The following is a 133,440-nucleotide window of genomic DNA, read 5'->3' on the forward strand; positions in this document are numbered from 1 at the left end:
TTTGTCACTGCTTTTCTTTGAATTCGGAAATTGATTTGGAGGCCCTTTGGAATGAGAGAACCCTCGCATTTGTGAACCTATAAATTCGCTTTTGACCTAGCTGTTTCCACTCGACCACTATTACGTTGTTTCAATAGATTTGGTTGGGTTATTTAAATACAAAAAATCCAAGGTTATACCATATTCATATAAAAGGAGAAGATGCCTTGTAGAAGGAATTTCTAAGGAAAACGGGCTTATATTCAAGTTACACATTGGGAAAAGCCCAACAACGTCCGCATAGCCAACCCGTTGGCCGGATTTATACCTGGATCGAAATACCAGTACTCAGTGGGTTGTTTTTCAACCCACTGAGGGTTTATTGGGTTTTTCACTGGTGGGTTGTTTTTTCAATAACAAGAATACAGATTTTAAAATTAGGAAATGAATTTTCGATTGCCGTTCGTTTTAAAGGCACATTTCTGTGCGTGTGGAGAAACCAGGCAAAAGTAACTGTACTTCAAAAATCAAGCAAAATGACCTATATTTATTGTAAATGACAGATTTTCCAGATGCGCATTCTTTTAAAATCAAGCATATCTAAACCTGAATTTTCTTAATTTTAATGTCAAGTTACCATACGACCTGTTGCATCTGTCATTAAATTTTAAAAGTTACGACATGTTTATTCAAAAAGAAAATGATTCTTATTTCTGTTTACGTTTGCGCGTGTGAAAATTGTTTCCGAAATGATGATTGATTCTTTTTCCACCGCCTTTCAGTCAACTGAGTGACTAAGAAGAAACATTATTACTACCCACTGTCAACTGGCTGATCGCTTCTCAGATGCGTTAAGAGAAGAAAGAACAAACCGAAAGGGAAACTAAATCACACAAAAATCTGTACGATAAACATCGCCAAGCGCTGCAAATATGAGAGTCCAAGTTTCCGTTGTCCGCATGTTAATGCGTGGGTGGAAGTGATCGAAGCCAAACTTGCGCCTTTGGCGCTATTAATAAAAGCTCAAGGTTTTCACAAACTGGCCAACATTTTCAACGCGATTGAGTGTAAGGAAAGGATCTGAAGAAACAGGTGAGTTGAGACGATATCATAGCATGTCACACCGCTGAATTTATTTGTTTACTAAATTAAATCAATTTTTTAAAAAAATAATTCATTTGTGATATATTTTACACACATCTGATTACCTGATCTGATTTTACATTTATATTCACATCTGATTATCAATTTGTTGGGAAAATATTTCTGTTTAAGTTTTGAAAAGAAAATAGAAATTTTCGTAGCTATTATAAGAAACTGAAATTTTTTTTAAAGCAACTAAATTTGCGAACGTATCCGATGTAAGATTTCGCCTTTGCATTATATAAATACAAAATATTTAGGTAACTTTTTCAGTTTTAATTTACTCAGTTTAATTCGTACAAACAGCTAACCCTTTGCGTTTAAAAGTTGTTTAAAACAATTCTTAACTATGTTTTCATTCTTATTGCAGAAAACTAAATTTTTTCAAGACAGTTAAATAAAAGTTTTTATTAATAAATAAACTGACGCACATGAATAATAATAATAAATTAACTCTTCTTAAATTAATCTGAAAAAATGAAGTATATTGATCTCAGCAGTATATTAATAAATAATCCAAACAGAAGTTAAACTTCGAGGTTTGAAATAATTTTAACTCAAAGTTTATTTTAAATTGTATTATGCAATATTAAAAGTATTTATTTATTTTAATACATTTTTTTAAAGTTTTTTTATTATCTTTCTGTATTTACTTTTCTGAAAAATATGTCTTAGTTTAGCTCATTAATGTTAAATGTTTCTAGTGTTGAATAGATGACCTGATTTAAATCACTATAGGAACATAACATTCTATTGATTTGATAAAAGAGAAAACTTATTTTTAACAAAACAAAAGAAATTTTTAAAAAATTGCGCGTTATACTAGTATTTCTTCATATCTACTAGAATAATTAGTTAATTTGAAATATTTTCTTATTTAGAGAATCTTAAAAAAAAACTAAAATTTTAAATTAATTCAATTTAATAAAAGGTATTACAGTATTATTTTAAAAAATAAACATTTTCTGCAAATTGATATAACAAAAAATTATTTATTGTACAAGGAAACGTAAAAATACGTTCGTATAATTTTACAACTCATCTTTTTTAAATGCTTTATATTTTCAGCACATCATGTAATTATTTCAACGCATTAAGTCAAATATATGTATACTGTAGTTTAAAATATTTTCTTGGTGAATGATGGTAGGAATTTATTGAAGGTGCTTACAGTTAAGTTGAATAATAACGATGGTTATTTATGTTCCCAGAAGAACTGGCCACTTCTATATGTGGTCATCTTAGAGAAGAGAGCGAAAAGAGAGAATTCACTGTGTTTTTGAATTGAATTCTATTTTTCAGTTGTAATTTTTTTAAATGGGACAATTGTACCATCTTTCATAATTTAATGAAACTTTTTATTTGAATTTCTCCCAGTTAATTATATAAATTAAGCAATTTTGAAATTCTTCATTCTATTCTAAATGAAAGGAACCAATAAAATTACATGGGTTTATACGCATTTACTGATGCAAATTCTAAGCTATAAGAGACATGGATACATTACGACTGAGTTATTCTTATAGTATAAAAGTATTTTATCACAAATTATATATTAAGAAGTTATTACTTTACGAAGAAGAAAGAAGTTATTATTATAAATAGAAAACTATGCTAAATTCTTACTTTGTTGGATGAAGTAAAGGGAGTTCTGGAATCTCGAAAAATTTTGGTTATCATATTTCAACGATATCCATTCTGACCATTCCCGAATCCATTTTGACATTTTTTGCCTGACGTCTTTACGTACGGACACAATAAAGGCCTTTTTTCCAAATCCGGTTTAAAACAGATTTAAAGTGCATTCAAAAGGGATATTTTCGTGATGTCTAAACTTACGTACGTACGTATGTATCTCGCATAATTAAGAAAAGAATTACCCTATAGCTTTGAAATATTGTGCATGGGATTGCTATAACATCTACAATGCACGTTTCTTTGTTTATTGTAGCTGGAAGTACAAAAAGTATATGCATACCCCTTACCTTGCCTTTATTTTAGCAATATACCTCCAATTACAGGCACCGCAGACGGTATAATGGTTAGGAAAGCTTACTGCGATACTGAAGGGTCCGGGTTCAAATCCCTGAGAAGGTATAATTGTAACTCTCCGTCCTTTCATAGGAAGCAGCAGTGGCCGTCTGTTAGGTGCCTCCACAATTTACGGCCACAACTTCTGGCCTTAGGTGTGATCAATGCTGAATAAGCCAGTGCCCGCGATTCTGTTAAAAAAAAAATAACACTAATTACAGAAGTCTTTTAAATGAGGAAACTTTATCATGTTTGGCCATGTCAAATAAAAGAAATAATTAATTTTAGGTAAAAAATTAAAACTAATTTTTGATGCGGCCGGTATTCTTCTGTTATCGGGATCGGATTCAGAAAAATATGTATGTATGTACATGTATGTGTATGTATGTATGTGTATATAATGTGTTTGTGTATACACACACATACATACGTACATGCATATATACATTGCATACATGAACACATCCATCCATACATGCATATATACATTGCATACATGAACACATCCATCCATCCATACATACAAACACACATATCTGAATGCGCTCCCGATAACAGAAGAGCAGTACCGAATGAGGTCTCCCTGTTCCTATGCTTATATTTGGAATCACATTTGGGATAATTACGTTTGGGATACAACATGAGAATTTTTATGAAAGGTGTTTGAGCTGAAAGTGTTAATAAGAGTATTTAAGAAGTATTTTGACTAGTTTTTAAACTATGTGTACTGTTAACCAATAAATAGACAGTGTCCAGTCTTCTTTTGATACATTCTGATTGCAAATACTCGTTCAATAATTGATAAATATTGTCATTTGAAATTTAGTTTATTTCGTTTTGTTTCAGACAAATAAAATCCGTGAAAATGAAAATGAAAAATTTTGAAAATGATCAAATAGCGAAAAACCAGAATGCATTCCCAGTTTGCACTATATGAACGTTCTGTGTATAATGCACTCACGAAAAGTGTAGAGATCTCTAATATAAGTAAAATATTCAAATTCGTGTATTTTTTTTTCCATCTTTGAAAGTACACTTTTAATTGAAGAGTCAAGGCCCAATGTAGATGTTTCGGATGCCACTTTATAATTTTAAATTATTCGCATTATAATGTAAAACAGTGGTCTGAAAATGGCGGCAAGCGGCACGCATGCGGCTCACAAAGCAATTTTATACGGCCTGTGAATACATTGCAGTTATGTATTCGTAGCAAATACGGCATCGTAGAGATTTCATCATCGTAGAGATTAAGTACGAGTATACATTATTTTCATTACCATTAAAAATGAACATGACTATCGTGTCAGAAAAATCTATAAATGGAACTATTTAATTTACAGTGTTATAAATTTTAGTAAAACATTTGAAGATACTATTGTTGTACTTATATCAAAAAATAATCTGATGTAGACACAACATGACTTCTTTGTACGGCCTATCAAGTTATGCACATTTTTGTCACTGCAGTCCCTTTAAACTTATTTCCTGGCATTATTCTAACTTAATTAATCTATCCTGCAAAAGAAGTTGAAAACGATATCAAAAACCGTAAATTTTGAAATTAATATGCCGGTTAATTTTTGTCGTTGGGGTTCTTGTATCTTTATTATTTTATAACGAGTATTAAAACTTTTCCAAATATAGTAACCAGGAGACAGCATTAAAAGTTAGATTTCTTTATTTGTCGAAAGTCAATTTTTTTAAATTTCATTATTTTTGCCATTTAAAACACTTCTGTGTTTGGAAATATATGACTACGAGCAACGATTGCGAAAAAAAAGGTCCGGTAAGGACTTTCAAGACGGTAAATGTAGTGAGTATATAAGCACTTCTGGCACAGCCGACTGAATGAAAAAGGGAAGTGCCCACATAATATACATTTTATAGCAGACCCATAATCAAAATTTCAACACTCTATAAGTAATCGTTTTAGAGTAATGCGAGATAAATGCATACGTACGTATATACAGATGGGTCACGAAAAAAAATATATTTTAAATCCGCTTTGGAACAAAAAGTCCTTTATTTTGTCCGTAAATACAGTCATCACAAAACAAAAATTGCCAGTAGGGATTCGGGAGCGGTCAAAATGGATATTTCCTTTTAAATTTGATAATTAAAATCTTTCGCTATTATAGTATTTTCGGGAAAGTAATAAATAAGCTCAACTACGAATTATTGCACTAAAAATAACTTTGGGAGTATAATTATAGGGGAAGAGTTTTTTTCACCATTGAAAATTAGTAAGAACCTGATTGACCAATGAGCATCTAGTATCTGTGATAATTAGTATCTGTGATAAGATAATTTCTAACAATTTCTCTCCAAGGCTGCAAACTTTATGAAAATCGGAACGTTATCGCTGCAATTGAAATAAAGAAGTTTTTACATAAAAACATATCTATTTTTATTCATGCGTCGATGAAAAATTTACTAAACTCACTGTCTCATTTTGAAAATGTTCTCTGAACACTTGAATTTGTTTATTTTTAATTTAAATTAAATTGCTTATGATTAATTAAACAAGTCAGAACTATTTAAATAAATGTTAATTTGAAAATTTATTATTTAGCCATCAGTATCTTTGAATAACAAAGTTGTAACCAACAAAATGTTTGTCAGGTTTACTTTAGATTTAAGATATGAAATAAGTTTGAACTTTTTCTCTTTGAGATATTATTATTATAGTTTATATTCAATTGACCTTAAGTTCCAAGACATCTTAGACGTGGGTTCATCGAAACGAGGAAAAGAAAGGCAAACTGTGCAGCAACAGAACAGTAGCCGGGGGCCAGGTTCTTCAAGTATCTTACGTTTGCAAGAGTGACTAAGATCGAGATTACTAAAAGTAAATCTAGTGTCGCTTTCGTGCCTTTATAATGCGAATGGGATCCTGATTGTATACTAGATCAAAAAGGTCTGGAATTAAATAACTCTTCAACTGCCTCACCTGCACGGTTCCTACTGCTATGTTCTCAATCAGGTCAGTGTGCATCGAAATGCCCAGTGAAGACACATCTACTTGAGACATCAAGGAAAGAAGAGTCTGGTTTACTTCCCGGAGGAGAGTAAATTGAAAAAAAATTAAAATGCTTATCAACCTCGCCGGTATCTCGTCGTAACTTATCGTTTATGTATGTTTGAATATATATTTAGTAGGCTGAACTTAAAATTTATTTAAAATATTTTTTATTTTATAAATAAAAATTTCTTTAATTTTATTAAAATTTTTTTAACTCTCTCCCATCAGCTTTTTTTTTTTTTTTTTTTTTTTTTTTTTTTTTGATCGGGCATTCGGCTAGCATGCAAACTGAGTTTGAGATCAATGATGTGAAAGATAAATGTTATTATTGTGACTTATTTCACTTGTCTGACAGTAACATCAGCACAAGCCCACGAAATTCACTGTGGCAAGAGTGCAAGATTGCACCTGTCGTCGGCATGAGCCTTGAGCCTACCATCATGTCCTCGAGAGGACTTTCGGCTTGACGCATATTTAGAGTGCCCATGCCGGGGATTCGAATCCGAGCCTTATGGTATGGTAGTCAGCGTCCCGCTATTTCGGTTGGGCGTCCCTCATATTAATAAATTATCTAAACTAGTTATTAAACTAACTAAACTAGTTAATAAATTATCTTAAATTGATATTAATTACTAGTACAAAATTAATATAATGCTATTATTGTTTAATAATGTATATCTTTGGACTATTCAACAACTTACCACAAAACACAAATAATGAAAAAGGCAAATATTGGCAAAGGTCACATAGCTTATTTTTCGGCGCAGCAACGTTTTAACGTTAACAAAAATTGATTTTAAGACTTTGAAATTTAATATAATTTACATAATGTACGCATAAGATCAAAAGCTTCTAGTTCTGATTTGTTGCCGAAGTTGCTGGAGTTGCTGGAAATTTTGAGAGAAAAATTTAAAAAAAAAAAAAAAAAAGAAAAGAAAGAAAGAAATTCTGAAAATGAAGATTATTTACCAGAATAGTTATTTAACATAGGTAAAACTAGGCTGTTTGAAAAATGAATACAAGAACGAATTTACATACAAAAAGATGCTGCATCAAAGTTATTACTGGACAATGCTCTGGGCAGGAAAGCAGCCTTTAACTCATTTTATGCGGTCCTTCACTCATCTCGAGAAAATAGCAAAAACAATTATACCATATTTCCTCTCATATCCTGCCCCCCCCCAACTTTTTAGCGCCAGGTCCTGGAAATTTTAAAAAGATTTCACGTAATTTTTTTTTTCTTCTTCAATGCGTTCAGAGAATGAGCTCCTTTAAATTTTGAAGCGGATTCGTCTACGTAGTGATTTGTTTCGTTTTCTCACAAATTACCTTGAAAGGTCACACCGAAACTTTCCCTTTTTGAACTTCATGCCAGCTCAATGCAACAACCGACTCATCACAGGAAGAAAACGCGAACGAGATTCAGTCTACGATATCGCTAATTAAGGTGTCCTTTCCCCTTCTGTGATTATTTATGGCCGATTTAAAGTCTAAGGATTAGCAAAGAAAACATTAAGAACGGACAATTTTTAAATAACAGTAAAGAAAATCAAAATGGCTTATAAGACATTGTAATGCTAATATTACACATATCCTTATCGGAGTGTAGGTTTCTTTTAAAAAAATAATATTGTTGCGGTTTTTGTCGCCGTAAAAGCTCAGGAGCACGCGCATTTAACATTTAATAAATAGATATATCATAATTCTATTCTTTTGCTTTCCAGAAATCTCGAGATGAACAGAGAAATTACCAGAACATTCTCGTGACCGATTAAAAAGCTTTAAAACGCCAGAGAAAAAGATCTCAGTTCAGTTCTGTTGTTGTTTACTTAGCTATTGTAATTTTGAGATCGGATTAACTTTCTCTGCACTTTGGATTGTCTTCTATTCAACGTTTTAATAATTACTGTGTGATATTATACGGATATCTTTGAGAAAAACCTAGCGTTTTGTTACTTTTCTTGTGATAAGAGTAAATTTTATTAAATTTATATGGATTTGTGCATTCAATAATATATTAATAATATTTATAATATATTAATAAAGACTGTAATTTCACTAAATACCGAAACATATATACAACCCTGGGTGCTATAAAGGACTCTTTGAACGTGTCTTTACAAAAACAATTAGTACATTAAATTAGCAGAAATTCAATGCTACTGAGTTCATAGTGTGAGTCCTTATTTTAAAGATTTATAAGGTATTTTCTCCCTTCATTCCGAGTGCCTTCGTGATGTGATTGGGAAGCACGTCCGACGCGTAATCAAAAAGTTAGAATCCCGGAAAGGGATATTACTGATTTCTTCAGTTTCCAAACACTGGAAAACCCTAAAAAGTCTTTGCAAGTAGCAGCCAAACTAAAAGGCGGTTGAGTATAATTCGTCGCCAATAAGATTTGACGACTGAATCCCTTCCTCTCCAATCTCCCTTTAAAAGGGAATGTTTGCAAGGTATTTTCTCCCTTCTTATAGCCTGCCTTCGTGGTGTAACTGCATAACACGTCCGGCTAGCATTAGAAGGACCGCTGTTCGAATCGGGTATTGCAAATCTTCCTTGTTTCTCAGCGCGTATCGAGAGGTCCGTGGTTCGAGTTCCGGGGAAGGCATTGCTCATTTTTCATCTCTCCTTTATCTGAAATACGTAATGACTCTATATCTTCTATTTTTAAAGAAGTACAATATTAGGGAAGATTTAATGCATTTACTCACTTTTTGAATGCATCATTAAGTATGAAAATGGCTATTTTTTCCCTTGCAGCCTTCACGCTAAACTATCTTACCCACTTGAGAAACTAGGTTTGACATCTTGTTCATATGAACTGAGCATCCTGAGCATCATATGTGTGTGTGTGTATTTAATTGTGGCAAAGCACACTAGGGCTATCTGCCTAAGGGAGGGATGCCTTCGTGGAGGACTTTCTAAGGGAAACCGGCTCGTATACACGTTACACATGGGGAAAACCACGAAAACACCCATGCAGCTAGGCCGTTCGCGGAATTCGAACCTCGGACCGAACTACCAGTGTTCAGCGACTTTACCGCTCTGCCGCTGGTGGGCTCTGAGCATCATTATGAACTGAGCTTACTGGGCATCCTGTTCATATGAACAGTTTAAATTAAAATAGAAATTTGATATATCTACCACCCAATACATCAACTGTGGTTCAAGATTCAGTTGCTGTTTTCAAATTATCCATTATTACACATTTTCTCAAACAATAAGAGCACCTGAAAATGGCGTTATATTATTAAAAGATTTCGTGGAGGATATGGTATTGGTTATGTGTCCATGATATCGAAATTTCCTGAAAAGAGTAAATGAGTGAATGAGCTATCTCTCTATTATATGCTTAATTAGCATAGCGCCGTGACCACCTTATTTAAAAATGCCCGTATATAAATACAGTCAAACTTCGTTTAACGAGCAAACGAGTGATTCGCATAACGAGCAAAGCGAAATGTAAAAAAAAAAAAAAAAAAAAAAAAAGACTTTCTAAACGAGCGATGTTCTGTTAACGAGCACAGAATGAGTGACGTGGAGACTATGAACCGTCCAAACTAGGTTTCCTCATCGAGGGTTTAATTCCCCCTTGGGAAAAATTTCATACGTTTCAGGGATAGGAGAATGGCATATGTTTTTATTTGTTTGTTAAGAATTTAGTTTATGAATATAGAAATGATATTTTTATCCAAGTTTTGGTATTTTTCAACATATTCTACACATTTTGCTGTTTAATTTATAAAACACGTTGAAAAATCATCTAAACCTAGATAAATGTATTAATTTACTTTTCGAGGTTTATAAAGGAGATGGGAACGATCTTCTAGTAATAGTGAAAGGAGTTCATGGGCGAAAAAAGTTGAGAACTCCTGTTGTAGACTAACCCAACTAATTTTCTCCCCCCACTTGTGGATACACTGCTGCTAAACCGTAATCACAGCAGGAGACGTTGGGACGACTCGGGTAATTTTACTATGGCTTACTGTTGCTCCGCTTGTGATTTTCATCTTATAGAGCTAGTTTTGTTGCTAACCAATAAAACCAATCCCTGGCGTTACTAAAGAAACTTAACCATTAAAGTGAAATGTGACGTTTGCTACACAACTTTCATTTCGTTAGAACCATAGGGTGATCTGCTAGATTATTATAAGCCTGGGCATGAAAATTTAACATCTTTTTCCAAGAATGTGAAAAGTTTTATAAACTGCAGATAAATTTCCGGGAAAAATGAAAAACTTATTATAACTGCCATTTTAAGGAAATACACACTGTGGAATATTATTGAAAATACCGCAATACTGGAAGGTTTAAAAAGAGTAGAATATCTCATATTTCTTTTCTTATTACATTACATTAAGGCTAATGAATTTGAAAAAAAAACTATTTTATTAAATAATAAATTTAGTTTAGATTAAAATAATAATAAGAATTTTTTTATTATTATTTTTTAATATATAGTATTTTTATATTTTTAGTATTATTCTCCAATGCGTGCCTACTTAAAATAATAACAATAATCATTTTATTATTATTATTGTAAAAATTTTAATTAAGGACACATTATGAAATAATAATGAAAGTACTGCAATAAATTGAAGCTTTGAAAAGTGTAGAATATCTTATATTTTGTCTCCTAAAAGATTACGTAAATGATAACGAACCTAAAGAAAAATATCTGATTAAATAATACAATTAGTTTACTGTTGCATTCTTATTTCAGTGATGGTTTGGTTTAGTTCAAGAAGATTAGAATAGATTGTGTAAGCATAACGTCACAAAAATGAAGCCAAGGAACAAGCAAACTTCTTATTTATGTCTTTAGAACTTTAGTGACGTTTTTATAGTACATCAAATTTAGTGTTTCTTATCATTTATTTATTAAAACATGCAGGAAGCAGGATAAGATGTTTCTATTTATAAAATCTACAAAATTATGAAGAAGAAAATTTCATATTAAATTCTGTGTATGTGTCTCTTATGTAAATTCATTTGTGGTCTGTGTAAAGAAGATAAATCAAAATAGTAATTTTGATTTATTATGCAAATAATTACAAAAGTACATTCACACATAATTCAATCCCTGTGGACGTTATAGCAAACATAAGCAAACTGGATACAGGAATCTTTACTAGTTCCGTATTTGTTTCCAATTTTTTTTTTCCAAATTACAATTTCTAGTTTTAATGGAATACAATTTCAACAATAAATAGGAGCGTTATAGATAAAAGAGAAAAGATTTTCCTTCACAGCAAAGCTGATAATGCTTTCTATAAATAAAAGTTGTAGAGACGTTAAGTTATTTGGAAGCAGGAAAAATGAAAAACGAGCAATGCCCTCGCTGGGACGCATATAAACATTCTGTACCGCGCCACACGCATAGAGAAAAATCCGTACTTGTAATTTGACATACTTTCCGATGGCATCATTGTCTCTCGGCGTAATGACGTTTAAGCAGGATTCTTATAGTTTTGTTTTCGTTGAATAACGCGCATGAGTGATACAGAAGAGTGAAAATTATTTGTATTCTTTGAATAATAATGCCAGACGAAACGATTGACATGTAGCCTTCTGCAGATGGCAGATTCTAAGTAGATAAATTTACTGCAAAAAACAAAGTACAATATTGTATTATACGACGATCTAGATTCAAATGTAAAAGCATATGTGCTAGCAAGTATATTATTATTGAAATTTTGTTGCATTCTGTTCCTTTCACATTGCACAAAATATTTCCTTTGCAACTGTGTATGTTATTTCCATGTTAACATCCACGTCTTTCAAACTTCTAATATTCTGTTGCTTTAAATGAAAGAAAAAAGTACATTCAGTATATTCGCTGAATACACGTGTACGAGAAAAGAAACTTTCTTCTCGGATAAACACTTTTTTTATGCAAAGGTATAAAAGATTTTACAGATTAAAAAAATGGGCAATATTCATATAAAGTACATGTTTATGGGAAGTATTCAATTTATACACTATTCTGTGTTCCAAACCTATAGTCGTCTAACTTCAAAAATAAATTTTACTTTTTCAGACTTTCTACTATATCGTGAATTTACTGTGCATTATGTTAGCTCCCAACGTTTTTGCTGTTTGCAAAAACTGACTTTCGGAGATTGCATCTACAAATTATCTATGTTTAATGAACATGAAACAATGAATTAATAATCACAAAACCTTTCATATGAAGGCTTTTAAATTAAGAATACATCTGTTAAAACTCCCTGTATTTAATATTAATACACACGCAGTGAGCGCACTAGAAAAAATACTGATTTTTCCCTCCATTAAAAAAAGCACTTAATTTTTTATTTTAATTTCGCCATACTTCAGTGCTGTAAAAAGCGTCATCGGCAAAAAAAAAAAAAAAATACAACGCACGTCAGCAGTATCCAATCACGAGGACGGATTTTTTCCTATGCCGTGGCGCGGTAGAGAATGCGTATATGCCAACGGGACTCGAACCATAGACCTCTCGAATACGCGTCGAGCGTGCACACCACGAAGGCATGCTAAGAAGGCGGAAGAAATACCTTATAAAATTTGAAGGTTCAAAATATACATTCCAAGGTATACTGAAATATTTGTGAAAGATATAAAAGGGATTACTTGGCATGAGGGGAAATTCTGCTTATCTTAGAAAATCTCTACTAGTTTTGATATATGAATGGCACAATACATACTATCGCTTGATTGTGTTGCATAAAAAGAACAATGCCGTGCAAAAGAATCCGCCACTGTTGTCAAAACGTCTAGGCCAAATTTCTACACTCGTATGTTCATCCAATTATTGCAACAATGGTCAGAACTTTCATATTTATGAATAATAGTACTCCTCCGCTCACAGCACACTTCATTGCGAAACATCCCAAAGAAGGTTCACATGTGGGCTATTGCAAGTATATACACGCAATGACATGCTATATCACTGTACTTGAATTGCATAGTCGTCCAAATGATATAGTGATCAGTGACGCTGATTGCCCTTACCGATGGGTCCGGATTCGAAGCCCAGAGAAAGTATGGGTATTTGTAAGTCCGTAATGTCTGCGCGGCAAGGGGACACTCAAAGTATAAGGAGAGCCAAACGTCCTTTCAAGAGGTTGACGATAAGAGTAGAGGGAGGGAGACTCACACCCTCCTCCTCGGGGTCCTCAACTTTAAGTATGGGGCGGAACTTCACTGTTAGGGCTGCGGGAGGTAAAATGCGAAAAAAATGGGACAGTTCTATATCTCCTGTTCTACTGAGCCGATTGAAGAAATTCAGCTTGCCTTTTTCATGTCTCGAAAGCGCGACTTAGCATACGTAATAGATTTATAGATACGTATATAGCATTGTTCTAGTATAGGTATTGTGACACAAAATCAGACATTTTCTGAAATAACATGCCATTTTTTTCCAATTTTGCAGATTATTTTTATGTTCTCAATAAACCTATGGTACCACCTAGGGATGATTTTTGGAACTCATTTTTTTTTCATCGATAAAATCCCCATCATTCATTCTGCCATTGCACAATTTTCATGCAATTCCGTTGTGAAGTTTTTGCTACAAACTGCTCGCAAATTTAGAGTTTAATTTTTTTTCCATGTTTCGATTTTACGACTCAAATTATGGCAAACTGTCAAGTTTAGTAAAAATCACACGAGAAGTTTCTCAAAAATTAGCTCTCAAAATTTTAGCTCCTCAATGATATCTCTTTTCTTATTAAACTTATTTCATTCCTTCTTCCAGAATTTCAAATTTAGGTTCATTCCAAATAAAATTCGCCCATATTATATGATTTATTTTTAAAATTTGTGTTTTTAAATAATTTTTATAAATTTTTCGAAAAGCATTATTTCTTATAACCTACAAACTTTTTAACGTCATCTTCAAGGAAATGTATTTCTAAACATACCTGCAAAAAACTAGAGTTTTTTATTCAAAATTTCCTAAGATGTACGTGAAGTTACATTTTGGCGCGTTTTGAAATTTGGCGTATTTAATATAAGCGATAATAACAAAAATGTGGTTTGCGCACTTTGATAAAATTATTTGAAAGAATGAACGATGAACCTTTTTCCTCTCGTGCATCAATGTAGAAAAAGGAAAATAAGTATTTTAGTATAAATTAAGAATTCCGCCAAGTGAATTATTCTTGGGGCAAAATGAAAAAAATCCGCCAAGATAAGTTTTTAAATTTCTCGCCAAAAATTACAAAATTCAATATCTAGGCATAATTTGAGTTGTAAAATCGAAATATGGAAAAAAATTTATATGGTATTTCTGAAAAAGTCCGTTTTTGTGTCAAAATACATGTGTTAGAGTATTGCTATATATAAATACTAAGTCGCGCTTTCGAGACATGAAAAACGCAATTTGAATTTCGTCAATCGGCCCGGTAGAACGGGAGATATAGAACTGTCTCTCGCCCTTTTTTTTTTCCTCTGTGTACGACCAATGGTCAAATGTGGTGACTACATCCACTTCTACCAGTACCTGTACCTAAATCACATAAAGTTTGCGTAGTGCATCATAAGTATTTTATTACATCATGCACAGTTGTTCTGTTACATCGTAGGTATTTTATTATGTCATCGGTATTTTATTGCACGTAGTTAGGCACTGTACGTAAAGGTAGAGATTCTCCGTGGAGGTACTTTTAAAGAAAACTAACTCGCATACACGTTACACATCGGAAAAAACCACGAAAACAACAATGCAGCCAGCCCGTTCTCCGGTGCACGTGCCCCGGATCGAACTACCAGTGCTCAGTAGCTTTTACCGCTTGGCCGCTGGTGGACAAAAATAGTGCATCACAGAAAGACAAACTACAGTCACAAGATCCCATCCCTTAAGCTTCCTGAATTGTTTAAAAAAATAATGATTTCTACCACACAACGTCATTAAATAAATATCATATTTCCTGGCATATTTTATATTTCTCCCCCTTTTTATTAATTATGTGACTATTATTATTTAATAAAATTATGCAAATAATTTAATTTTCGAAAAACGCAAACAGTAAAAACATAACAAGGCGAAAATCATCATGAATAAACCACAGCTATCACAATATTAATTCTTTAAAAGAAACCTACATTCCATTAAGAAATACATAGTAATATTCATTACTGTATATAATATCTTGATTTCTACTTCCGTTAAGCTGAATCTCGGCCGTTATTATTATTGTCTCTACTTCTTAGGTCTCAAATCATCCATAAATAATTAGCAAAAGTGAATGTGCAGCGGACTGAGCGAAATCATACTCTGAATATCAGTTCGTATTTACTTTGTCTTGATGGGTCGTTTCTTGTATTAACCTGGCACAAAATTCAACAATTAGAAGATAAAGGTTCGACGTAACTTTCGCAGGTAGTTTGCGAAGATTTATCTTTGTTAATAAGACGAAAACAATCACTACGGGAGTGAATCGATTTTTTTTTTTTTTTTTAAATTTCAGAAATCTAGTTCTCTGAATATTCTCGTATACATTTTCTAATATTCCATATAAAAAAATTAAATATCAAAATTAATTTGTAACTAAATTGCTACTGATATTGCTGATAGCTAGCGAATCGAAAGATATTTATTGATACCAATATTAAATATTTTGTCACTAATATAGTTATAACATAGAAATCAGGTTTGATGTTCAAAAAGTCAACTAATTCATTCACGACAAAAGTATTTTTAATTAAATTGGGTTGATATCGGGATTTATATTTTGAAAGTATCGTTTCAATGAGAGCATTTCATTGGTCGTTTACAGAAGAATTTATTCCTTAAAAATGCAAAATAAAAGTTATCAGCTCTTGCTATTCGTCGGCCCAGAGCTAAAATACGATAAATAAATGTATAGATAAATTGAGTATACAAAAAAGAAACACACAAAAAAACGAATTAGGTTAAAAAAAGAGGAAAGAAAGGAGGTAAACCTGAAAGGATTTAGATTTTAGCCTCGTACCAAAGGATTTGTTAAGGTATTTTTGCCCTGGCTGAACATCGCCGGTCAATAATATACCTTTAAATAGACACCTGGTAAGACAATTTTTTAAGCTTTATTACTAAGCATCGCTTTCTTTGCACTTACGTCACATAAACTTCAACAATAAAAATATACGATATTTAAAAACGACATATCTTTAGAATTTCCGATAGAGTGTTAGAAGTTAACATACATTTTATCCTTGCATTCGTTATAATATTTCCTAGAAAAGTAACCTCTTGAGAGGCCAGCCGTCTAAAAGGTTTATCATGAATAAGAAAAAAGTATGCAATGATTTTAATGATTTCAGCTAATGCGATTTGATAAAAATATTGAATATTTCTAACTAGACATCTTATGATTTAAATGGATTTTTATATTTACATCAATTAGATTAAAAAATCGAAAAACTATTTTTAAGAACTGCGGTTATTGCTCTACAATCACTTGACTTACTATTCAGTAACAGAAAGATTAAATCTGAAAATCAAGTATTTAACGCTTTACGGAATGGCAACACGCTGGTACGCTGAGATAATAAATATTCTATTTCAGGCAGAGGCAACATATTGCTTTCAAATAGCCGAATTTGTGGGTCAAAAGTTATCTTACATTTTTCCGACTGCAATAATTTGGCTAGCTGGAGATGAAAATGCTTTATTTCGAAGAGTTTCGTGTTTCCCTTTCTCGCTTGTAAATCATCGAGTTTATGAAATAAAAATTCATTAAATTTGAAGAAAATATGAAATAAATCGAAAGCAAATTTGAAATTCAAAAGTCCGACTTCGCAGTGTCCATGCTTTGGTGCAGGATTAGATCTAATAAAAATTCAGCGGCTCTAGATGCCGTCGTTTTTTCTCAGTGAGAGGAACATACATGCTTACATATAGATTGTTCAGTATTTAATATTTTTTAAGAAATACATACCAATGCATTTGGTGGCAACAATTTGAAATGAGATTCTGACAAAAAAAAGTGATGAGGACAAAAAGTGATTTTCAATATTAATAACACTTCTGGGGCTAAAAATAAGAGAAAAACGTAATTTAATTTCTTACTACAGTTTTCAATTTAAAATCCTGAACAACACAATTCAATCTGACTACATATTAATTAAAAGAAAGAGCCTTTTTGCATTTCCAATGTTTAAACTAAAAACTGAAGTATCGTGTTGTTTCTTGAATTTTTATAAAAATTTTATAGCTAGTTTTTTGTTAGAAACTTCTCTAGAAAGATATTTTTGTTTCAAATGTTTTTACCTTAAGGGAAGATGTATCTGTGACAACAGTTAAAAACCTTATCTCATTATCAGTAAACCCTCTTTGAACAGATCATTCACGGTTTCAGATGATTTTGATTTTCAATGTAGGCGGTTATCTTAGCGAAGCCATCTTCAGTGCCTATGTTCATTTATGTTCTCAGAAATACTAGTCACTTTCAGAGACGTTCGTCTTAGGAACGAATTCGCTGTATTTATGCAACTCAAATGCATTGTATTTTCTCCTAGCAGGAAAAAATTGTTCTTTAATGCGAAAATCTTAAAAAGAGATCCAACGGTGATAGTTAAAGTTTCAATTAATTATTAGAGAAAAGGGGTTTCGAAACGGGATTTTTCGTTGATTCACTATGAACGGCACATTACTTTTCAAATTGCTGCCACAAAATATGACCGCCTTGTATTATTTTTAAAGAAATTAAATAATGAAGAATCTGTATGATATGTACATTGATATTACTCGCACTATAAAAAAGCGAAGGTACCTCGCAGTGTAAAAAACGAATTCTGAACAATGTAGTCCTCCACCTGCGAAGAATGTGATGTTTAATAAATAAGATTAACACACAAACACTTAAAAGGTAAAAAACAGGAGTATTTGATCTATTATTTTAAAATCTTGCAGCACCATTATGCAAATTTGTGTCAGGCTTTTACTTTTTATTTTTTTAACTCCTTAAAATATATATAGTATCTAATTATAAAACATTAAAAAAACATAATATAATCTTGCCTAGTATTTTCGCGCATTAAGCTGCTGAAAAATTATCAGTAAGAGTACAGAGTCTCGCGCGCTGGAGATAAAAATGTTTTTTCTGTATAACGTTGCCATTGCTCGCTTTGAAATCCTTGAGTTTGTTAATCAAAAATTCGTTAAAGTTTTACAAAATATGAAATCGATAATAAAACAAATTCCAAATTTCAAATTTGGTCTTCACATGTGCGTAGTCGCAGTAGGATTACATCATTCAAAATTTGATGGCTCTAGGTACCGTTGTTTTATCCCAATGCGAAGAACATACATACATTTATGCAGATCCTTCACAATACTGTTGATTCTGTGATAAAACTTTGGATTATTTATTGTACAGCTTCGAAACTCGAGTTCGTTCGTATTTGGTCTAAGGCTGCGATGTGTTTCTGTTAATGAGTATGAGAAGAGGTAGTGTTTTGGAAATCCTCTTTCGCCACAAACATAGTTGTCTGAAGAAGAGACATTTCTCTCGTAGTAATAATTAGGGAAGGGTCTATGTCCAGATATGAATTTATTTAAACGCTGTTACTGAGACATCTTTTCTCTTTTATTACGTGTTCATTAGTTCATGAGTTCTCCTGCCTTGGGGAACAGAGTTTCATTTGTTCTGCCAGATATGATTTTTTCGTGAGCTTTTTCTTTTATAATGTATACCTCGCACTCTTTTTAAGTTCATATCTTCAGAATAAGGAGTAGTAGCTGCAGTTTTAGCAAGGAAGTCAGCGTCTTTGTTTCTTTTCATACCCTACGTGGGATTTCAGCCAACCGAGTGAAATTTTGATTTGACTACTTTCTAGAAGGACATGAAAACTTTCTTGTGTTATTGGAAAAGGATGCCTGAAGTTCATTAATGCATACAGCGAAGAGAGAGTACTGACTGAATTGTGTGCTGACTGCATTTATAATTAATTGCAATGTATATTGCCATTTTAATTGCTAAGATTTCCACAGATTTTTCCTCCTTCATAATCAGATAAATATTCGATTTCTATATTTCTGTATAAATATAGTTTATATAATACATAAATCTCTGATATTTGCACTCTCGCTCATAGTCGAGTGTGTGTGCGGGAGCATCGCCATGCACGGATAATTCGATAACCGGATAATCGACAGTGCTCTGTAACTTCTTTACATGAAATATTCTTTATTAGTTGAGCGCAGACAATATAAGTAAATTTATTCTCTCGAGAAATATCTGAAGAATTTCAAAGTGTGTGGGAGTGAAATTGAATTTCGTAAGTTTGATTTTATTTGATTCTCTGGCATATTATGTGAATCTCGGTTTCTTAGCTTTCCAAGAAAAAGGGTAGGATGCAAAAGTTTTATTAGTGCTTTAGAGTCACAGATCACAAACATTTTATTTTTTAAGTCCTAAAAAAGTGGTAAAGGAGTTGAGAGCCAGATGCATTTGTTGAGGGCGGGGAACTCAGCATTCAGAACGTTGGGCAATATGTAAATTTCAGAGTAAAACTTTTGCATATATCTAGATAAACTAAAAATTCCCAACAATTTCTTTAGTTTTCCAGGGCAACGCGAAACAAAGATGCATTTTTTTATAAAATTTCTTCCTTTCTTCTCTTTGAACACTCGATTGAGGAAGGAGACAAAAGCGTGAAAAAGAATCATATATTTTCATACGCGCAGAATATCTTGGGGATTTTACAATTTGAACCAAACTTGACTCAACAAGACTAACAGTTTCTATTGCAAATTCCGCATGTTAACTGATCAATTTTAAGCTGTATTGTTACTTACTTCTCATTTCCAACTTAACTTTGTCAAGAACTAGGGAAATCTTAACTAGTGTTTTTAAAATGCAACGAGTATCGAGAAATACAGTGGTAAAGGACATCATTACGAAGACTGTGTAATAAAAATAGGATACTGTGTGCAGTAAGCCAGATATACTTGATAAACGTGCAGGATGACATGTGAGATCTAAAAGAAATATAAAATTAACTTACCCCCAAAGGATGACACTTCAAATAATGTGAACTAAGTAATATTTATTATAATTTGGCATCATAAAATTTTGAATTAATACCAGCATAAATTAAGTAAATATCGCCAGACAGAAACTTATTAACCGTGATCGAATAGCGGCTGAAAGAAATAGTCCTACCATTTTGAATCTGAACCTTTCGTACCGTAATATTCTAATCAAACGAAATCTCAGTGCATCGTCTTTAAACAAAGTTTCATGATAAAAAAAATCAAATTTAATAACGGAGGAAATTGAGTTGACTGGTTATTCCAGTATATTTTTGAAGAAACACGAGGCGAATATTCGTATCATCCTGAAAGTGGAACACTTGCACAGACTGCTTTTTATATGAAGTAATATAACTCCATTGCGTGAAGTTAACTGAAAGTTTAGCACAGAAATATTTTTAATTGGTTCACGAACTGTTGTCCTTGACGATTCCATTATCTAATTGCAAATATGAATAAGTCAAACTAAAATTTAAAAAAATAGAAACAAAGGAAATCTGTAAGAATTTTGATTTCAACTCGCATCAGAGGATTGATTAAGATTTTTATGCTGTCGCTGAACATCGCAAGTTACCAGTCAATTCTTGGATTCACTCCTGTTAACACAATTTTTTTTTTTTTTTTCGTTTTTGCTTTACTATTAAGCATCGCTTTCTTCGTACTTACGATACCAATTCAAGAGTACAAATTCGAGTACATAAATTCAAGAGTAAAATCAGGAAATGTTTGAAAACAATATATCTTTTGATATCTCAAATTATAAACTTTATTTTGAATAAAGGTGTTTTATTTTCTAAGAGAACTTTGACTAAATAATTCATCTCTTCTTGTAAGTATTCAACTCAAAATTTCTATAACTCTGAAGAAAGCTGATATTAACTGTTTTTTTAAAATTTCTTATCTATAGTGATATGATAATTATTACTTAAACCTTAATCGGAGGTAGTAGTTGAATGGCTACGATATGAAATTTTTTTATGTAACTATGTACAAAGATTTATTTCTTTTCCCTTTCAAATAGTAATATTGCTTTCTACTATTTTTTTAATTTATTACTGGCAAAATGTTCTTGCTTTTACTAAGAAAGTGGGTCTTCAAAGACGTTTGTACCCCGATTACGTGAAGACTTTTATCTTTTTTAACACATTTTTCCTTTTCCTCAACTTTGAGCCAGTACTACTTTCACGTTTCAAAATTTTATACAGAAGACAGCAACTTTTAGAGTTTTTTAACGCCGCCATTTTGAACTTCGACAATCAGCCTTCACCAATAATTTTCATGATCGCATCCACATTTGACACCTCGCACACAAAATTTAACAACGTAAGATTCTTTGAACTCGTGTTTAAATACTTTGTTCTGTTGTTGGACATTTTGAACCTTATGATTTACTTTTTCCAAGAACTACCATCTTCGGCTTCTTCAAAGCCATTATGAATTGTACATCCTGGTACATTTGAGATTAACTTTCTTTTGGTTTTACTTGAGTTTTTATGTAATATAAATTTGTCTCTTTTTTTCTGTTTCATCTCAAATTTACCAGGAGAACGAAACACGCTTTCTAAGTATATTAATCAACATATATGAAACTTTAATTCATTTCCCTCTGATGAGTTTTGAATTAAAGTTTCAGTAAAAAGAGATTAATATTTATATTTTTATTATCCTGTATATATTTCCCCTTTTCGCATTTTTAGTTATCGAGTTAGTAGTACTATGATCATTTTTATTTTGAAATGTTTTGATTTTATGTTTAACCCCTTTACAAAGATGCAGTTATTAATATGGTTGAGGAATCGCCTTGCATTGACTTTAGATGCTTTAAGAGTTTATTTTACTTCCATCTTGCAGCTATAGCGCAGGACGGGTTTTAAAAAATGTGCTTTTTATTTTTGCCTCTTAATAAGTTTCTTTATGTATTTATGTATATATATATATATATATATATATATAAACTTAAAGCATCTAAATTAATTAGTAAATTTGAATAAAAACAAGGCAATTTCTCTATAACATAATAATTACAACCGTGTATAAGAGTTATAACATAATATCAGAACTAATAGAATTAAAGAGAGAATTCATAATAGAACAATCTCGAAAAATAAAAATGCGAAAGGGAAATACAAAATTATACAAAATAAAAAATTAATCTCCTTTTATTAAAACTCTAATTCAGAACTCATCCAGACAAAATGAATTAAAGCTTCACAAAAGTCGATTAATATGTTTAGGAAATATGTTTCGTTCTCTTGGTCCATTTAAGATGGAAAACCGTAAAAAGATTTCATAAAATTTTTATTAATCACTTTAAAATTCATATAAAAACGAAACCTCGAATCTCAAATGTACCAGAATTTTCCCTACAACTTTTTCAAAACACTTTAAAAAAAAGCATAAACATACATAGTGCCAAAATGACAGTTAAAAACCACAGAACTTTACATTATGTACACTGCTGAAAAAAAAAAAATGGGACAGTGCTATATCTCCCGTTCTACTGATTGACAAAATTCAAATTGCGTTTTTCATGTCTCGAAAGCGCGACTTAGGATATATATTATATTTATATATAGCACTATTCTAACATAGGTATTTAGACACAAAATCGGACTTTTTCTGAAATAACATACCAATTTTTTTCCATATTTCGATTCTACGTCTCAAATTATGCCAGAATACCAAGTTTTGTAAAAATCGTACGAGTAGTTTTTAAAATATTAGCTCTCAAAATTTGAGTACCTCAATGTTAATTGAATTTGGCAAATATTTATTAATATGTCTTTTTTTATTAAACTTTTTGATTTTTTCTCTCACATTTCGAAATTTAGGTTCATTCCAAATAAAATTTATCCATTTTTTGTGTTTTATATTTTAAATTTCTATTTTTAAATAATTTTTATAAATTTTTCGAAAAAAATTTTGAATTATAACCTATAAAATTTTTTTTACCATCATCTTAAAGTAAGTGTATTTTTAAGCATATCTGCAAAAAATTAGACTTTTTTATTCAAAATTTTCTAAGATATACACGAATTTACATATTTTCGAGTTTTGAAATTTGGCATCTTTTTTTTGAGCGATAATAACGCCAAATGTGGTCTATGGATTTTTGTTACAGTGAATTGCCACAGCTATTTTTAACCTTAAATTTCAAGTAAGATTTTACGGAGAAATAATTAAATAAAATTTTTTCCCTCAATGAAGCGTAATAAATATTTATTAATACTATATGAAAAGCTATTTTTTTAATTATAGATGATATTATTCAAATTTTTAACTATATTTTTAAAATTTCTCTCTATCTTCCTTTTTTTTTAAAAAATAGGAGTAAATTTTTACCTTCGGCGTTTTATCGTCTGCTACTTTACTTCGTTTAAATCAAATTTTCTAAAACTGAAAATTTTCGTTTGATATTTATTTGAATTTTATGACATTAACTGCATAATTTATTTCTAAACAAACTGTTGCTTTTGAAGTGGCTGAAAAAGCGGCTGATACTATCATCCACATTTTTAAAGCACAGTATATTTTTATAGAAACATAATATTTAGAATAATCATTTTTATAAAAGTCAAATTATGATATAAATATACAGCCCTCTAGAGACTGAATTAATGGAAGTTCAATGGTTATGTAGAAATGATCTGCAGCTACTTAATGGCTGGATAAGCCAGCAGATTCTGTGGACAAGTAAGAATAATTCTATAAACGCCACCCAACATTCAGGATTCAATTAACAACAAGGATACGATGTTTATTAAATGAATTTAAGAAATTTTAAAACATAAAAAACCAACTCAATTTTATCCTAAAATGTATTTTTGTGCGTAGCGTATTTTCATTATCTCCTTAAAATTCTAATTTAGAATGTAATTGTCAAGAACTGAATCCTAATCATCAGTAATATACTAAGTAATTATTACGGTTATTAATAAATCCTTCTGATAAAGTAATTGCAAATATTCCAAAAAACTTTCTGTCTGAATGCAAATATTTTTCTATGCAAATATTTTAAATTTTATATTAATCAAGATTGCACACGATATTATTTATTTGCACTTCAATTCTTACCGTCAGTTCCAGTAGAAGTTACAAATCAATTATATTTAATTAAGGATTGGATTGGATTATTTAATTATGGCAAAGCACACGAGGGCTATCTGCCTAAAGGGAGGGATGCCTTCGTGGAGGACTTTCTAAGGTAAACTGGCTCGTATACACGTTATACATGGGGAAAACCACGAAAACGCCGATGCGGCCAGCCCGTTCGCGAGATTCGAACCTCGGACCGAACTACCAATGATCAGCGTCTTTACCGCTCGGCCGCTGGTGGTCTATTTAATTAAGGAATGACCATCTAAGTTTAGAAACAGCGTACCGTAACAGCAATTCAATTATTGGCGCCGTATCTTTCATGTTACTCCCGATTGGCAAGCTACATAATTTTTAATGAGTATCCGGGTTTCGCTAGTAACTTCCCTTGGAAATCGCGCTTAAACTAGGTTAGTTGGTTATTTGAACATAGAAAGAACATGGGAGCTATTTGATTAAGATGCTTTCATAGAGAAACTTTGTTCTCTTTGTTTGTTTTCAAATGAATTTTCAATTTCTTTTGCAATAATTGTATTCACTTAATATTCTTGGAATATAAGCTAAAGAAGGAACGTTTTCGGAAGATTAAAGAAGTGTTTAAATCCAGTGATATTACGTTTGTCTTACCAGCTTAGGATCAAAACGATTCTGCAATTGCCCGAGTAGTTAACTTGTAAATGGCTGTGAATTAAGCAGAGACTTTTAATCTTACGTTTTCAGTCAGAAAACGTATTCCAAATGTTTTGTATTGCATGACAATGCATCTTTTCATTATTCAATAACCAATCGGAGAACCGCTTGTGCTCCGAAAATAAGTATGGGTACTCAATTGTCCTGCATGTTCTTCAAATTTGTCTTCTTATGATATTTTCCTCCCCAAAACTAAAGGCCTCTCAAAGGAAAGTTTTTTTCACATTGAAGAGACAAAAGGAGTATGACATCTACTTTTAGAGGCATGTCAAAAACAGATCTCTACAAGCCTTCTCTTCCATTACATGTTGTGCATTCAGAAAAATAGTTGCATCAGCGTAAATTCTATAATCTATTTTTTGTTACACTCTTATTACTTTATTAACATACAGTGAATGTATACTAAACCTTTTACTTCAGCTTCAGTTATTCGGAATTTTTGACGGAATTGTTGTCGGCATTAGGACTTAGAAGATAAGTCAAATTGAATATTTCGATAATTCAATAAATTCATATTCGAAGTTTCAATATTTTATTTTCGGAGGGAGGGAAATGTTTTCAGTTTTGGTCTAATATCCTAACTATATTTACTTCGATTCTTTATTTTTCCATAAAAGCGAAAATCTTACGCATGGTATACAACGCATAGCTTCAAATTAAAATTTAATAATATACAGGGTGGTTATAATTGAAATTTCACTTTGAAACGGTCATAAAAGGAAAACAACTGGATCAAATGTTATCAAACTTTGTAACCGTGTAAAGGATGTCATGGGAATTTATTTTCCGCGAAAAAAAAGAAAGTTGGAAACCTCACCACCAGGAAAATGGCGCTGTATGCAATATTGTTAAACGAAATATGGGTCGGAATCTAACTTAACCTTTTGCTACACGGGTTTAATATGTTGTATACCCTTAAGAAACTTTGAAGTAGGCAAATTACCATTTAAAGGCGTTAAATTCGATAAAAGTCGAGTGCGCCATCCGTGTAAGTGAGAAATTCGTCCGTGAAAACCACGAATTAACGATTAGAAAATATGAGATCGCAAATCACTCGCACAAGTGCGTACAATCTGGAAATCGTTTTCTTACAGATCGCTAATTAGTAATTTTTGAAGTCTGAATTTGGCACTAAAATATGAAGAGATACTGATTCAAAACGCTTTTAATCGATTTGGGCCAAAGAAATCTCTCATGTTATCTATCTAGTTCCATTGCATTCTCCTACTGCATTCGATTGCATAACAGTCATTCCACACCGTTTAGTGTTGAACGACAGCTAGTATTATAACTGAACCATTTTTCTCTGAAGAGCAGTCGACAGCTGGACCACTGTGATTGCAGCTCACTTAGAGTCAATGTTAAAATGTTTCATGATACATGAACTGCAGAAACGTGGCATTTTAGATACTATGATTTTTATGCAGGGCTGGGCCCCACCTCACGTGTTTCGCACAGTTACTTAGGCAACATTTCACGAAAGTCTTATAGGCCAACACTTCCCCTCTTCCCACCAGACCTCAACCTCTGTGACTCTTGGCTATGGGATTATCTCAAAAGCACTGTGTATGGTGATAATCTAAACAATTTGGCAGAAATGAAAAATGTTATACACTGACATGTCTGTAACATTCCTCCTGATATGCTAAGAGCTGCTGTCGAGAATGCAGTAACAGGATTTAACTTACTTTCGGAAAATGCTGGACGCTACATTGAACCTGCTTTGTAACACGTTTTGGAAAATATTAAACGCATTTTAAACAGATGTTTTCGTGTCTTATTTCATTTAACAATATTGTATACAGCGCCATTTTCCCCCTGGTGGTGAGTTTTTGAACTCTTTTTTTTTTTTTCCGCAGAAAATAAATTCCCATAACCTCCTTTACACGATTCTCAAGTTTGATAACGTTTGGTCTGGTAGTTTTCCTTTTATGACCATTTCAAATTGGAACTTTAATTATAACCACCATGTAAATTAAACTTTAAAAGTTTGGCAGTTTGGTTCAAGTCCCAGCTTTAAAAAAATATATATATATATAATCTTTTATATTAATCTTCTTAGAAAAAATGCTTTAAGAAGCTAATTTTTCTCTCGCGTTATAGATTGTATAAAAAAACATGATCTTTAATATGATTTAGATTGTTTCAGCCGATATAAGAATCGGGTTACTCGGTTGTGAAGAATAAACACTGCTGGACTGTTTTATTTCTTTGTCATTTAGCAAAAAATCTTTTAATTAAAATATTTATCCTTTGGACTTTGCTCTATACTTTGTTTATAGTTAAAATGTCTAGAAAATGAAAATGTCTTCAGCTGAAACACAGTTGATGCAATTGATATTTTAAAAAATTGACAAGAATACAAAATTTATGAAAATCTAGCAATCGAAAAATCTTAATTTTCTTGTGTGAGCACTTAAAATAACTGTAGAAGGAAAGAAGAAAATTAGGGAGAAAAGCAAGCAAAAATTTGCAGGGAAAATTTGGCTCTTAGACATACCAAGATGTTTCAAAAAGTTGGACGCTTTTGAATATACTTTCAGGTTACTTCAAAGAATTTAGCCGTTCAAAGAGAAAACACTTGGGCGTGTACACCAGCAAATACCATCAATTGAGCTTGTGTTATCAGAAAAGACAAAAACGATATCATTGCAGATTAAAGTGAAGAGCGACTGGTTTTAGACTATATGTTTGTATAAATTTAAATTACGTTAATAGAACATCATATCGTACCATAAATGGAGAATCCCATGATTTTCTCAGTCGAATTATTTGAAGATTCAGGAGTTTATCCAGTATTGTATGTGAATGTCACCTAAAGGCATTTTTTTCCCTGCTGATGAAACAGCGGCCGAGCGGTAAAGTCGCTGAACTCTGGTAGTTCGGTCTGAGGTTCAAATCGAGCGAACGGGCTGGCTTCATGGGCGTTTTCGAGGTTTTCCCCATGTGTAGCGCGTATGCGAGCCAGTTTTCCTTAGAAAGTCCTCCACGAAGGCATCCCTCCCCTTAGGCAGATAGCCCTAGTGTGCTTTGTCATAATTAAATAAACCAAAACCTCTTGATGAAACCAGTCTTTTCTTTCATCTAAATACCTTCAAAATGTTTAGCCTCTAAAGACTGATAAAGGCTCTGACCAAATATTGATGAAATGGATTGAATTGGATTATTAAGTTACGTCAAAGCAGGGTTATCTGCCTAAAAGGAAAATGCCTTTGTGAAGAACTTTCAAAGGAAAACCAGCTGGCATGCACGGTACACATAAGAAAATCAACGAAAACACCCATGCAATCAGCCCGTTTACCGGGATTCGAACCCCGGAGTGAACTACCAGTGTTCAGCGACTTTACCGCTCGGCCGTTTGTGGGCCTTTATGAAATGGAAGGCGATAACTTTATTTAAAATGATTGTCAGAAATATCAAGATATTTCGAAAAGTTGGATGCTTTTTTAATATACTTGCGGAATGCCTAAAGAAAAAGAGCAAGAATAAAGTAGAATGCCTGAAGAAAAAGAGAAGAAAAAATAAATTTTTGGGTAAAATTTAGTATTTGTATTTTTTTTTAAATTTAAAACTTTTTAATCTTATGATATTTGATTCTTACGATTTCAAAAATAAAATATTTGACTAAAATATGAATAACATTTAAGAAACCAAATGTAGGATAAAATTGTGTAAAGCAATGGGCACAATGATAAAACTGTTTAAAGCAGTGTATGCAAGTCATCCTAAGTTAAAATGTCGGTTATACATCTCTCTCATTTATATATATCTTTTCTGAACGGAACATTGAAAGGCGTGTTAACTGTGCTTTACTGTATTTGCTCTTTTAATATATGCAGTTTTCAAACGCATCGTAATCTGGGTTACAAAGTATTCCTCCGAAAGAAACGCAATTCAAATAAATAAAATCAAATTCTGGAAAATTTATTTAAAATGCTCAGTCCGAAGGAATAAATAGAAAATTTTAAAACAATTATCTGAAGAGACAATGCAACACAAACAATTAAAATAAAAGTATAAGAATTTAAAAATTACCTAAAATAATAACTATGACAAAATATATATATAAAGAAAACTATTTGAAAAAAAATAAACGCTGCACCTTTATTTGCGCAGTTCGAATAGGTAAATAGAAATTTTTAAAACAGTTATTCGAAAAAAACCATGCAACTTAAACAATTAAAATGAAATTCGAAAAAGAAAAAAATTACTTGAAATAATAAGTTATAATTAAAAATACAATATAAAGAATATTATTTGGAAAAAAGGAACGATAGTGACTTTTTTTCCTCTCACGGGAAAGGAAACTAGGTTGCCATATATTAAGAAGTTCGCCAAGTGAACTATTTTTGGCGCAAACTGACAAAATAGTGCCAACATAAATTTGTGAATTTCTCCGTAAATTTCGCTCCAAATTTTACAAAATTTCATATTTAGGCGTAATTTGAGTCGTAGAATCGAAATATGTAAAAATATTGGTATGTTATTTCAGAAAAAGTCCGATTTTGTGTCAAAATACCTATGTTAGAATAGTGCTATATATAAATCTAATATATATCCTAAGTCGCGCTTTCGAGACATGAAGAACGCAGTTTGAATTTTGTCAATCGGCCCAGTAGATCGAGAGATATAGGACTGTCCTTTTTTTTTTTTTTTTTTTTTTTTTTTTTTTTTTTTTTTGAGCAGTGTACATTAAAATTCAACTAAACTAAAAAAAAAAATGGGTCTAAAATCAATCTATGCTAATCCGAAATTCAAAATCAAGTATAAATATAGAAAAAGTATAAATATAGAGCAAAACTAATAGTCATTTAAACAAACTAAAAACTGGGAGGTCCCCGATTATGCTAAAAAGATTTTTTAATATCAAGGAAACGAAGAACTGTACTTAGAGATTTTTATAAATAAAAAGGTTAAAGTTGAGCTTTAAATAGCTAAAAACTGAAAACCTATTTGAAACAATAATTCAAAAAATTAAAAAGCGTAAACGTACTGAAATCTTACTAAATTCTAAACATGACCAAACGGTGTTCTTTCTAAAGAAAGTAGAGTTCAAACTGCTCTGGGGAAGCCGAAATTTTGTAGTTCTTGGAAAAAGTATGCGATCAATTCAAACTGACCAATAGCAGAAGAAAGTATTTTATATTTTAACATGTGGTTCAAAATATCCTACGCTGTTATATTTTGTGTGCGGGGGTGCCAATGGTCGGGTGTGGACTGTAAAAAATATATATATATATATATGTATCCATAAACCGTATTGATTAATTGATTATATTATCTCCTAAGTTTAATTAAAGTAGAATTATTTTAAAAGTGTGCATCCATACTGGTAAGTTATATTTTGAAAGATGTTTTGAAGTAATTTGAAAGCAAAATGTTAATAATGTTTTAACGGGGACTGGAGTTAAATCATCACGAAGAATAATATTACAATTGTAAAAGTAAAAATTAAAACATGTAATTATTGTCATTGATCGGAAATTAGTTGACTTTTCAAGGGGAACAAACCAACTCCCGTTCAATGATCAATAATTGATAGAAATACGTAAATATGAAAGTGTTTCGTCTTTACTCGAGTTATAAATTAAAGCCAAACCGGCAATTCTAGTCAGGCCAAATATTTCCGCGAATAGTTGTTACTCAAAGAACTGATTCTCATGAAGCATTTTAGTCAATTCAATTTGGAGTAAAAATCAATTACTGTAGAGAAATCTTGTAAAACTCGAGTAATCGTCCCCGACACTATCATCTTTATGTATTTGAGTACTATATTATTTGTAGAAATTAAACATTGGAAATTGTCATTATGAAATCGAAATCAAAGTAAAGTTGAAATAAACATAGAAGATTATAAAAAAGATAAATAATGCAAACTTTGCAAAAACAAATCAAAGAGAACATAAAAATAATATAAAAATAAAATAGAAAATAATATAAATAAGATCAGTGAATGTACATGAAGATATAAAGGCCAGAAAGGTATTAAGTAACTTACATTCTTTCTAGTGGGGGAGTTGGCAGTGTGTTCTCTTCGTGTCTGACTCAGAAGTGTAGGGTGTCCGAAAATTCTTAGCGGCAGTAGGGGCTTTGAATTATATCAGTCGGCAAGACTTGGGTGAAGAAATTTATGGTAGTGGGTATATCTATATGATATATCTATAATATATATATATAGATATCTATATGATATATCTATAATATATATATATATAGATATCTATATGATATATCTATAATATATATATATAGATATCTATATGATATATCTATAATATATATATATATATATATATATAGTTCTATATATATATATATATATATTATAAAACTCTATAATATATAAGGTTTCGGTTTAATTTGCTTATTAAAGGAATGTTTCAGTTCTCGAAATTTCGAGTTCAAGTTCCGAATGAACTATGTCATCAGGATTACGTAATGCAGAAAATGGCATTACTAATTTTAGAATAGAGAGGGGAACTAAGACACTATAAGCTAGTTTAAATTGTAATTTTGATTTACATATTTTTTATTTTAAATATATATATATATTAACTCATACGTACATGTATATACGATACTTCGCATAATTGAGATAATCAGTTCCGCTAAAATACCAGACTCTTCAAACCCGGACTAATCGAGGACATAAATACATACAGAAAATGGTAATTAATAACGGGTTACAGTTTTTTTAATGATAATTGATTATTTGGAATTTGATAGCTTGAAATATCATGATAATTTATAGTTGGTCCCAAAAGTTTATAGTTTCCCCTTTGTTCTTCAATACATAAAACGAAAAAAGTAAATTCAAATTTTTTGTTAGAAACAAATTTTAAAATGCATGATTTTGTAATTAATTTTTTATTCTCTAAAGACTACAAAATCAATATTGGTACGTTTATTTTCTTTGGTCTATTCTCTTCATAACATTTATTTTCAACAAGGCTGGCATTATTTGTCATCCCGCCAAATAATGTAGAAGAGTATGTTATGAAATTAAAGTTTCATAATACACTCTGACAAGATTTCAACCATTTCAATAGTTTTGGATAGCGTTATGGGTTGTCAGAATACGGCACAGCCAGACACAGCCACCTGTAGGACGTTCTGAAGGATACTGGCTCGTATTCAAGTTACACATGGGGAAAATTATAAAAACAAACTGTACAATTATCTCGTTCACCTGGGATCGAACCCAAACCAAGCCGTACTACCAGCATGGCAACCGGTGGGGTAAAAATCAATAGAATCATATTTAATAATGATTATGACCTTTTGATCATAAATGATCTAGCAAATCCGATAAGCTATTATCGTTCGAACTATTCGAATACATATCTATTGACTTTCGATACATATCTACAGACAATAACTTATTGATCATTAAATGGATTAACAAACTATTTTAAATATATGTTTATTGACCTTATACAGAGTGGTCATTAAAAAACCTTCCATGATATATGGATTTCTAGCGGCCTACCCGTTCAACCGAAACGAATTTTCAGATATTCTCATTTGAAGGCATGCACTCGAGATTTTTATGGTTTTAAACAATAGAACTCTCACGGTTATGGTGACAGGGACAGGGACAGGGAAAAGTGGACGGAGCACCAGAACTTTTTCAGTGACTTTTACAGGTGTTACTCCGCCGCACTACTGTACCCGGCTGGGCTTTTAGTTGTCCCGCATCGGATGCTAGTCTACCAAGATATTTACATAGTAATTTTACATTAATACTAGACTTACGTATTGAATATACAATTACAAAGACACAGTATACAATTATTACAAAGAAATTGACCTATTAACAAAAGTTGGATTATGGCAGATTAATATAACATAATTACTTCGAACATACATACAAACTTTCATTGTACATTGCACTTCATACAAACAATAGTGTTACGAATTTAGTATTTAAAAAGCTAATGTTAGTTCAATTATAAATTAAATGGTTTTATTTCTCGCGCAGTGCAGCGCGTGACGAATATTAAAAGAAAGCTAAGCCGGAAAATTGAAAATACAAGAGCACGTGCATTTAATATTTAATAAATATGTCTTTTTGATTTCGAGAAAGTACCAGAAAATTCTCGCACGCGATTTTAAAATCTTATAAAAGGAGGAAAACCTCTCAGTTCGTGGTAGTTGCTTAGTTTGTTGTTGTTTAGAAAACTGGTCTTGTTGACTGTAGCGAATTCGCTGATTAGCTTTCTTTAGCTGGTTTGGAATTAAGTTCTACTGAACGTTTAAGTAGTTAAAAGATAACTACAGTGAGATATTGTAATACTACACGAATACATTAGGAAATTTAAGCATATTTGTTGTGATAATAATAAATTTTTGTTAATTTTTTATCGGACTTGTGCATTCATTTCGTAACGAACCCGTACGCACGCAACAATATATTTACATTAGTATATCTAGTTACATCAAATGACAAGAAACATCTTTTTAAGGATCTAATTGGGAAAGATTTTTTTTTTTTTTTTTTTTTTTTTTTTTTTTTTTTGTGTGTGTGCATCTTATTATAAATAGTTGAATTACTAAGACGGATTATCTTATTAATACATTTCCTTTCATTTTTTAACTTGTTAAACACAACTGCATCAGCACTGAAGTCTTACATTGTTATTTTTGTAAATTAATGTATCATAAACACAGAAAATATACATTAGAAAATCACATAATACTTACATTTACACTAATATATCTAATAGAGTCGTATATTATTTTTAATTAATGAATTAATTATTACAAGATTTTTCCCCCTCATCTCCTAATACAGTCTAAATTCTTAGTGTAATTATTTTGTAAAAACTATTCATACTATATTTAGCCTGTTTCAAACATTTGCATTTCTGAAATCTTGCATTATTTTTGCAAGTTATGGAATAAGGGGTATTTATGCTGATGTGATAACATCTTGACATATGTCTTCTCTTTTATATGCGAAAAATTTGCGAACAGCAACGCCCACTTCTTTTTCCTGCCCAATTTGATCAGCGCATTGAAAAATCGTAAATGGCGTTGGAAGGATATACGTATGACAGAAATTATAGCGCAAAACATTTTTAAATATGCGCATTGTAAAAGATCAACGACAACTCAATGGCGGAAGGGAAGGGAAAAGCAAATTTATTGGAAGTTTTCAACGTGCTGACCTTCGCTTACAATACTAACACATTGCCTACTGGAGATTGTTAACAGCAATTACGAAAGAAACATAGCAGTAGGAATCTGTATTATGTCACGTTTCATGGCAGCTCTCAATTCTGCCAAATTTGATGTGTATACCTTAGATTTCAGACAATCCTAGAATCAGAAATACATCGTAATGTGGCCACGAAACTGCTAAGTTACGGAAGATGACTTTAAGATAAAGTGCCGCACTACGCAGTCAATTTAGCTTCGCGTAAAGACTCTGATGCCACATCGTGAGGATTTTTATCAGCCCATTTCTTGGAGCTTACGTGCCCAGTTAAGGAGCACTGCTCTTCATTCAACAATAATATCCACCTGCTATCTTTATGATATCTGATGAAGAAAAAATTTGCAAAATCCATGCGTTATTGTTCTTCTCTATGTTGCAGCATTTGGACACGCTGCAATCGACAAGGAAATATCTGTAGAATAGAGCGCAAAAGCTTGAAATCTATACTTCCGTGCATCCAAAACTACGGGCAACACTTCTTGCAGTATACAATGGACCTGCAGTAATTGTATTATACACTTCCGCAACAACTTCAACAGAAACACACAGTTATTACGGAAGGTGGGCTTCGTTTTAGGTTATATTTCGCTGATAAATTCGCACTGTTTCAGTCGCATTTTCCCCTGTTCAGCTAAAACAGCTTCATCAGTTCACCTCTTTGTTTCCCTGTAAATGTCATCTTGTTAGCACGTTCGAACACCTGATAGAAGAAACAATCTTTCCACATTACTTATTAAGGGTTTTCCGCAAGCAATATTTTGCACATGTCATTGGTGCTTCTACTGTCTATCCGTGTGAATTATGAAGTGCGTCAATGCGCCTCCTCTCCTTGTTATTATATGTCCTTTATAATGGTGCTCTTTTCAAATGCTTTACCCCGGCAGTTTTCGTCGCACATGTAACGTTCTAACGCCATTTGTAGTTTTTCAATACGTTCATCAGTTTGCGCAGAAAAAAAGTAAATGATTCTTACTTCGTACAATGAAGTAAAAATTCGAAGTGAGAGGGGAGGATGTATCTCCCTATGACTTCTATACGTACACTAGGCATTTTGGATTTTTTTTTCGGTGCTGTTCGCTCTTACGATCAGCAGGGCTTGTTTGGATTCAATCCAGAACCTTAATATTCATAAGCAGTCTTGCTGCTTTGGTTTCTGCTGGGCACGTTCGGGATGAAAAATGCTGTGTTTTCTAAAACCTCTACTAATCTGAGATACCCCGAGTTTAGCCAGTCTTTTCTAGTGAGTTAAAACCAATTCCACTACTTATTTGACGTCGCTTATGTAACGGTGTTCACAGTGGCGTTATACACGTACCGTATAAAAATGTTTTGCATGAAAATAATCATACTATATATGAGTATAAGCAAAGTGATATTTACTGTACGTATCCGTAAAATTTGGCAGCTCGCTAAAGTGCCGTAGCATAACGGGTTGGTTGAGCATCACTGGGTTGGACCAAGGACGTCGTACTTGAGGAAAGGAAACTTACTATGTAATATTACTCTATAAAAGTGAAAAAAACTGATGATTTATGTATTAAAATAATTTTGTGTGCAAAATGTTTAGAATTTTATTTTATTCTCTCACTTAAAATTTAGCTTTTTTTTTCCAAAACCATACAATACTGATCAAACCAGAACTATGCAAAATATTCTGTATACATGCAGAGAACATCTAAGTCTGCTTAAAATTTTTTGCCGTTGGTGGCATCAAATGCTGTTGAGTCAGCCACAATTGCTATATTGCTTTCACTCTTCCCTCCTTACCAAGCAAATTTCCATATAACTCGTCTCGCTCGATAACTATACAGTCAATCTTTTTTTATTTGAAATACATCATTATGCCGGCTTTAACAACTTCATGTGACAGCTTATTTCTGCAATCAATCAATCTGCTTGAAATAAAAACGGCGTAATGACTATAGTGTTTTTGATAAACATGTAACTACCTATAACCTTTCGTTCTTTTTTTGCGTTTGCTAATTTGGAGAAATTTTAGTTGTATGATAAAATTATTTTGTTAATATCTTTTCCTAATTCTTTGATTTTTTAAAATTATTAATATTAAAAAGTTGAATCATTCGATATTTAGAAATAAATTAAATTACATATTTCAAGTTTAATTACAAACTGGATTTTGAAAATAGAAGATGACAAATTTTATTCCTATTGATTTTGCTTAAACATGTTTGTTGTTTAACTTCTAAATGAATGTTACTGCAGCTTATACACAAAAACTTATTTGATAGGTTAGGTTATTTGAATATGGCAAGATACATAAATGCTCTGTGTGTTAAGGGCATTTATGGCTTCATGGAAGATTTTATAAGGTAACTGGCTCGTATTCACCTTAAACATGATGCGAACCACAGAAACCAGCATGTGTCAGCCTGTTTTCCCTTACGGAACTCACGTAGAACTCCTAGTATTCAACGGTCTTAATTACTTGGAAATTATCATTTGAAGAGGTGGCATATGATATGAAGATGATATATCATCCATCAGTAATTCTATCAGAATCTACTGAATAATATTTATTTTACGATCGTTACGTAAGTTTACCGATGAAACTAGCAGTTTGATATACAGGGGTTGGACAAAAATATGGAAACACCTTTAAAAAAACATGTTTCTTTGCTTAATATGGTGTAGGAAACCCGTTGCCATCCAAAACAGCTTGCAGTCTTCTCGGAATGGATAAATACAGTTCCTGTATGTTTGCCAAGGGAATATTATACCATTCTTCCTGCAAAACGGTGGCAACTTCAGATAACGATGTTAGCGGTGGATAACGAGAACGCACTTTCCGTTCCAATGTAGACCACAAAGGTTCGATAATATTCAGGTCTGGTGACTGTGGTGGCCAGGGGAGATGGGACAACTCATCCTCGTGCTCAGAAAACCAGTCCTGGACAATGTGAGCTGTGTGAACAGGGGCTTTGTCGTCTTGGAAGACACCATCACCATCGGGGAACAAAGTTTGTACCATGGGATGAACTTGATCGGCCAAAATGTTCACATAAGTCTTGGCAGTCATGTGCCCTGACACAGTTATCATGGGGCTAGCAGAGAACCACGATATGGCTGCCCAAACCATAACAGAACCCCCGCCATGTTTCACTCTTGGCAACAAGCAGTCTGTATTATAGGCTTGAGATGGCGTTTTCCAGACGTAAACTCGGCCAGAAGTGGGAAACAATGTGAAAGAAGACTCGTCAGACCATATTACTCGCTTCCACTGCTCTATAGTCCAGGCTTTATGACTTAAACACTACCTTTTCCGGTTACGGGCATTAGCATCACTGATGAGTGGCTTCTCAATTGCAGCACGGCCAGCAATTCCCTGTTTATGAAGCTCCCTTCTAATTGTTTTGGTACTCACAGGGTTCGGTAACACAACATTCATTTCAGCAGTAACTTTTGCAGCTGTGGTCTTCTTATTTTTCGTCCCAATTGCCGTTAATGATCGTCTGTCACGATCACCCAGGACACACTTTCGTCCGCGCTGTGATTTAGCAGATGATGTTTTTCCGCTTTTCAAATATGCGGAATAAATCTTCGATACAGTACCTCTTGAAACACTAAACATCTCGGCTACCTTGCTTACGGAAGCACCTACCATACGTGCTCCAACAATTTGCCCACTTCGAAGTCTGTTAACTCTGACTTAATGCAATGACAACCTCACATAACAGTACTCAGACAACAACTGCACTGTTTAGCACATTTATGAAGTTGTATAGGTGGCGTCAGTAGTCAAAAACGCCAGCGCCACCTACATATTTCATTAAAATCAATCTTTCTTTTCAAACATGCATTTCACAAGGTGTTTCCATATTTTTGTCCATCCACTGTATCTTATAGAGTTTGACATGCTTTGGGAAGATAAAATAATTCCAAAGTCCTAACATGTGTAAAGCGAATTATCGCTGTGTCTGAAATAATTAACTACAAAAACTTGAAAAGGTTTTAAAATATCATTTTTATTTAAACACAAATTTGAACATAAATGCACTTCTCGTGTTAACAGGATCGACCACCACTTGTGGCGATGTAGCTAAGGTAACAGCCAAATTCGAATTTAAAACGTAGATTTAAACGTAGAATTTAAACGTAGTCAAAGAATACACAATTGTATTTAAATCGAAGCTGACTCAAACTCTGACCGGTGTACTAATTTAAATGTTGGCAGAAAATAATGCAAAGCCGAATAATTACAAACTTAACAGAAATGGCCCAATTAAAGTAACGTGGCCTCGAGAAGCAAAAACATGCTCTGTCTTACAATCGAGAATCCTCAGCTTAAACGCTTTCTAACTCATTTACATTTCTGGTTAAGAAACAGAAAGGAGAAGTTATAGTAAAGGCTTAAATTATAGATAACTGATTAATTTAAATGATATATGCTACAATCTAAGTAAAAGTTATGATCTGACCTAGCAGTATGTGTTTTCTTGAATGGCAGGAACTTTGTAACAATTAAAGAAAAACGCATTTTAATTCACTGAGAATAATAACCGAAGGAAACGACAGAAATTGCGGTTTTAACTTTGTTACAGAATAAGCTATGGTATGCGAGAAGCTATCTCTTACCTTTTAAGTAATAGAAATAAATCATAAAACTCATGTTCTAAAAGTTAAAATGATCTTTTGTAAATGCACTGAAAGACCATTGCTAAGAATTGCTGTTACTTATACTGTTGCTGCGAGAACCTTATAGGAAGAAATAAATACGCAATTTCTGAAATATTTGAAATAATTAGTAACAAATTTATTTTGCTTGAAATAAATGAAAAAGAGACGGACGTCAATCCTCATTATTTAAACATAAAAACAATAAGTGCTCTTAAAACAATTATACTTAAACTCTTGAACTATATCAAACCAATGATTAAATCTCTCTTTAATCAATCGTAAATATACGACTCTTGAATCACTTGCTTAAAGAGTCGTATATTTACGATATATAATTTAGTTATAGTTCATGGCAACAACTACTTTAAGAGGACTCTTATTGAAAGTCAGGAGCTCATCGTGGATTCATGTATAAGCTATTTCAATTACCCTTCTTTCAGTCAATTATTATTTTTAAAAATGAGAAAATTTTACTTCTCGCTATATAAATAAAAGAATTTGTTTATAAATTTAATTAACCATGCCACCACAAAACCAAATAAAATAATCTGAGAATGAATCCCTTTAGTTGATCATTGTATTATTAACTAGTTATTAGAAAATTTATTTACCGAATGATTTTAGGAATTTATTTACAGGAAGATCGAGATAATTTGTTTGAACATGATCTGATAATCGTGATAATCTGCTCTTAGGCTAGAACTTTGTTAAAACATTTCGTTTAAGGTTTTTTTATTATTTATTTGTTAGAAGTCGCATTATGCTCATAAAATAATTAAATCGGCCAAAAACGTGTGGTTGTGCAATCTAAATGTGAAATATTGAGCCGAAAATTTGCATATTCAGTCGAAGTAAAGTTCGAAATTCCCAAAGCGGATTATTCTTGTACGGCGCAAAAAGAGAAGGATTTAACTATGCATTATAGGGCCTATTCTATACTAGGTATTTGCAGCTTGGGCCTTAGCCTCAAATGCAGTCTTCCACAAATTTCAGATAGTAGAGAATACGATTCTGCGAATTATTGTAAATGTTCATTTCCTTGCCAAAAATAAACTGATTCATAAGAACTTGAAAATCGAATCTGTAATGAACCAACCACATTACTAAACTTAGCAAGCGTTTCTTCAAAGCTGGACTTATCTGCGATGCTGCAAACTTTTCAGAAGTTCTTAATTATTAAATCCTTCCAGTAGATAATTTGTTCAGACCATTTGCTACCCGCATGCTTAAAGATCACAACTTCGGAACCTAACTTGGCTTGCTAACGTTTACTTGTTTGCTTGTTTGGCGTGACTTCTGTCTCTTTTCATCTGATCTGGACTCTTGCAATACAAAAGAAAATTGTCTCCCCAGCTTTATCTTACTTTCTTGACTATTCTTGGAGTTTCATCTGGTAATTCCTTTAATTCGTGTGCCCTAGGAGATTTAATTTTCTTATCTAGCTTATTAAGACAACCCTCTCGGGCCACTTAAGGGCAATTTCATAATCCGTATCCTGTAGCAGAACAATACAGATTTGAGCAGAGGCTGCCATTACCGCCAAAGAAGTTGAGACCTCTCTAGAAGTCCGGTCTAGGCCAGCAGTGAAGTGATTTCTGCAGAATAGATAAATGATTCTACCAAAGAGAAGAGGCCAGAAGCTGAATGGAATCTGAAGCTGAGGTCAAGTCTAAAATAGCCGAAAGATTCCGTACAAGAGTCTGACCTTGTGGCAAAGAGATCGAATGGACTTTACGACGATACTTATGTCACTGGCCCTGTTCCCCAACTGGAGAGCAGAATACAGCTAAGCGTATTAAACAGAATACGTCTGAAAGTATTAAACAGAATACGAGTCTATGAGACAGTCTAAGAGAGCTAAAGTAAGAATTTAAGTCCCAAACTAAACATTCTACGGTAGAAAAAGTATTTATGAAAAAGTCAAAAATTAATCTCGACAGTTTTGTTCTACACCTGTTTATTTTCAACGCAGTTGATAATTAGATTTATTGATATCAGTACTTTTATAAAAATTAATTGCCATAAACGATGTTTATATATCTTATATATATGCGGCTTAAGTGTTTGTCGTCGATAGTTTATTGGTTGCTTACGTAACTGCAAATTGTTTTATTCCCCGTGGAGTGCAGCGCGTGACGAATATTATGAGAAAGCTAAGCCTTAAAAATTAAAAATACAAGAGCACGTGCATTTAACATTTAATAAATAAATTTAACATCTATATATATGCAACCGGCAGAAACCGGCAACGATGAAAAAACAAATAAAATGAAATAAATAGATATCTTTATTATATGCGGTTTAAGTGTCTGTTTGTCGCCGATAGTTTATTGGTTGCTTGCGTATCTGTACTAGCTAATGGGGCGAAGTTAACACGGCACAGGGTTGCCGTTTCAATTGAGGCGTAGACAATTTCCTGCAAAACTTGCCTTTGCTATGACCATCAATAAGTCTCAGGGCCAAACGCTTAAGCGTGTTGGCATTTTTTTACCTGAACCTGCATTTGGACACGGTCAACTTTATTATGTCTTTTCAAGAGTTCGTGAGAGAACGGACGTAAAATTTAAAATAATTGATGGTCCTTCGCAAGGCGAGCTTAAAAATGATGAAAAGATATACACAAGAAATGTTGTGTACAAAAGAGATCTTTGACATGTGAATTAACATCTTATTATTTAAATCACCTTTATTTATTGAGCTATCGGTGGTTCTTAAGAAATGTAAAGCCAGTGGTTTCCTTCATTGCACTCTAAGCAATTAAGCAAGTAGAAGTGGGAAACCCCGTGGGACAGTAAGCAAAGGGGCGTCCTCGCCGCCTGCTCTGGGTAATTCAGTTTGAATTAGCAGATACCTTTGCACAAATCATTTTAATTACAATGTAAAATATCTAGAACAGCGGTCATTTCGTATGACCGCCGGGCTTTCTAGTATATTTATAATCTGATTTTCATAAGTAATCATCTCAGCTATTATATCAGTTAGATTAGTGTATATTATAAGTTATATACCTCTATTTAAAATTCCAACAGTTCCTATGTTATTGTATTATTCGTTTGGAAGTTTATGTATCACTTCTAGATGAACAATTTTCTTTCATAAGAAATAAAACTATATTAACAATTTCTCAGAATAATTCGATTTCATTTAAATAAATCTTCGTGAAAATTAATTGTTTTCTCTTCTGTATTTAACGAATAATATACTTTTTGCTATCTAAATGTTAACTAACAGGTAATGAATACTTTTGTGAAGAAGAAAAGCCTTTTGAGGTTTGTCACACACAGTAATTAAATTACTGAAACTACTGTTATTCCAGGATCTTATTGCTAATGGAATAAAGAAATTAGGTTATACTTTAACACACTCAGTCCATTTAATCATAAATTTTTTTGATGATTCAAAATACCAATATAATTTTTTCATTTCAAAATCAGTTTTAAGCTCAAGAAAAGCTGGCTAAAGCTATTCTATACTCTTTAAAATTTCATATCCAAGAGACGAAAATGGAATTTTTTATAACAATTCGTTAATAATAGTTCTCATGTTAAAAGTAGCAAAGCAAACATAGATAACAGAGCACACTTATAGCAAATTAAATTCAAACAGGAGGGAAAATCATACGATTCTAAAACTAGGCAAAGATGCAGAATCGAAATCCTGACTTTTTAGCAGCTCAGATATATAGTATTATTAAATGCATTTGGTAATGATAAAAGCATGCCAGAGTTATCTGCCTAAAAGGAGGAATGCCTTCAGGAATGCATTCCTCCCTTTAGGCACATAACCCTGGCATGTTTTACCATTATCAAATGCCGTGAAGTTTTAAGGGTTTGGTATGCCGTATATTTACATTATGCCGCTTTAAGGTTGTTGGTTTGGTTTATGTAATTACGGCAAAGCCTGGAGGGCTATCTGCCTAAGTGAATGGATGCCTTCATGGAGGACTTTCTAAGGGAAACTGGCTCGTGTACATGTCATACATGGGGGGAAACGCAAAAACGTCCATGCAGTCAGCCCGTTCGCGGGATTCGAACCTCTGACAGAACTACCAGTGTTCAGTGACTTTACCGCTCGGCCGCTGGTTGGCGGACGGTTTAAGGGAAACTGGCTCTTATCTACATCACAACGCAACAACCCTCCTCCAGGATTTGAACCCAGAGTGATACAGAATAACTTTACGTCACGACCGTTGGTACTAAACATTTTAGAAAACTTTTAGGCTTTCGAATTATCGTATCGCTGGCTTCATTCTGTTATCACAGAAATTTTATTTGTCAAATGCCATTTACATTGGCCGTTAGGCCATTAAACTCCTTGCTTGCCAATATCGCTGAAATCTACAAGAAAAATTTGTCAGTGCTTCACACTCGTCCAAATGTTCTACCGTCATTGGCCGTCACTATTACGTAAAGCACACAATGGCGAATCAGCTAGTCCAATGCGAAATAAATTATTCCGTAGACAGCCATGTCTCGTCAATAGTCTAAAAGGTGCAACCGCAACTGTTCGCGGGTGGTCAGGAACAAAAGCTGGTTTGATGAAAGAACACTCCAAAGCTTGCCCTCACTAGCCCGAGTGGCAAAATCTCTAAAAGTCTTTTGATATGTTAGCGATGTCGGAGGCTTATAGAATGGAGGCTTGCACTCGTTTTTGGCTTTTGCAGAGCCGTAGCCCCCTTTTTCGCAAGCATATCAGCCATCTCATACCCATAAATATCGCAGTGTGAAGGTACCCATTGAAAAGATATCTTGCGAGAGAGTTCTTTTATGACTGACACTGTTGAACACATGTGTTCTTACACTTTTGGTAAGAGAAGATGGCCTGCATTGCTGAAGTCGAATCAGACAGTACAACAGCCCTCCTGAACGAATTCTGTCTCAATGATAATTGTTGGAGAACTGCATGAATGGCTTTCAGTTCTCCATCAAAGTGAGTGGAATAAGCCCCTATAGGTATGTAGAAACTGAAACGCTTGCTGAAAACTCCAGCTCCAGCCCCTTGAACCCTATCGATCAAAGAGCCATCTGTATATACATGTATCCATTTCTCAGCCGGAAAACGTTGCTCAGTTGTTTCCGAAATTATGTTTCTTCATTGCTCTGGACTCATTTCCTTCTTATCAACTTTCATTTCCAGGTCCAACCGCACATCAAGGAAGCTATAATCCAACGGATTTAGCAAAACCAGCAGTGCCGGTTTCAGTGTTCTTAAATGAATGTATTGTTATAGGCGAGAGACACACTGCAGAAAGCCATTTTGTATCTTCAGATTTCGTTGTTTATTATAATTATAATTCCTCCAATGAGGGTTACTTGGTAGACGAATAAGTCTCTGGAAAAGGATGAAGGTATTTTTCTGAGTCAGGTTTGTCATTGGTTGGTTTGCCGATACCAACTGCATTGCCAGAACGGGAGTCGTTTTAACAGCCCCGGTTATAATGCGCAATGCCTGATTTTGGAAGACCTCCAGATGTTGTATCACATCTTGCGTAGCCTAGATCAGTATCTCACAGCAATAATATAGTATTGGTCGAATATACATTTTATACGTCGAGTTGAGAGTCTCTCTACCACAACCCCATTTAACACCAGCTAAGCGTTTAAGGATAAGTAATCTACGCTCCGCCTTAGCAACTATACGCTCTGCATGCTTTCTTTAGGTTAGGCGCTTGTCAAAAATACAGCCAAGATAGGTGGCACAATCCGTCTGCTGCAAAACCGACTTCTCATACATTAGTCTAGGAGTAAAGTGTTGTCTGTTGAGAGAGAAAAACTGACAAATAGTTTTCCCCTGATTAACTCTCATATTATTAGAACACCACTCCTCAAGTCTCTGGAGCGCAGAGTTTAAGATTCGGTTTAAACCATCTTGATCTTTTTTTTTTTTTTTTGAGCTCTGGCCCATACGACAAGATCATCGGCAAAAAGGGCAGTGTTCACGATTCCTTCTGATTCTAAGATGTCTGGTAGGTCGTTAATAAAAATGTTAAAGAGAATACGGCTAATAACAGTGCCCTGAGGCAAACGCTTTTCAACTGGTTTATATTTTGATGTGCTGGTGCCATAACGAGTAGCTCAAAAACGTTGGGTCAAGAAATGTTTTAACCAAAGGAACATTTTTCCGCCAACACCGAATGTCTGAAGTAGCTTATGATAATGTTAACCTCTAAACATTATCATAAGATGCTTGGAAATCTACCTAAACAGCCAGTACCGAATTTCGTTCATCAAGTGCATCTGTAATTGACTGGCTTAAGAATACAACTTGTTGACATGCAGAATGGAAATTCCTAAATTCCGCTTTTTTGGAAGATATTAAACCATTGGTTTCCAAGCACCACTTAAGACGGGAAACAATCATTCTCTCCATTATCTTTGATAACACACTAGTTAAAGCAATTGGTCTATAGCTGTCCAGATCCTGCTGTGGTTTGTTCTTTTTAGGAATTGGGATCAAGATGGCCTTTTTCCAAGCAGCAGGAACAGTCGAGTTTCAACTCTTATTATAGATCTTCAGGAGGACATTCAGGGTGTTTCCGCCAAAACTCTTTAAAAATTCAATATGGATATTGTCTGGGCCTGGACTTTTTTTACATTTCATTTGTCCAATAGCTCCCCGCAATTCAGAAATGGTAAAATCTATATTAAAAACCGAAGGTCCACGAGAGCTAGAAGAAAATTTCTCGATAATTATTTTTCTAAGGATCTTTTGGATCTTCTTTAGATCGTTTTTTAAACGCTGTCTTTTGCAATAAAATGAGTTAAAAGCACCCGCAATGACCAGATCATATATCAGTATTTTTTAACCTACTTTCGGGGGTTTTCTTTCCTGAACACTCTCTTCCTTTTTCACTCCATTCACAAAATTATAAACTTTTTTCCGTCCTTTCTATAATCTATATTAGTAATAAAATCATTAAAGCATTTTTCTTTGCCGCAATAATTTCTTTTCTAAGGATGGCTACACTTCTTCTTCCATCTTTGGACGTCCTTAGGATTTTTTGTTTGTTCAGCAACATTTCGGGATTCAATGGATATACCCTTTAATTCAGTCAATCTATCTTTCCCGAAAGCCTTGAAACTTAGTTGTTTACCTCTTGGTATCCACTTCTTTGCGGTTGTCAAAATTAATTCAGAGAAATAAGAGAATGCCTTGTCGATGCTCGTCTCAGGATTTAAAAACTTAGGTGGCTGAGAAAAGATAGTCTCAAGTTCCCAGCAAAAGTTTTCCCACTTCGTCTCCTTAAAATTCCACTTTATTTACTAAAAGGTAAGAGGTTTGTAATCCAAAACTGGTCGTGATCATACGATGTCCAGAACTAGGATCATAAATTACTTCTCTTCTTGCATCCCCAGCTAAATCAGCAGTAGCTAAAATCAGATCGGGATTTGTACCATTTCCATTATAATGAATATAAGAAGGAATATCCGTGTTCTGGTAGATTAGTTCCAGTCTGGTTGAGTTGATTAGGTCTGTAATACTTAAGTTTTTCATTTATTATAGTTTTCTTAGAATAATTAACATTAAGATGATTACTATAACATTAAATATAAAATATTATGAAGAAATATAATAAATATGAATAATTTTACATTTTTTATAGCTAAGGCAACACGTATATGTTGTTCTAGTTAAGTTTATAGTTAATAATATGAAATTATTTCATGCTCAGACAACTAAAAAAAATCTCCCTTTATCTGTGAAAGAGATCTATTTTTAAGTTGTAAAATACATACTTTTGCAGTGACATCGTTTATTTTTAACTTCAAAAATGGGCTTCCATTTATTTATAATTAACTACAAATTGAATGGAACTAAGACTCGTAATCATTCCGTCCGAGAATTCCAAGCGGCATCTTAATGAGAAAGGAGGTGGACTTGCTTTCTTATTTTAAATTATATACTCGAAGAAGGCACATCTGCACGACAGTTTCAAATTCAGCAACTGTCGTAAGATACGATATATTTAGTCGTAAAGTAGTCTTAAATACAGTCACGAAATTACGTGTTTGCACAGTATTATACAATAAAAGACCCATGCGTGTCCGAAACAATTACTTGGAAGCCAATTTTTATGAAATTAGAAACGTCAAATTCTGTAACTGACGTGATCGTTTTTGACATTTTAATATAACTAGCGTCTAAGTTCATTGCAATTACTTTACTCATGATATATTATTGATTTAAGTATAATCAAAAGTATAATACAATCTCAGGTCTTAGAAAATCTATCTTTTACTTTAGCGAATTAATCTGTATATTTGCTAATGGTGAAAATTGCTTATGTGCTTGAAATTGCTCAATTATTGTGAACACTGTTATCTATTATGAGAAGTCATTATAACCTAGAAGTCTAATATACTAAAACCGAAGTTTCACTCCAGAAAGAATGAAATTTAATTTCTATTACTTTATAAAGTATTTTCTTCTTCCTTTCTGCATGCTTTCGGGTTGTAATTGGAAACATACTTGTTGAGTCTTTGAGAGGTCCAGGGTTTGAGTCCCGGCCACGTCACACATTTCAGAACATAAGTGCACATTTTTCACTTCTCCAGCATAAAAAAGTAATAATAATAATAATGACTCTACAAGTAGCACCCAAATAAAAGGTGTTGAATGATAATTTGTCACCAACAGGATTTGGCGAATGGGTCCACTAATCCTCAGTAGTCCTTTAAAAGGGGATTGTATATAAGGTATTTTCGTCCTTTGTGGTGTAACTGGAAGAACACTCGATGCGGGCTTCGAAAATTTCTAAAAGACTTCACAGTAGCGCTCGAACTAAAAGGTGGTGGACGATAATTCATCACGACCAAGATTTGTCGATTAGGTTTCCTCAGCCCCAGTCGCCCTTTGAAAAGCGAAGTACATAAGGTGTTTTATGTCTCCTATACGCATGTCATCGTGCTGTAACTGAAAGCACACTCGATGCATGTTCCGGAGTTCGAATTCGAATCCTGCGATGAGAGCGCTGCATATTTTTCATGTCTCCAAAGAAAAAAAACCACTACAACTTGGCCAGTTTATCTTGCAGTTTTGAAGATAAATGTGTTAGCATTGAGTAACTTTAAACCTCTCAACCATTCAATAGCATTATGTTCGCTGTCACTTGACGTTTTCAAAACTTTCACTAAAACTCAAAATGCAGCATGATGCATAAGTTTATAGTTTGTATTGATTGCTTATTTAGTCAAATGCAGCAAAGCACTTGAGGGTAATGTGCCTAAGAGGAGGAATGGCTTTGTAAAGGAATTCCTAAGGAAACCTAACTCGTATTCACTTTACACATGCTGGGCAACACGACAATATCTTTGCATCTGGGACTGGCAATATATATTTAAATTTTACAATGTGTAGCAGTATAAACAATATTATTCTATTATATTTATATATCTAAAAATTTATGACAGCAAGTTTAGTTTTAAGTACTTTACTGATATTTTCATTCATATTTATTCTTAAATATTTTACTGATAAAGATGATTTTGTATCTATATTATAGATTCTAACCTGAATGTACTTTCTTCATATATTTCTTTTTTTTTCCCTCCAACCAGTGGGCGAATGCTTGAGTGAATGCTTAACTAATTAGAGCAAAGCACACAAAGTCAATCTGTTTTATAAGTGGAGGGATTCCTTCATGAAAAAGCAGTCTAGTGAATTAAGGGCTGAACACAAGTAGTTTCCGAAGATTTGGTTGCTGCGTATAGACTAGCTACATGGTGTTTTTCGTTCACGTACAGTGTGGATATGATTCATTCTCCTGCAAAATATAACTTATGACGGCATTCATCCGAAAACAGGTCGCCCTCCCATATTTTGCATTAATCAGTTTACCAACTAGGACTGTGGCGTTGAATGGCTCAAGATGGCAGAAGCTGACTGAGACAACCTTGTCCAGAAATCGGCTGTAGAGCATAAGGAGAAATTTACCAGCTAAGCAAATTTTCCTTAAGAAAATACGGAAACGTGCAACAAGTCCATTGATTCAGCGATAAGAAAAATTGCGAAGAACCGCTAGGATCTATAGTTTGGCCACGTGGGTTAAATCACTAAAGATTGGCATTTTGTCTCGAGCTCTATTTTTCATCTTTCAAAGGCTTAAACAGTGCATTGATTTTCGGTGTTTTTTACCATGTATGGTATAAATGCAAGTCAGGTTTCGTTAGAACGTTATTCAAGAAGTCTTCTCGTCTCAGGCAGATGCCCTCGTTTACTTAAATCAAAGAAGTTACTACAATCATTCCTAGAAAACTTTCTAAAAAAATTGGATCTCGTTATACATGGCAAAAACTAGGAATCCTATGCTGACAGTCCCATCAGTGACCAGGAATGGATTCTGGGGCAGACTATCAAAGCATTATTATTTCCATCTTATATTCAATCCAATTTAAGAGGCCAAGCACAATTAACTGAGACAAAGCACGCAGAGATTAAGAAAGGAGAAGTCTTAGTAAAGGATTTTCTGATTTTTTTTTTTTTTTTTTTTTTTTTTTTGTATTTACGTTATACATAGAGAAAAATCACAAAAATGCCCATGCAGTCAATGCCTTCGCCTAAATACTGAACAGTAGTTCGTTTTGGTTTCGGTTATCCGTCACTAGATAGATTGATTGCACGAGAACTTAGTTTTCCTCGTGCATAAAGCAATTAAGAATCATTTTTCCTTATAAAGTACTTCACGAAGGCATCCCTTTCCGTAAACATATAGCCATAGTGTGTCTTGCCATTTCAAAGACCTTTGTCTGATAAAGCATTTGACCACTGGTAAATGTGCTTTGCCACAGTTCAATAAATCCAATCCTTAGAGAGACCGCAGAATTGTGAATCATTTCTTACGACGAAGCCCTTGGGTATTTTCACTCCTGTGGTAGATAACTCTGGATTAATTTCCATTTACAAAGAACCTAACTTAATCTTTTATTACTATATATTCTGTTTTAAAGAGTAAAGAATATGAGGCAAAAGAGTCTCAATCTTTTTCACCAGGATTTCATTAAAACTCTTAGTAGAATACCTGAACGTACACAAGTATCGTTGCAGTGTGAAATATAATAATAGATTAGAGAAATTTTTAATCATAAGAAAGGACTGTTAGTTTATCTACACAGTATGTGATACAAAAAGAAGAAAGTGAAACGGAAATACTTTTCAATATATATCTGGTACACAAAATAAGTTTGCAAAAATTTGAAGCTATGAACCAAATTTCACTGGCACACAGATCAGCGACAATTCGTATAAATATTTGCCTTTCTTTCTTAAATCAAACTATGAAAACTGATGAAATCATGTTTCTGTATTTAAACATGATTAAAGCTAAATTCTAAAAATATTTCAATTTTTAAAAGTTTATAAGCACTAAGAGGAATGTACCAAAATATTATTAAAAGTAAATTATTCTTGGAATAAAATTAAAATAAGAGATATGTAGACACCAGTGTCACCAACAGTATTCAGGACTCAGGTAGTCCTCAGCAGATTGCAAATTGCATACTGAAACATTTTATCATGCCCATTAGATCTTATTTTTGATACTGACAATAATGTGTCCAGGAAGTAAAATTAGAAATTTTGTAATCGAGATATGCATTGTATGGCGTTATAAACATCTTTAATTAAGCATGCTAACAGCCTAAGTGTTAATAACAATTATAGCAAATTGTTATTAAGAAATGCAGATTGTTTGTTACGTGAGGAATGAAGAACTTTCATGACCTGTATGTTTGATTTACTCGGTTCTAGAAAAGAATTGCAAGGCTATCTGCCTAAGGTGAGGGATGCCTTCGTGGAAGATTTTCCTAGGGAAACTAATTCAGATATACGTTACACACGGAGAAATACTAGTAAGTCCCCGATTCTGTAAGAATCGCATGCTGCTTTAGTATATTAAAATGACCAGTCAACATACTTGTGTCCTATCTAACGTTCAACTCTTCTTATCATATCTCAGTGGTCTGACACAAATAATATTTCTCATATGTTAATATTGGTGTTAACTCGTCGAGCGCATAAGGAGAACTAAATTTCTCTGAGTGTGTTGATATTAATTCTTTGAATGTAGGAGAGAACTAAAATTTTTTGACTGCTTAGGGATCTCTCAGACGATTTTTAGTTACTCTCATTTTTGAAATCATTACTTGAAACTATAAACATTGATCAGCTATATCTAAAAAATAATGTGCAAATCACAAAAATAGATCCTAATAATAAGGCTTACAACATCCTATTCCTTGTTCTATTAGAATCTTAAAATGCTCAGTTTTAAATATATAAAAATAACATCTTACCTATTTTCCAAAGTAAAAGCTTTAAAACTTAGGATTCGGTTTTAAACTACTTTACATATTGTTGTCCACAGCTTTCAAACAAAGAAAAATTAAATTAAACATTTTGATATTTTCCAGTTTTTTTTTCAGATACTGAGTTAGTATTTTTGTATATTAACAGTTCGTAGAAACTTTGTGAATACTCATGCCAGAACAGCAAAGAAATTAACCTAAAATTTGGACCCTCTTTTTACAGCGCAAAGCAGTAATAACATTTACACGTAAAGATATCCGGAGAAAATCTGGATATCTTCACCATCTGGATACTTTCATTAATTTACATCTCAACTATAAGTAATGTAGCGAATATAAAATAATATATAACAACATTAAACCCTCTGTAAACGTGAACATTTATCAAGTTGACAGCGTCCACGACAGACATTTCTTCTTTTTCTATTCTAATAAAAGATTCTTAGCCCGACAATATGCAAGCTTTTTTTTTTTCGCGGAAGGGAAACTACACTTAAATTCAGGTATAAGTTCAATAAAAATTTAGTAATTTGAATTTATTTCTTCTAATGGTGCTTAAGTATTACAGAGAATCTCTAATATGATTCATAAATATACATATTAAAAAAAACTTCCTTTATATTGTATCTTCACTTTCTTTTAATATTTGCTCAGGTTCAGCGTGGATGACACCAATGGCAAATTACACTAAAACACGACTTTTTAGCCAAATAACAGCATTTGGATTATCTTTGGCTGTCGTCTGTGTTTCTACTGTCAATCGTAAGTGAAGAATTTTTCATATTTGTTTCTTTTATTTTATGGACAAATATACTTGTAAGACTATAAAACATACTTAAATATATAACTCCATATTTACTATGAAAATATGTAAAATTTTCAATAAAAATTTAATAGGCAACAATTCTTGAACAGAGCTCAGCTTTGGTAATTTTCATTCAGTATAGTCGAGGTTTCAACATTTAATAAGAAAATTTGATATTTTATATGGCCTTAGAAAAATATTAATATTATTATTCTATTAATATAATAATAATAAAAAGAAAATTAATATAACGAAAATAATTATAAATTTCATATAACAATATTAGAAAATTATATTTATAAAGTTTGGTTATCTTTGTTAACATAAACGATGTCCTATTTGTTATCAGACTTGAAGCGAGTTATAGTTTCATCTAAAAGAACTACAAGAACAATTTAATCGACAATTATAATGCAGGCTGAAGACTACTGTCTCATCTGAGTTAGTGAAAGCATCAATGTGGCCTCGAGAGGCAGAACCACGCTCTGTCTTACAATCCAGCAACCTCCTCTAAAGTACTCTGAAACTAAATTTACATTCTGTTCGGATGGGTGAGGTGATAGTAAATATCTAAATCAAAATAAGAAACTCACGGAGGCCGAAAGTTACCCATCTCTAGTATAGAGGTTGGCATTGCTGGCTCTGCAGTACTGACGAGCTCTGGATTGAATTACGAAAAAGGCTCGGATGCATTGCGTCTTTGTTTTGTAAGCTGGCACTTAAAATATACAAAGAGTCGAAAGTCATCTCGAGTGTTTGGTGGTATGAGAAGAAGTGCGAGAGACCCTTGAGCTTGTGCCTCGGGATATTTTGTTTCAAAAATTGGGGAGGAATTTGGCAAAGTCGTACTCTCAAGCTATACAGTTCTGAAGGCGCATGTTAACGACAAACGCAATCCTACGCACCTCGCCGTAATATAACTCTAGACGTGTTCTGATGTTGCTGTCAGACAAATGAGATAAATCACAATAATAACAACGCAAACTTAATAACTTTTGTTTTGAAGATATCTTAATCTCACGTTAATCATTCATTATTTATGAAATATAAAGTGATTAAAACCAAACGCCCACATACTGGAATGTCAGCTTTGAAAAAAAACCCTTTTAATTATTATAACGAAGTGAATTAAATTAGCTCGAATACTGATTTGTTATGCGTTACCACCTGTGCAAATGTGAAATAAAAAAGGCACAATATCAATTCTCATAATGAGTTCTGTGTTTTGTAACTTCTGGAAATTTGTTTATACCTTCATCAAAGTTGATGCTTTTAGCTGCTGCATTTTCAATAGGAAAAACTGCCATAACATTAAGCTCACTTGCTTACTTGGTTCAATGTTAATCGAAGAGAGCTTTAATCAACGTCAACTTTCAAAATCTTCTCGCCCAAGAAGCTACTGAAACAGACACTATCAAAAAGATTTTTAATGCCAAATATAAATTAGGGACTGTTTCTTGGAAGCCCATCGCCATTATAGTCTGAATGCAAATAGAAGGGAGAAGCTGCTTCTTTTTTACATTCCTGCCTATAATATAGATACATACACTTAAAAACTTCAAGTTCTTCGGAGCACCCCCCCCCGATTAAAGGCCAGGGTCGCTCTGTTCCCCTCGGTACACTCTACCCATTAGACGTTTCATAATGTTTCTATTTTACGTTTCATTTTAAAACAATTAATTGTTTAAGTAATTAAGCGATTTAAAAGCAATGAATGCCTATTTCTTGGCAATCTATATGTTAATTTTTAATGATATCTAGTTGACATAATTTGTAATGCACATAATTCGTATAATTTACAATATACCTAAGTTATAGCAGAAAAATTTGCAACATTATTATAGTTAATAAAATATGTTTCTAACGTTTGTATTAAATATCTTAGAACAGTATATTTACTCGCGGGCTCACTTCACCTTCACTTCCAAAAGTAAGCAAATTTTGTTACTATTTATAGCGTAGTTTTGGTGTTTATGACAGAACGCAGCGGGCTTCATATTTTCAATTCTCCTCTGCGAAAGCCTCATCAGTAGCTGAGTAGTTAAAATGATTGAATACTGGTAGTTCGACCTGCTATGAATTCTAACCCAGGAGAACGGATTGACTGCATAGTTGGATTTCGTAGTTTTCTGGATGTGTAATATGCATAGGATCTAGTATCCCTCAGTAAGTCCTCCACAAAGGCATCCTTCCTTTTAGGAAGATAGCCCTCCTGGCTTTTTCCATATTCGAATAACCTAACCTCCTCTGCGAGCAGCTGATGCAGCTAGACGGTAGTACTCCGAAACGGTTTACAATGAACTCTCGGTTAAGATTACATCCTAGTTTTGAACTATTCCACGTTTAATAAAATTTGCAAAAACCTCTGCTCCGAGCAAGTATTGTGACAAGACAAGGCCCATATCAAAGAAATTTCCATAAAGATAGCTGGTACTAAATTTTAAAACTTAAACGCCATGTAATTAATGTCCTAGTCCTTGTAAATTTCTGTGAAGCTGCTATGGTATATTCAGATTTTGTTACTGTTTACAAGTATATAGACACTAACAGTTAATTTGTATGAAGGTTTTATTTGCTAACATTTTTATCCTGAAAGGGCTAATAGTCTCAAAATGGTATTTTGCGTCGATTCGCTATAAGTGCGTTGTTTCGTTCGCGTCTGTTGCCATTCCGCAAAATGTTAACATTGAATACTGTCTTTCAAATTGAATTTGGCTGTAGTGGATTAACAAACTAAGTTATTTGAAAGCAAGAGAAGAAGTTCTTAAGAATGTTCGTTTCTTACTTTTGAACCGGATTAGTTTAAAGAAAAATGTATTTAATTCAGGATTTATCTAATTAAAACTATTCAGTATTTTCATAGAATGACGTTATATATTTTTATTAAATATTTCATATTTTATAAAACATTAATGAATTGTTTATTAACAAACTCAACAATTTAGCAGGAAGATGTGACAACACTGTACGAAATAAAAGATTATATTATCTACTGCGCGCGAGATTGTGTATCAGAAATTCTAAAGATATGCTTTTTTAAGTAGTTTGTGACTTTGTTGTTGAATTGAATTTTATGTGGCGTAAGTGCAAAGAACGTCATACAAAAAAAATACGGAAAAAAAAAATGTATGCACTTATATCTAAGACTGTTTTCTAAACGTATTTCTAAACGTGTTTTAATATATTGCTTTTTCTGTCGAATTGTATATGACGTTAATGCGAAGAAAACAATGTCTAATAATAAAGCTAAAAAGACAAAAAAAATCAGTGTGGGTTAGCAGAAGTGAGTGCAGCGGCAGACTGGTTGCCTGTGAACTCAGAGAGAAAGTTAAGAACCTTAGCAAACCTTTTTGGGCGACTTTTAAAGCTAAAACCTTTCAGATGATGGAGAGATTACATTTTTTTCTTTTCAAATATTGAGGTCTATGTAGCTTTTAATTTCACGTAGTAACAGCAAAGTCCAGCCAGTCTGATTAGCAAGTTCAATCAGACTACACGAGTCTAATATTTTATCTTGTTTTAATTCTGTTTTATTATCCGCTCAGTGTTCTGAGAAAAGTTTTCAGAAAATGGCTTTTCATAACTCAAGTAATACGCACTCCATTTGTATTCTGAGTTTTCACTTCAGAAAAGAATTCTTTCTTTGGATAAGCTTCAGTTTTTACAGCTTCCATTAATCTTAGGATTTTATAGTGACTTTGCGTTGAAATATAATATAGAGAGACTTATAGATTGGCAAATCCATTTATTCAGTTTACTCTTTTCTCCATGCAGCTCTACGACTGTTGCCATTGAATCTTTCGCATCTTTTTTTTAACCCTGCTTTATTTGTAATGCAGTACTATAAATTAAACGTCCTTTTTAATCACAATTTATTACAGATATTTAATATTAAAAGACATTGGAATTTTAAAAATAACCTTTATTAATGAAGAATATTTTCATGAGATTATAACAACATTTTAAAAACTTGCTTTTAATTTTTGCATGTAAATATTCTCTTGTTGTGGCTAATCTACTTGTCTGACCTAGATAATCAGAACAGGCCCGCGGATTTTATCGTGGCAAGAAGTGACGGACTGAGTCTGTCGTTAGCATGAGCTTTGAGCACCATATAGGTGACAATAAGATTATGCTCGGTTCCGCCCCAATTTAAAAAAACGCACCCTGGGGGACGGGTTCGAGGGTCTCCCACATCTCTTTTCCCTACCAATCTCTTTTCCCTACAAACTACCTGAGAGAACTCATGGTTCGCATTTACTTTGAGTGCCCTCATGACACTATGCGTTTACCAACGTATAGTGTCATGAGGGCACTCAAAGTAACTATTACGTGAGAGACACTATACGTTTGCAAAAAACCATGCCTTCTTCCAGATTTGAACCCAAGCCCTTCGGTACGACAGTCAGAGTTACTAATCACTATCCCATCTGGGCTGCGCGTGTACGTAGAGACACAGTTATTGAAGGACGCATTATCATATTCAGTATTAACATATTTCTTGTAAAGTTTAAAGAAAATTAGTGCGGTATTTAAATAAAAAGTTTATAGATTATTTATGATCAAGTAAAAGAAATATTTCACCAAAGTTTCAATATGAGTAAGTTGATCAAGTTCACTTTCATCTAGTAAATATAGCACTTGAATTTTAGTAACACACGCGCACACATTAAACAAGAAGAATCACATCAAAGCTTATATAGAAGAGACTATTCGCCTTTCTGGATCGGAAAACATGAAAATTCAGTTATGTCTTTGACGAGGTTGAACTCACTGATCTGTAATTGGTATTTAGGTGTGCTAACGGCTTAACTTATGAGCACATATAAGTGAATGCGATAATTTCTTACAATGTATAACTGTCAAAATATAGGTAAATAACTGAACTCTTTGTTTATCTCATTTTTATCCGTCTGCTAATTAAAACATTGCTTGATTCTTATACTAGTTATACTTCAAGTAATTTTTTAGCCATCAATAAAATTCGTTGCTCAATTCTTAAAGATCTCAGCTCTGATTTTAATTTTTTGGGGAAAAATAGAGCATTTCTTGTCAGAGTAGCGTGATACATAGTGACTAAACTAAACGAACATTTAAACCAGAAAAATAACTAAATAAATAAACTTTCTCTTTCGTTAGTTAACTTTGATTCTAGGAAATTTATCCATAAGCTTCTTCAGTTAGTGAATTAGACTTTTTCAAGCCTTTTACTTTCATGAAAAATTTTCCTTCTTTCGTTAATGACATTAATATCAATCTAATTCTTCCCAACGTGTTCAAAATTCTAAATACGTACCTTAGATTTTTTTCATTTTGTTACTATGTTCCTCAATAGATGGCGCTACGTTCATTTTCTCTTTGTTCTTTGCCCGTTCATGTTATTGTAAATTTCATTGTATCTCCACCTATTTTGCAAAAATATTTTGCTTCTGAAGAAGAATAACCCATGTTAGATCACCCTCGCAATCAATAAATTTTTATTAAAAATCTATATTAATAAAACGAAAAAATGTTCCATGAAACCTGGAAACAAAAGTGCATAAACTCGATTTGACTTGACTAGAATCGACTTTGAAATTCATTTTGAATGCTAATGCGCATTGATATGTGAGAAATTTGTGATAGATTTCTTGACCAAGTATGAGAAGGAAATTTTATCCCTCAAGTTAAACAGTTTCTATGCAAGCTCGTAAGACTTCATGTTCATCCCAGATTGAAGGAAAAAACACCCTGCTTAGACAACGAGATTCCTTCATTTTTCTCTTTTCATGAAAAACCTCCATACAAATAGTTTCTGTAGCCATTATCTAAGCTATCCAAAGGTTGAATAAAACGTATGCTTAAATAGAAATATAGGAATAGGAAAATCTTCTTCGATATTTTTTCATGGCTGTTGAAAAGCAAGAGGACTGCACAAAAAAAATTATTAGAAAATACCTGAAATAAAATAAAAGCAAATAAAATAAAAGCAAATAAAAAAATTTAGTATGCATTACTTTTAAGTGGCTTTTGTACTACTCCGCAGGCGTATGAGTTTGCATTTTAAAGCAGCCATTGTTTGCTTTAAAAGTAACATGACCGTAATAGGTAATAATTCACCGAAGGGGAAAATATATGCCATTTTGTTGGGTACCCTGATGACCCAACAAAATGGCACATGGCGGACACTTCGAAATATATTAAACTATAACGCGTAATATGTAATTTAATAAATTGAATTGGTAATTGGTAAAGAAGCATGTCTTTCCACAATTTCTTTTTCAAAATACAATTATATTTAAAAAATAAGACACACGAGCCGCATTTAAGATACGAAAAGGCAGCATGCCACTCGCGAGTTGCAATTAAGAGGAAAGAGCTGCATACCACACGAATAGCTTGTTATATAAAGTCAGTAAAGGTGAAATACCATTCTCATAGAAATCGTGTATGCTAAAGTTACAATGAAATTAATTTTAGACGGCAATTACTTTTATGGTGATCTAGATTGGTCTAAGCTGTCTCGTTCTAATGATCAAAATAATATATCTAAGGAAGACAGATGTATCGCGTCCTCTAAATGTTCGCTTAGTTATAATGGAAATATCCAAGGAACTCATATATAGTATAAATTATTGTAGAAAGGAAACACATTTTGGCTTAATATACCGTAATTTTGTTATTAGAAAGTAAGCAATGTATATTCGTTTAAAAAGAGCTCATAGGAAACGTACAAAAAATAAGTAAGATTTAAAAAATCTTTAAGCGTCTCATTAATTTCTGATATTAATATAAGCTTTCCCTATATCATTGAGACTATGAAAATGGATTTTATTCGCACATTTTGGCCGTAATTTTATTTTAAAACCACAATAAACAAGGAGTTATCCTTCCATTGGAAAGTTTCAATCAGAATATTTTAATAATATTATCTTACCCATGAAAGTTTTATAACTCGTCATGATTCAAGCTTAATTCAGGTTAAATTCAAATGCTTAAAGCTCAATTTTTGATCCAAATATCCATTGTTTAATAAAGCCATCTAAAGGTAACAAATAATTACATAAGTTTCAATTTTAAATCAGTTTCATTGCAATTAGGTTTTGATTTTGCATTTTATATATAACATTTTTATTTGAAAATAATATATCTTACGTCTATATTTTTTTCTGTTTCAGCCGATTCTTTAGATAAAAAACAAAATATTAGTGATCATAGGCATATACAGGTAAGACATTTTTGTCTTCTTTCTGTGTTATATATTTTATGACTTTTAATGTGTATCAGGAAGATAATTAAATCTGTAGCAGTATCTCAATTTTTACAAACCACCTGTTATAATTTAGTTTTACAATCGCATAATCGCTGTCGAATTACTTCCAACAATTACACGGTAGCATTCATACTCTTTTCTAATATGAGTTTATTTGTTGTTGTTTTTTAAACCAGTTAATATCGTGCAATTCTTCTTTTACATTTCATTCTAAGAATATGTTTCCAGTTTTCAATAACATTTGTTATTTTTTATTTTTCCATGTTCTCGACGTCATTCCTTTTTGAAATAAATATTAATGTTTGTGCACTACTACTACTGAAAAGGTAGGACAATATTATTTAGAATAAAAAAAATTATTCCATGAATATGAAATTTACAGAATAAATCTGTATGGATATATATTATACGCATTATGAATAAGAAAGACAACAATTAAATTAAAACACATTCAAGTCATCAGGTCATGAGGCCACTGAATGCGACGGTTTATTACCCATCACTGAATATTCTACAATCGGACCAACTTTATCCTTTATAAATGTATAACCTCTGCCCTTTTCTATAAAGTAATATTTCTTGCATAGTATTTAATTGCAGTTACTACCATTCGTGCTTACGAGTCCTTGGTCTAAGGATTTTGGAAAGTTCCAAAATTATCCTGTAATTTAAGGAACATGAAAAGTGGGTATCGGTGGCCTTTGATAAAGCCCGTAACTGGATCACCACAGTACCGTAAGTAGGCCATATTTGTGCTACCAAACAGTAATTTTTGATATTGCAGATACGGTCTAATTAACATATCGTATGAAGCTAGGAAACATCTGAAGTTTAATGCAACTGTTCATTGCTGTAACTGCTAACACTAGCAAACCATCTTACCATTCTTTTAAGCTCTCACAATAACAAAAATTTTCGAGATAAAATACTGAAGATAAAATCGTGAATCTTCAAAATTGTGAATAAAAGGAACATCACTTCATTTATTTAAGTTTCGGCTGTGATGTTCAATGATTCAATCAACCAGATAGAAGGTTCGAAATCATTCTTCCTCTAAGATATACACTGCTCGACATTGAAAATGCAACACCAAGAAGGAGTGGTCAGAAATTTATGCAAATTTTAGAGTAGACGCACATTACTGAGTTATGCGAATGATGTGACATCTGCAGCTCTCCGACGCACGTGAAGTAAGATATAAGGGAAGGAACGTGCAGAATGGGCAATATTCGTGTCGTTATTTCTGCCAAACGAATTATCGAAGAAATTTGGTTTTTGTCCCGGAGAATACGTGTATTAGGAGAGAATGGCTAGGCCGCCGTCAACGGAGGCACTTCCAGCAGATAGACGATTTCCCGAAGGGTATGGTGATCGAACTGAGAAGGGTGGTTGGTCCTTACGTCAAATCGCAGCTGATACCCACATGGATCCGAGCACGGTGCATCGGCTATGGTGAACATGAAGGAGGGGTGCAGGTGCAGCCTGAGTGACGTCAGCACGTGTGGGTCGACGCATCCGTCGACAAGCCGTGGCGGTACCGCAAGTCACTTGTACCGCGATTCTGCAGCATGTGCAAGATTCCCTGGATGCTCCCGTGTCGACCAGAACCATTTCCCGTCGATTGGTTGAACGTGGCCTACACTTACGGCGTCCGTTAAGAAGACTGCCATTGACGCCACAGCATTGACGCCATCGTTTAGAATGATGCCGGACTGGAGCGATGTGGATGACAGAATGGCGAAACGTCGTGTTCTCAGAAGAGTCACTCTTCTATCCAGTGACATTCGCCGCATACGTGTGTGGTGTCGACGTGGAGACAGATCTAATCCGACAGTAACTGTGGTACGGCCCACCGCGCGACAACGTGGCATAATGGTTTGGAGCGCTATTGCCTACGATTCCAGGTCACCTGTATTTCGTATTCAGGACACTATGACTGTTATGATACTTGGATAATGTACTGCGGCCGGTGGCAATCCCTTACCTTCAGGAGCTGCCTAATGCAATTTTTCAGCAGGATAACGCCCGACTACACAGTGCTCGCATCTGCCAACATGCTCTACAGATACAGATGCTTCCCTGGCCACCGTACTCTCCTGACCTGTCACCAATCGAACATGTGTTGGATGTGATTGGACGCCGTTTGCAGACTCTGTTCCTGCCTCGTTCAGAAGACGAACTGTAGCGAATGGTTGAAAGGAAATGGAAAGCCATCTCTCAGGACACCATCCTTACTCTTATTGACTCTATGCCTAGACGTGTTTCTTTGTGCATCGCTGTCCGCAGTGGTTCTACATCCTACTGAGCCTGTTTACCTATCGAATTTTGAGCCAAGCATTTATACAGATTTCATGTTGGTTTGTTTGCATTGTACTGTATTTTCTACTGTTTTTACGCATTTTTCATTTATCTACTTGTTTATAAGAAAATAATTGTTGTATGATTTCTTTTTATATCATATTAGCATGCATTATCATCCAGTCAACAAATCTATCATTATCAGTACACTATGTTCATTATCAGTTACTATGTTCTATTGTACTATATGTTCAATTGTATTATTTCTGTCAGCAATTTACCATACCAGAAATTGTAAATGTTAGTTTGATGGTATCATGTTAGTTATTTATTTTGAACTTGTCTAATGTAGTAAGAATTTGTCACGTTAGCCTGCATCGGGCTCCCAACTATTTAGCCAGTTTGTATTGTACAATTTTTTACTGAATGTAAGGACCTTATCCTACTGAGCCGACTACATCCTACTGACTTGCAAAATCTGCAAATTTGAGCAATATACATGAATTACATAAACAAAATATTTAACTTGCAGACTTTGATCTATAGATTTTGTACTACATCTATAGAATATGGACTATAGACTTTGAACTGTGAATTCTGAATATAGACTTTGAACTATAGACTTTTGTTGGAACTACAAACTACTCATCATCACTACTATTTCTTTCCGTCGCGTATTATATTAAAAACTCCGCACATATTTTAAAGAGTTATGTCATATATTATGTTAAAAATTTTTGTATTACATTCAAAATTCTGTACGTTTATAATTATGCTATTTTATACATTATGCTTCAATTTTTTTTACCTTCCAAACTGTGTATCATTGCAAATTATGTATTCATTTCAATTATGTATCATTGCAAATTTTGTATTAATTTCAAATTATGTATATGTTTGCTAATATCGATAAACGGCTGGGATCACGTAGTGGGGAGACGGCGCTAAACCAATTAACCAAATGGTAAAGGCGAGGTACCCGTCTTCTCCGTTCCTAAATCCTAAATCCTACTGAGCCGACGTCTTTCTCGCTCTGTATTCTGACTATCATTTTGAAATAAAGATCACTTATTGCTGCTTGCTGTCTCTGTCTTTTTTTCCAAATTTCATCACTTTCTGACCACTCCTTTTTGGTTTTGCATTATCAATGTCGAGTAGTGTATATGCTTGTCTTTCTGTGATAGCAAGAAGGTAATTATCGTGGCTTACAACTGTTTTATCTTTGACCTTATTGCACTTTGACCAAAGCAATCATTGGCCATGGATGGCTCATGATTAGGTGCCCTGATCTGTAACTTCTATGAAAGCGTTTTAATCCTTTGATAGTGATTATAAAGTCTCTATATGATGCTTGATGTATACAAAATTACCTTGAAAATTGTATTATCTTTTATCTCCTACAGCATGTCTACAGCAATTCAGTTGTTATCATCATTCTTATTCCTCTTTCAGTTCCACATTTACTGTAAAGCTATTTCAAATTTCTTGTTATACTGAAGTTTGCTATTTAAGCACAAGACGGAATGAATAAGTTATAATTTAAAGGGCGTAGCTTCCTTACGACTGCAGAACATTAGACAGAGCCTTATTTAGACATCGCGTATATGCCTTCTTAACAAGTTCTATGCATGCTTATGAAATTCGGGTCTGGTGATCTTATACTAGAGAAGCAAACATTGTAAAATACAATATGATATTAATAAAAGGTAATGTGTCTTATTTTATGGTTCCTGAGTGGGTTAGTTTGTGAAGTTAAAAATCTCTGCGGTAAAAATCTGAGTATTTCAAAATCTCACTGTAGGGTATTATTAATGGAAGATAACTAGTAAAAAATGTTGGGCACTGCCCTTAAATGGCGTGCCAACTCAGTGCAAAAGGCAGTTTCTATATACTGAGACCAATAAAAATTAAATTTCCTGCTGAGATAATTCAGTTAATCATAGTTTCAAATACACTCATGTCCATATATTAAGGATAAGGCAAAATCAGGCAAAGGAAGAGTTAGAAGAAAAAAATTTGACTTATTTGTAAAGCTTATTTGTTAAACAAAAGATAAAGAGCAAAAAAGATGCTATATGTTTGATATTATTAAAAAAATTAGCGATTTTTTCTCCCTGGAGCAAATTACAAAAAAAAACCTATTTACATAAAACCAATATTACATGGTTGGTATGATTGTTAATACATTGTATGCCTCCCAGACGACGCAATACAGTCCGTACAACGCGTAGGTATGCTGAGTATCAAATTATCGCTCTGATCTTGGGGGATAGTACACTACTCAAAATGCAATGCTCTCCGAAGCTCCGGTAGACATGTAGGAGGAGGTTGACGGGCTGCAACTCGTCGGCCAAGCATGTCCCACACGTACTCTACTGGATTCAAGCCCGGTGAGAATGCTGGCCAGTCCATACGGGTGATATCCTCCGATTGAAAGCATTCGCTTACGATGTTTGCACGGTGAGGACGGGCGTTGTCATCCATAAACACAAATTGTGCGCGCCCATGGCGCCCCGAAACAAACGTATATGTTGTTCCAGAATGACATCCCGATAGATTTGGCTTTTCATGGTTCCAATTTAAACATGCAGATCAGTTCTGGAACCCAGAATAATTCCACCCCAAACGAGCACTCCTGCACCACCGTAACGGTGTCGTTCAATGATGTTTTCTTGGTGGTAACGGGTACTTGGAGCTCTCCATATGAAAGTCCGGCGATAATCAGACTGCAAGCTAAACCTGGACTCGTCGGAAAACATCACACAAGACCACTGTTGCGGTGTCCACAATGCATGCTCTCTACTCCAGGCTAACCGCAGGCGACAGTGAGTTGCAGTAAGTGGAACACATCTGACAGGTCTACGAGCATACAGATCAATCTGCCCTAAGCGTCTGTACACGGTCTGCCTTGAAATTTTCGTACCAGTGGCTGAAGAGAGCTGACGAGACAGGTCTGAGGCTGCGCCTGTTTCTTTTGGCAGTAACTGCCAAATACCAGTCCTCATTCGGCGTTGTAACTCTGGGGCGACATGTGCTGTAACCGCTACTCACATTACCATCATCTTAGAATCGTTGCCAAAGCCTGGAGATGACACTCTGGGCAATTCCAAGTTCGTCTGATACTTCCAGTTGGGTACGCCCACATTCCAGACGGCCGATAATTCTACCACGTAAAAAATCATCCAAATGCGTCCTTTGTGTCATAACTATTCGGTTATTGCACTGAAATGCTTATAAAGCGCCTGCGAACAATTTTACTTCTTTGCCTGCATTCCTTGTATATCACTCTCTTACACTCTCGTCATTGTGACGTACCATCGGTGTCATCTGGTTACTTCCCGAAATTTTCATATGATTCTTGAAGATGTGTGTAGTGATTTTACAGGTGACATATTTATTTTAGCGTTCGATTTCCGCGTGACTCCGAATTATCCTTAATTTATGGACATGAGTGTAGTTACCATTTCAAATCTTTTAAATTCTTTTTTCTGAAGAAAACAATTGCACAAAATCAATGCTTCAGATTTCTTAAATATAATGGACTCTTAATATATTTGAACTCGTAGAGACTAATAAAATTCTTTAAATATCTGTTAACGGTTTAGGGATTGACAAGACCTGAATGTAATCTTTAAAACGTTAAAAAAAAAATAAACACACAAAAATTGAAAATCAATTTTTAAAAGAAATGAAATATTTTTTTTATTTACTACAGCGCTATTGTAGTAAAGTCGCATTTTTAAATTACTGTGTAAATGCATACATCGTTAGCGAAAAGAACTGATGGGAGTTATATGTTTACTCCCATTAATTTAGACAGTTTAACAGTTTTCTGATTTCTGGAAAACATTATACCTTTTAATTAACTACTTTTCTGTCTGCAATAAAAAAGTTCAGAATAATGAACTGATCCTTCAAATTCTCGTTGTTTTTTGCGTAGTTCTAAGAAAGTTTTAACGATTTTGTTATATAACTGCCCACAAATTCCCAAAACGTTTGTCAATTTCGACATAATCTGCGAAAATTATATTATCATGTCTGGATTTTTCATAAGAACAAAAAAGTGAGTTTCTTCACTATATTCTTTGCTTTTCATAATTATTTTAATCGCAGAAAATAAATGAATCTGGCAAGGTGAAAATTGCTCTATACATTTGAATGCATTCCTCGCAATATGTATTGATGGCCTATAACTCGACAGTCAATAGTAAAGCTGTGTCGTAGCTTCCATTTTAATCCATGTTGCAAAAGTCTTATAAAAATTTCACATTTCTTATTGCAATAAACTCTCGATTAACCGAGCCTCTTAAGTTTGTTTGCGGAGTAAGAAAAATTACTGTCATAAACCATCAAACTGTTGGTGAATGAACGTGATTTTGGGTTAAGAGCGTACATCATTCCTGGTGTCAGGCTGATAAATAGGAAGTCAATTGTATGCCTTGATCTATAAGCAGGGCACCTTAGTATAGTCGGAGCCCCCAAGAAACCCAGGATTTTCAGAACTTCAATACTCATTTACCTTGTTCCCAAGCGATAAAAATTAGAAAGAATTATGAGGAGTTGTACGATGATTTTGGACTGTCCTAAAACTTACGGCTGTACTTCCAGGCCTAGTAAGTCTGTCCATAAGCTTTGATTTAGGGTGATATCTCATGGTAGGATATAAATACAGATATTCAGTTCAGTTTATTTATCGTGAGTTAATGCATCATCAGATACTAACAGAACTTTCCTTCTACCAATGTAAAAGCTTTATGCAGTTTTAACTGGTTAACGCAAGCTCCAGGTGTCATCCAGGCGTTAGTATACGTCTAAAAACTGCTAAAAGAGAAAACTCTTAGATTTATATAGATAATAAAGAGGGAAAGGAGAAGACTAGATAGCGTTTTATCGAAGTACATAGCTTTGTACGATTAGTTAGCAAGAGAAATTAATAAATAAACATGTTTTGAGTAATTGAAAATATACAAAATAATCAGAGATTCCGGATTTTGTTCAGGTTATCTAAAGTTAGAAGACAAGTAGTTTGAATTAATGAAATTTATTAATATTTATTTTAATTGATATTTTCGGGACACGAAATTGAGCTCAGATTAAAATTAATTGATTTCGAATCAATAAGAGGTCACTGAAATTGTTTTTAAATGTAATGATTATTAATTTTACCCGCCATCAAAATATTGACATTGTAGTAGAATTACTGTTAGGATTTGTTTATTTATCGAAGCATAGCTAATGAATTAGCTAAGACATTAAAACTAAATCATTCAAAAATCGAAACTTCTAGAATTTAGCAGTTGTTTCGTTCCTGATTTAATATTAAAAACTTCTTAGTGATTGTTTCTAATTCTTTTTCTAAGAAATATGTTTTTCTAAATATCTGAATGATGATTTTTCTGTTACTAGAAACGTTCTTTGCTCACCGAAGATGTCGATCTGGTGGAAGTATGTAGCTCTATACAGAGTTTTGAACAGTTGGAAACGGCCATAAATGTCGACCTGTTAACAGTGGAAATCCATCCGGAGGCTTGGGTATTTGCTACAAAATGCAGAGTTCCGGGGAAACCTTGCAAAGGCTTTGATGGTAAGTGATTAGATTGTTATTATGTATGTTATATCGGTTGCGGACACGTAGCCGGCAAGCACTTAGCCTACGAGACACTTAAACGACACCAGTTAGCCAACAGGATATTTAGCCGACACGGACACTTAGCCAACAGGATATTTAGCCGTAACGGACACTTAGTCAACCTGGACACTTAGCCGACAAGACATTTAGCCTATAGGGCCACTTAGCCGATAGGACATTTTGCCGACACGGAAAGTTAGCTACATATATTCCCGTATAAAGTCGTTTCGCTTCTCCCACTAATGAAATTTTCTTTTCCTGTCAGGAATTAGAGTCTTTCGCCTTACTCCTCGCCACACTTGAACTACTTTTTTTTCTGAAATGCTATTTACACCCTCAGAATGCTCTTTACACGTTAGGCATCGTATATTTATTAATCTGGTATAGGACTCCGGCGCGGGAATTCGTGCCTCGGGGTCTGCGGCCACCTAACAGAAGTTGGTTTGGTTTCGTTTGGTTTATGTAATTACGGCAAAGCCAGAGGACTATCTGCCTAAGGAGGGATACCTTCGTGGAGGACATTCTAAGGAAAACTGGCTCGTATACACTTTACCCATGGGGAAAACTACGAAATCACCCATGCAGCCAGCGAGTTTCGAAATTTGGACCAAACTACCAGTGTTCAGCGACTTTACCGCTCGGCCGCTGCTGGGCCTAATAGAAAGAAAGTGACCATTTTACTTAATGTATAACCAGTTTCTTACAATGAAATTTGCCTTTTTAGGCTAGACCATTATAAATGCATTCAGGAAAACGGGCACCAAAAATTTCCCATTGCCGTGTAGCTAAACCAAAAGCGAGAAAGAGAAAGAATTAAAAAGAAAAAAATATATAATTTATGAAAAATGAAATGAAAATTTATAAATTTTTAACAGATATTGGGAAAATTTATAAATTTTTAACAGATATTGGGAAAATTTACATTTTATAAGAAAAACATTAATATAACATATTGCACTCAAAATTATACATCGCGACTTTCAAAGATATGCACCCTCCAATTCCAGTAAATACTCAAAATGCATCGCCGCAACCCCAACACGATCCAAATCATTTAGTAGGCGCGGTTATAAAATAAGAGTGGAGCAACGTTTTTGATAGATGAAGAGTGAAAAATGTAGATTTTGAGGAAATGTATTCAGTTCTGAAGAAAACAAAACCTTAAAGAATATTTTACTTCTAAATTAAATATTATGCAACCGTTTAGTGCTATAAACATTAACCTAAGTAAGCATTTTAAGCAAGAGGCGTGGTCAATAAAATGTTACAGAATTTTTATCTGAAGAATGGTTGCATGAATTGCCTATTATAGAGGTCACAAATAATTTAAAGCTTTGCTTGTCTTGAAAATTCGCTTTTCTAATTATTTTTAATAAAAAAATAAAATACATTTGCTAAACTTATTTGCCGTATTAGTATAAAAAGTATAATTCAAGAATAACAACTATTTTTATTGCATTATTCAGATTTTTCATGACATAGAAAGGAAATTTCAGTAGTGGAAGGAGCGGAACGGTTTTATAAGAGAAAGAATGTAGCATGATGTATTGAGTTAAACAGTTAAAGGTATAAGATATTTGAAAACATTAGGACGAACAAGATTGGAAAATTAATATCATTAAGTAAACAAGAAAAATTATTAATGATGAGAAAGTGTTCAAAGGAACCCAGTTGATTAAATAAAGAAGCTTTGCGAACAATTTTTGCAGATCCCATATTAAAATGTAATTAAGTGACGGTCGTACTTAGCTAAAGAAATTATTTTTTCCTTTCGAAAATTAATTCATATTCCCTGACGAGGAATTTCAACGATTTTTCACTTTGGCCAATATACACCAAACAGCCCGATACATATCAAACGATGCTAAATTACACAAGAAATTAAAAGCACATATGAGATCATTCAGAATCGAAAGATGAATTTTACGGATAGGTTAAAAAAATGACTTAAATATTGTACTTATAGAGAAGTGGAGAAATTTTGTAATTGAGAGTAAGTTTAAATAATTATTGGGTAAGTGTCAGATAAACGTCACTGTCGGCTTAGTGTTCTGTTAATTAATGTCTTGACAGTTAAATGTCCCGTAGCTAAATGGCCTGACGGCTAACTCTCTGTGTCGGCTAAATGTCGTGTCGGCTAAGTGTCCTTGTCGGCTAAATTTCCTGTCGGCTAACTATCCGTGTCGGCTAAATGTCCTATCGGCTAACTGTCCGTGTCGGTTAAATGTCCAGTCGGCTAAGTGTTCTTGTCGGTTAAATGTCTTTTCGGCTAACTGTCCGTGTCGATTAAATGACCTGTAGGCTAAATGTCCTGTCAACTAAGTGTCCGTGTCGGCTAAATGTCCTGTAGGCTAATTAGTGTCGGTTAAGTGTCTCGTCGGCTAAGCGGTTGTCGGCTAAGTGTCACGGACTCACACGTTATATTTGCTAAATTTAGTACACTGTAAAATGCTTTCATTATCGTCTTGAAGCATTTTTCTTGCTTACTTTGTTTACCACAAATCAAAAAATTTTTTCCTATGTCAAACATTTTAGGAATCACAGGATGTTATAACTGCGTGAGAAAATATTGATTGCTAGTTTACAGGATTTAGATAGCTGAATTGTTAGTTTACATGATGACTAGTTTACATGATGACTAGTTTACATGATGACTAGTTTACATGATTTATCACTAGTTCACCTGATTTAGATAGTTGAATAAACGTTATAAAGCCTAAGTTTGCTAGCATTTCACTATTGCTTATGAGAATCACTCAGAGCTCAATTGAGACAACATGCGCCCCTACGCAAAGCCTTCTTTAAGGTGTCCCCAGTTACTCTTTTCCTAATTTATGTAAAGGAAAATTTATTAATAAAGAACTGAAAGATGGTTTGAGAGTCCATTAATACGTGGGGTCTGCGCCGCGCCTTCCCTGCGCTTTCGTTCTAAAGCGGTAATCAAGGTTCTAGGATCATATAAAGTTTCAGTTAAGGAAATTACTGGTCTAGAGCATCTTAAATAAAGGGAGAGTCATTAAAAGCCCATTTGAGACAGTGTGGACCCCTAGGCAAAGCCTTCTTTCAGGGTACCTTAGTTATTCCTTTAGTAGTTTATGTGAAGAAACACTTAAATTGTAAGAGCTCATTAATACGTGGAGCTCCTGGCCTGCGTTTTCGTCCCTAGGTGGTAATCAAGTCCTAGAATCACATAAAGCTTCACTTTATTATAAATTAATTTATAAATTATTCAGTTTACAAATTATTGCTCTATAGCATCTGAAAGGAAGGAGTTATAAGGCTTATTATCAGACTGGTTCTATCGCCGTTCTATATGCCTTTCCCAAACGTTTTCTTGCATAGACCGCTATTAAAACAAAGCTTTGTTTGCTGACTCCTTATACTTTCCTCTACAATGTATAGCATACAACATAGTTATATTATAAATAATTGCACATAAATAATTTAAAGATGACAATTCTACTAAGAACATGAATAAAAGTTTTGAAGGAAAAATGGTTTATTACATTTATGTTTCATTATTTTGCATGTTGCTATTATTTGTAATTTAAAAATATAAACAAGTTTTCGAAAACAATAATGAATTCTAATTGCACAAGAGTTTGATTTTGCTCAATGTGATGGCTGCGTCTAATGTAATAAGCAATTTTTAATATTTGCTATAAAATTGCTTTCTTGAGTCCCCTCGTTCAAAGGCATTAAACCTGTTTCTTGTTTTCCGTACTAAATAACTAACTTAAGCCTGCTTGTTCTAGGTAAGAAAACGTCAATAATGTTGGTTCGGTTACAAATTTTATTTTGGGATATTTCTCTCGGATGAATTTTATGTTTCAAAACTTAGTGCACTCATGTGTTTTGAATAAGTCTCGGCTTTGTATGATATAATTTTATACCAATAAACAATTAATTGTCAATGTTATTAATATTTTTGTAATCAATGGGGGGACTTTATTAAGTCAATCAAATCTCAGGGCACATTCGGCTATCGATCCACAGTCGACCTCTTGATCATCATTCATCCGTTCCCTTTAAAATTTCATCGACCCCAGAGGATTCAGAGTACCTCTGAGATCCCAGCGGAAAATTACCGACCCCACTGGAAACTCCTGTGTTAAAAGAAATGGTAGCATCAACTGCGTTATTAACAAAAGCGGTCATAATTTGGAAAGCTTCTGTAGTTTCATTTGAAGCTCAATTTATGAAACACCTTGTATAATTGCATTTGTAAACTTTGCAGTGTAATTTCATTTATAGAAATTACAGATTTCAGATGTAAAAGTATTTCCGAAAATTTAATCTAAACGGCTTTATATATATACTAAAATGTGGTGCATCAGTATAACGTGGACATTAGGGCCAAAATTTAACCAAACACGCTCGTTAAATTTGTAGTAAACAGCAATACATTAAGAGATAAATATACAGACAACATAGGGAAACAAAATATTTAACTATACCACACGCTGCTCCATGGTACATCCCTCTAAAAATGCATATGGTACAATTTCAGAGATAAGATATTTAGCAGATATCATATATACTCAATAAAATGTAGTGCAAGTTTAGTAAAACAAACTTCATCGTGAAAGTCTGCAGAATGCAAGTAAATGTAAAACTCCGTCGGTTTTAGAATGGATCGTTTCCAAGTCTCAGGACTTGGAAACTCAAGTCCAAATTCTCAGGAAAATCGCAAAATATTCGCTATGCAAATTTTCGGTAAAATAAACTGATCTTTTTAATATTCATATCGCTTGTACTTTTAAAAAGTGTATGCAATAAATGATAAAAAAAAATTTCTCGTATATTTGATTAAATCTCTTTTATATCATCAGCTAATGACCTGCTTAATTACTTACCTACTTAATAAAAATTACTGCCACTGTGCTCTAAAGTATCGATTTTGTATTTTAGCGTATAAATCCATTAAGCTCTTTGTCATTTAACGCGTTTATTTTTAATTCATAATAATACAACTTTCCATCATGTACAGAAATTTTTGAGCTTGAATTGCTTATTATCAGACAAAGTTATTTATGCAAAATAGTTTGGTTATGTGTATGCCCAGTAAAGTTTTAAAGTAAAAGATAATTTAAAAAAAAAAAATAGGATTTTTGTAAAATTAATTTTGTCGCAAATAGTATTATATCACACTGTTTTAAAGAGAAAACAATATTAGGTTATCAGTAGCTCACGTCAAAATTCCAGTCCTTTTTTTCCCTTAGACTATGCCGGTTAGTAGAAGGGGCATTAATACATCATTTGCACGCAGGTTTTTCAAACTACGAGGGCAAATCGAAACATAACCTCCGTTCAATTTAAATAAAAAACCCGCATATATTCGAGAAATATTTTATTTACATCTGAAAGGTATCCTATTTGCCAACATAGTCATCATATACATTCAAGCACTTGTCTTAACGTTTTACCAACTTACCCCCTTTCTGCATAAAACTCAGCCACCTGCGACTTCAAACAACTTGTCATAGGCGCTTTAAAGTTCCTCATCGTCAGCGAATTGCTGTACCCCAAACTACTTCTTCACTGCAGGAAACGGATGATAATCAGAAGAAGCCAAGTTTCGGCTGTAGGCGGGATGTTGAAACACGTCCTATTTAAAATGGCACAAAAGATCTTGTGTTCGCTGAGCACTGTGAGAGCAAGCGTTATCCTGCATGAACACAATCCGATATGTCAGCAGGTCGCGAAGTTTGTTCTGGAATACCTTTTTCAGTTTCCTCACAAAGTGTTAGAGTACACTTCAGTATTGATTGTCGCAACACATTGTATGAGTTTCGACAAGAAAAATTCCATTAGCATACCAAAACTTAATATATCCTATAATATATACAAATTCTTAATATATCCTCGCATAGTTTATAAGGTATTTCTCCCGCCTTCTTGGCATGCCTTCGTGGTGTGGTGGTCTGCACACTGGGCGCGTATTCCAGATGTTCGCCGTTCGATTCCCGGCTAAGTCGTTGCTAATTTTTCATCTTGCCTGCTGCCAAAAAAATACCTAATGTCTCTACAGTGGCGCCCGAACTAAACGTGTGTTGGATGATGATTCTCTACATCCAAGATTTGGCGAATGGGGAGACTGGGATTAAAACCCCATTCGCCCTTTAAAAGGGGCAGTATATATAATATTTCTCCCGCCTTCTTGGCATGCCTTCGTGGTGTGCTGGTCTGCACGCTGGGTGCGTATTCCAGAGGTCCGCGGCTCGATTCCCGGCGTTGCTAATTTTTCATCTTGCCTGCCTTCAAAAAAATCCTAATGTCTCTACAGGTTTAGTTGCATCTTTTCGCATCAAAGTAGGTATAATAAAAAGATATGCATAGATGAACAGGAGATTTCCGATTACTAAAAACGGTAATCACCAAAATTAAAGACAGCAAATTTTGTTGATCCTCAAATAAGGAAATACTGATCAATCCTGAATGAAGATATAATGATTAAGGCTGAATATGAAGTTCTTTTAAAATACGATAATTAGTTTTGGGGCAAATAGACGGGAAATTAAATGAATTTAATTAATGAAGCTCAGAAAACTGCTTTGCAGGGAGATATCTTAAGGTTCATTTGTTGGGCATCAATCTCGATTTCTGTCCACAGGACTTGTCAACCATAAATGAGAACCGGACCATATTTCCGGAAGATTATATATAAACAGCTTATAAAGAAAATTAAATCTCGAAAGACTGATAAACTACTGTATATTTTAAAAAGGAATTCCCCTGAAATTTATTACCTGATAACTATCATAATGGCTTACAAAATAATCAGAATTTCTCGTGAGAAATAAAGTCATAAGAATTCGTGATGCCAGCAAGTGGAAGATCTATGGTTCGAATCTTGTTGAAAGCGCATCTGATATTTTAAGTTTCTGCTCTGGAAATTCAAGTAATATCTACAAATTCCTGATTTAAAACTTTGATAACTAAAATGAAATCATCGCAAAACCATTTAAATAAAACTCATTAGTTGAAGGCTTTATGATATAGAAATATTTTACCTTAGTTTTTCAGTGAATACACAAGACAAAATTCTACTGAAAACTTGAGATTACTAAGAAGTAAGTTTGGCATGTCCATCAAGTGAGCTGCACATCTTCTAAAACTTTATAATTCTATCTTCAAAGCAAGCAATATCACGTTTAAAATGCACCCAAATAAAAGAATTAGACTGAAATAATTAAATAAGGCAATTTTCAAAGCTAAAATCGTATATGCAATACTTCAGGTATGGAGATAAAGATAGATCATATTTGAAAAACTTTAGAGAACTGTTTCATAAATTGCATGATATTTTGATTTAATTGATATTTTGCTGGAATTATAATTTTTGAAATTTATATGATCAATAATGGTTGTTAAGTTTTATTTATGTACATAAACTGTAAACAGTAATCCCGTAGAGACATTTTGGAACAGATAGTTCTTCTCATTAATGACGAACAATTTGTCAATCAATATGAAACAAATTTTGAAAGTCAATCCATCTTGAAACAAAATGTCAGCATTTGCGTTTCAAGACAACATTGTTTTCCGTAATAGATCTCAAAATATTGAGCAGTGTTTAATACAATACAAACAGACGTCACTGAATGAACCGCAGAGTCACGCTAATTTAAAGATAAAATTATAGAATAATTATAAACAAAAGGTAGTTAAATAGAAATCTGACAAATATCATATTAAAAGAAACGATAATTTAAGTGCTGACATTAAATTACGCCAGATGAAAATAAAAAGTTGATACTTTCAATGCCAAAGTGAGTTTTTGCTTTTTCAATACCAAAGGTCAATCATTTAAATATTAAATATAATGCTCTAATATAAAACATTATATAAGATAATAACCAACAACTTGTTAAAAATAACAAATCAAATCAACGGTAGCAAGTCTTTTGCAAAACATTTACACATAGGTGTTGGCCTTATGTGAAAAATGGAAGAAAAGGCACTTATGAATGTCGCCTGAGATGAGGATACGGATATCACCATTGAATAATATACTCCTTATCAAGTGATTCAAGAGTTCCTGACGAAAATTACAGTCTTTCTTTAAAACATGGATTAGGTAACTGGTTTGTTTACCAACAAAGAATTTGTTCAAAGGATTATCATTCAACTCCTCATAATGTCCCATTGTCCCACACGTGCCTTTGGGGAATATTCAGGCAAATCGATTTGAGGATTTGCTCTTCAAAAAGTTCTAGACCACTTGATTGAATGAATAATGATATTATCATTCACAAAAAGAAATGCTTCTTTAGTGGTACATTTAAAGCGATGTTCATGATGTTTAGTGAAGCTCTTTACAAAATTATTGCTTATCATGGTACCATAATCGAGCATTTGTAGATCAGTATGTCTATCGGTCACGATTCAATGTATGAAACATCATTTACAAACAGAATCGACTCGCATGGAGAACACGACATTCGACAATTGCTACATCTCTCAACTTAACACTCAATAACGTAAATTTGGCACCAAAGTATGGCGTTTTCCAGATAGCGCCACAAATGATCAGCTGTCAGCATATAGCTCTACATAATTTAAACACCAGGATATGGCTTAATGTATATTCTTATTTTTGTGCTGCAACAAAGGTGATTTAAAAGTTGATTAGCCGTTTAATGTCGATTACATTTAATTATTACCTTCCAGTATCAGTTTTTATGTAAAGCCATTAACAGAAGCCGGCTTTCTAGTCATTTGAATTGCTCCTCAAATCCTGGAAACGATATACTACACTGAAACTTTTCATACTGCACTGAAATTTTAGTAATTGTTATATCATTTTCCAAATTTTTTTAAATTCTTTCACTTATTAAGTCGTTCAGATAATGCTTTAACACCCTCTGAATTGACTTATTCTATTTCCCGTCGATAGCTGTATATCATGATAAAATAACTCCACACACATTACACACTTTAAATACCTTTATTTTCCATAGCGACACTCAGGCGCTAGGTTCCACCTTACAGCGTAACATATGAATCGCAACTTTCAATGTACCACACAAATCAAGTTTTTCACAGAATACATTTCAGGGCCAATTCCGGTGCCGCATGCGCCATTAGCCAAGATTCCGCTCTGGCGCCAAGCATTTCTCAGCTAATACAAAACATCCCCCATGGAGGAAAATTTCATTATTTGTTCTTTATTCTCTTAGATTTAAGTTTTTTTTTTTTTTTTTTTTTTTTTTTTTTTTTTTTTTTTTTGATAAACGCGGTGTTTCAGCAGTTTCGAACTTCTTTTACATGTGTTTTCGAGTTACCACATAATCCTTAGACGCAAGAATTGGAAGTCTGCATTTCAATGGATATTTTATTGCTCGTATTTTAATTACTGATATCGCAACAAATCGATTAAAATTATTGCGTCGCAACTTCTCCTTCTTCTCGCTTCTCTTCTGCTTCTAGAAGCTTGTGTCGCTTTGCCTCTAGCCACGCAAAGTTTACTTTTAAAATTTCGTCCATTGTTTAAGATGTAAGCTTTACAAAATTGGAAGGGGGTGTATTGCACACCCACAGTGATGATGTGTATTATCAAGGTATAAAATTATATGTGGAATTTAGCGTTATGTGTGTTCTTCGAGTGTTATCTTGCTAACTACGCAGTTACAATGCCGAGAACCACCGCCAATCCGTTGCAACTTTTCTTCTACCAAGTCATCATATTACATTAATACCGCAGTCTTATCACAATAATGGAGCAGTTTGCGAAAAAAAGGACAGTTCTATATCTCCCGCTCTACTAGGCCGATTGACGAAATTCAAATTGCGTGTTTCATGTCTCGCAAGCGCGACTTGGGATATATATTAGATTTACGTATATATAGCATTGTTCTAACATAGGTATTTTGACACAAAATCGGACTTTTTCTGAAATAATATACCAATTTTTTATATATATATTTCGATCCTACGACTGAAATTACGCCTAAATGTTAAATTTTGAAAAATTTGGGGCGAAATTTACGGTGAAATTCAAACATTTATCTTGGCGGGTTTTTTTTCAGTTGCGCCTAGAATAATTCACTTGGCAACCTAGTTTCCTTTCCCTTCCATTGTACAGGAGCGGGAAAAAAAGTCACATTATTCCTAACTTTTTACATTGCGTATGAGAGAAAGAAAAGCACATCATTCCTACTTTCAAATAATTTTAATAAAGTGCCTAAACCACATTTGATGTTATTATCGCTTTCATGCCAAACTTCAAAACGCTTTAATATATAAATTCACGTATATCTTCGGAAATTTCGAATAAAAAACTGTAATTTTTTGAAGGTACGCTTAGAAATACATCTACTTTAAGATGATGGTAAAAATTTTATAGGTTATTATAAAACATTTATTCAAAATGTTTTTCGAAAAATTTATAAAAATTATTTTAAAATACAAATTTTAAAAATAAATCATAAAAATGGGCGAATTTTATTTAGAATAAACCTAAATTAATGAATGTAAGTTTCATAGTTACTAATTATTATTTGAAATTAATTTGTTTATTTATATTATATCATGTATGTATTATTTAAGTTTTCTGATTTTTTTTTTTACTTTGTGAATTTAACATGCCACTAATGTTTTACAGTATTTACAGTATTACCACACATGTTTTACAGTATTTTCAAAATTTCAGATTTCTTTGACGGTATTCTAAATACATAGGTGAGGTAGCTTTAATTTTCAGAAATGCTCATAAATTATTTTAAAACATAGTAACTTCTTGTTAATTAAAGTAAACAAAAATGTATGATTAAAATTTAAAATGAAGTATTACGTTCAGATTAAGCCTGAAGGCATTTCAATCTGAAAATAATAAACCAGCTACATCAATTTTAGTTAGTTTAGTTTTTCTAAAAAGTTTTTATTTTGAAAATCTGCTCTTACATACTGTCACTCCTAGCCCAAAACTGTTGAAAGACCTACCATCAGCTGTTTAATTTAAATTTTCAGTAGTTTTTTTTTTTTTTTTTTTTTTTTTTTGTTTTCTTATTTTCTTATTTTTCTTGAACTTTTAAAATTATTTTAGTCTTAATATAAAATTCAAAATTGCCTGAATAGTTATAATTTATTTTATTTGTTATATATATGTTGTGTGTACGCATGCGCATACAAAATTTAAAGAGGAATTTCTGTTGATTAATTTATATTAAATTAATTTTATTTCTTACTTTCATTCCTTTCCCTTCAAAAATAATAATATTAGAAGAATTTCTAGTCGTTTCCGTCATTTTGTCAAATCCTATCCCAATTATGAATTCAAACCTAAAAATCAGTACTTTTAACGATAAAAAAAATATCTGAGGACGTATACTTGAGCCAATTACAGGTACAGATATGGATATATTTAAAGCTCTTAAAGACTTTTATTTCTTTCTTTAAATTCAAAACAACGTATTTTTCCACTAATTTGTAATAACTTAAAAGCAAATTAAAGTAATGACATAGCTAAGCTGATAAATCCTAATGAATTCCTTCATAAGAAAGCATATAGTAGTAATTGTATTAATCCTGGATTTATCAGTGTTTTCAGAGATTATTATTTTTGAAGTTAAGGAAATTTTTCAATTAGGTTTTATATAGAAATTAAAACAAAGATTTTAAGGGGAAGACCTGAGTCTTTTATTGATGCAACTCGTTTAAGTAATACTTGACGAACAAAAATACAATACGACTTCGTGCCGGGTATCCGAATTGTTTATTTTTATTTCTGTGCCAAATAAAATTATCCACAATTTATTTACGTGTTTTTAATTTTTTCATGGACTTAAATAACATAAAAATGTAACATATTAAAGTGCATATATTTTAAGAAGATATTAAGTTAGTTTTTGACGAAAATTGCAAATGATACATAGATTCGTCTAAATATTCAGAAAATAAGTAGTACGTAAAATATTTTATCCAATTATAATCAAACCAAATCTTTCATAAACAAGTAATAATAAAGGATATTGCAGTAGAAGCCGGTTAAGGTGATCGCGATTAATATTATCTTTCAGATACTGTTATCGAGTTGCAGAAGTCCCACCCAGTCTTTTACGGAAATATGGATAAAACATAATCTACTGTAATCAACACGTCGGTTAATATGATCAAAATGTTATAGAATAAAATTTTTAAACTCTTAAGTTCAAATTTGATTTTAAAAAAGTTTCGAAGTGAGAGAAATGTCGCCAAGTAATGGATTATATCACCGAAAAGCTTGATTTCGATTTTAGACAATCATTATAAGTTTGAAAAAAAAAAAAAAAAAAAAAAAACAGAATTAGTTTGACGTAGAATTAACGTAATTCTTACGTAAATTTTCAGACCTTCTATGAATTTTGAGAACGATCAGCCACAGATCCCTTTTCTTCAGGAGTTAAAAATGATATGCAGAAATTTTCCCTCCTAAAATGAAAATTCCCTAAAAATATCTACGCCAAGCTGGGGTTGTTTTTTGTCTAATTTTAAATATCACATTGTCAAGTTCGCTTCGAGTGAGGAATGTCCGCGGAGTATTAAGATTAGGAGTACAGCATTGGTCAAGTAATTTCTGAAACATTATGAATATTTCATAAACGAACTTTTGCATTTTCCCAACTAAAATGCTTTGAAAGTACCTTTTTATATATTTCTAGTTATATTATATTAAATTAGTTGAATTCTAATGAATTTTGAAGAATATTTTTTCTCGTTGTTTAATGTTGTCATTTGGTCACTAGACGTAGACAAAAATGATAAGATTGAATGGCACCTAAAGTATGTAAGTACCCTTGCTGAGAAATAAACCAAATTCACCGTTTCTTAGTTTAACAGCACCAATACCACCTTCATTTTATTCACATTCATTTTACTGCCCATATCTTGATAACAGCCACCTCTCTTTATAGCCGATTATAATGCTTCAAAAGCCTGAGAATTACATTTGTAAGTTTTAAATAACAGGGACACTTTTTGCTTCAGTTTAGTTGTATATGTTTGCTTCAAAAATGCCATGCGAAAAACTGAGAACTGTATCAAATGGATCACGACTGTTTGATTGTGTAAAACTGTCTAGTTATCATTAACTTCAATATCAAAATTAAATTTTTATCATACATAGGTATTTGATTGGCTACAGGTTCTTTTTCGGTCGATTTCATTAATTAAACTTAACGTTGAGTGAAAATAACACGCCGAGTAATGATTATTGAAGGAGTTAAAGTAGCAAGAATCATCGTAATGTTCATAAATTTGCAGAATTGGTTTCTATAGTTTAAAAATAGAAAATCTGCTTCAGCTGCAGAAGTGCAAATTAGTTAAATTCCAGAAGCAGATTAAATATTCACCTTTAAAAAAACATGTTCCGGCCATAAACGCATTGGATCACTGCTCGTGCCTATTTCAAAGAGATTTGCATTTCCGATACCTTTGCAGTAAGTAGAGAACAGCAGGCAGTTAACCTGAAACGTAGAAAGCAAGTGAAGGTGCGTTCAGCATGAAATCCTTATTCAGAGTGAATTAGGTTTGGTTCTCAAAGCATTTGATTGAATAGTTAATACTGCTGTTAAATTACTATTTGTTGTTTTAGTGCCATTTATATCACCATACAATTTATATTTTACATAGTTTTTATTTTTTTTACATATATAAGTCATTTTAGTGTAGATTATCTAAGCTAATGCTGGGGAAGCAGGTCAGGGATAAATAAAACACAGAGGTAACCCAAACTATCAGTTTTCATACATATGTGTTTATTTCTTCGAAAATTCCGTACTTTGTTTTTGAAAACTTTTAAATAGTTGTCAAATTTCAGTGTGTATTTTTCGAAGTATTTGTTTTATCATTTTATTCAAGTTCCCTTTAGTCGACGAAGTCCAATAGAGTTTCAACCAAAATCATTGCCGTCTCGAGACTATGTCATTGTCAGTGTCCTTTTTACTTGCATTTTCAGTATAGCTTTCTGCCTCTGCTGTTCTTGAGACATTTAAAAAGATATCTGCATCATTCGCGCATTGAAAGACCTGATCAGTGGAATCTCCATTCAACTGTTTTCGAAAAATGTTACATTTTCAGCATTTTTAGCATACAACTTCAGTTATTGCTTCGACATCTTCACAATTAGGAAGATACCTTCTCCATGATCGAACATGCATTAATGGTTTCACTTTTAACAAAGTAGCTGTTGTTCTATCTGTAGCTCCCAAAACTGGCGCAAGCAGAACGAATAGTGTAAAGTTTAAATATGTGTTCAAAAGTCTTAAATGAAAATTTAATTAAGATCCAATATAGCGGTTTTTAGAAACTCGCTCAGATTTTCGTGTGTTTATTTCTTACTCATGTTGCGCATAGCGAGTGTGCGTTCGTGGGCATTGCCAAATACGGATAATCTGAAGACCGGATAATTTGCACCCGAATAAGCGAGACTAACTCTTTCCAAAAACCAACAAAAAATAGTAATGTTTAAAATACATGAAAAAAATGCAAAGAAAAAATAAAAATAAAGTCAAAATATTTTTCACAAAAATAATTTAAACCGACGTATATAAATGTTTTTGAAAATGTAAATCTTAGGCCAAATTTGTATCGAAATGGCAAAAGCTAAAACATGTAATATGTATATGTATATATATATATATACATATAAACTTAAAACATCTAAAGTTAAAAGTAAATTGGAGTCAAAGCAAGGCAATTCTTCAACAATATTAATAACTGCAGCCGTGTATGAGAGGTTTAACACAATATTTAAACAAATAAAAATTCAAATTCAAATTCATTGTAGTGCAAACTTGAAAAATAAAATTTCAAAAGGGAAAAAAAATACAAGATAATAAAAATATAAAAATTAATCTCCTTCTACTGAAACTCCAATTCAGAACTCATCAGCGGAAAAGGAATTAAAGCTTCATAAAAGTCGATTAATATGTTTCGAAAGCGTGTTTCGTCCTCCTGGCCCATTTGAAATAAAAAACCGAAAAAAAATCAATTAAATTTTCTTTTAAGACATTTAAATTCATAAGAAATCGAAAAATTGAATCTCAAATGTACCAGAATTTTCCCTACACGCTTTGGAAACACTTGGAAAAAAGATTAAAACATAATATTGTGCCAAATTGACTACTTAAAAAAAATTAATAATAATAATAAAAAAAAACACCTTAAAACTTTACATTATGTAAAAGGACCATTCAAGAAAAACCAAACTGATCTAAAACCATTATATGCAGATTAATTAAATTAATATTATTAAGTAAATATGTACAAACATCTTGTTTCGTTTCCCTTTCAATTATTATTAATACTATTTATTTACTATTTTGTAAATTTATAACTAGCAAATCTTCTAGCTTTTACTAAAAAAAAAAGGGCCTTCTAGTTTCAAAGACGTATTGTACCCCGATTACGAGAAGACTTTTATATTTTATAACATATATTTTTCTTTTTATCAACTTTGAGCCACTACTGCTTTCGCGTTTTAAGACTTTACAGAAGACAGCATCTTTCAGAAGTTTCTTACGCTGCCATTTTGAAGTTGACAATCACCTTCCTCTTAAGTAATAATTTTTACAGACCGCACCCAATGTTTGGCACCCCCGCAGGCAAAGTTTAAGCGGATAGGATCTTTTGAACACATATTTAAATACTTAGTCCTACTACTGGACACTTTGAACCTTATCGAATACTTTTTCCAAGAACTACAATTTTTTGCTTCTCCAGAGCAGCTTTGAATTCTAGAAGGAACACAGTTTGGTCGTCTGAAGAATTCAGTAAATTTTTGTTTAGAAGGTCGTCCTAAGATTTCAGTTAGTTTGCGTATTTTTGTTTGTTTGTTTTTGTTTTTGTTTGTTTTGGTTTCTAATAGGTTTTCAGTTTTGGGCTGATTCAGGCTCAGATTTGATTTTATTATTTAAAGAAATCTTTATGAAACGTTTTCGGGTTTCTTGGTATTAAAAGTTTAGTTTAGCATAATCGGTGACCACCCAATTTTTGAGTGTTGTAAATGACAATCTGGTTTGAAGTATATTTGTTTTACTCTTTATTTGTAATTTCTTTTGAATTTCGGCTTTGCATATAATGGTTTTAGACCAATTTTGTTTTTTGAATGGTCATTTTACATAATGTAACGTTTTAAGATTTTTTGAGTAGTCAATTTGGTACGATGTTATATTTTATTGTTTTTTCCGTACATTTGAGATTCGATTTTTCGGTTTTATATGAATTTTAATGTCTTAAATGAGATATTAATTGATTCGGTTATCGGTTTTTGATCTCAAATGGACCAAGAGAACGAAGCAGGTTATGGAAACATATTAATCGACTTTTATGAAGCTCTAATTCATTTTCCGCTGATAAGTGCTGAATTGGAGTTTTAGTAGAAGGAGATTAATTTTTATATTTTTGTTATCGTTTTTTGATCTCAAATGGACCAAGAGAACGAAGCAGGTTATGGAAACATATTAATCGACTTTTATGAAGCTCTAATTCATTTTCCGCTGATAAGTGCTGAATTGGAGTTTTAGTAGAAGGAGATTAATTTTTATATTTTTATTATCGTGTATTGTTTCCCTTTTCAATTTTTATTTAAGAATAAATAGTAAAGTTAAATTTAATTTAAATAATTCTCTTGTGCCATTGCTGCAAGGAATGAAAGTTGAATTTAACAAACATTCTCTATTCGTATAAAGCAGATTTAAAGTTAATTAAAATTTTAAATTATGAAATTTTAAATGAATACAAAAAATTGCTACGAACTAAGTTATAATATCATTTAAATTCTGGAAACATATGTTAATTAAGTGCAAGCATCTAAAGCCATGAAAAAATATCTAATATTACAGAAATTAATCCTAATTTTTTTTTAATTTCTAAGACTAAATTAATTTGCATTAGTGAATAAGGCAACTTCCCCTTTATAATATCTGCCTCCTGCCTGCTCAACAATTATTCACTAATGCAAATTAATTTAGTCTTAGAATTTTCTTTTAAATGTTTAAGGATTAATTTTTTGGAATTTAATGTATTTTTTCCTGATTTTAACTACTTGCACTTAATTTACATATGCTCTCAAAATTTAAATGATATTATAAATTAGTTCGTAGCAATAATTAATAATTTTTGTATTCATTTAAAATTTCATAATTTAAAATTTTAATTTTAATTAACTTTAAATTTGCTTTATACGAATAGAGAATGTTTGTTAAATTCAAATTTCATTCCTTGCAGCAATGGCACAAGAGAATTATTTAAATTTAATTTAACTTTACTATTTATTCTTAAATAAAAATGCAAAAGGGAAACAATACAAGATAATAAAAATATAAAAATTAATTTCCTTCTACTAAAACTCCAATTCAGCACTTATCAGCGGAAAATGAATTAGAGCTTCATAAAAGTCGATTAATATGTAAATTAGTTCGCAGCAATAATTAATCATTTTTTGTATGCATTTAAAATTTAAATTTTAATTAACTTTAAATTTGCTTTATACGAATAGAGAGTGTTTGTTATATATATATGTGATTTACCATGGCATTGGGATGATCAATGTCAAACTGCTTTTGACGAACTGAAAAATATTCTTATTTCAAAACCAGTCTTACAATTGTATGATCCAAATAAACCTTTGTAAAGAACGCTCCTGAACTCTACTAGAAAGACCTATGATGCTCTTGACTAGAGAGAACGTCGTTAGCAAACTCCTCACAGTACGAGTACTATAATTCATTTTAACGCCTTATTTAAAGAACTGTGAATGGCAACGACTTAACTGAGAATTACGCATGCGTAAAGAGATGAGATTTCTGTGAGACGCCTGTCAGTGAGAGAGAGTTTTGGGAAGCTCCGCCAGCGAGCTGAGGTGTGGAGACTAAATTTGTCCAGTGATGACGAGTGCTATCTTCGTTAACGTCTCTGATCGTGTCACCAACTCGGATATGTACTCAAGTTTTTCTAAATGTATTAATTAAATGTTGTATCTGTGTTATGTTGTGTAATTAAAGTGATTCATCACCAATACTAGTGTTGATTCCGTTTCACTGAAGCATCCACGACGTCACAGACAAAAGAAAATAAAAAAATTGGATGTTCCACCGAGATTTGTGTGACAAGAGACCAGGTATGTGTTCTCCACAATATTCATTTCCAGGCCTGAAGTGTATAATGTAGTTATTTATTACTTATTCGGGAAATCAATTCCCAAAGCAGAAGTAGCACATCAGTGCATAAGAGTTTTAAACACTCAATGTGTTTGGTTTATAGTATATCTAACAAGATATTTTCCTTTTGTGGTATATTCGGGAAAACATTTTCCCATTAACACGTAGCACATCAGTGCATTTTATAGCACGTCAGTGCATAAGAGTTTTTTTTAAAACAATCAAAGTGTTGCATTTATATATCTAACGAGATATTTTTCCTTTGTATGATAATGGCGAAAATCCATTCCCATAAATAAACAGCACATCAGTGTATTTATGTTTAACGTTTCGCTATAAATTGGTGTGATAGAATCTGAACTGTTTATTTTGTGTATATGTGAAAGCACATCAGTGTAATATTGCAATTTTCATTTCTAAGTCATTAGAAGAAAATTTATGTTAAATTCTTATGAAAGAAATAAGTTGTTGAATATATTAAAAACTTGTTACTTTTGTTTTCTCATGAAAGCACACCAGTGCTGTATTTTAATAGGATGCGTATTTTCTGAGAAGTAGAATGTTAAATTTTATCATTTCATTTTACATTTTAAAGCTTTGAGCAGTAAAGAAAAGTTCTAATAGTGTTCTGATTTAAACTTGCGCCTATCGAATTTATGTAGTATTTGCGTTGGTTTCTAACGGATTTGTGGTTGCTAACGGAAGTATCTGAAACGATAGTTAATTAAAGGTGTTTATATTTATTGGCGCCACTCTGGTTTTTTTTCTGTCTGGCTGTACCAAATGAAAAGAATTTGTTATTATTTTTTATACGAAGTATTCAGTAAGGTTGTTTATTCGTTTTATGTTTGAATGGAAATAAATCCAAAATGATTAATGCTTTTATTAACCATTTATTTTTATTTGCCTAATTTTGTAAGAAAGAAGAAAGTGTTTTTTATATCTCTGATATATTTTTATGTGTATTATTTGTGAATAACTATTTGAGTTCTTATTTGTTTTGAACAAGTACTTTTGCGAAAATGGCATTTTTGGGGAAAGCTAAGAAAAGGGATCTATTCCTTGTCGCTTCAGAACTTGGGGAAATAGCTTTAGCAAATATGAAAGTGATAGATTTAAAACATTTAATAACGAATAGTAAAAATTATGAGGAAGAATTTGTTAAAAATTTGTTAGAAAGTATTATGACTGATAGGATAGAAAAGGAAAACTTAGAGAAGCAAACAAGAGCGAAAGAATTACAGTTAGAACAGGAAGCTAGGGAGAGGGAATTTCAGATACTACAACAAAATAAAGAAATTGAAAAGCAACAGTTAGAACTAGAATGCCTTAAAGCAAAACAGAACACTGAATCTGCTAAACCTGGAGGTGAAACCGTATTTAATCAGAATTTTCAGAAACTAATGCCCAAGTTGAATTTAAAAACTGATGATATCAGTTTATTCTTAGAACTTTTTGAGAGGCAAGCTAAAGTTTTAAAATTGCCCACGGATCAATGGGTGTCATATCTCATTGGTGTCCTTCCGGTTGAGGTAAATAATATAATTGCTAGGGAACCTGAAGAACAGGCTAGAGATTACCAACATATTAAAGAATTACTACTTAAAAGATTTAAATTAAGTGCGGAGAAGTTTCGGCAACTTCTTGTTAAGACTCAGAAAAATCCGGATTCTACGTGGTACGATTTTTATCACGAAATTAAGACATTTTTAGATGGGTGGCTTAAGGGATTAAAAATCGAAACATTTGAGCAACTCAAGGATTTAATGTTGGTAGATCAGATTAAAAGGCGCACGCCTAATGAGTTTAAGGAACATTTTATAGATGAATGGGCTACGATCACTTCACCAAAACTGTTGGTGGGTAAAATAGAGGAATTTGAAGATGCGAAAAAGACGATGGTTGGGGAAACGAAATTGGGTGAACTGAAAACGAAAATATCAGGTAGACAAATGGGTGTTTTTCAGTCCACTGGTAACGTTTTCAAAAATAGAAAAAACCCTCAAGGCACACAATTTAAAAAAGATGATGATGCACGCAATGTTGGGAAAAAGTCAGACTCGAATTTTGATAGGAGAAAAAGACTCCAGTGCTATGAATGTGGATCTTTTGACCATTTACGTCCTCAGTGCCCTAATTTTAAAACCCAAAAGGCAGATTTGTATCGGATAAGCGGGAGATCAGAGAAGAATCTGTTAGATCCCTATACGTTAAATGGAAGAGTAAATGGTTTTGAAGTACCTATTCTAAGAGATACAGGAGCAACGGTAGATATTATTTGTCAGAAATATGTAGACAGAGATAGAATGAAGGGGCAACATGTGTGGGTTCGACATTTGTTGGATGATCATATGACTTGTTTACCTGTTGCTGAAGTAGATATTGAATGCGATTTGGGTACAGTAACCACCAAAGCAGCTGTTATAGGAGACCACTTAGACCAAGGACGATATATATTAGGCAACAAGACAGCGGCTCTTCTCAGAGGAACTGAGAAAAATTATTCGTCGTATGTCGGTAATGTTAATGCGGTCGTTACTCGATCTCAAGCACGACAATGTAAGGAAGCGGAAAATTTATGTGAGACGAATCAAAATTCTGAGCAGAATGAGTTAGAATTGGAAGAGGAGGACGATGCTCATGAGAGGTCAGAAAACAGAGAGATATTACCTCCTGTCAACCTTTGTGCCCCACAAGTCCTGCGATTCAAATAGACTCAAGTACTTTTATTGATGAACAACAAAAAGTAAAGAACTTGCACCTTTATTAGAACTAGTAAAAAGCGGAAGTAAAACAAGTTATGGGATTAAAAATGGGGTTTTAGTAAAAAAGAAGGTAAATAAGTTAGGAGGAGAAGAACATTTAATTGTTGTTAAAAAGAAAGCACCTTTGGTAATAGTACCTGTGATATCTGAAGTCTTTAGTAAGGTTAATGTAGATGCTTGCGGGCCTATGCCTACATCTACTGAAGGTAATAAATATCTTATTACAGTTATGTGCTTAGCATCTAAATATCCTGACGCCGTCCCGGTACCGGATATAACGTCGAAATCTGTTGTAAGTGCACACTTGCAGGTATTTAGTCGGATGGGTTTTCCAAGGGAGGTTCAAACTGATCAAGGAAAATCTTTCATGAGTCGCTTAACCGTTGAATTTTTGAAGAGGTTTGGTATAAAAATTTCCAGAGGTTCGGTTTACCACCCCCAGAGCAATCATGTAGAACGGTTCCATAGGTCAATAAAAAGGGTCTTAAAGGTATTATGTATTGAAGCTGCCCCAAATTGGGAAGTACAATTACCTGCCGCTCTCTTTGCCCTGCGAACAGTAACACATGATAGTACAGGATTTAGTCCAGCTGAGTTAGTGTACGGGACCAACCTCAGAACACCTGTCGCATTATTGTATGAGAAATGGTTAGATCCTCAGGAAAAAAGAAGATACCGTAATAGAATATGTTTTCGAATTAATCAATAGGTTAAAGAAAAGTAGAGAATTAGCTAAAGAGAAAATGGAAGAGGTGAGAGATAAAAGGAAGAAATGGTATGACAAAAATGCCGTGAAAAGGGAATTCCAGCAAGGAGATTCTGCATTAGTATTAGCAGTGAACCAACCCCATAAACTCGCTCCTCAATGGAAAGGGCCGGGGAAAATAGAAAAAAGATTATCAGAAACAAACTATGTGGTTAGTTTTGAAGGGAATCAGGAAGGAAATAAAGTGTATCACATCAATATGTTAAAACCTTATCATAAGAGACCTGAACTTTTGAATATGGTGCTCCTTGACAACGAGGAGATAGTTGAACCCTCGGAATTAGAGGAGGATTTTCCTTATATGTTAACCGACCCCAATGTGTTTGATATTAATGAAATAATAGCAAAAGATAATCTTAAAGAAAGACTTAGGGATGAACAAATCCTGCAGTTGGGAAAGTTGTTGGTAAAGTTTTCTGCTATATTTTCGAATATTCCAGGGAAAACAAATTTAGTCGAACATGATATCGAACTAATCAGTGACAAACGCGTACAGCATAAGCCTTATAGAATGACAAATCGACAGAACGAAATTCTTAAAGTCGAGATTGAAAAAATGTTAAAATACAAGATTATTGAACCAGGACCCTCTGAGTATATTTCACCCATGATCCTTGTTGAAGCACCAGGTAGGGATCCTAGGCCGTGTATTGATTACAGAAAGTTAAACGAAATAACGCGTACTGAGTTCTACCCAATCCCCAATATAGAGCAACGTGTTGAAACTGTTGCAGCAGCCAAATTTATCACCTTGATAGACTTAACTAAAGGTTATTGGCAAATTCCGCTGACCCCTAGAGCACAGAAAATCGCTTCATTTGCTACAAATTTTGGTGTATATAGGCCTTTGCGCATGCCATTTGGGCTTAAAAATGCTCCTTATTATTTCAGTAAAATGATGAGCGAAATATTGTGCGGATGTGAGAAATATGTGACCCCTTATTTAGATGATATCGCTATTTTTTCTGAAACGTGGGAGGAACATTTACAACATTTACATGAAATTTTAAAAAGAATAAGAAAAGCCAATTTAACTATTAAACCCTCTAAGTGCAAGTTTGCACAAGAAGAAGTGCAATATCTCGGTCACATAGTAGGTCGAGGAAAACGTTCTCCAGCAGAACTAAAAATCGAGGCGGCTCAAAATTTTCCTGTTCCCACAACTAAAACTGAGATTAGAGCTTTCTTAGGGTTAGCTGGATACTACAGACAATATATACCCATGTTTTCTGCTATAGCCGCACCTTTGACAGATTTGTTAAAAGGGAATAACAAAAGGGGTAAAATTGTTTGGAATGATGAATGTAATGAATCATTCAAATCCTTAAAAGAAAAGTTATCTAGTAGGCCTGTGCTACATGCACCCGATTTTTCTAAACCATTTATACTACAGACAGACGCGTCAGATCAAGGATATGGTGTTGTTTTAGCCCAAAAGGATGATAAAGGAAAAGAACATCCCATATTGTATCTCAGTAAAAAATTTACTGATAGTGAGTGGAAGTATTCCACCACTGAAAAAGAGTGTGCCGCAATTCTGTATGGAATAAAAAAATTGAAAGGGTATATAGATGAGCAGACTAAATTTTCAATTCAAACGGACCATAATCCACTAGTATGGCTAAAAAAATAATGCAGGTAGAAATGGTCGATTATTACGCTGGACCTTAGCCTTGCAATCTTATAATTTTACGATACATCATAAAAAGGGAAGTGACAACTTAAATGTAGACTGCTTAAGTAGAAACTCTGTACATGCCAGTTAAATAGACTAGTTATCATTTCTTTTAAGTTGTCTTGTTATTTGATTATGTATATTGTATTTTTTTTTTAAATTCATACTATATAGTAAATTGTTAGCTTTATTCTTAAAGACAAAACGTTTTGTTTTGGTTTTTTATATATTGTATGTGTATTTTTAAATGTGTTTTTTTTAGCGTGTGTTTTAAGGTGTTTGTTTGTAGCGAAGGCCTGCCTGAACTTCTATTTTATCCTGCAAAGTTTTGTTTCCTCTGTGTCCGAGGAAAACAAAATCTGGAGGCGGAAGGAGTTAGTCTGTAAAGAACGCTCCTGAACTCTACTAGAAAGACCTATGATGCTCTTGACTAGAGAGAACGTCGTTAGCAAACTCCTCACAGTACGAGTACTATAATTCATTTTAACACCTTATTTAAAGAACTGTGAATGGCAACGACTTAACTGAGAATTACGCATGCGTAAAGAGATGAGATTTCTGTGAGACGCCTGTCAGTGAGAGAGAGTTTTGGGAAGCTCCGCCAGCGAGCTGAGGTGTGGAGACTAAATTTGTCCAGTGATGACGAGTGCTATCTTCGTTAACGTCTCTGATCGTGTCACCAACTCGGATATGTACTCAAGTTTTTCTAAATGTATTAATTAAATGTTGTATCTGTGTTATGTTGTGTAATTAAAGTGATTCATCACCAATACTAGTGTTGATTCCGTTTCACTGAAGCATCCACGACGTCACACCTTGTCATGTTTTTGTTGATGCATCGCAGCTTGCTGTGGGAGCTGTTTTGAAGCAGCCAGATGAAAGTAATGTATTACACCCAGTTTCCTACCATTCTAGAGCATTAAAAAATTACGAAAAAAATTATGCAATTACAGAACTTGAATGTTTAGCTATTGTTGATGCATTAGATAAATTTTATTACTATCTTCACAGTCAAAAATTTACAATCCATACCGATCATGCAGCCCTTGTTTGGCTTAAAAATGTTAAGAATTTAAGAGGCAGATTATTCCGTTGGTCACTCCGACTCAGTATGTTTGATTACGAAGTTAAATATCAAAAGGGCTCTAGAAACGTTGAAGCTGATATGCTTTCTAGACAACCTATTTCTCACCAGCTCCAACATTCTGTGTATTTACTTAATCGTGATGAAATTATACAATAGCAAAAAAGTGACAATGTGTGTGATAAAAAATATGTAGAACTAAATGATTTGATGGTAATTAAGAAGAAAAAAGGTTATAAAATTGTGGTACCAAAATCCTTAAAATTAAAAGTATTAACTGAAACTCATGAAAAATTTGGACACCCAGGTATTCATGCTATGTTAAATTTAATCACCCCACAATATTATTGGCCCTACATTAGTAAAGCTATTGGAAATTTGGTGAAACATTGCCATGTTTGTCAAATTATTAAAAAGAAAAAAACCAAAAAATTTGGACTTATGCAAGAAGTACCCCCAACTGATAAATCTTTTGAATGTCTTTCTATTGATACAGTTGGCGGTTTTAATTATTATAATTCTACAAAAAAATATTTACATCTTGTGATCGATCATGCCACAAGATATGTCTGGGCTTTTCCATCTAAAAGTGCAACTACAGAAACTTATGCTAATATTTGGAAACAAATTTTCCAAATTCAAGTCCCCAAAAAAATCCTTAGTGACTGCAATGCCGCATTCACCTGCAATAGATTAAAAAAATTTCTTAGAAATTATAATGTAAATCAACTTCTAACTACTGCCCATCACCCTCAGACAAATGGTAAAGTAGACCGTGTGAACCAAACCCTAGTAACCCGTTTAAGATGTAAAGTAAATTCTACATCATCGAAAATTCCATGGACGAAAATTTTGGATCAAGTTATTAGTGAATATAATAATTCCCCTCATTCGGTAACTAAATTCCCCCCTGCATATCTTTTACTTGGAAAACTTCCTTTCGATTCTCCCCTAGATCAAAATACTTATTCTCCGGTTGACATAGCGAGAAAATTAGCTAGCGAGAGAACTATTGAATATCATGAAAAAAATAAAAGTCGTTATGACACAAAATTTGCAGAATTTCTGAATACACGTAAATTGACAGCTCCCTATTCTGGACCATACCAGATTGTCAAAAAATTATCTGAGGTTAATTATGAAATTGATAAAAAGAATTACCACACAAAGAAACCTACTAGCTGTTGTCGCGCTTTTTCACTATCTGGAATGTCTTGTGGTGTTTCAGATGGGGGGAATATTTTGTAATAATAAAATTCCATAGTCAAAAATACACTTAAAATTCTAACTGTATGTTCTTTTCATTTTTAATGGCGACGGTCTCTTATTTGAAAGGACGTGGAGTTACATCAACGGCCCCGTAGTCAAGTTGTTTTTCCCGCCTTTTCTACACGTACAGTTATAGAATGTTCTGGAGATATTTAAAGCGAACTGGAATGGCTGACGAGGCTGACGTCATTGCTTGGAAGCTCCGCCTTTCCAGATGCTATAAAAGGACTCGCAAAGGAATATCGGGGTCTTTTCTTTAATGTAACGATGCAGTAAACTTAATACAAACAGTTATTAGTAGTTCATTTTTATTTACTCCGGAGATCTTAATTTTTGTAACTGCTATTTTCTCCTGAAATATAATAAATGGATCCTGTTTTTTAAACTTATCGTTTGATAATTTAAGCTACGACTACATCTATGATTCTTCACCAATCTATTTATTCCGGAAAAAATTTTCTTAATGCGGTCTCCTTTACCTGCCATGTTTGCCAGTTATTTTGGATCACTCTGTAGATTTAATGAAAATGTATGATGATGGCATCGAAGTGATGCTGGATAATATTTTTTTTAATTGTGACGACGAACGTGCCTGAAAATGTCTAAGCTTTTTCTGTTGAAAATAACTTTTTATCAGAGTTAATAAACAATATTAAGCCATTCAACCTCTTTTATTTTTTCATAATTCATAACCTCTTTTATTTTTTCATAACGATGCAGTAAATTTCATACAAAAAGTTATTAGTGTAGAATCGGTATTTACTGTCTAGGAATATGATGTTTGTAAACTTACTTCCGATGTGGCTGTCTAGGGGCTAATAAACTAGTCCGATTTATGTAAAACTTGAATATTTAATGAAACATGAATAGTTGCTACAAACTACAAAGTAATTACATACGTAGAAGGAAATAGGTGAGATTATTTACGAATGAAGAGAAGGAATCGTCTTCATGTAAACATCTTTCTTTCGCGTCAGCGTCTTAATGGCGGAATCGTCTGACTTCTATCATCGGAAAAGTAAAAGATTTATTCTCACAGCTTGTCGCGTCATCCGATTATAATGAACGATGCCATCCCACAAATGCTCGTCTATCCTTATGGAATGCGGCCTCGCATTCTCGTAACACCACCATCTACATCTAGGAATCTGAAAAATAAAATTAAAAAAAAAAAAAAAAGGATTTTTAGTTACTATTGAGGGAAAAGTTGTCTTAAATGGTTTATATCAGCCATCTTCCCTTATCATCTTAACATCCTCAGAAATAACGGCGTTAGCTCTTCTGAAATGCTCTTTCAGTGTTCGTTCATCTTGAACAGTCTATCTGAATACATGTATTTTACAAACACGTCTTCCTTTGATGTTGTCTGGAACAATTCATCTTCGTATTTACGTCTTCTTAAACATCATCTGAATACGTCTTCTGAATGCGTCTTCTTAGATACCGTCTGAATACGTCTTTTGAATGCGTCTTCTAAGATACCGTCTGGATACGTCTTCTGAATGCGTCTTAGATATCTTCAAGATCCGTCATTCGAATGCGTCTTCTCAAAATCATCTTCTTTAAGCCGTCTTTCTTCATACATTTCATCCTTAGACATCATCTTCAGTCTTCTTAAATTAGTTCACGTCTTTAAAATAATAGTCCATTAGTCAAATCGGGAGAAATTTGTCAACTTGGGAAAAAGTCTATAATCAGAAATCATCAAAATCGGTATTTCATTGTCAAAGCCTTTCCGGTTTCTTCCTATATCTTCTGAATCTGCTTTTCCGCTTCTTTTTTCTCACCTTCTTTAGTTTCTTTTGTTCCGTCTTTGCATTCTGTATCAGCGTCGTTTTCATCAGACTTTTTAACTGACTTCTGCTTTTCAATCTTCTTTTCTTCTTCGGTGGTCTCTGTAGTTTCCTCGTTTCCAGTGGTTTCTTTTGCTTGTCTGTTATCAGATGTGTTACTGAAGTTTTTTTTAGTAGAATTAGCAATTAATTCATCATAAACTCTAACATTAGACTCTTCTTTAGGAACATGCTTCTTTTGAGAATCTCCTTCTTCAGTGGCGTTTCTCCGCGTTGGCATCACAGCTAATTTTAATGTGCTTGAGTTTCCTTTTTGCACTAATTCAAATTCATCTTTAATAGCATCATTTTCACTTATATCAGAATCTGCATCACTCGGAACGTCGTCAGAATTCACAATCAGGAAATCATTGCCACTTGCTTTGATTGTGGATGAGGTATCCAGTTTGATCACATTCTGTACTGTAACAGGAATTATACTAACAGGATCAGTTTCTGTTTTTGGAAGTAAAAAAACATAATTAACAACTTTTCCATATCCTTCTTCAGATCCATTTCCATTGCAATGAGCATTTTTATGCCCTTCGGAATCACTATCAGATTTCTTATTTTCTGCGATAACGCAAATATTTGATTTAAATAAAGAACCATCAATTTGGAATTTACCTTCAAATCTCTCTATAGGTTTGTTGCCAAATTCCGTTAACTGTAGATCTGCCGACTTAAGTTCAGGAGAACCTATCTTCTTATGTATATCTTCTGGGATTAGCGTTACTTGACTACCAGTATCTATTAAAGGATCAATTTGCAAATTACCCAAATTAACAGTTTTATGAATTTTTTTCTGACAAGTCTGAGTTATTAGAGTAACAGCTTTGGCCTCTTGGATATTTTTAAATGATGCTTTTGAACAATCTGCGGCTTTGTGTCCAAATAAATTGCATTTAAAACACTTAAATCCTTTACTCTTATTGTGACACGAATTCGATTTATGACCTAAACTTCCGCAATTATAACACCTTGGCTCTTTAATCTTACTAGGTACAGCGCGTGTTTTATTTTGTGTGTTAGTACTTGAATAACCCTTATTTTTCGTATCTGCATTGCGAATTTTCTCATAAATTTTTAATTTCTCTTTGAATTCAGAAATAGTTTTACACCCATACAAAACAATTTTGTTACTACTCTGATCTGGTATCCCATTGATTACATAATCAAGAATTGATGAATCATCAACAGAACCGCGGCTGGCTATTTCACGCATGGCAATTAAATATTCGCAAAGTGATTCACCAGGTTTTAAGTATCGTTTCTGTAACAAATTATGAAGTTGTGCACTGTTCATTTTAGAACCAAATTCAGATAAAAGATTTTCCTTTAATTTATCCCATGATATTATACCCTTCAAATACCTAATAAATACTTTAGCAGAACCAGTAAGCAATTTTTTAGCAAACACAATTTTCTGTAATTCCGATAACTTAAATAATTTAAAAGATTCTTCTAAATCACCAATGAAGGATTCAATTGGATATGTATCAGTGCCATTAAATTCAAAAACAGTTTCTAAGATATCACGAAAATGTAGGGAAATATTGCTAGGCATTATAATGTTTTCATCCACTGAGTTATTTACGGGAGGTGATTCTGATCGAACAGAATTAATATCATCATTTTTATCAGAATCATAAACACTTTCGTTTTCAGATAACTCATCATCGTCATCACTTTCGGATTTTAAAAGCTTAAAATCACAAAGACTATTCAATATTAAATCACAGTTTTTATCAGGATTTGAATCATAATTAAGATGTAACAAATTACACACAGAAATAAAATCATTTGCAGTAAGAGTTATAAGTAATTTTTGTGTTGTTTCTTCAATATTAAAATCAGATGGAAAACCACAAAAGTTACGCAATCTAGCTCTATTTTTTCGATCACCCAAAGTTCCAAACACAATTTGATGTAAAAGTTTAATTGACTTAGTAGGCCCAGTCTTTAAAGAATTTGAAATTCTAGGAATAGAATTTAAGGTAGTCACCTTAATTCACAGTATCATAGAACACTATTCTTAGAAGTAACAATGTGGAAATAATCGCAACAAAACTTACTTCTCTTATTTTGTAATATTCATAATGCTTCTTCCTAGGCTCATCCCGGCCTGAGCCCCCAAATCTGTAGAATCCGTATTTACTGTCTAGGAATATGATGTTTGTAAACTTACTTCCGATGTGGCTGTCTAGGGGCTAATAAACTAGTCCGATTTATGTAAAACTTGAATATTTAATGAAACATGAATAGTTGCTACAAACTACAAAGTAATTACATACGTAGAAGGAAATAGGTGAGATTATTTACAAATGAAGAGAAGGAATCGTCTTCATGTAAACATCTTTCTTTAGCGTCAGCGTCTTAATGGCGGAATCGTCTGACTTCTATCATCGGAAAAGTAAAAGATTTATTCTCACAGCTTGTCGCGTCATCCGATTATAATGACATTAGTAGTTTTTTTTTTATTTACTCCCGAGATCTGATTTTTGTAACTGCTATTTCGCCTGAATAATAATAAATGGATGCTGTTTTTTAAACTTATCGTCTGATACTTGGAGCTTCGACTACATCTATGATTCGTCACCAATCTATTTATTCGGGACAAAAGCTGCTACATCACATATATATATATAGGGTTTATCCGGAAAGTAGTAGGACTGATTTTTCCCACCAAAATGTGGTGAAGGAGGGAGATGTTATTGTGCTGGTTGGATTGTGGGGATCTTAGCTACCAGCGCACAAGTCGCCAGTCGTCTCCAAGCCTTCACTGAGTGCAGATCGAGTTTAAGGTGACCCCCTTTCAAGGTGCCTTGTCATCTCCACAATGAATTGTTTGTAACAGCAGCATTTTGCGGTGAAGTTTTGAGTCAAACTGGATAAAACTGAGAGTGAGATCCATGACGTGTTCAAGACTGTTTATGGGAGTGATGCCATAGGTCGATTAAGTGTTTTTGAGTGGCACAAGTTATTTTGAAAGGGAAGGAAGCAAATTGAAGATGAGCAACGGTCAGAATGCATTTCAACGGCAAAAAGTGACGAAAACTTAGCGAAAGTGCGAAATCTTTTGAACTGCAACAGCCTCAATTTCTGAAAACGAGTAGCCCTCGTTCGTCCAGCAATCGCTGCATCATGGAGGCTGCATCTCGACAATAAGCTGAGCCACACCTCCTTTGCTGTCATGGACTTCCTAACCAAACATGGCATCGCACAGCTTTTCCAGGCACCCTACAGCCCAGATGTCGCTCTTCCCCCAACTGAAAAGGTCATGAAAGAACAGCACCACGGCTAGGTCCAGGTAATTCAAGAGGCCGCAACGAGGATGCCGAAGAACATTCCAGTGTCTGCGTTCCCAGAGAGGCTTCAGTGATTGCAGAGTCGCTGGAAACGCTGTGTTGATGCAGAAGGGGCATATTTTGAAAATTATCAAGTCGATATGCCAAAATTATGAATAATATTTTTAAATTTCAGTCTTACTACTTTCCGGACAGACCCTGTATATATATATGTGTGTGTGTGTGTGTGTATGTATATATATGTGTGTGTGCGTGTATCAGTCTAGATGATGCACAGAGAAAACACAAGTATAGATGCACGAAGAAGTAATTATAGTCACGGTCGATTTACTATTTCTTTATTACTCACATTCTTAAATTGAATTACTTAAATTACGTAATGTAATGAACGTATTCTGAGCCTTGGTTTTTGATTACATTTGTGCTTTTTCTACATTTTCATAGCGATTAATTTCGATTGAGTTAAAAGAAGTGCAGCAAGAGAGAGCAAGCATGTTGAAAGTATGCAAGCGAGAGAGAGAGAGAGACCGATATGCCTAAGAAAGCCTGATTCAAAATAATTTGAGAATTGGCTTTATTTTGATTGGTTAGTTTTACGTTTCTATCTTGAAATTATTATTGTCTGAACTTAATAATTTCAAGATACTATGTCATTAGCGTTATGCAAAAATCATTAGGACATGGATCAATTTTGAAATAACACAGTTTAAAGGGTTTTATTTTAAGAATTTACTGTTTTTAGGATCGAAAGTGGAAATAAAATAATTAAAATAAAGAAATTTACATAATTTCATCTCACACAGATGAAATCTTGATTATCTTAATTATAAAATATACGATTGTATGATATATCTTTATTTTATATATGCGGCGTGTTTCCGAATTCGACCAATAAATGCAGAGGGGTGATAGTACGTATCCGGAGAATGAAAAATTGCCATGGAAAAGGGGGTCACAAACCACATTTAGTGGAAGAAAATCGCAAAAATAGTTATGAATGATATGACATAATACAGATGTATAAAATAAGTGATTATATAATATATGCTCTAGTTCATATATATAAGCTTCATGTTCTTTTTTTATTTTATTTGTTTTTTCTTGTGATCGTTTAATTTTTCTGTTTACAATTAAAGAACTCTCATACTACGTTTATAGGGTATTCTGAAATTTATTTATTTGAATTTCATTTTTTGTTTTTTGTGAAAAATTGGTTCTAAACTTCTTTGAGTGTCTATAGCTGTAAATATAAAAGGAAGTGTCTGTCTGTATGTATGTTTGTGTGTGTGTGTGTGCGTGTCTTTCGTTCGCGCTGCGCGTAAGTTAATAGACCTAGGGTAAGTTAATAGACCTATCAGAAATAATAGCGTATGCGGACGACTTCTTACTAATTTCAAACGGTCATAGCCGTAACAGTTACGAGGTAAATTCCCAAAAAGCGTTAGACAAAATAGTCCGCTCCGCTGGGCCAGTGAACTTAAGCTCACAATTTCAAGAGCAAAACCAAAGGAATGATAGTTAGTCCAGGAAATAGGCACGAGCGTACCCCGTGCGTAAGCCTTCATAGCAGAAACATACAATTCGTGAGACATTTTCCGCTACTTGGGTGTGATTATAGACGACAGATTCTCCTGGCTCCCTCACATCAAGGATCTTAAAGAAAGGCTACATAAATTGTCTAATACAATGCGGAGAACAGCTGCTGCTAACTGGGGTGTCTCCTCACAGATGCTCAAAATATGGTATGTCACAGTCGCTGAGCGCATAGCTCTTCATGGCGTTTCCATATGGGGCGTCAATGTCAACACGCATTGAACTCCGCGCAAAAACCATTTCTCCTGGGCATGTGCAGAGGATTCCGTACCTCTCCTACAACCGCATTAAATGTATTGGCTGGGCTTCCGCCCCTGCACCTGATAGTACAGAGCGAGAGTGTTGTGGTGAGAGTGATCAGATTAAAATAAGGCGTTACTATTTGGAGTAAGACTTATGTATCCTCGGACTACGAGAATCACATTGCCCACTCTCCTTGCCACCCTGCAGACTTCGATATAGAAGCATACTGTAATCCTCCAAGTGCATTACAATCCTTAGCCGTATATACTGATGGCTCCAAAGGAGAACTTGGGACTGGCAGTGCTTGGGGTGCAATGGAGGGTGACCACATAATCCATTCCTGGGCTAAGAAGCTTCATACCAGTAACTCGGTGTTTCAGGCAGAACTTACAGCCCTAAAGCCAGGTCCGGACTTTACTGCTAACAATGCCAGGTATAAAGTAATTAACACAGACTCAATGTCAAGCTTGCAGGCCATCCAAGACGGCCGCAGTAGACATCCCATTGTCAGAGACATACAAAAACTATTAATTTCGATTCCTGCAAGTCTGAGGCCCCAGCTAGAATGGGTTCCGGCCCATACGGGGATTAAAGGAAATGAAGCAGCGGATATGATTGCGAAGGGCGCAGCCAATGAACTCCACGTGAGTAGCATTGGTGTGCCCCTTCCGCACTCGTATCTGAAAACTACTCTCAAATGTGAACTAATGAAGCAGTAGCAAAACTACTGGGAGACAAGCACCACAGGCAGAAGATTGTATGATTTCCAACCAAAGTTAACCACAATTTAAATAGCATTTCTTCGCACCTCCACAGTATCTGACAAGGCATGGCCCATATATGTCCTATCTTCACAAATTTCGCCTAAGAGACAGTGACCAATGTATTTGTGGCAGTACTGGTGACCCAGATCACTATCTGTTTGACTGCTCGCACACAGGGAATTCACATTTGAAAAGACCAACTGTAATCAATATGTCAATATGGTTCAAGAACACAATTAAAAAATAAATATGCGATTAGCCGCATTAGAGACTGCACTACCATTGTTGCTCTACCATTGTTAAAAGCATTGCTGACAACCTGGAGTGACTTCTTTCCTTGGACACCATGCCGTCAGCAGCCTGCTCTGTACATATATTAATTTACTTAATGTCTTGTGTTTTTTGTTTGTTTTGCTGTTTTTAACTATATTTAATATTATGACTAATCCAGAACTCATTTAATGTATTCCACCATTTGTAATGTATTTGGTCATCTTTCCATCTGTACCTGATTTTTATAGCACATCCTTAATATAACTGTATGCCTAACATGTACTATAATAGTGGAAAGTGTTCCGCATAGTCTCAGCAGTCCCCACCATGCACCTTCTTTCCATGTTCTGGTTCTTATTTCAATGTTCCTCGTTTCGTGGCAATCCCCGGAGGACACAGTACCAAGCTCTTTAATTATATTTATTCATGTATTTTTTTTTAAATTCCATCGACTGGATCCAACAGGCTGAAAAGCACCTAACCCAGTGGGCCAGCTATTCCGTCGATGGTCAAAAGAAAGAAAGACCTAGGGCTACGGAATTTGGTACATAGGGATGCATCTAAATAAGAGCCAGTGCACCTCGAAGCGATTTTTTCAAAATTCGAATGATATTTTTTTAATGATTTTTGATGAAATCGCATGATTAACTTATTTATTAGTATATTAATATTTTGCTTATTTCATCATAATTTTTATATGTACGTGTAGTACATTTTTAGTGCAATTTGTGGGGGGGGGGTTGTTTTGTTTTGTTTCTGCTATAGTTGTTTTCCAGAGTAAAATTTTGTCAGTTTTTAAAATTAATGTATGGCGTTCCCTTTAGCATTTTTCCGATACATTTAAAAGCCAGACGAAGGCTGTCCGCGTAGCAGCTACTATATAATAAACAAAATTAAAGTGCAGTATAAATATCATCCATGTTTTATCTATTTTACGTTTTATACATTTGATGCATGATATAAAACATATACTGAAAAACGCATTTTGAAAGTATATAGAAAGAGAAAAAGAAATACTAAAACATATGCATAAAAAAACAAATGAAAAAAAATCTGCGGCCTAAAAATATGCATGTGCACAGGTAACACGTTTTGAGCTTTTTTTTATTGTGTGTGTCTAAAATGTGTGTTTTCTATATTGAGGTGTTTTTTTATTTTTTATGGGTTTCTTTCAATATGTTTTTAGAGCTTTCTTGTAAAACAAGGACAATTCTATTTTTTTATTTAATTTTTTTTAATTGCGCATTTTCGGTTTACAGCAGAGAATACTTTTGATTTTTTAAAAAGAATGACTCTGCGTCTGGCTTCATTAAAATGCATAGTTTTTCTATAAAAAACAAATTCAATCTGTGGTTGAATTTTGGCTGATTTCATTTGAAACGGGAGTAATTTCATTGCGCAATGTAAAATAAATTTCATATCTAATGTAATATTTAAATTACATATGAAATCGAATAATGTTAGATTAAATATGGAATATTTTCTATTCTATTTTACTTCGGGGGGAGGGAGAATCAAATAAACAGAATCTTACTTTACAAGCGCTGTCATTTATCTTATTTGTTTTATGATATCTGTACTGTGTGCCTAGGTTAGGTTGTTTTTTTAAATTTTGTTTTCGCATTACCATTAATGATATGGATATTCTAAAAATATGCTTCGAAAAATTAATATAAGAAAACAGTTCAGATGATGTAACGAAATGAAAAACTAAGCATTGTAGCAAACTATTCTGGTCCCTTTTATTTTAACATACACGACCACCTGATCAAAATAATGTTTTTTCAAATTAAATTTTTTTTAACTCATTACTTTAAAGTTCATCCTTTTGGTATTTACAACGCCTAACTAAATCGATTTTTTTTACAAAATCAACAATATTTAAGCTATTAAATCCCATCGAGTGTCACATAATAATTAAAGTTCTTTGTCATTCATAAAAGGTGTTTAAAGCTGGATCTTGCTAATTTAATGTCATATTTTTCATTTATTTTTATCCGAGAAATTTGAAATCTACGCCTACAAAACGTAAAGAACATGCATTCACTATAATTAACTTTTCCTTTCGTTTCAGAGAAATCTATGCAAACGTAGAATATAATTTATTAAGGAAAAAGGATGTGCTCCTTCGAGTATTATTAAACTATTCAGATGGTACTTTTTCAGACTGCCGTTTACGTAAATTTAATACTCCGTTACTCGCGTAAACATTTTGAAAATATCAAGTGTGAACATTCTTTTCTATTTCATAAAATATTCAGATTAGTTTTCAGAAGCTAATCTCATTTCAATTAACTCCAAAATAATTATTTCGTTAGGTAATTAACTACTTTGTTTATGATGCACGTTTGGAGGAAATTGCTACCTGTTTTTTTATCAGTACCTATTAAAATTGCGGTGCTTACAACTAATTATATGGCGATTATATAACGCAACAGAATGTTTTTTTTAAGTTTGATCATTACTATGTTTCAGATTTAAGTACAAAATTAATTTGAGATTAAAATTCTCGAAATATTTAGTCCAAAGAGGCTTTGTCCCTTTGAAGAACTATTTTTTTCGTTTTGCGATTCTGCGTTGGTTCAGTAAAAATGTCCGTTTCACTTTTCAAACTGTTGCCACCAAATTTTCGAGTCCTGCATTATATTTGAAGAAATTAAATAATGAAAAGTCTACATAAATGTATGTATATTTCTCGCATTGTGATAAAACAACAGTACCTAGAGCCATCGACTTTTGAATGACGTAATCCTACTGCGAATATGGGCATGTGGAAGACCAAATTTGAAATTTGTTTTATTATCGATTTCCTATTTTGTAAATCTTGAACGAATTTTTGATTAATAACCTCAAGGATTCCAAAGCGAGCAACGGCAACGTTGTATAGAAAAAACATTTTTATCTCATGAGACTGCGTATCGGACATTCTCAAGGATATGCTCAATTTAATACTATTTTGCGATATTGCTCTTCAACTGAATTTTATGGTTTAAGTGCGAAGAACGTGATATTTAATAAATAAAGGTACCAGACAATACGTTAAAAAAATTCCCTTTTCGACGTAATTTAAAATCTGAAACCTTTCAGATTTTTATCTTTTTTTTAATTTATTTATTAATTAGTTATTAATTCGTTAAGGGGATTTCTTCCATTGAACTGTTTTTATTTAGATAGTTGATTATTAGTCCAAAGTGACTTTGTCCCTGAAAGATTATTGTTTTCATTTTGCGATTTTGCGTTGAATCACTATAAATGTCCGTTTCACTTTTCAAACTGTTGCTTCTAAATGTTAGAGTCCTGCCTTATATTTGAAACAATTAAATAATGAAAAGTCTGCGAAAATGTATGTATATTTTTCGCATTGTAATAAAACAACGGTACATAGAGCCATCGAATTTTGAATAATGTAATCCTACTGCGAATATGGGCATGTGGAAGCCCAAATTTGGAATTTGTTTTATTATCGATTTCATATTTTGTAAAACTAACGAATTTTTGATTAACAAACTCAAGTATTTCAAAGGGAACAATGGCAACACGCTACAGGAAAAAAAGAACTTTTTATCTCCGCGCGCAGAACTGTGTATCGGAAATTATAAAGATATGATCATTTTTAAATTATTTTGCGACATTGCTATTGAACTGAATTTTATGGTTTAAATGCAAAGAATATGAAATTTAATAAATAAAGGTTACACAACGTTAAAAAACGCCCCTTTGGGCGTAATTTAAAATCTGAAACTTTCAGATTTTTTAAAAATTTTTTTAACATTTTGTCTGTTACCTTTATTTATTAAATATCACGTTCTTTGCACTTAAACTATAAAATTCAGTTCAAGAGAAACGTCCCAAAATAGTTTTAAATTGAGCATATCTTTAGAATTTCTCGGATTACAGATTCTCGGATGATATGATTTTTCAGTTATCCTGCATGATAACAATGATGTCTTTTTAAGTGAAAAAATGTAATACTTCATTGTTGGCATTCCTATGATTTGAAAGATGATGTCATCGGACTTCTAAATCAAACAGAAATTTTAACGAATTACTTTCAACAGTAGAGTGAAAGACTGCGGGGACGGATATTCACAAAGGAAGGAGATTTCCATCCTTCATTATTCTGTAGAATGAACCCCACCATCGCCGGGCAAAAATGTCCCTGAACACTAGTAGTTTGGCCTGGTTTTGATTACAGGCAAAACGAGATGGATGCATGAGTATTTTTGTGACTTTCCTCATGTGTAACATTGATATGCGCCAGGTTTTCTTAGAAAGCGCTCCACGAAATCACCCCCCCCTTTAAACAATAAGCCCTCGCATGCTTTGCCATAGTCAAACAAGCCAAACCTATAGACTAAAATGTATAAAATAGGATGCATAAACAAACGTTTTAGGCAATCAGTTTTATTTAAATCTCTGTATTTAATAGTATGATATGTATATATGTTCCTCTCATTGTGAAAAAATAGTGGCACTTAGAGCCATCATATTTTAAATGCGCGTCACCCGAACTCATTCACCTCGAAGCCTGAATTTTTAATTACAAATGTCTTTCTTATTTATTTTATATTTCGTACGAGCTGAATGAAGTTTTGATTAGCAAGTGGAGAAATTTAATACAATTGTGTTACCATTCTTGGAGCTTGAAATATTAGAATATGATGATTCGGCAGGGTTTGCTATTTGAAGCATCTAACATCCGCCACCCAGAGGGTAAAGTGGTTAGCGACGCTGACTGCAGTGCCGAAGAATCCGGCTTCGAATCCGGAAGAAGGTATGGGTGTTTGTAAATGTATAGTGTCTGTGAAGCATAGGGGCACTCAAAATATGTGGCGAGTCGAAATTCCTCTCCAGAGGTTGCCGGTAGGGAACGAGGAATGGGAGACCCTCGGATCCACCCCCGAGGTGCTTTCCTTCAAAAAATGGGTCATAACTGAGGATGTCACTTTGAGTGACAGTCACTAAGTCAGACTGTCACTTTTATGATGCTCAAGGCTCTGGCCAACGACAATCGCAATTGGGTACTTCATTCCACAATAATAATTCATGGGCTTGTTCTGATTCAGACAAGTGAGATTAGTAACAACAACAAACTACGATTTGGAAATGTTGCCCTAAGACAGGGATTTCCAACTCTTTTCTTGGAATGACCCTTTTTAAAATAAAGATTTTCTTCATCAACCCCCTCATAATTTTGATGTACAACATAATCATAATACAAATACTAACACATAAAATAAAAACTTAAAGATAGCAATTAGATTAAGAATATGGAATAATTTTGAAAGAAAATCATTTATTAGATTCATATTGAATTATTTTTTGTATTATCTTATTTTGAATTTTAAAAATATAAGCACGTTTTCCAGAAACAAAAATCAAAGATTATAATTGCCCAAAAGTTCAATTTTAATTAACGCGGTAGTTGCATTTGATGTATTGACGCAATTTTTTTTAATCTATTTGGCATCTAATTGCTCCATTTAGTTTTTAAATCATTTCGTTCCAAAATATTCAACTTGTTTCATGTTTTGTATTTTATACATAGTTTTCTTTCTTCATATTTTTTACTTTTTATGTTTATTTTCATTTTTTATATTTCTGTGTTTTATTTTTTTTTTCTATATTTCACTGTGTAAAATTTATTTATTTAAAAAAATATTATTGTTTTTTAAAATATGTTAAATAATTTTAAAGTTCTTTTCCTTATAATTATTGTATATTATTTCTTCCTTACTACATGATACAGCTTTATATCGACAGTAGTCAATAATTTATTACTTTTACTAATAAATTGTTTTTGGTTCAATGAAATCTTGGTTATGGCGATCAGTTACCGGCGCATCAAACCCTTGATGCGCCGGTAATTAACTCCACTTAAGATTTCATCGACGTTCAAGAATCAATACTGAATCCGTTTGGATTCCTACCCTTTAGTGCATCATCAATAACATGAAATAGAAAATGACTACAAAAGTGGTGTACAATGCCACAGAGTGTCGAGTTATTGGAAAGCTTGCATATCTAGTCTATTTCAGAAAATTTTATTAAAATTTCAGCTGCCTTAAATCCCTCGGCTAATTTGTCTATGGGGGTTTTGGTCAGTTTGATTTTCTTTAATATGTCAATTATTTTTCTAATAAAAGACTGTATGGGTCCTTCTTGCAAACAGTCACGCTACTTCTTGTACTTCGCTAGACGAGTTGGCAATTTTGGGTTTCATCGCGTCACGGTAACTTCTATTGATCTTGCGGATAGGAATTGTGCTTTTTTTGGCGCTAGGGAGAGGAGAAAAATTTTAGGTTATTTCGTATTAAACGCACCCTATTGCCGAATATAGCCACATTTTATTTTCCGGTGAAAAATGTTTAGCGATTGTCTTCAGAACCAACGTACCTTTGCCTCCAGAAAACCTCAGCTAGACAAGATTGCAGATGGTGTCGCTATTTAAAACTCCAAGTTCTCCAGGAGGTTTTTATTTCGTCACTTAGCACTTCCCGCGTTCTATATTTTGGGGGGTGTGCTAGTTTCAAGATCGACAAAATTATGTTTCTGATGTACTTCGCAATGGATATACTTAGCATGTTCAAGCTCTTCTGTTTTATACCTCTTCCAACAGTCGGAAAAAAATGGTCATTCCTTTTTAATGTTCTTTTTAATTTCGTTCATTAGTGTAATGGCGCAACGATCGGGGACCATTACAAGAAATGTTTCTCTCGTTTCGTCACAAATGCGTTCAAAAGTCCACTGTGGAGGAAACATTCTTCTAGCATTATATTTGTGTCGCGTGAACTTGTTTTCGTCGATCTCCACAATGCATCCGACGCTGCCGATTTTATCCTTTTCTGCCGCCGTCATTTCAAGAACGCTGATTTCCCGGAAATAATTGTTCAATTTACTACCGTTTCGTCGACCATTCCTAGTTGCTTTTTGCAGAACTTGACCGTTGTTAGTTCTTCACACCAGCAACATATAATGAAATGTAAAGCTGTTGTAACATTTATGCTATTCAACTTCCTTCGAACCTGTTTCCTTTACGCATTCTAATAATTTTTCGGCATGTACTGATATCACATTTCCAGGAAATCTTGATGTATAGATTCATTTAAGTGCGAAAGTTCGAATTCTCTGTTTTACAGTAGTATGCCGTCTGCAAATAGCGAACTGCCTCCTTTTCATTTCGAGGTAAACTCCGCAGATCCATATAAATCAAAAGTAAGGTACAAATTTTCTTTGACTTAAAATTCTAGACGAATAGTAAACTATCTTATAAGGCATTTTCTCCCTCCTTTCCGCATGCCTTCGTAGTGCAACGGTGGCACATTCGGCGCATTATTCGAGAGGTCCAAGGTTCGAATCCCGGCAAGGCCATTCCCCATTTTTCACATCTCCTGCTTCAAAAAATTCTAATGACTGTGCAATCTAATAAAAAATTATAAAATTGAACCGCGTGCAAACACGGAAATGTTCAGAATAGCATAGATTTTGATCTAATCGAACAATGTGCAAACATGGGAATGTTCAGTATAGCATAGGTTACCATAAACCGTAAATTATTCGACAATTAAGCGTTAGGGTGTGGTTAACATTAAAGAACCAAATTTTCTTACGTAACTGGTGGGGCTTGCTTCCACTAATAAGTAATATTAGATATGGGCTCCTGGCGTTTTTTCTGAAATCTGGATATTCACGAAAGCTGCTTACATAGGGCCCCCCCCACGGAGTTCCACTCGTTGAAGTATGAAACATTTATATTTCAAATTTAATCAGAAAAAATCAGTGGTTTAAAAGAAATATATTCCCGCTCGGCAAATTTTAAGATATTTGTCTTTCAAATTCAATCAACAAACTCAGTGATTTAAAAGCTGTGTTTCTATTCCTCGAAATAAAATATTCGAGCAAAGTGTAAATTAATTAAACGACTCCTCAGTGTAAATTGAAAATGACGTTTTAAATAGCAAATTTTGGAATTAAATAGTTCGGCCAATTTTTGTCGTATGGGAATCAACATTTTATTTTGTGCTTAATTCTTTTTTTATTATGGCTGTAGTATTTTTCTAAGGAACTGGATGAATGCACAAAAAATTATATCTCGTAATTTTCATAAAACTGGCTTCTTTAAATGCAAAAATGTCAAAACATGAATCTTGACGTCATTCAAAACATTTTTGCAATTGGAAGTAGTATATGCCTATGGCCGTAAAGCTGCGTTCACAATGTTCCATTGGGGAGGAAAGTGGTAACGCGGGAAAAAAAAAAAAAAACACGTTTTCCGCATACATCAGTTCACATCAGCACGGCAACTTTCGCTTTGAAATTTGTCATATACTCGCACTAGATGGCGCTTCATATCGGAAACTTAGGGGGGAGAACAGGACATTTTGTATGGTATTTTGACTTTATACGATTACATTTTTAAATTAAAATGGGTTTAATTTCTGCTTGTTTAAAACTTATTTTACTTCTTGCTTTGCGTAAAAGAAGCAGAATGTAGTGGTTTATATTAATATGAGAGAGATGACTGCATCAAATGCGCTTGAACGAACCAAAATTTCTTTTAATTACTTTCGCATGACACCTCATCAATTCGATGAATTTCTAGCCCTCATCGAACTATTTATTCAAAGGCAGAACACTAATTTTTGTTAGAATATCGCAGAAAAGAAACGTTTGAATGATAGGAATAGAATACTGCAGAAAATAATCGTTGTATATATCTAATGCTGTATATATCTAATTTAATTTATTTATGAATTTTGTTGAATGATAATTAAAAAATCCTAATTGCATGATTCTATTTTGGAGAGTAAATTTTTCATGGGGTAGACTACCATAAATGATTTTGCATGATGTATGAACTTCCCTTAAATGCTTCCTTAAATGAACTTACCCTAATTGGTTTAAATAATGAAATAAAAAAGTACATTTTGTTTAAATACGTATATGTAGGATTTACAGCATTACTAAATCACACTTAAAAAAAGCAGTTATTTTTAAGTTAATAAACAACAGCAATTTTTTAAAAGTTGTTTTTGTTTTGGAACTTTGTCGCAATAGATATTTGATCTGGATACTGACAAGATCTACAATACATGATCCGGGCTTTTGGGGAGGCCAGCTAAATGTCTATAGCCAGTACATTTTATGACATCAGCCTGGTACCCAGAACAATCGATATATTTGTGGATATACCACCTAGAATCCAAATATTTCGACATACCAACTAGATAATCTAGAATGGTGATAACTAATGTCCAATCAGCGTCCATTAAGTAGCTTCTGTAGGACCTTCATTGAGTAGAACTTATTTAAACCACTGTAGGACCACTGAGTAGGGGCTGTTTAAATCGTGTGTGGGACGTCATTATGTACTCGTTATTACGTGTGTTGAGTAGTAAAGCTTTAGGTTAATTGAGTATCATTTTAGTTAATTAAGTACTTAATGATTGTTTAAAGCGGATACCAAAGAACATCTGCTTTGAGTCAATAAAATGAATAAATTAAGAATATGTTTTTGTTACATAGCTTATCATTATTAAGTGAATATATAAGACTATGTGTATGTCTGTTATGTAAGTTCTTTGTATATGCTAACTTGCTTAATATAGGTTTCATTCAGAAGTTATTTTGCAGTTTTGTTAATGTATTAAACCCTCGTTGAGGTGATCACCTACGTTTTCAGACTTGTTTTGGTCCAAGAAAGTGGTCCTCTTAAAAACGTTATGTTCAACGTCGATGTATTTTTATAGTCCGAGAAGTACTGATCACTTTCAAAGAATGTTGCATTAGGGAGATAGACGTGAAGAGGGAATTCACTGTGTTTATTTTCGAAGCATTAAAATATTAAACACGATAGAAAACTTTAAATTAAAAAAAAATGTCAGCTTTTTCTTCCTCCCATCTTTGCTTTTTTTTTTTTTTTTTTTTTTTTGTTTTGTTTTGTTGTTGTTGTTTGTTTTGTCTTGTTTTTGTTTTTGCGTTCTTTTGCAGTTGAGTCTCTTGTTCCACATACAAAATAATTTCATTTGTGCAAATTATTAAGCTATCAAAAACCTCTTTTGACTTGAATTAAATTCATATGTTAATGGTTTCACCTCTTTTTCTCTTATACGTACAACTATGAATGAAAATATTTGACTAAAAATAGGGCCACAGCAACACCAGGCTTACGTTTAAGCACATTTTAGTTCCAGTTTTACCATTTACGATGAAATTGCTTCCATGAATAAGAAAACTTGAAATAAAATAATTAGCGCTTCGAAAAATTGTGCAGAATAATTTTTTAAAATTGCAGCAGAAATGAGATTATTTAATAGACAATAAAGAAATATAATGCATTTTATTTCCTTCTGTAATTTATTATGACATAACGACTGCTACAATGCATTTAAATTTTTATTCTTTTTGCTTTCTTTTCATAGCGGATATTGAATCAATTTGCCGACCAAAGAAATCTTGGGTTCAAGTTTACGGAAGGACATCTGGTGACACCTGGCGGCCGCACTGGGTAGCTGTCGATACTGCCTGTGTCTGTTCAATCCGAAAAAGAAGATTTCCTTTGTCTACAGGAAGAATTCTTTTAACGGGAAAAAATTTCCTTCCATAACTGCAATCGCGACTTCTTTTAAATTAAAGCGTTGTGATTATGGTGATTTTTATGCTCATTTTATTTTAGAAATCGAATGTCGAAAGCATGATTGAATTGAACAGTTCACTTATCATTATTTCCTTCCACATACTTGCATATATTTATAAACATATACACTAGACAATCACATATTTATGTGTAGTTTATCCGCATTCACGTTTTGAATGTCAAGTTTCGCCTATCGTGGATCATTTCTCCGTGTATAGAAAATTAAAAAAATATATGTTGTTCAATAAAATGTGTTGTAACAAGCAGCTATATATTCTTTGGCTAAAAATTCTTTTATTATTATTATTATTATAACTTCTTATGGCACAAAAGACAGTTAATATAGTGACTTTCAACATGCTGAAACATTTGAGGAAACTGTAAAAGTAATTGGAAAGGGATTGCTTAGAGTCTTCAACCCTGTGAACTTCACGGACTACTACATATATAATTTTATATTTGGCGGACCACTAATATGAATTTAAAAAAAAAATTAATTCAGACCTTAAAAACAACATATTAATGCTCAAAAATAATATTCAACTTTCCAATACATGCAATTCTAATTTTCATTTGTTAATATAATTTTCGAAACATTTGGTGTTCAGCAGCATGTCTTTATGGAAATGCAGGCTTCGCCCCTGATTATATGAGTGACAATTAAAATACTACTACCATCTCACTGATACAGATATTTCGTTCACGCTGAAAAATTATCTGAAAAGTACAAAAATATTACCTTCTTGTACAGAAAGCTTCACATTTCCATACCACTGAAAACGAACTTCACGAAAAGCAAGAACAAACCGGCAAACGCAAAGCAATACCAATAAACTGAAAGCGTTATGGCGCCAATTTTTAATTATTGTAAACATAATAATCATCGCTTACTCAGCAATGGCGCCATCGATCAACAGTTAGACAGAAAAAAAAAATCGGAAGCTTCTAGTGATGCAATTATAAACAATAATGCAGATGGTTCTTATCAAAATCCATCAAGATGCCTATTGACACGGAGAGAAACTGTCTTACTAACGACCACAATAGAGCGTATGTTTGTAATTCAAAAGGAAAGAGCGCTATTATTGATAACAGCAGCATATCCACGGATTCCAACTTTCACTTTCAGATGTCGCTAGATACACCTGCAAAAGTAGCTAAAACGTCACTAAATTCAGAATGAATTTCGCTAAAAGTAGTAGTTAAAATTTTTAAAAAAAGTGTAATCCATATTCCATAATAGATTTTGTTAGTCGTCATTTTTTAAACTGAATCTTCATAAAAATATAAACAATGTCCCAATTTTTCTGCGGACTATCAAAACGTTTTCACGGATCACCGATTGGCGACCGCTAGCTTAGAATACTTCCTATTATCAAATGCAACTGGCACAAAGATGGCCACCCAAAATAAAACAGCATGAAGAGCAAGAAATAAAAAATCCTTTTTATTAAAGAGCTATCATAATGTTAAGTGCAAAAGGGTGAGTGATTAAAAGTATAGCCTTATTCGACTTACGGAAGACGAAGAAGTGTGTATTTTATGTGGCCGAAATGGCTGGCGGTATTTGCTTCGGCAATCTCCGGCAGCATATAAGCATTCCGCACCGCACCACGCTCATAGAGAAAAATCCATCCTCGTGATTGGATACGGCTTCCGATGACACCATTTCCTCTACGCTTAGGAACGCCTTGACTTTGCTTGGGCTCGAAAGTACTCCTCCATACCGTTTATTTACATTTTGATAGCAGTACCGAAAAAATTATTACCTTTAATGACGTGCTTTGCAATTTAGTTGCCGATTACACTCATTACGGAACTGCAGTACGGTGAATTTAATATAAAAAATGTAGTAACTTTTTTTTCATGGAGAGGAAAAACGTTATTTCTTCTAGTGCGCTAACTCCGTAAATGTATACTAATATTAGATGCAGAGGTTTTTAATAAATGTATTCTTAATTTAAAAGCCTTCATATTAAAATGTTGTGATTATTAAGTCATTGTTTCATGTTCATTAAATATTTATTCTTTGTAGATGCAGTCTCCGAAAGCAATAGACAAGTCAGTTTTCACAAACAGCAAAAACGATAGGAGCTAACATAATACACAGTAAATTCATGAGATTTGTAGTCAGTCTGAAAAAGTAAAATTTATTTTTGAAGTTAGACTACAGTAGATTTGGAACCCAGAAATATTGTATTGTAACACTTATTGAAAGTGATGCGTATATATAAATTGAATATTGCCTATGAATATGCACTTCATGAATATTGCCCATTTGTTAATGTGTAAAATCTTTTTTACCTTTGTATAAAAGTAGCGTTTGAAGGAACTTTGTTTTCTTATACAGGTGTATTCAGCGACAATACTGAATTCACTTTTTTCTTTTATTTAAGGTAACAGAAAATTAGAAATGCGAAAGACATGAACATTAACATGGAAATAACGTATAGTTGGCAAAGGAAATATTTTCTGCAATGTTAAAGGAACAGAATGCAATAATAATAAACTCACTAGCACATATGCCTTCACAATCGTGTAATATAATGTGTTTGATTTTTGCACTAAATTCATGGACTCAGGTATTTATATAATCTAAGCATTTAAGATTGTTTCTGATATTAACAGCATCTTTGAAGGATTTTATAGTTTTTTTTATTCCATAAATAATATGCCATCTGCAGAATGCTGCATGTAATTTTTTTCTTCTGGCATTATTACTCATAGAATAAATATGATAATGTTCACGCTTTCCTGTCACTCATGCGCGTCACTCAAAGAAAACAAAACCGTAAGAATCCCGCCGAAACGTCATTACGCCAAGAGAAAATGACGTCATCAGAAAGTATGTCCAAAGTATGTACAGATTTTTCCCTTTGCGCGTGGCTTATGCTTATGCTTTACTTTCACTACAGGCATCAACTTCTTAGAGTTTTAACCTGACGATTCTAGCTTGCCATACGGCCGTTGTAGAGAAATTTAGGGCGCTATCACGCCACTCACCCGAAGGCGAAAATAAGAGTCTGAGATATCAGGCAATCAGAGCTTTAAGGTGGCAAGTCAAAGTGGCGTAGGCTAACATAATAGCAAAAATTTCAATTTTTAAGTCAAGAAAATCATCTGAGTCCTGACTGAAGAACATAAAACTGCTTAGTGAAAGATTCGAGAGAATAATATCTAATTCTTGAGAATTCAGGGTATGAGTATCACGTGACCGGTACTAGTCAAATTGCAAGAATATGCCAGAAAGTGAAAGGAAAGAATAATTAGGAGGATAATCAGAATTTATAAATCTGCAGTTTAAATTTGAAGAAAACAGAAGACATGATACTCTTCTACGCAAACATTATGACAATCATCATATACCATGCAGAGATAAATTTAAAATTTATGCATTTTACTTACTTAACGTAGTATATGAGCTTTGTTAAATGAACGTTTTCAGTAACTTAAGTCAGTGATACTTTTGTTTCTTACATAATATGTAGCAAACTAATAGTGAACAGGAAAATTCTTAAGATCTAACTTTAGCTAATAGCAAAAAACACATGCAATGGTTCACATTTGTTTCCGGACACTTACGTTTTTCAGGTTTAGTTTCAAATACCAATTACTAAATATTAGCAAAATCACTTTATTTTGATTCGCATAATTGATCATCTATTTTAAGACCTGCTTCTTTTGAAAAAAAGATATTCAAAATAATTTCTGTGAAATAATACTACTAATAATAATTTACTGAAAAAGTTCTGAAAATGAAATCACGTAAGTATTCGGACATTCTTAATGAACAGTTCGTATTTAATAAAAACTTGAAATGACTGGACATCCAATATTTCGTTGAACATTTCATCCTTCAGCTAAAATCACACTTTTCATTAGCTTTGGCATGGATTCAACTAACTGTTTCGTATAAGAATGTTCCATTTGTCACATTCCTCTGTAAAAATTGATTTTGGTAGCTTTTCGAAGCAGTATCATGTTCTATTCTTTTCATCAACTCACTCCATGCATGTTCCATAGGATTTAAGTCCGGAGAATATGTTAAATAAGTTTCGATAACCTCCAGATAGTTGTACAGAAACCACAAGCGAACATTTAGGGTTGTATGATTAGGATCCTTATCCTGATAGAACTTTAATTTATTTTGCATTCCAAATTTTCTTTCAGATACTTTCAGGTTTTCATTAAGAATATTTACATATTTATATTGATCCATATTATTTTCAATAAATCCTAAATTTCATATTCTAGAGGCAGCGAAACATTCCCAACTATGCCTCTATTCCCTTCTAATAGTATTCTAATAGATTCTTCTAATAGATTTTCCGCAAAACAAATCTCTGATTACTTGGTATTAGCTTGGAATGTAATCCAGACTTCAAAGCATTTATAACAGTTCCCGCAGTTTCCATCATTTTGTTTTATCAAAAATAGTTAAACGCTTTATAACAAATATTTTTTGGACATTTTGAATACTTTTATCATCTTTTAAAATGATATTCACCTTTTAAATAAAACTTTTGACATTAATTTCTAGCGTCTCGCTATGTTTATTTCAGATATCAAACTATTTATATGTTTTGCTAAACAAGTAAAAATTTCCAGACGCAGACGATAAATCTTATGATGCATTTTCATTAAAAAATATTGCGAAAAACGTTATATACTAAGACATTTCAACAAAAATTTGGAGTTGTTGGGATTATGTGCTCTACTGATTAACGCTTCCTAAATAAATTATTTTATTACGAGGAATGGTTTAGCGCTATTTATTTTGCAACAGGCAGGGCTTAAAATAGAGATAAAATAATATATTAGAAAAACATCTGAAGTCAATGTTTCAGTATTTAGTATATAATCTACGTAAATAAATTTCAAATATACAAGTGTCCGAAAACAAATATGAGCCACTGTACATTTATTGAAGCCCACGGTGAGATAAACAGTTAAACAGGTAAACAACTAAAGGTGTATGGAGTACCAGAGATTTCCTTACAGAATCGAACAGGTATTGCCCCAATAACACTGACCAGCTGAACTGGAATGAACAGTTATGAAAAACTGGAATTGACTGTATGCTTCTTCCCTGTGGAATACTGGAGTTACACATTGGAGTAGTTACATTTAAACATAAGAGGATAATAATATAAAATTAGGTGAAGTTACGTAATAAGACTGTTACGTAATAAGACTATTACACAAACTGTTGAGTATATTAATTACATTACTGAATAACGTAAATACAATAGAAATAATATTTTGGAGACCTTTGCTCTGGAAATTTTTCATTTTTATATAAGTAGATAAACATATGGGTATTTATTTTGCTAACATACTGGAATGTCTGATTCTTGTTACATGAGGATATTTGTTACATGTAAGACTGTAATGAGCTCAGATCTTTCACTCCAAACCCAGGTAGTATGGTAACGTCATAACGACGTTGCAAACTGGTCGCGAGTCGTGTTGCAAAAACGTTGCAATATGTCGTCTTTAAGACGCCCAGATGTGCGCGAAGCTCCATTGTTTTGCAACCGTTGCAAAGACGTCTTTATTACGTCTTTTCAGATGAGGTTTTTGTCGCATAGACGTCGTTATTGCGTCTTTCGCAGGTGATATTTTGATTGTGAAGGCATCGTATCACGACGACTAAACGACGCCTAAATGTTCGCAAAATTCCAGATTTTTTGCAACAGTTGTGAAAATGTCATTATTATGTCCTTGTGTTACATGTCGATTTATGCAGAAAATCAAGCTTAATAATTAATATATTTTTATTCTTTTTTTAAAATTTTGTATTCCTTGTATTTTTCTAAAGTTTAAATATTTTATCATTTTCTGAAAACCAGAAGATAATACAATTTTTTTCTCTTTAGACTAAATATGCATAATTAATAATAGCCTTAATTAATTATTTTCAGGACTTTAAACTATATTTTATAAATAACTTAAATTCCAAGTTACCATTATTTAAGATTTCATAATTTTTTTTCCTTAAACCTTTAATATGTAGGTGAGAGTAATTATGAATGTGGTTATTAAAAATATATAACATTAATAGTAGGTTTTAACTAATTAAAACTCAATTAGACATAAATAAAAGTAAAGATATATATGTGGGTAAAAAAGAGCGTTTCTGATAACAGCATCATCACATTTTTGTTAAATCTCAGAGACATTGAAAATTGCCCCTGTCATGATAAATTAGGAAGCGGTTCTTAAGGTAACATAATCAGTATTTTACCTGAACCAAGTATAAATTTATTCTAGTTTCACAGTAATAAATATAACCATTAACTTCTATATCTCCAAGATATGCAAATAAAAGACTGTATAAAGTAGTTAATAAATGTGATAAAAATATTTCATACAAAATATATCTAAATCTAATAGCTTCCCATACTCATATCAAAAATGAAATAAATCTAACAAACAACATACATGAGAGCATTATTTAAGAAAAAACATGAGCTAGTAGTGTTTGAAAGTATAAATAGCAGAAGGAAGGCAACAGAACTAAAATTTCCAATTAATAAAAAATATTTGTGTTTTTTAAATAGAAAGCAATTAAAAGTGCAATAATTATGTATTGCAATATTTACTAGTAATGCTGATGTTTCTTAACACCATTTCTTTCGATCATATGTTAATGTACTTACTTATTTTTAGTTTCTACATTTTAGTATAGTGGTAGATTACAATGATTATTTCATGCACTTTTTACAATCAATAACTTTCATTTTGTTACTGTACAGAAATAATTTAAATAATATAATATACGATGGTAAACTAAGTACGTTAAAGTAAGCTCTTCGTTAAATAGCACGGGATGAAACTTTTTGTTTCTATTTATTCTGAATTTCTTTGTTATCACAAGCACATAAAATGTAAGCGAAGAAAATAGAATATACTCAAATTTAATAAAAAAATTAAACATAATTTCCAACATTGTTTTATTGAGATAATCTAATAAACATACATAACGGCAATATAATAAAAAAACGCGAATTACACAGTGTTTGGAAGAATAGATACCAAACGAAAAGTAATAAAACTGCAATTTGCAATGAATAAAAAATATTTAGTGTTTTTTAATATTACACAATTAAATATCACATAATTATAGATTACAATATTTCATAGAGATGCTAATGTTTCCTTAATACTCGTTTTTCAATCATACATTTCATTAACTGTTTAAAATCATTAACCTTTTCTGCATATTATACATAAGACAATATACTATAGAATGTCCATTATTATTAATTTTAATGTATTGCTTCTTTCTATTACATATATCTAATTCATCTTCAGCAGTCATATTAAGTACTGGTACCAGTCCAATAATTTCTTTGTATTTTGAAAATAAAGAACATACCATAACAACTTGAATTGTTGTTCCTTCTGCATTGATTGCATTTTCTGCAAAACCAGAATTTCCAACATTGTTTGATATGCTTTACCGTTGTATGTTATTTTTGGTTTTATATGAATTAATTCTGAGCACCAACACAGTAATCGATTAATATGAATGATATATGATACAGCACTTAGGACGTTATAACGTAAGTAAACACAAAGCTAATAAGAGTATCCAAATATTGCACCGTTGGAACCACAACGATTGGAGAATACCACCATATAACTTTTGAATCACCCGAAACACATAAAACACCAAAACATAACACTATTTCACAAACACTATATTCACGATTAGCATTGTAGCATTTCTTGTAGAGCAGATATTCACAAACAAAATAAGCACAAATTCAGTATTCTCGCGATGATTTCTCCTCAATTCAGAGGCTTCCAAACAGGAGCTCACAGCAATGCAAATTCACTCGCTAAAGGCAGTTGAAATAAGTAGATACAGAACAATGAGAAGATTCACAATGCGCTCTTTAGTTGACAGTGCATTACATTTACTTTTAATATAAGCAATATTATTTATATCAGTCATTGTATGATTCAATTTCAAACATGAAGTCAGTCTTTTCAAACGCCTTACAGATGGCATCTTTACTAAATTACCTGAAAGAACTGCTAGAATCTCAATTAATTGCGCAGTTACTTGTTCGAATTTAGCAGCTAGCCAAAGCGCACACATCTCGAGATGTTCGTTTATATAGGGATATAGTAAATAATGTACCGTTCTGCTTCTCCTGACTGTCAATGAGTTTTCCGTCATATATATATTGGGCTGCCGTTAAATACGCATCGTCTTTTAACAGTGTACGTTTTCGCCCAGTCTTAAAATCGCCCCATTTCTATCCGTGAGTACATCTTCACGCACAATCATATCCTCGCGAAAACTGTACTTTTTGCACTGTATGCGGTAAAATGCTTCCTATAATGTCGCCATATTAATTCAAATAAATTCGTCCTTACTTCAAAAATAATAAATAAAGTCATATTTCAGTCATATTTGCTAACATGTGATTTGCATTGATTTCGGAAATATGATTTTTTAAAATATATAAAATGTATAACTTAATAACTTACTTTATAAATTGGTTTCATTTTTAAATATTTTGCTATAATATTTATAAAAAAAATATTTTAAGTATTAATTATTTTAACAAAATTTTAAACAAGAATTTAGCCCGTATTTTTAGTACTTATTAAATTTAATAAATCAAAAGATTTAACCTTAGATAATAATAATAGATATAACCTTAGATTAATATATTTAGATGAAGTAATGAATAAAGTAATGAATCATTGCAAAATAAATCTTAAGAGGACTTCACATTCTTGAAAGGGCAGATTTAGTCTCTTTTCATTCTAAAAGTAACGCTGATGAACTATGAAAAAAATGCTAAAACGACCACGTCTAAAAGCGGTCATATCACGTTTCAGCGACGTCGACAAATTGCCAAGATGCGACGGCAAATACTTTGCGTCTTCGCAAAGTTGTAAAGACGTCGTAAAAGTTACCACGACGACTTTGCAACCTCTCGAACCAGTTTGCAACGTCTTTGCAACGTCGTGTGCTACTTGGGAAGCTTATGGGATCGGCTCCGTACGTTTGGTATTTTGAAGCATTATGGAAATTGTTGATGTTGTTCGGAATCAATTATTGGGGTATAGCCCAGTCATTCCTCTTTTCGCTTTTTTTTTTCCAGTCCTAAGGTGTGACTTAGTATAGCTCCAATCCTAGGGTACTGAGCTTTTAATGTATTTTCATGAGTTTTGGATATAGGTGGCATTGAGATATCACCAGTCTTTTGAGGTTAATGTCTAGATTGGTGGGTTTTCAAATGTGCAGGTCACTTGTAAGAGGGCAGGTGTACCGCTGAGCAGGTCCCCGACCTAAGGTAAGACCAAACGGAGTAATGCCTGGTCAGTGTAAGAAATCTACCACCCCAGCCACCAGGTCTGGCTGGCAGTCAGATGAGTATTTATTATGTAAAAGTCAATTGTTACTGAAGTTAAGTGCTATTTTTGTTCACAGACATCTATTTACATATGATGATTTTCGTAAGGCTTGCGGAATATGAAACAAAGTATAATTACGTCCACTTTGCAAGACATAAGACATACATGCAAATGTTAAAGACGCTGACATAGTTACATAATTCATGTGCTGACATACACACACATGTCTGATACACATAGTTCATAGTTCTAGTCTGATATACATAGCTGTGTGATACACATAGCTGGCATAGTTCATGTGCACTATAAGAGATCCTGATGCATTGTTCATTGATTGAACAGAAAGAGTTTATTATATATTGCGTAGCAGTTACTTAATGAAAAGTAACAGTACACACAAGTCACAATAAATATAATTAAAGAACTTTAACATAAACTGTGCGAGTTAAACATAATATGTCAATAAAGGTACATATGATGAGAGAAGTGCTAATAAAGATTCAGATTAGATTGTTAGGTACCAAACATTACTTACATAATACAGTAATATATAATACAGAAGAGACAATTCTACAAAATACTCAATACATTCTACATACATAATACAGAATATATAATACATTCTACAGAATACATAATATAGAACAGACAATTCTACAGAATACTCAGTACATTCTACATACATAATACAGAATATATAATACATTCTACAGAGTACATAATATAGAAGAGACAATTCTACAGAATACTCAATACATTCTACATTCTACATACATAATACAGAATATATAATACATTCTACAGAATACATAATACAGAAGATACAATTCTAGAGCAATGCAGTTACAATTAAAGAAAAACATTAACTTGCAAAAGCTAAGTACAATATGTCAATAAAGGTATGTGATGTACACGACATGTGGTATAGAGAAATGTTAATAATAAGTTCGGATTAGACTGTTTGGTGCCATACATTACCTACATAATACAATAAATACAGTAATACATATACAGAAGATACAATTCTACAGAATAACTTAATACATTCTAATTCTTTTCTATCTGGTGAAAGGCTCGCTGGAGTTCCTGTTTGTATGAAGGACCTAAAATTTGCTGGATGTCGACAATCAAAATCTGTTTCCTTTTTGATATTGTTTGTAATGCAATTATGGCAGTTGGGCTGTGCAGTACAATTGCTATTAGTATGCTCGTGAGTTCCTGTACAATTTACGCACACTGGAGTATTCTGTAAGAGGGCAGAAGAATAGATAATGGTCTGCATATCCTTTGTCTCTACAGACGTAATTATTGCTATTAGAGAGTTTACTTTTAAGAAAATAATCTGGACATGGGCCATGACCGGTGATACAATAAGTTAAGAAGGGCTTGGAGCTTCAGATTTCTGTGCAGTTTTTAGGAAAGAACTGGTGGGTGCGCCGGCCTGTTTTACTCTTATTCCATTTTTCTTGCCACTTATGGTTTAAATGTTTGTTTTACGATTTGTCAGAGTTGTGAAAGATAAATAGTTAAAGAAATATTAGCAGTAAGGACAGATTAAAAACGTAAAATACTTATGACATGCTCCGGCTTCTAATAATTTCAGTTATTGATTCTATCTAAAATGTTTTCGATTGCAAACGATGAATGATAACTTTTTAAATCAAAATTGATAACTAACTTACAGCATATATGTCCATGTCACAACAATCCTAAGGATGTAAAAATAAAAATTACGTATATCCTAAATTAGATATAAAATATACGGCGTGCTTATAATTGAAGTTATCCTATTTAGACCTACTAAAGCTCGTACTGGCAGACCCATTTGATTGAAACTGCATATACACGTTATATGGACAAAGAAATCTGCAATGAAAATTAATAGTTCAAGTTTCAACCGACAGAGGCGCTTTTAATGCAATGTAGAAATGACGAAAATCATTCTTCAAAGAAAAAAGAAGGAGCCTTTAAAGAAGAAAGATCGAGCTTTACTAATCAAAGGATTTTTCCAGAACGGCGGTAATTTTTTAGCTGCATTGCGATAAGATCGACGCTTTTCCCTAAAAGTCTAACGAAAGAGTTAATGTTGAGGCAAGGTTTGAAAAGGATCATTACTTTAATTGATCCCTTTCAAACCTTATATTCTGTATTATTTCAAACTGGTGTTACGTGTACTGCGAGGAAGAGGACAGAAACAGATTTCAAATGAAACTCTTAAAGAAGTCATTCTTGCCTGTGGTCCAAAGAGGTTCTTTAATATTCTTTGAATAATGCTTGAACGCTGTCGTGTGATTTATTACTCCCTGGGTCGAAATTACGAAAAGTTCTGCGATCCATTGTAAAGTGGCGTCTATGCAAGATCAATGTTCTGGAAGATCTGCATCCTGCAGACCCGGACAAACGTAGTCTTCATTTGGCCAGCATAGCCGTTGATTTTGCTAGCCTTCATTTGGCCAGAAGACAGAGCAGTTAATACTGTGGAATATGAGATAATCTAAGTCCTAATTTTGTGCATGAACTGTCTCTGTATCCTGATTACATTACTGTACGGCGTGCTTTTACTGGTGATTTCATTCTTTATTTCTCCTTTGAGAAGAACACATATCAATGCCGTTAAAGGTATTCAATCACCGCAGTGGCTAATCGCACCGACGGTCCGAATAGCTAACAGGCTATTCACATCATCTACGTTCGCGCATGCGCACAATCAGCCTAGGTACCTGCACTTTACGCTGATTTCCGTAAGGCAGGGAGTAGCGAGAGCGAAGGTTGTTAACCCTAACTCAGCAATAGAAAGGGTTGTTAATAGTTCACCAGCAAGAGAATAATTTGCAGTATAATTATCAGTTACAAAGACGAAGTCAATCTATATACGTGATAATGTTCAGGAAATGATTAGATAAAATAGGGATTTAATGATGGTTCTAATTGCAAGCAAGGACATGTAATTAGTTAAAAAATCTTTAATATATTGACAAAAACGCTACAGAACTTACTTAAATTCTTTTATTTAACAGAGTAACATTTTATTCCTACAAAATTAAGTAGTGGAATTACTTTTATTTCAATAAATACAGCGAATTTCAATTTGAAATTAAGCAAACAACAGAATCGTTATTTTTTAATTTTAACAAAAGTTGTAAATTTATTTCTAAAAAATTAAGCAGTGGAATTACTTTTATTTTCATATATACAGCGAATTTCAATTTGAACTTAATAACAGAAATTTAGTTTTAATTACATAGATTCTAAAATGAAAGTCATAAACGTGTTTTCATACTTTTTGTGCTAAAAGTAAATTTAAAAACTATTTTTTATATTAACGAAATCAAATAATCTATTTCTCTTCAGGGTAAAAGTATAGTTTAGGGTACCCCTTGGCGATTTTTGGCGGTACAAGGATACCGATTTTGTGCAATGCTTTGATTCGTTATTTTGGCTTGCGAAGCGGCGATTTTTCCGCCAAAAAATCGCCGCTACACAAAGCCAAAATAACAAGACAAACAATTGCACAAACTCGGTATCCATGTACACATCGACTTATTTTCACTTAAAAAAAAAAAAAAAAACCACCCCAAATTGCACAAAAATGGCATTGCGCACTCCTTTGACTTCATCCATATACACGTCGACCTATTTTCACTTAAAAAAAATCACCGAATTGCACAAAAATGGCATTGCGCACTCTTTTAACTTTATCCATGTACACGTCGACCTATTTTCACTTAAAAAAAAATCCCAGAATTGCACAAACTTGCATTGCGCACTCCCTTTACTTTGTCCATGTACACATCGATATATTTTCACTGAAAAAGTCAAAGGAGCATCAAAGTCTACAATATAGGCAAACAAAAAATACACAATCTCAATAAAATACATTTTAAACCAAACGATAAAATAACATAAAAAAGGAAAAACATGTTATACATTTAAGCACTACCAAACGCAAATATTCACTTACCACGATTTTCGAGTTCGCTTCGTACACCCAGAGGCACGTAAAAATCAAAATATCAATCATACTCAAATGACTTTTTTCAAACCAGGTACTCTTGCTCATCGAACGCTTCACATAGTGACCATCTGAACCTTTCTTCCTTCAAACCCATTCAAATCCATCCTAACGGTTTTAACACACACCACAAAAACGCTAACAAAACATCCCATGATTCAAAATTTCCCAGAATCATGCACCATGGACCTTATAAGAAATAGACTAACCCAAACGGGTTTTCTCCCTCGTCTGAGGCGTTGCCGGCTGTCACCTTGATCACAACCGGAGGAGTAGGGACGACTTGCACAAATTTAACATTGGTTGCCTATTGCAGCGTGTATCACATCAGAGGATCATTCAGTTCACCCCTGACTTTCGAGTTAGACGGACGCTTTTCTCCTCACTGCTGAAAGAACGACCTGGGGCTTGATTCTGAGTTAAACGCGGAGCGTGAAGGAACTTCAGCCTCCCGCTTTGATTCTCCCTGCACTTGATTTTGCGGTTTTTCTTTTGCTGTTAGGGGCTAATAGTAGGTTGGTGCTTTGGCCCCGGCTACGAGCACCGTAAAAAGGCCTAGCGAACCTAATAGCACTGCCACGTGTCTGTTGTTTCTACGACCTCTGCTCTTTACCTATTGAACAATGATTGAAAAGCTCTTTGACTTTCTCAGAGTGCTAATCACGGAGTACGAAGTGAGACCTGATGACAAGCCACTGACTGATAAGGAGAGTATGGAACTACGAGTACTTCGCGGTTTCAGAGCCACACTCCACAGAATGACTCTCCAAGGATCTGAAAAGACTGACGTTAAGAAAATATACCTGCTAGGAACCAACCGGAACCTGGACAATCTATGACAAACTTGGCTGCGGAATCTATGATAGTGGATGAGACGCGGACTAGCAGCAAACGCCCACTCAGTCCCACCATTGAATTCAATATTCCAGTCGCTAACAGATTTTCCTTTGCTGAAGAAGGAACTCCACTGAACATGGACAGTTCGGATGATGGAAATTACACAGAAATTAAGAAATCTGTCCGGAAAACTAAGCGAACGCACGGGAAACGCCGTACGCCGGCTCTAAACCCAAAAGGTAAAGAACAATCTGTGAATCCTGTTCCTCAGGAAGAGAAACTTCTGAATCCTGCCGCTCAGGAAGAAAAACCACGCGATTCGTCTACCGTGATCGACACTGCCTTTCATCAACCAATCAGTGTGGATGGCCCTAACACTCGAACACACGAGGTTGCACACGAGGTAATGATAATGTGGCGCCATCTATTGGGGCTACTGAAAAGTCAGCTCACGCGAGTATGTCTTTGGCAGAAAGCGTAGCTCGGCCAATCAACATCTTGGATGAGGTCACGTGCCCGGTTGGGCCAATGGATAATGATGCTCGTGAAACTCAGACTGGAGCAACCCGAACTGAGGGTCAGTTCACTTTCCCGCACAGGACGGCGAAAATGCCGCCGATTTGCATTCGAGAATGCAAGTAGAACTGGAAATCTTTCACTGAACTGCTTGAAAAGGAACAACTGACCGATTTCACCGCGAAAAAGAAAGGTGAAGGCAACTATGAAATACACACAAAAAATTCGGATACCTTCCGAAGCATGACTGCCCTTTTCGACAAAAAAGAATTTTCTTATCACTCGTTCCTTCTCCCTGAGGAGAAGAACCTCAAAGTTGTGATAAGAAATCTTCCCATTGATGCGAAACCCACAGACATTCAGGAGAAACTCCGTGAAAAAGATTTCACTGCGCTTACTAAGATAAATTATGGCAGAAACTGCCATGGCAGAAAAGCAAACTACAGTGAGGCCCGATACTAAGATAAATTATGGATCGTAGGTCCTTAGTAAAAATGACCCCAATGACGATCATGACATGGAACAACTGATGAAGGGCAGAGGAAAAGATAGGGCTAAAATGCCCCTATTTCTGGTCACTCTTTCTAAGAGCCCTTAAAACAATGAGATATATCATCTGAAATATCTAATGTACTTGCACATTAAAGTCGAAAGATATCGTGGTCGGCGTGGGCCGACACAATGCTTTCGATGTCAAAGGTACCATCACGCGCAGGCGGCGTGTCACCACCCGCCTCGCTGCTGTAAGTATGCAGGCCCTCATGAAAGCCGGGATTGCCCGGAACCTAAAGATTCTGAGCCGAAATGTTGTAACTGTCTCGGGAAGCATAGCAGCAACTGGAGGGGTTGTGAGGCCTTCCCAAAGCAGAAACCCAATGCCCCCAAGTTTGATGAAAGGGTCATTGTCAATAAATCCTACGCCCAGGCAGTTCAATCTGATATTTTCGCGGGGAAAATTCAGAAAGCTGTAGCGGACGCTCAGCAGGTCATGAAGAACCTTGCTGATCTTATAACGCTTCTACACAATACAACTGCCATGGCAGAAAAGCAAACTACAGTGAGGCCCGATACTAAGATAAATTATGGATCGTAGGTCCTTAGTAAAAATGACCCCAATGACGATCATGACATGGAACGCGCAGAACATTATCACCAAAATTAGCGAACTGCAGGACTTTCTCACACACTACAACATCGACATTGCACTAATCACTGAGACACACGATACGCCAGCGCACTCCCTGAGTATTGCTAACTATCGCAGTTATCGCTGTGATAGGATCAGACATAGAGGCGGAGGTGCCGTAATCTATGTTAAGCGGAGTTTGGATTCCTGCTTCTACGCTTCTGACAATTCTCACGGGTTTGAAGAAATTAGGGTAGTCGTTCGGATCCCTAATTGGGGAAATATGCTTATATGCGCCCTTTACAACACTCCAGATCTCAGGCTGCAAGATCAACACTTACAGAATTTGCTAAATAACCCCTTTCCCACCATAATCGGAGGTGATCTTAATACTAAGCATGTTAGCTGGGGGTGCCGCAAAACAAATAAAAACTGTGATATCCTTCAAAACTTCCTGTTCAATTACCCATACTACATTTACCCTCCAGAAGATTTTACTTTCCGGCCTACTCACCCAAGACAGTATCCAGACATACTGGATCTTTTCCTCACATTTGATAACTTACCGATCACTACGGAAGTAATCAATGATCTTTCTTCAGATCACGTGCCAGTTCTGGCACACCTTGGTATTGGCAGGCCTGAAGCAAGCACCACTTACAAAATTACTGATTGGGAAAAATTCAAATCTGAAATTAACAATCACCTCCCCAAAACAGAGCAACTTAAAAATACGCATGATATCGACCAGGCTATCACAAGCATCACCACCTGCATTGATACGGCATTGCAAAATTCTACTACAGAAATTATTAATAAAAAACATCACTTCAAACTTCCGCAAGAAATTAAATTAATTAGCCAAACACGAAATAGACTCCGCAAGATCTTCGCCTACTCACGTGACCCAGCAATTAAATCGCAAATTAATAAACTTAATCGCAATATTAAAAAGTTAATTGACTCCCACCAGACTAAACTTTGGAATAACAAAATTGAAAAATTAAATGCGGAAGACGGAGAATTCTGGAAGTCCCTCCGTTTAGTGAAGTCGACAGAAACAAGCAACAAACCTCTACAGGACGACACTGTATTCAAATACAGCAACGAAGACAAAGCTAAAGCCTTTGCCACCCACTTCGCCAAGCAGTTCACTCCAAATGAGACCCCTTCAGACCGAAATTTCATTAGTCACATTAACATGTTTGTCGATAATTGGATTAACCAGCCCAGTATAAAAAATCTCCCCGTTTTTACCTCTCCCACAGAAGTTAGCTCTAATATAGCTAAACTTCATAATAGAAAAGCACCTGGGAAGGACAAAATCTCTAATACAATTATTAAACATTTGCCTGGTAATTTCATTAACAAACTCTGTAGCATTTACAAGGCCTGCCTGTACCTATGCTATTTTCCAGCTGAGTGAAAACAAGCGGTTGTCATCTTAATTCCCAAACCGGAAAAAGATAATACAAGAATGGTTGGCTTTCGCCCAATCAGCTTGCTTCCTGCACTGGGAAAGATCCTAGAGTGAATTATCTGCAAAAGATTACAGCCAGCCCTAAACGCGCTTCCAAACCAGTAGTTTGGATTCCGTAAAGGATTGTCTACCATAATGCAGCTTGTCAGAATCGTTGAATTTTTAAGCGCAGCTATTCATAAGCACCAGACAACTGCTTTCCTTATGCTGGACGTGGCAAAAGCCTTTGACCGCGTCTGGCATAACGGACTTATCTACAAGCTTGCTTCCCTTGATCTCCCCAGGGAAACGATTTTGATTCTTCACTCCTTTCTAAGTGATCGATCCTTCTATGTCAGGCAGGGCGACGTTTATTCTGAAAACACATTAATTAAAGCCGGTGTCCCCCAGGGAAGCATCCTTGGACCTATTCTCTATCTTATATATGTTAAGAACTTCCCTATGATTGAAAATACAAACTGCATCACCGCCTGCTACGCGGACGACACCGCCATTCTTTCTAGTTCACTTAATCCACGACATGCCATGATCAGAATACAAAACCACACACACGAGATAGAAGAATGGTGTCGCAAATGGAGGACGTCCATTAATACCACAAAATCTAAGTTATTAATGATAGGACGGCATAGAAGAAAAAACACTGATGCAGATCTGACCCTCTTTAATGAAACGGTGCCCAAAGTCAGAGAGGCTACACACTTGGGAGTTCGTTTTAACGGCTCGCTTACATGGGGTCCTCACATTTCCATGACCATCGGGAAAGTCATAGGAGTCTCTAGGAAGCTCCGAAACTTTCTTGACACCTCTTCACCACTGGATCTTGCTCGCAAGAAGCACATTTACACATCAATATTAAGACCCATCCTTACATATGCCTCCCCTGCATGGTGCTCTGTTCCCCCTTCCGTATTAAATAAATTGCAGGTTTTCCTAAACAACTACTTACGAAAAATCACAGGAGCACTCTGGTTCGTTCGCAATGAACAGCTACACAGAGACCTTAAACTCCAAAATCTGGCGTTATTCATCAATAAATTAAAAAATAATTTTTTCAAGAAAGCCATCACCAACGCGGAGGTAAATTATTCTGATAATTTTAAGTACGAGCTCCTAGAAATTGACATCAATTTAAGGCCCTATGCAACCCACATTTATCGGAATCCCCCATAAATACTCCTAACTTCTGCCTGCCAATTTTTGAAGTTTCAAAGTATGACTTCTTCATTTACACTGGCCTGGGCCACATCTACACAATCTTCCTGCAGTCCCTTATCAAGGTATTCCTGCGAAGCACTGTATGTTATGTCTCCTCTAACCGGGATTATTTGAGGTGCCTGTAAAAGCGGGATAAAATTCTTGCTGAAACAGGCATATCAAAGTATCAAAGTATCAAAGCAGCGTGTATAATTGTCAAGAAAAAGCTGGTTGTAGCGCTTCATTTCACAAATTAGAATTTCTACATATTTTTATTTTTGAAATTGAGATTGATTTTTAAAAATTTAACATATTTATCAAGCATAATTAACGTTCCAAATAATTATAAAGCTATTCGATGCTTTCAGGGCTGGATATTTTTTTAGCTTTTCCTATGCTGTATGGAAACTTGTGACTACTTCTTTTAGAAAATAATATTTTAAATCTGAACTAACAGAAAATTTCAAACGAACAATTTTCTCTTGGAATTTTTATGCTTTTTATTGGTGTAAATAAGTAAAAGATACTAAAATATTTAAAAACGAAATTTTGAAAGTTTTGCTTAAAATTCTAAATTTTGCTGCTTTTTTAAAATTATAGATGAGTATTATAGCACAATTTCTATAAAGGAATTTTATTTCAATTATATTTCATAATACATCATAGTGATAAGCACGTTTGACATCTTAATTTTTATACATTTAATTCTAATATTAAACTTGCATTTAACCGTAATAATTAATTTTTATTTATGCATAAGATTTTTTTATTTATTGTTAATTTAATTTATTAACCCAAAGCGGCGGTAGCCTAGAAAGGCTCTTAGTTTCGAAGAGGCATTTTGCGCTGTTTTACTATAAGAGTCCGTGTCTCCTTGCAAATTGCTGTTACCAAATATTATCGCCTTGTATTATATGTAAAGAAATGAAATAATGTACAAATCTGCATGAATACATGTATGTTTCTTGCACTGTGATAAAAACGACGGTATCTAGAGCCATCAAATTTTGAATAATGTAATCCTACACCCGAACATGGGCATCTGGACGGCCGAATTTCGAATTTGTTTCAATCTATTTCATATTTTGTAAAACTTTAACGAATTTTTGATTAAAAAACTCAACGAGTTCAGAGCGAGCACTGTACGGAAAATAACAGTTTTATCTCCAATGCGGAAATTCTAAAGATATGCTGTTTTCAAATGTATGTGGTTTACGGGTAAAGAACATCATATTCAATAAATATAGGTAACACACAAAACTTTAAAAAAAAGGTTCCTTTTGGGCGTAATATAAAATCTGAGTGCTTCTAGATTTTATTTTATCTTTTTTTTTTTTTTTTATTTTATTTTTCTCAGAAAAATTTATAACTAATCCACTTTAATGTTAATAATTTAATGATCATATAATCAAATAAATATGACGTTTGTTAATGTTATTATAGTTTGGTAAATCACTGCTTGAAAATGTTCATTAAATTAAAAAAAAAAAATTATCAGATCTTGTTTAATTTTACCTTATTTATTTCAAAGCATCACGTACTATCAATCTTATTTAATTTTACTTTATTTTTACGCAAAATTAAGTTCATAAATTTTGTGCTTAGAGTTTTTACCGTTTTACCAAAGTAAAGATGTTTTGTACAAGAATTACGCGTGAAAAAAATGCGCGAAATGCAGTAAAAAGTGCTTTAATGAGATATATTAAATCCTATTTGGAAAAAACTGTGGCTTTCATAATCTCATCATTATACAACGTATCACAATTAATAATTAAAAAGAGTTATGTTATACAAACGCCATAGGTTTCAGTGTTAAAGTAAACCAGATCGTCCCTACTCTTTCTTGTCGACATGTCGGTGACGCGCGCCCCGCCCACTGGGTTAGTCTATCTCTTAAAAGGTCCATATCATGCACCCGATTACGTCACAATAGGGTTTCCATAACATTCAACTACTCAGGATACCATAAATGAAACAACAACTTAGCGATAAATCAAACAACTTCGCCATAATACAAAGGGTACCTTCTCTACCCTCTCTTCAGTTAAAAGTATACTAAGAAAACTAATTCTTTAATTACCGTCTAGTAAAAAAAAAAAATAATAATAATAATAAAATCATTACTAAAACACATATTGAGGCCTTTTTGATATCTTAACAGTTTGAAATCAAATGAAAACTTTAAAAAAAAATGAAATACTTTAAAGAAAGTACAGCATCAGAGCCTTATCATCAGATTTTAATATCTGAAATTAATCTCATAACTGCTTCTCCTAAACATTCTTATTACTTTCCAAATACTTATTTATGCAATATGTGCCTCATTACTGGCAAGTGCCTGATTCACCAAAAACGGTATGGCTCTGTGTTGTACAGATTCATTTAGATTAAATTAACAATTTTTTGAAAGTATGTATTGTAAAATATATTTTTATATTATTTAAATTAAATAAAAAACTGAATCATGTTTATATTAAAGGAGGATAGCAAGAATGCCTATATCTCATTGTTACCTCATCTTAACAACAAAACACATTTTCTAAATCCCCATCTTTGCTTTGAAAAATCGTATTGAAATAATTCCAAATGCCCTGATTTCATTGTATGTTTGCAGAAATTTATGGATAGCAAAGAATCTTCATTGTTTTTTCTTGCCCTCTATAAAGTTCATGCATCTCTGGTATTTTTTTCGTCGATAATCGCTTCATTCTTAATAATAATTTTTTAATTTATCTTCAATTATTATACATCAATTATTACTGCTTTCATTCAAGTCGCAATTGACGCAAATGAAATGCGCATCAAAGAAATGCTATTATTAAATAAAGTTTTGTGTTCTTAATTTGCCCCCCCCCTTTTTTGTGTGTGTGTGTTTTTATGCATTCTCTTCTTATCTTATGTTTGGAATTTAAAATATCTTTAAATGCACTTCTCTCCCCCCCCGCATTACCCATATGACGTATAAAGTAAGTTTCAACAAAATAGGTTTACCAGAACGAGCTTGATATAGGTATAAATAGGGTAACTTTAAAACCACCCTGTATGTGTGCGGAAATTTAAGGAATATATTTGTTAAATATAATTTCATTTCTTGATCTGCCCACACAGGAAAAAATATCCCTGTATTGTGCGAAAGAATAGTTGAAAGGCGCTTTTCTGAATTCGCAGGCAGGACCAAAGTGCAGCTTAGTCAGTATTTGATTGCAGTAAGAATGAAATATGATTTGTGCACAAAAGTGTTAGAACCTGTATAAAAGTTATATTGTAATTTGTTATCAGCAGATATATATTTGAATACATATCTAACTGCAATTAAATGTTAAGCTGAAGCTGCGACGAGCATTGCAAAATTAATTTAACAAATGGCCAGTCTTTCCTTTAGCCTGTGTTTATTGTATAGTGGAAATTTCCAACAGTAGATAAAATATTAGCTACTG

General features: G+C 33.5%; 1 protein-coding gene across 1 annotated transcript; it reads left to right on the forward strand.

Annotated features, from left to right (window-relative positions):
• The first annotated feature begins 962 nt into the window (after nt 1-962).
• On the forward strand, nt 963-111,720 carry LOC118183589 (venom nerve growth factor 1-like). The gene is made up of 5 exons (XM_085826104.1): nt 963-1,071; nt 51,777-51,884; nt 59,085-59,134; nt 66,884-67,061; nt 111,240-111,720. The coding sequence occupies exons 2-5, from the start codon at nt 51,788-51,790 to the stop codon at nt 111,422-111,424; spliced, it is 510 nt and encodes a 169-aa protein (XP_085682230.1). The 5' UTR covers nt 963-1,071; nt 51,777-51,787; the 3' UTR covers nt 111,425-111,720.
• The last annotated feature ends 21,720 nt before the right edge of the window (nt 111,721-133,440 follow it).

The sequence above is a fragment of the Stegodyphus dumicola genome, chromosome 10 (assembly GCF_044657685.1).
Source record: "Stegodyphus dumicola isolate Sdum_Otavi_A_Nest chromosome 10, ASM4465768v1".
Lineage (NCBI taxonomy): Eukaryota > Metazoa > Arthropoda > Arachnida > Araneae > Eresidae > Stegodyphus > Stegodyphus dumicola.

Bases quoted from the DNA above. Each gene is read 5' to 3' on its own strand.
- LOC118183589 (XM_085826104.1), top strand. From the start codon at position 51,788: ATGACACCAATGGCAAATTACACTAAAACACGACTTTTTAGCCAAATA. The intron at 51,885-59,084 runs GTAAGTGAAGAA...TTTCTGTTTCAG, and splicing joins CTGTGTTTCTACTGTCAATC to CCGATTCTTTAGATAAAAAA. The intron at 59,135-66,883 runs GTAAGACATTTT...TTCTGTTACTAG, and splicing joins GTGATCATAGGCATATACAG to AAACGTTCTTTGCTCACCGA.